The following is a 144179-nucleotide window of genomic DNA, read 5'->3' on the forward strand; positions in this document are numbered from 1 at the left end:
TCGTTATCAAATGTGCTCTAAACACTCTAATTTTCCTTTTCTTAAAAAAAAAAAGGACTCACGAACCTAAGCTTAGCTTGACTCGGTAATATACCTATCTCCAGCCAAACGATCATGAGTTAGAACCCCCACCCTCACACGTTGTTATATCCAAAAAGAAAAAAAATAGAAATAAATTTGCATATATGTCCTCTATTGATGCATAAATTTGGCCTCCTAGAATCTTGTCAAATTCGCACCAATCTTCCAAGATAAGAGGGATCGATGAAACTTGTAAAACATAATAGCACTAAGACCGGTGTGGCTTTAGCCACACGGGCTCCCATGCTTAAGTTAGAATTGGAGTAGTTAAGTATAAAGAGTAGGGTGTTGTGAGCATACCTCCTCTAGGGTTTGGTTCACCCTCTTATTTATAGAAGTCGAATTCTGATCTCTTTAGGATTTACAGAAGTCGAATCCTCATACATCTAGGAAATCTAAATATCTGGGCCCGTTCGTTTCATTGTGAGCTTAAGGTCGAATCAATAGTTGAGGCGGGATGGTTTGGGATGAACCGTTAGGGTTCTCCGCCGGGAGGCTGAGAATTGCCCGGTGCCGAGGAGGTCGCCTGGTCGGTCGGGGCCAGCTCGGGTCGCCAGGTGCTGCCCCCTTTCTTGGTTAGTGCCCATTTCTTGGCTTTCTTCCAGTCTCCTATCACTTAGGTGGATCTCGCTTATTTCCCTATAACATCCTCTTATTCTTTTCACGAATCCTTTTTAGTTCATTGGTTTTTTAACGACTTAGTCTTTTTTATGTTTTGTTGATAAATTTAAGGTTAAAATATTGTTTTGGTTCATGTATCGATTCATTTTGATTTTTTTTAAATGTTCATTTTCATCAAGTTTCCTTCATTTTAGCTCAATTGAGTAAGAAGAGAGGATTGATCAACTGGTCAGTTCAACCTCCTAATCCCCCTCACGTGTCGTAGGGAAAAGAATAAATCTTCCATGTTTTATTGCTGAATTTATAACTGAGCATTCAAACAAACTTTCAAAACTTGTTCTCAAGGACATATCCACGTAATCGGAGGGAAAATACTTTCTTTTTTATTTGGACATCTTTTGTCATCTAGCATTTAATATTTGATGCGTGGGAGTGAGATACGTTGGATTTAAAGGTGCGAAACAAAGTCAAATTTAAAGAAATTTATTGACATATACATTGTGAATATGTTTATTTCTTTAGTGGTTTTATTTCTTTATTTATTCAACTTGAAGTTATGTATTTAAATGAAAAATTGTTTCTTTATTTTGTTAAAGTTACAAATACATGTGTTAAAGTTACCTATGTAACATATGTAAAAATGTTACATATATGTTTAATTTTGAGTGAGATGTTACTTGTTTGTACAACTATATATAGTTGCGGATTTCTTCATTTTGAGATATCCAAGCATACCACAATTAGGTATTCTCCTCCTCCCACAAGAATTCTCTCTTCTTTTGAGTTGTTTTTCTTGTTTATGTTGAGAGCAAGTATTTAAGAGTTTTGCTAGATCCGAGTAGTTCGAGGTTGCAATTATACCGGAGTTAGTCGTTGTATCCTGCTGAGACGATTGCTGTAGTTTGCTAGCAACTTGTGCAGAGCGAATAATTGTCTTCCGGTCAGTGCTATTCAAGCGTACCTTGACTATTTTTATCAAATTTTGGTGTTCATCAAGTTGTTCAAATTTATATCGTTTGTAGCCAGTTACGTTGTAATCTGTTTGTCAGTACTACACAGTTCATATTTACAGCGTGTATTTACCCAACAAGATATATGGAGGGAGGGAGCGACAGAGAAGAGATTCTTTCTTTTCTTTGAAAAAATAAATTGTTTCAAAAATTTAGTCACGATAATAGAAACAATTATTGAATGAGACTATTACAATGTATATATTCTTAATAATCATCGAATAAAGATTCATGATTATGTATGTCTCCTAATAATTATCGGGTATATATTACTAACATGAAATTAGTTCAACGATAATTTATACTTATCAAAATCTCCCCAAATCTTTTTGAATTCTTATTTTAGATTGGTTGGACGACTATTCTCCCTTTTTTTCTCTCTCCGTACAACTTCTCACTCCCTTCTTTTTCTCTGATCTTCTTCATTTTCTTCTCAACTTTCGGTAACCTCATTTTCTATTTTCTATTTTCTTCATCTCCATTTTGTTTTTAAACTTGATGCAACTCAAGTTTATCGAATGAAAAATGAATCTCCACAAATATTTATCCACAATTTAAAGGTATACACACACACATATATATAATCTAATTTTTATTTTTCATAGTTTTAAATGATCATCGAGAAGTTGCGTAAATTGCATAACATTTTTCTTCTATTGTTTCGTCTGTGTCTTACTATCTTCTAATTTTTATTTTTCATAGTTTTAAATGATCTTCTATTGTTTCTTCCAACCAATCTAAAAAAAGAATTAAAAGAGATTTGGGGGATTTTGATGAGATCATGAGTTTTAATAAAATAATTAAAAAAAAACTACAACCAAAACCTGTCTTCTTTTTATAGGACAACATGAAGTTAAGGAGCAAAACATTCAAAATATTTCCATTCCCTACCTTACCCTGCTTGTTGTAATAAAAAACCTATTAGGTACATATTCAAAATATTTGTGTGATTTCTTTGTCATACATCCAACAATGTAAAAACTAGTCACATTATGATGATTTCCTCCCATTATTTGAATTGTAAGAAATTTTCTGCACAGGATATGAAAAATCGCTCCTATCAGGACCGTCACAAATTGATCAATTAGTTTTCTTTGACAATTTTTGGAGCCTCCTCATTCCGAAAAAATGCAAATTCTTTCTTTGGTGCCTTCTCCACAGAGGTCTCAATACAGCAAATAAGATACAAGTACGATTTCCATCAATGGTAAGCTTTCCAAATCGGTGTGTTTTATGTTATCAAAATGGCGAAACCTTAGATCACTTATTTCTTCATTGTCCATTCACAACTGCTCTTTGGCTGCACATCCTAAATATTTTCCGAAAATTTTCGGTACTATTTTCTAGAAAAAAAGTTGGTAGTTGGGAAAGTATTATTCCGAAAATTTCACCAAACTTTGACCAAAATTAGTTAAGGAGCCGCTAAAGCTTGTTTCCATACACCAACCTCTCTTATATAGTTTGCACTCGGCTTTATTTGCTTTGCATGCGAAAACTCACCTTTCTTTTAACTCCCAAAGAAACTGGTTACTCAAAGCAAAGATCACCAGCTACGTCCCTCATTCTTCTTTCTCTCACTCCTCGTTTTCCCTCTCTTCCAAAGTGAGAGAGGATAAAGAAATTAGTAAAAAACAGAGTAAGAAAAATGTCAGACGACATCGAGGCTCACACGAAGAACAAGACTGATCCTTCAGAAGCCGCCGCCTTCTTCACAAAGCCAAATCCCCCGTCACGTTGATGGTAATCCAAATCTATCTTTTTCAATATCAGGTTTCGTCTCAAACCCAATTGACAGAAGGAATAGTTGACTTATTTATATTATAAACTTTTGTGAGATGATTTATCTTTTTAATATAGTCGATATAAAAATGATGACAACAATTTTGAGGGACATGTTAAGTATCCACCTTTGACATAAAGCTTGATCAATATCTGTATCAATATATACAATTTCTTTCCATTTTTAGCGGGTATTTGAAGTTTTTCTTTAATCGGATGCAGTTTCATGACGTAGACTACAAGATCAAATCGAAAAAAACAGGGTTTTTCATTCCAAAGAAGCCCAATTCAGAAGAGAAAGCGATACTGAAAGGAATAAGCGGCGTGGTCCATCCAGGGGAGATGCTGGCCATGTTGGGTCCATCAGGGTCCGGCAAAACCACACTCCTCACAGCGTTGGGCTGCCGACTCGGCGGACAACTCAACGGAACCATAGCCTACAATGGGAAGCCCTTCTCCAATAAGATGAAGCGCAACATCGGTTTCGTTACTCAAGACGAAATTCTCCTCCCCCACCTGACTGTAACCGAAACCCTAGTCTTCACTGCGCTTCTAAGGCTGCCCAATACTCTAACCAAACAACAGAAAGTGGCTCAGGCGGAGGCAGTGATCTCCCAGCTGGGGCTGAGTAAGTGTAAAAACGGCGTCGTGGGAGGCCAAACCTTGAGAGGGGTTTCTGGAGGGGAGAGGAAAAGAGTGAGCATTGGGCAAGAGATGCTTATAAACCCTAGTTTGCTGTTCTTGGACGAGCCCACGTCGGGCCTTGACTCGACCACGGCACAGAGGATTGTCTCGACGCTGTGGGAGGTGGCGAACGGCGGGAGGACGGTGGTGATGACGATCCATCAGCCGTCGAGCCGGCTGTTCTATATGTTACATAAGATCTTGCTGCTATCGGAAGGAAGCAGCATTTACTTTGGAGAGGGATCGAAAGCTATGGATTATTTCTCGAGTATTGGATATTCTTCATCTGTGCCTATGAACCCTTCAGATTTTCTGCTGGATCTCGCCAATGGTATGTCATTTCTCATGTCTTTTGTATCATTTCCTTGCCCCTTTTTTCTTGATATATATGGTATTATTAGAATAACAACTTCCATTCTATTCAGAAAAAGATTAAGATTAAATTACAAATTTAGACCAATTTTGACAATTATATTTATTTAGTACTTGTATCTATTTGCTATTGAGTCTCTCTATTTTAAGAAGATTCCAAAGAACCACTATGTTTTCAATTTTTTTTTATTAGGTTCCTACCAACTTGACTATTTAAAGTTTACACCACTTAATCTAGCGGTGTTTAGCAGTCGATCGACATGGATTCGGTGTCGAAACTGACCTGATCGGTTTCTATTTTTTAAAATTGGCGTTTTTTCAAAACATATAAATATTTATCCAATGAATTTTAAGGAATCAAGTTTTTTGTTTCATGCTAATAACAATTTAGACCGGAATCTCTTATGATAAATTATGCAATTAATGACAGTTTAAAACAAGAACCTAGAAATTACTAGACCCTACACGAATACTCACCCGCGACTTTGATGGTTTCAATTATTGTTTCCTTTTAAGAATTACATTTCTTACCAGCAATAATCTAACTTGATTTTAACTTTCATTAAATCTTGTTTAAGAGAGTTGACTAGCTAAGAAAATATTTTTTTACCAAAAGGCTATATTTTACAGTCATTTTAACCCAAGAGAATTTAACTTCAGCTCATTTAAAATATTTCTTAAAGGTGACATAAGTTAAAAAGTAATAAAGAAAAAGGTGTCAATCTTTTACTTTTTCAAAGATTTATTAAAGCAAAGAGGATCATTTTAACCCCAAGCAGAAAAAAAGAATAAATAAATAAAGAGGAGGTAATTAAACTCACATTAAAACAGACTACAAAAATGAACACAAGAAACCACACATCAAAGTTGATTCTAGCTAGTATCAAAATAGGGAGGGGGAGGTGATTCATATTATTGAGTCTTTTGTTCTCCACCCTAAAAAACACACAAAAAAAAGGTATTTGTAATGGGTACCAAGAAAATTTGCGATATTTACAAATACAGAAACAATTTTTAGGTTTTGTAGATATGACAAAATTTTTAAAATCCGAATTTTGTTTTATGTTTACTCTCATTTTGCTTTCGTTACTTACTTCATTTGAGTATATCACTAATATAACTAATATATTTAATTTTAAGTATATCACTAATATACATGATAGTAGCTATATATATCATTGATATACCAAATATAAAATATCTTACCAATATAATTGATATACATAATTATATGAAATATATCAATCGCACTAAATAATATATGAATGATATATATACTTCATAGTAGGTATATTATCATCGATAAATTTTTTTTGAGTTAATATTTTAGTTTAAGTAATTGCACATTTCTTATTGATATATCAAGTATATATTAGTGAATATACTTCATTTAGGCCAATGCCATCATCATGATCAATCCCAACAAGCCATGAACATTACTATTAATTATATATTCATGGAATGACTAATTGACAATGAGATAAGTAGTTTATGTCTATTACAAATCTTTGTTAAGTAGTTTATCCATACATGTCAGATGACCTATCTTAAAAAATTTCAATAAAATAAACTAGTCTTTTAATATTCATAGGTTCCATCTCAAAATCAATTGGCAATGAGAGGAGTAACTCATGTTTATTATAAACCATTGTAAAGTCCCTTTTCTTTTTAATGTGAGATCCTTAACATGCTCCCTTAAGATCGTGGTTCTTTTGGCTCATCAATCTTGATCGAATCTCATTTTTGGACTGGATGCTCGTTTGAGCTTCCTTAACACAGTCAAACAACAAAGTTCCCTAACTCTTTGAGGGGCTAGGAACTCTCCCAACTTGGAATAATTCCTAAGTTCCACAATAACCAATTAACCAAACGCCAGTACAAAGGCTAATAGCATATTCTAATAGTATGCCATTATAAAACGGATAAAACTTGACTCCTCACTTGTAAGGAGCAACATTTTCCTTACCACCATTGAATATTTGGCAACTCCTTATAAAACGCATTACCACTACTTCACCCTCACATTCTTTGTCCCTCCTTTGCCTTTGTCCTTTGTGTATACATAAATTGGACCGCGGTTTGTGGCTCTCAACACGTAACTGATATATCGAATATATATCACTATTAGTACAACTGATATCAATCACACTAAATATATTGGGAGCAAAAATGTGACCTACCACGTGGCGAGATATGGCCGAGCTACTTAGCTAACCTACCACCAATCTATTAAGGTCGTCTACCGCCGAGCTCTTAAAGCTCATCCATGGCTGAGCTACTAAAGCTCATCTATCGCCGAGTTTCTAACCTCATCCATGGTCAAGCTACTAAGTTCATCTACCGTCGAGCTCCTAAGCTCATCCATGACCTAGCTACTAAACTCATCCATATGAAAGGATAAATAACCAACCTCAGTATGCTCGACCTATGGCACGACAGCTCATAATCATCCAACTGTCTTGTCATAATAGTCATAAAGGAGCTTCATTCCTCTTACTCAAGTAAGCAATTATACTCTGAGAACGAGTTATCGTAGCTCGTGCTTCTTCTAACTTGAGTGTCAAAGTGTTTGTTTCTTTTGCAGGTCCCTCTTACTTAAATTCATGCCTCACCACTTCATCCTCATTGCCACGTGGTCAACCTTTGATAGTTCGGGAGAATCCTACGTACATCAAAAAATATATGAGTGATATACTCCCTTTTAAGTATATTACATAAGTTATATGCTTAAAAGGAAGTATATCACTTATATTAAAAGGAAGTTATATCACTCATATCATGATATACTTAATATTAGATATATTAACATGAACTGATTTTTGCATTTTTTTGTTTGAACTGAGCTTTTTGTTTTTACCATATTTGGAAATCAGAAAAGTAGTTGTTACATTTGCATTAACCATTATCTTCAAGCAGCCTTCATTTTTTTTCTTCTATATATTTGCAGGTTTGTCAATGAATAATGATCCATATGAGGAACCAGCCATGATTAAGCAGAAACTTGTCTCATCCTATAAGACCAATATCGCTGTCAAGTTGGAGTCAGAGCAACAAGAATTAACCGATGAGCATTGGTTCGGAGTTGAATCAGATAAAGACAAAAACTTTGAGCGTTGGTCCACAACTTGGTGGCAAGAATTCTGTGTGCTGTTGAGGAGAGGAATTAAGGAAAGGAAGTACGAATCCTTCTCCGGACTCGAGGTTGGGCAGGTTCTAGTGATTGCATTCTTCTGTGGAATTTTATGGTGGCAATGTGATGATTTACAAGATCAGGTTATTCATCTTCTCCCTTAATTTTTCTCAGTTTTGCACGCCAATTTATAATACATCAGAGATCAGTCCTTCAAGATATCAAGATCCTTCAATTTTTTGAGTGATGCTACTCAACATATATTTATCATCACATAGTATAATGAGTTTTAAAATATAGAATTTTGCCATAAGTAGGAAATTTAATTACTTACTTTATAGTCTAGTTATACTTTATTTAATGAATTTAGTTGATAGAAAGAGATACTTGAAAGTTAATTTTTAAAAAGTGACTTTAAAATGACACCACCGATCATAATCAGTTTATGATAGTTTCACTTTTGATGGAGTGCAACCAAATAAAGTACTGATTCAAATCACTTTTAAAAGAAAATGTAACCAAACATATTTTAATTAACTAAATCAAAATAACTTTTTATTTTGTTAAATCCCTCGACCCAAAAACTTAAGTTGATGGGTTATCTGAATACTTCTTTTCGAGTAGATGACCTCTGACTCTGATAGCATGTTAAGTATGAATAAACTACTACTAAACCCAAAAATTTGAATTGGCTAAATTTAATTCATATATTGGATATCTAACACATTTACAAATATGCAGACGGGACTTCTCTACTTTTTAACAAGCTTTTGGGGTTTCGAACCTCTAGTGAAAGCTATCAGCACCTTCCCAAAAGAACGAAAGATACTTGAAAAGGAAAGATCCTCAGGAATGTACAGGCTCTCATCCTACTTCATGTCAAGAACAACCAACGACCTCCCAATGGAGCTCTTCCTTCCCACCATTTTCACCCTCATAGTCTACTGGATGGCAGGCCTCAAACCCTCTGTTGCAAACTTCTTCGCCGCTATTTTTTCTCTCTTCCTCAACGTTTTGGTGACACAAGGCCTCGGCCTCGCCATCGGCGCCGTCGTTTTGGACCAAACCTCAGCCATAACACTTGGCACAGTCCTGATGCTCTCTTTCCTTCTAGCATCTGGCTATTTTGTGCAGCATGTGCCTCGCTTTATTGCTTGGATTAAGTATCTCTCCATCGGCCAATTTACGTACAAGCTGCTGCTGATGTCTCAGTTCGAAGCTGATGATACTTATCCATGTCCGAGACTTGGAGGGGTTTGTAAAGTTGGAGACTTTCCTGCAATTAAGCAAATGGGTCTCCGTGGGAAAGCCACTACTGTTTTGGGTTTGGTGGTGATGCTTGTTGGATATCGCCTTGTTGCTTATATTGCTTTGATGAGGATTGGCGTCACCAAGAGACACTAGATTAGATCATCATATATGTTTCAATCAAAATCAAAATCATGCTATGGTAATACTTACAGTAAGGAATTGAAAGGTAGAAAAAGGGAAATGAGAAAGCTTGCCCGTTTGATTCTAACACCAAATTGACATATGTATGTATGTATCTATATATATATGTAAATTGAAGTATGTCATACATCACACCCATGGTGATATCAATTTTAAAGTGGACCACATCCTATATGTTTTTACCGAAAATGTTCGATAAAAAACAATAAGATCCCCAAGAACATTCGAAAAGAAAATCTTGCAAAAAAAATCAGTTAGCACTCCAAATGTTTTGTCAGTACAGGACGTGAGATAAGTTCAAGTATGATTTCAATCTCAAATATTGTGTACCTTTCTCTTTCAATTTAAGAGTATTTATAGAGTAAGTAGATAACCGTTGCTGTAAAAATTGAAAATCTCGGTTACTTTCAAGATTTCACGCATGAAGTATGTGTTAATGGAAAACTACAGTTGTGCGGTTATCCATTCGAACATTGGAGTTGAGTTCGGATGTAAACAACCGCGATTTTGGCAACTTCATCGCATGAGTCTTCCGAACTGGTTGAACAGTTGATGACGTGTTCTTTAGGCGAATTTTCGCCGTTATCATGCAAGAAAATTCACGCAACCCAAGCATGGAGGTAAGCATTCTCCTTATTGAAACCAAGAGCAAAATGACAAAATTTCCAAGATTAATATATTAAGTGGCTAGTATGAACGTAACTCAACAGATTAAAGTACCTACGTCCAATTAGAAGGTCATTAGTTCAAATTCTTACACCACATGATGTACTTAAAAAAATGAGTGTAATTACTTCGGTTGCTTTGTTTTGTAGTTCTATTGCTCTTTTAAACACAAAAAAATACGCGACAAAAGAATCCTTATAAGTTGTAATGTAATTTCTCCTAAAGCGACAACTATATATATTAATGGTTCTAATGACTTATAAAAATTCCAGTTATGAAGAATACGCTCTAGATAGTAAGGAATTTGCGATCTCTATGATATGGATCCATATCATATTGTCAGTGACAATAGCTTTATATCCACATCTCCATAACAGGTACTGTCCATCTTACATGTATATCTATCATTAGTAAGCTGATACCGGTGTTACTGTCAATGATTTTATGAGCTTATTACTAAACTATTGATTTGTATAATATCCTTAATATCATTCCTTAAGTTGAAGGAAGTGAGCAAGCGTATGCAAAGCTCATTTTTAAGATCTTTGAAAGATGATTTGGCTAGAGAGGTTGATTAGAATATCAATGGAACTTATTTGATTATGAGGTATCCAAGAGCTACTTTTTCTCAAACAAACAAAGTGGTTGTTAATTTCAATGTATTTGGTTAGCAAAATGGAATACTAGATTTATTAACGTCTGACTTTCTCGTAGGAAAAGTGTGCCAAGTAGTTTTACGGTTGTTGATGCCAATATCTCTCTATGGTTTTTTTTTTCAATTTTCTACTAATCAATGGAATTATAACAATAAAGTTTAAATAAAAACTTATAGAGAGTAATTACTCCAATTGAAAGTTCGAGGGTGTGATTCTAACAATTCTTATCATTATAATGATATATTGGTTAAGACATCATAACCGATTGCTTATACTTTGAACCCCTTGTTCCACTATGACCTGATCAAAGCTAGGGACTCGCCATCTACCTTCATGTTCAGCTTTTTGACAAAAAAAATCATTATTTAACTCTTTGACTACATAAAAGGAAAACTATTTTTATCCGAATTTCCATGATTTATCTTAGAAATGGAAAGGCGAAAACCTTTTATGTTGTTCTGTCAAGATATTGAGGCATCTCACAATCTTTCACTCTGTGACACTATTACTTAACCGATCAATATATACTTAAGTCGGCCAAATAATTAAGTTAAATCTCAAAAATCTCTTGACTCAGACCGAACCAAATTCTTTATTATTTTTTATAACTTATATTGATAATTAACTTGCTACTCCTATAATTAAGAGTACCTCCACAAAGATCTTTGTAATACAACGAGTGGCGAGCCATTGCTGTTCCCACCATCTACCCAAATTCAACTCTCCTACTCGGAACTAAGATTTGACAGGACATAAAATTGTGGGCCCATTTAGGTCAAAAGCCAGTGAGGTTGGGTTGGAAGGAAAAGGCCAAATGGCAAAGGGAGCCTGAAACAATTCAGCAACCAATGAACTGAACTGATTTAGACATTTTGTTTGTTTGATTTTTTCTGCGCTCATGGTTTCGTCTTCCTCTATCAAGGTGTGCCTGGAGACTTGGATAAGATCAAGTTCTCGTTTCTGGTCTTCGAGAGTAGACGTATGTCACTACTTGATGGGAGGTTCGGTGGTACTTTGTTCGAGTGAGTCTCGAAAGGTGTGGTCATGGTGTAATCCGTGGGTGTGCTCTATCAAGGTGTGCCTGGAGCCTTGAATAAGATCAAGCTCTCGTTTCTGGTCTCCGAGAGTAGGCGTATGTCACTACTTGAGAGGAGGCTCGGTGGTACTTTGTTCGAGAGGAAGATTGTTGGGTTTGTAAAGTGATTGTAAACAAAGTCCCACATTGGCTAGGGAAGGGAATGTTCATGGATATATAAGATAGAACAAATTATCTCCATTGATATGAGACCTTTTGGGTGGAATCAAAAGCAAAGCCTTGAGGGCCGAGCCCAAAGCGGATAATATCATATCATTGTGGAGATAGGTGGGATACTTGAGGTACCGTTGTCCTTCGATTTAGTTTTATAATTTTTTGAAAATGCAGTTCGGTTTTTTTTTCTCACAAAAATCGAGCTGAATCGAACCATGACCACCCATGTTGCTTGATCCGCAACTCCTCAGGCAATATCATAGCGATTAAGCCCTCAGAGCTTCCTACTGTGTTCCGTCTGGGTGCCTTGACATTGCGAAGGTACATACGTCTTCTTGCACCAACCTCCCTCTCCTACCCGATTATTGGGGGTCGTCACTTTGCTTTTTGAGGACTTGTCAAGTATATAATATGATCGCCATCCTTTATTCGTAAGGAACTAGCCATCTTTGATCGTTGTTGTTCGCCTCTATTAAGTACATAAGTGGTCCTAGTGCAAATGCACAAAGTAATACACGAAAGGATTCTAAGTTCATCCATATTGGGACTAGTTTACTTAAATTTATTTGCGAATCATTTGAGTGAAGCAATCGGTTTGATGTGACAAAAATATTGTTGGTGGCTTTTGTAATATAAGAGAAACTCTCATTTGTAAAAGATCAACCATTTTGCTTTTGCTAAGCTAGCCTTTAAAAATTCAAACTCGACCAGAACTAGTGCTCAACATTCTTATCAACTCGTCCTCCAAACTACTTTTAGTTGTTTAGAATATTAACCTAACCCATGCATACGAACAATTTGGAATCCTAAGTAAAATAATCAACCAACCTTTATTTAATGGGTGAAAGGTCCTATGTCTAGGGTCTTGTTTTAGTACTTTATTTCTAATGCTACTTCTCATTTTAACTAAATAAAATTCGTTTTATCCTAACCTTTTTGAGTATCAGACTAAAACTAGTTTTATTATCTAAGTGGTCGTATCCAAGAATCAATTTAAGAAAGTTAAGCAATGGAACGCTCGAGGCTCTACTTCCTCAATAGTTATGTAATGTTTTTCCAAATTGGTTAAGACATTCGCAGAAAGGCTAATAATGGTAATTCAACTCCTATTTAAAAGAAATAAACCAATAAAAGATGAAGAAGAAACAAAATTCTAAAAGCAGGAAAAAAGTTTCACAAGACGTAAGTACTCAAATAACAAGTTTGAATTATAGATCTCAAGGGAGAAATATAAGAATTCGGCAAAATCTAGCTTAACCATTTCTTTTTCGAGTTGAGAGGAGCAAGAACTCGCTATGGTTCAAAGTTCACACAAATCTCAATCTCTCAAAGAAGTTCACAACAACCACTCTCACATTCTCTCGATGGACTATAAAAGTTAAAGTAAAAGCAAATAATGGAAGCTTCCAAACCATGCTTATTTATAGGACTTCCATGAATGCATGGTTAAATAATTGGGATTTTTTAGGGATTTGACAACTAGACTTCACGGGTTTCACTTGACTCAACAACTGATCGCTCAAATGAATTGAATGGCTTGGTCAAGAGGATCTAGCTTGATCATCAAAACAATCAAAACAATCTCGTAGTTTGCATTTTATGATTTTCTTGCAATTGGTTTCACCCAAAAGACCTCATATCTCATATCAGTCGAGATAATTGTCATTTCATATACCATGGATTACCCATTTCCCTAACCAATGTGAGACTTTATTTGCACTCTTTACAAACCCAACACTGTTAACGTAACTTCAGCAAGGAAGTTGAAGCCACACACCACGTCATAGTCAAAACAAGAATATCTATTATTGTGCATTTTTGTTACAATATTTTTGTTAAAGTTTAGATTCTTTTTCTTCTAAACTTAGGATATACTTTTGTATAAATAGAGCCTTTGAGTGCCATCATAATACAGTGAAATACAAACATCATACCTTCTGTGTGAAACTTCCTCTTGTGAAATTCTAACTTGGTATCAGAGCTGTAATGGCCAACGCCTCCTCCAACACCTCTACCCACCCCACCTTTAGCAGCCCACCACTCAATCAATTACTTAACCAAATCACCACAATAAAGCTAGATAGAACCAATTACTTGTTGTGGAAAAACCTAGCCTTACCCATATTACGAAGTTACAAACTAGAGAGACACCTCTCCGGCGAGCACCCATGCCCGCCCATGTTTGTGCAACAGTCGATTGGTAATATGGAAACAAGCCAAACGAACATACCTACACCATCGAGTCCCTCTATAGCAACAGAAGCAGCCGTCAATCCACTATATGAGTCATGGGTAACTACCGACCAGCTACTTCTTGGTTAGTTGTACAACTCTATGACTCCAGAAGTTACAACACAGGTGATGGGGTACGAAAATGCTTGTGATTTATGGGCTGCCATACAAGAACTCTTTGGAGTACAGTCTCAGGCGGAAGAAGATTATCTCCGTCAGGTATTTCAACAAACTCGAAAAGGTTCTCTTAAAATGACTGATTTTTTGCGTGTTATGAAGTCTCATGCAGACAATTTGGGTCAAGCTGAAAGCCCCGTATCCACTCGATCTTTGATTTCTCAAGTTCTGCTGGGATTAGATGAAGAGTATAATCCTGTGGTAGCAACGATCCAAGGAAAACGAGGCATTTCGTGGCCTGAAATGCAAGCCGAATTGTTGGTATTTGAGAAGAGGTTAGAACTTCAGAATTCTCATAAAAATACAGTATCTTTTAACAACTCTGTTTCTGTGAATATGGCTAATAGTAGCAGAAATGTAAGTGGTGGAAACCAACGTCAAAATCAAAACTCTCGGCCACCATTCAACAACAATCAGGGGGGTGGTTGAAATCGAGGTAGAGGACGGTGGAACAGCAACAATAGTCGGCAAATTTGTTAGGTGTGTGGTAAACCTGGACATTCAGCACTAACGTGCTACCATCGATTTGATAAGGAGTACAGGAACAATACACAAAGTCAGGGTAAAAACTTCAATGGCGACTCTAACCTGGGGGTTAACAACAACTCTGGACAAGGTACATCTTATGCCTTCACAGCAACCCAAAATAACAATCCTTTTTTGGCCAATCTAGAAACAGTGATAGACTCGAATTGGTATGTGGATAGTGGTGCTTCAAATCATGTCACCGCAGACTACAATAGTATGGTTCAATCTACTGAATATGGAGGTATGGAAAGAGTTACAGTAGGTAATGGCGATAAATTAAAAATATCTCATGTTGGCAAATCTTGTTTAGTTTCTGACGGTGGGTTGATCATGCTTGAAAATGTGTTGTGTGTACCTAACATAGCTAAAAATCTAGTTAGCGTGTCTAAACTCGCTAAAGACAATAACGTATACCTTGAATTTCATGTTGATTCTTGTCTTGTAAAGGATATACGTTCGGGCAAGGTGGTGCTAAAAGGGGCTCTTAAGAATGGACTTTACCACCTCAATACTGTTGGAGTAATCACTGGGAGTACTTCGACTCCAGTTGACTGTGGCTTGGAGTTGGCTGCTAATAAAACTATTTGTTCTGTGTCTTTTCCCAAATCATCTAGTAGTATAAATGTTGTGGTATCCAAGGACGTTTGGCATCGTCGACTTGGACATCCGTCTTCTCAAGTTTTTAGAAGTTTAATTAAACGTTGTAATCTGCCCTTGAAAGTTCATGATAATGTCAACTTTTGTGAAGCATGCAAATATGGTAAATCTCATGGTCTGCCTTTCCCTCTATCTAGTTCACAAGCTACTGCTCCATTCATGTTAGTGCATACTGATCTATGGGGACCTGCACCTGTTATGTCATCTGATGGGTATAGATACTATGTTCATTTTCTTGATGACTATAACCGATTTGTATGGATTTATCCTTTGAAGTTAAAGAGTGACACACTTTCAGCATTTAATCATTTTACTACTATGATCAAGACTCAATTTGGCAGCCATATTAAAATGTTACAGTCTGACAATGGAGGAGAATATAAACGAGTCCATCAGTTATGCCATCAGTTGGGGATACAATCCAGATTTTCGTACCCGTACACTTATACGCAAAATGGTCGAGCTGAGCGTAAACATCGCCATATTGTTGAGATCGGTCTCACTTTGCTCGCTCAAGCTTCCATGCCTCTAAGTTTTTGGTGGGAGACCTTCCTGACATCAACCTTATTAATCAATGGTCTTTCTTCCCCTCTGCTTAATGGTAAGTCTCCAATGGAGTTATTGATACAACGAGGTCTTAACGTCTCCGAGTTGAGAATATTTGGGTATGCATGCTATCCCTTTTTACGCCCTTACCATACTCATAAGTTTCAATTTCGAACTAACAAGTGTGTTTATCTTGGTCCAAGTTCAGCTCATAAGGGTCATAAATGTCTCAGCTCATCAGGAAGAGTCTTCATCTCACGACATGTTCAATTCAATGAAGGTGATTATCCATTTGCTTCTGGATTTGGCCTTCAACAATCCACTGTGTCTGACAATTCTTTATCTCATTCCACCGCTGCTCCAAACCTACACACGTGGTTCGATAGCCTGCCTACTCTTGAACCTGCTACTCACCCACCATCCAACACCCCTCACCCATGCCCACCAAATTTGCCTATCACCCATAACTCACAGCTTCCTAGGTCCCAGGCCTCAACAACCTCTCCAACCTAACCTCCCCAATCACCACTTAATAATCTAGAAGTCCCCATAAACAGTCCCCTAAGCCATGAACCTTTACCAATTGACACATCTCCTATTTCTAGCCCATCCCACCAGCTCCCTAGTACGATTTCAGCTGACCAACATGCGTTCTCCACCCCCTCCAATCCACCATCTTTCCCTCTATCTCCACTACCCACACCTGAAGCATCTGACCTAAATATACCAACCTCGTACCATTTACCTTCTCTCTCTATTCCTGCACCGGAAACTACCTCAGCGGTTGAAAGCTCTATCGCACCTCAGCCTCCCCCACCATTTCAGTCTATCCACCCTATGATTACAAGAGGGAAAGCCGGAATATTCAAGCCCAAGGTGCTCCTATCCTCCACTCCCACTGATTGATCGGTAACAGAACCCACAAATGTTAAGGTTGCTCTTGCTACTCCCATCTGGAAATCAGCGATGGATTTGGAGTATAATGCTCTTATGCAAAATTAGACTTGGACCCCTCGTCCCTCCTACTGGTTCAGTCAATGTAGTTGGGTGTAAATGGGTTTTCCGCATCAAACGCAATTTTGATGGCTCGATTCAATGCCACAAGGCACGATTGGTGGCTAAAGGCTTTCATCAAAGTCCCGGTATTGACTTTTTTGAAACCTTCAGTCCTGTGGTCAAAGCCTCCACTATCCGAGTTGTTCTGTTGTTAGCTGTATCTAGAGGCTGGAAACTACGACAACTTGACTTCAACAATGCCTTCCTCAATGGCAAGTTAGATGAAGATGTCTATATGTCTCAACCTCCAGGATATGTCGATCCCAGATATCCGAATTATATCTGTAAACTACATAAAGCACTTTATGGCCTCAAACAAGCTCCTCGAGCTTGGAATGTCACTCTCAAATCTGCCTTGCTTTCCTGGGGCTTCACCAACAGTAGATCAGACACATCTTTGTTCATATATCACCGCGGTCCATCCATCATCCTCCTTCTGGTCTATGTCGATGATGTCATTGTCACTGGAAATAATGTTGCTCTCATAGACAGTCTTGTTGCCACACTAGATAAAACGTTTGCGTTGAAAGATCTTGGCTTGCTCAGTTATTTTCTTGGCCTCCAGGTCACTCATCTCCCTTCCGGAATTCTTTTAACTCAGGCAAAATACATAGATGACGTGTTGCGTAGCCTGGATATGGAGGGTTTAAAGCCAGCCCCCTCCCCCATTGTATTGGGCAAACACTTGTCAATTTCTGATGGAGAGCCCATGAGTGATCCCTTTCTGTACAAAAGCACTATTGGCACCCTTCAATATCTCACCAACACTCGGCCAGACATCGCGTATATTGTTCATCACATGAGTCAATTTCTCAAACAGCCCACCGACATACATTGGCAAGCTGTGAAGCGGGTGTTACGCTACTTAAGTGGTACAAAACACATGGGCCTCCACATCCAACCAAGTGACACGGTCTCTCTCACAGCTTATTCTGATGCAGACTGGGCATCAAACATTGATGATCGCAAATCAATTGCTGCTTATTGTGTTTTCTTTGAAACACTCTTGTTTCGTGGTCGTCAAAGAAACAAACGGCTGTTGCTCGCTCTAGTCCTGAGTCCGAATATCGTGCTCTTGCTCATGCTTCCGCTGAAATTATTTGGCTGCAACAACTCCTTGGTGAACTTGGTGTCAACGTTAGTTCTCCGCCCATTATTTGGTGTGATAATATCAGTGCTGGTGCTCTAGCAACTAATCTAGTCTTCCACGCCCGGACCAAGCACATTGAAATAGATGTCCACTTTGTTCGGGATCACGTGTTACGCGGTGCTCTTGAAGTTCGTTATGTACCATCTGCTGATCAACTAGCCGATTGCCTAACTAAACCACTCACTCACTCTCAGTTCCACCTACTACGATTCAAACTCGGAGTGCTTGACCTACCCGCTCGTTTGCGGGGGGATGTTAACGTAACTTCAGCAAGGAAGTTGAAGCCACACACCACGTCATAGTCAAAACAAGAATATCTATTATTGGGCATTTTTATTACAATATTTTTGTTAAAGTTTAGATTCTTTTTCTTCTAAACTTAGGATATACTTTTGTATAAATAGAGCCTTTGAGTGCCATCATAATACAGTGAAATACAAACATCATATCTTCTATGTGAAACTTCCTCTTGTGAAATTCTAACTGTAACGTCATGTTTCTGTTGAAAAATAGAGTATTTACTTAGAAAATGCAACAAAAGCTACTATTTTTTTTAATAAAAAAAAAAGTTACGCAGGAATGAAATTTGTGCTAAATTAATATTCATAATTTTAACTAATATAGGCACAATATAGACACTATTGGCATAACTAAGCCTCCAAATCACATAATGAAATCAAGGGTTATCACACCTCAAAGACTTACTTTGGAAATTGAATATCAATTTAGAAAAATGGTTCAATGTGTGTATTTATATGTTTGTAAAGGGGATTACCAACTCAATATTTAATTCAATCTAAAATCATATTAGTTAATTAATAATTAACATTTTTGTTATAAATTTTGTAGATTTATCTTTAACAATATTATATAATTTATATATAATATTATATTTTATGTGTCTTAATTTTAACAAAAATGAAATGAGTTTGTAACCTTAAATAATATATTTATTAAAATTTTTATATTTTTTTTAATGTAGTTCTGCATTTTGAAATTTCAAATTCAAAATCTGAAAATACCAAAAATATAAAATGTTGTTTTCAGAACCACTCTTTGGATTCGGAAACAATTTAAAAAAATAATCAAACAATTTTCAAAAGAAAAATAAAAAAATAAAAAAAATATATATAAAACACATATTTATTCAATGTATTTAGTGAATCTAAAAACAAAAAACAGCATCCAGATATTAGCATAGCATTATCATTTAACAGTCCAACATAACACTATTATGGGCGAAAGTTTTCTTTAGCAACAAGTTATATTTCATTATTGTAAATGCGTTTCTTGTAAGTAAATGGGACCTAAATGCATTTCTAATTAACATTAAAACATAATTTAATGATATTAATTAGGCAAGGGATGTCAAACCTTTATAGAGTCTCCACACTTGCAATATCAAAATTAAGAAAAACATGCAAAAATATGTACCATCTCAAATGTGAATGGTTGGATCTCGCCAACTAATTATAAAGTTAGCTACAACCCTACTCTAAGTTTCTATTTAACCCCCTACTTTCTTAAATTTATGAAATCATTGCAATAAATTTAAACCCCATTACTCAATTATAACTTGAAAAAAATCGTTGAAATATAAGAGGTGTGTCATAATTAAACTCTAAATCGCAACTTCTAAACTAATAATATACTGTTGGTTAATATAAATAGTATGTAAATAAATCATAGCTTGTATTTAAGATAAATTAGATTTCTTTTATCTATTTATTTGATATCATTTAGAAATTTCCATTTGTTATTGTTTACATTATCGTATTCCTCCAATTCTCTATTATATTTTTCTTTGCATTTCAGCCATCGATAAATTTTATAACCTCTTGATTGGAGATATATGCTAATTACCGTTGAGCTATGCACGCTTTGACTTTAAATTTATTGTTCCAACTTTATATTTAGAATGTATAGGCTGGATTTAGAATTTATGACTATAGTTTATGATTTAGGATTTAGATTTGGTTTTAATGCAATACTTTTTATTTATATATTTTGGTTTAGGGTTTAGATTTTGGGAATAAAATATATTTATTTAGAGCTAAGATTTAAGGTTATGTTTTATTTTTTTTAGTGTAATAATTTAGGGATACGGGAGATCAAACTTCCAACCTCGAGAAAATAGTAGTGGTCAATTATCGTTCAGCTATACTCATGTTAACTCTGAGGTTTAGATTTTATCTTAATAAAATAAAATTTGATTTATCCTCTATAATTGAAAAAAATAAATTCGCACCTGTGTTTTTATTTTGACCGTGGGTATCGAGGGCCCTGTGGTTCTTTTCCTCTTATTTCTTTATTTTTCTAACGTAAATCAACAATATTGTAATGATTTTTTTATTTATTACAATATGTGGGAGTGAGGATCGAACTCACAACCTAGGTATATGCGCTAAACTATGCTCGTTTTTTATAATATTGTAATGATTTTGAAAATTGAAAAATGAGATATTTTATGAAATGGTATAGTTAATGTAAATATTATTTTTTTAAATAAATTTTAGGGAGGGGACGTTTCACTCCTTAGTCCGTATCTTTACCTCAACTATGACACCAAATATATCGGGTTTTTGGGCTGGGTGGCCTTTCTCAAAAGGCTATTATGAAATGTGGCTCCTCTTCTCATTTGTATGTTTTGTAAATATTTGCTGACATCATCTAATAAATCAAATGACCATTATGCCCCTTTATTAAATTTTTACTTTTCCTTCCTCTTTTGATTTGAATCTGATTTTCTCTCTCCTTCTCTTTCTTCTTGTTCTTCATCTTCTTCTCTCTCTCATCTCTGTTCGTGTTCCTTCTCTCTCTTCCTTATCCCTCAAACTTTCTCTATCTTCAACGAAGAATTGAAAGAAACTGCCTCACTTTTTCCGCCATTCGAAGAACATCGCAAGCGTAAAGTAGATTTTGTTCACAATCCAGGATCAAAAAAGAGGAGGTGGTTTCCCGATGTAAGGATAGAAAATTATTTATAGCCTAGAATACCTTCGTGGAGAGAACAACAAAACGAGAACAAAAAGAGGGAGAAAAAAAAAAGAAGAGAGAGAAAGCGAGAAAGAGAACGAGAGAGGAGAGAGAAAACGAGAAGGGAGAGGAGAGAGAAAATGAAAACAAGAGAGGAGAGAGAGATCGAGAAAGAGAGAGAAGACAGAGCGAGAAAGAGAGAGAGGAGAGAGAGTGACAAAGTGAATGTGAAAGAGGGAGAAAGAAAATCCAAATTTGGATGCTTAATTTTGGAAAGGTTTGAAATCAGTTTTCAAAAAATCCTCCGCTTAATCATCCAATAACAGAATTCACCCCAATCTTTTTAAAAAAAGGAAAAAAAACTCAGGTAGATCAACTTAAATGCTCCACATATTATAAAAAAGAAAAAAAACTGGGATCCCCTCTGATATTAAAAAAAAAAGAAAACTGAAATTGGGGATTCCCCATTGATATTAAAAAAAAAATTCTGAAACTGCAATCCCGGACCGGGATTGCATAAGCCGAGACAAGAACTGCAATTCCGAACTGGTCCGGGCTTATGTTCTGGTCCGGACTTATGCAATCCTGGTCTGGGATTGCAGTTTCAGTTTTTTTTTTTTTTTTTTTAATATCAGTGGGGAATCCCCAGTTTCAGTTTTCCTTTTTCATTTTTTTTAAATATCAGTGTATTTAGGTGATTTACCTGAATTTTTTTTTCTTTTTTGAAAAGATTTGCATATCAAATTTATAAAGGGAATAGTTTCAAAATTTTTAAATAAAACATCTTTTAATAAAATATAATAAATTTGGTTAATTTAAATGAAATCATAAACGATATTAATTCAATCAAATTGAATTAAATAAATAAATTTTGAAATAGTTTGGTCAAATTTAATTTCAAAATATTAGTAAATAATCAAGATCTGTAGATTAAAGATTTTTCGCTCCTTAAATCTCATTAACTTTAATCATAAATGATATTCAAATTTAAAATTTAATCCAAATGTATTTTTTTAATTGGTTTTCTTATCTCTATTTTATTCTCTCCCGTAATTTTTGTTGTGATTGAGGTTCAAATTTAAAGTTTAATTTCTCATCCAAAACATTTTCTTTTATCTCTCATCTATCCTTTACTCTACAATTAATTTATTCTCTACCTCTCATAGTTTATTTTAATAGTAGATTGCAGGCTCAAATGAAAATTTTTTCCAATTAATGGGATTTTAAAAACTAAATATTAATGAAGTTTCAAATTTATTAAAAATTAAATTAAAAAAATTATACAACGACTAAAAATTGTGTTTATTTTATAATTTTGGAATATGATTCCTTAATCTCCGCTTCAAATTAGTAACAGAATTCAAATAATCCGGATTCTTTCTCTCTCTCTTCTCGCTCTCTTTCTCGTTTGATCTCTCGCTCTCTTTCTTGTTGGCTCTCTCTCTCTTTCTCTCTCTCTTTTCTTTTTTTTTCTCTTCCCTTTCTTTCTCTCTCTATTCTTGTTTTCTTTCCCTCTTTCTCTCCTTCTCTTTCTTCAATCTCGCTTTGATTTTCTCCATAATGGGGATATTTTCCAGTTAGAAAAAAATGAAGTTCTTCTACAGAACCCAAATAGCGTATTTCATTGGTCAAAGAACACTCAAAAGTTTTTCCGAAAAAAATGAAACAGAGGAGAATGATTTTTCATTGATTCACGTGAAACTGAAAAAAAAACGAAATAGATGAGAAAGGTGGAGAAAAATCTAAAAAATCTTTTCATTTTAATTTTGAGAAAATTTAAAGAAAGAGAAAGTTTGAAATTCATAAAATTCTAAAAATTTTGAAGAAAAAAATGAGAATGTTGAAATCCGTAAAAATCTAAAAATAGAGATGAGGGAGAGAGAAGAAGAATGAGAAGATGGAGAAGGGGAGAGAATATGAGATTCAAATGAAAAATGGGGAAAAAGTAAAAATTTCAAGTATGTTAAGTGGAGGTGTAGGATGGTGATGTCAGCAAATATTTAGACAACATAAAAATGAGTTAGAGTGACACATTTCATAATGAGTCTTTGAGAAAGGCTATTCAACCCAAAAACCCAAATATATCCCAAGTTTTTAGAAACAGAGATACGTTCGTGACAACTTTCACTCCAGTTTATTGTCATTCCTTGTCATTCTTGAAAGTTTAAATTAATGGACAAGTTTGATAATCCTTTCGTTTTCTATTATTAATTTTTTGTTTTTGTTTTTTGTTTTTTTAAAACGATATTTGTTTTATATCAAATTTAATTTTATATTTTTTACTTTTTAAAATTCTATCAAACTAAGAAAAGATAAATTTTAAAACATATTTTAATTTTTCAGAATCTCATTTTATTTTCCAATAACCAATCTATCTAAAATTTGTTGTTTTATTCAAACTTCTCTCACTGAAATTTTCTTTTCTTTGGATATTTTTTTAAGCTTTTATTTTTTAGGTCTCTACGTCAGGGATGATAAAAAGCTTTGCATACTCAGGTTACCACCCTAGGGAATGCATTTCCCTCCATATCTCGACCCGGGCCCCAATTCTATTTTTAAATAATTAATATATATTTTTTAAAACTAATTATTTATACTAACAAATAATAAATTTTTTCGTAAAATAGATATAATATATATATAGTTATTACTCTTTTATTTTTAAAATTCTATAATAACTAAGATTAATTACGAAATCGATAATTATCCTCGTTCCTAAACAAAAAATCCTCGGCCCTAATGAGAATTCCTCAATTTAATCTCGATTTCCAAAATCGGAGAATGAGGTGGAGACAAGAACTAAAAAAATTCACGAAGACGAGGATGGGGAGGGAATCTTGATTCTCACCCTACCCTATTGTTATCTTTACTTTATGGTTTTTAATTTATGAAAATCAAAATGATTATGAAACATGTATGGTTTTTTATTTTTTTAAATACAAAATACAAAAGAATAGTTATTAGACATATATAGTTTTTTTGTTTTTTAAAAAGCAAAAATGAAAATCCAAAAACAGAAAACAGAAAAATCGAAAACTAAAAATAGAGATCGTTGTCAAATGGATCCTAAACAGTCTAATTATTTTCCTTTTCTTAAAAAAAAAGGACTGACAAACATAAGCTTAGCTTGACTCGTTAAAACACCCCTTTCTAACCAAAAGATAATGAGTTCAAATCCACGCCATGTTGTTGTATTCAAAAATAAAAATAAAATAAAAATGGATTCCTTTATATGTACTCTTATTTTTTTCCCGAACCCTTTTTAATTCATTGGTTTTTTCAACGGCTTCGTCTTTTTTATGTTTTGTCAATAAATTTAAGGTTAAAATATTATTTTGGTTTCTATATTATTTATTTTGGTTTATTTTGGTATTTATTATTTTGAAATGTTCATTTTGGTCTCTTTATTTTTTTATTTTGTAAATTTTAGCTCAATGAAAGAATATTAGAGATCTCCACCTGACGTGTCCTAGGAAAAAAATAAATCTTCCATGTTTTATTGCTGAATTTATAATTGAGCATTCAAACAAACTTTGAAAAGTTGTTCTGAAGGACAGATCCACGTAATCTGAGGGAAAATACTTTCCTTTTTATTTGGAAGCATTAAATATTTGCCACGTGGGAATGAGATATGGAGGGAGGGAGCGAGAGAGAAGAGATTCTTTCTTTTCTTTGAGAAAGTAAATAGCTTAAAAAAGTTTAGTAATGATAACAGAAAGAATTATTGAACGCTGACTGTTCCAGTGTATCTATTCTTAATAATTATTAAATTAATAAATATTCATAATTATGTAGGTCCCCTAATAATCATTGGATATATATTATTAACGTGAACTTAGTCCAACAGTAATCGATACTCATATCGAATAAAAAAAGTTACGAGTTTGAATCCCTTACTCCAACTTGTTGTAATAAAAAAACTATTAGATACATATTCAAGATATGTGTAATTTCTTTGTAAACTAGTCATATTAGGATGATTTCCTTCCATTATATGAATGGTAAGAAATTTTATGCTCGAGTTAGTAGCCAAGAAAGTATTATTCCAAAAATTTAACCAAACTTTGACCAAAAATAGTTAAGGAGCCGCAAAAGCTTGTTTCCATGCACCAATTCTCTCTTATATAGTTTGCACTCGGCTTTATTTGCTTTGCATGCGAAAACTCACCTTTGTTTTAACTCCCAAAGAAACTGGTTACTCAAAGCAAAAGATCACCAGCTACGTCCCTCATTCTTCTTTCTCTCACTCCTCGTTTTCCCTCTCTTCCAAAGTGAGAGAGGATAAAGAAATTAGTACAAAACAGAGTAAGAAAAATGACAGACGACATCGAGGCTCACACGAAGAAAAAGACTGATCCTTCAGAAGCCGCCGCCTTCTTCACAAAGCCAAATCCCCCTGTCACGTTGATGGTAATCCAAATTCATATTCATATTTTCCAATATCAAGATTCATTTTCATCTCAAAACGAATTGATAACCAGAAAGTAACTTATTTATATTATAAATCTTTGTTAGATCATTTATCTTTTTAATATGGATAAATTAAAAGTCGAACATCCCATCTAAAAATGGAGATACAATTTTGAAGGACATATTAAGTATCCCATATCGAAAGACTAAATAGCTTATAATATAAATATAATGGGCTATTTTTTTTAACTGCCAATTGATTTTGTGAGATAAGTTTGTTATACACAAGTTCTTTCCTTTTTTGACGGGTATTTGAACATTCTTTAATCCGATGCAGTTTCATGACGTAAACTACAAGAAGATCAAATCGAAAAAGACAGGGCTGTTCATTCCAAAGAAGCCCAATTCGGAAGAGAAAACGATTCTGAAAGAAATAAGCGGCGTGGTCCATCCAGGGGAGATGCTGGCCATGTTGGGTCCATCCGGGTCCGGAAAAACCACACTCCTCACAGCGTTGGGCGGCCGACTCGGCGGACGACTCGTCGGAACCATAGCCTACAACGGGAAGCCCTTCTCCAATAAGATGAAGCGCAACATCGGTTTCGTTACTCAAGACGACATTCTCCTCCCCCACCTGACCGTAACCGAAACCCTAGTCTTCACTGCGCTTCTAAGGCTGCCCAATACCTTAACCAAACAACAGAAAGTGGCCCAAGCCGAGGCAGTGATCTCCCAGCTGGGGCTGAGCAAGTGTAAAAACGGCGTCGTGGGAGGCCAAACCTTGAGTGGGGTTTCTGGAGGGGAGAGGAAAAGAGTGAGCATTGGGCAAGAGATGCTTATAAACCCTAGTTTGCTGTTCTTGGACGAGCCCACGTCGGGCCTCGACTCGACCACGGCGCAGAGGATTGTCTCGACGCTGTGGGAGGTGGCGAACGGCGGGAGGACGGTGGTGATGACGATCCATCAGCCGTCGAGCCGGCTGTTCTATATGTTCCATAAGATCTTGTTGCTATCGGAAGGAAGCAGCATTTACTTTGGAGAGGGATCGAAAGCTATGGATTATTTCTCGAGTATTGGATATTCTTCATCTGTGCCTATGAACCCTTCAGATTTTCTGCTGGATCTCGCCAATGGTATGTCATTTCTCATGTTTTTTTTTTTTCATTTCCTTGATATATAATATGGTATTAATAGAATAACAATTTCCATTCGGTTTGAATCCATATAAATGAATTAAATTTATCCGATACATTAACTTAAATTTTTGGGTTGAGTGGTAGTTTATTCATTCTTAACATGGTATCAGAGCGGGGTGTTATATTCTATTTCTATTCAACCTCTCTATTTTAAAAATATTCTATATAATGAATTACTATGTTTTCAACTATTTTTATTTTCTATTATGGCCATATAAGTTATCGACCATTGTTTTAGCCTTAAAACCTACATATGTGCGTTGAGTTCGGCCAGTTTTGATTGATCGACTCGATTTTTTTTAGCCCATTACTTAATCTTGTTTTGTTTGTTCTACAATCAACTATAGAGGGTAGAGGGAGTAAAAGAAAAAGAAGGGATTTTTTTTCTAAGAAAACAAATAGTTGTAATGGTTGGAAAGTATTACTCCTATATATAAATATATATATTTTGAGTACAGTATTACTCCTGTATATTCTCATAAAAAATAATTATTTTGAAAAAGTAGAAAGTTGGTTACCAAAATTCTCTACATAGTTAAAAGGTATTATTTCATAACCATTTTGTTTTAGAAAACTATGTTTTTTTAGCCATATTTGTAAATATATTTGAATTCTGTACCAAATTTATAAAAGAAAAAAAAAGTTTTAAAAACTACCTTTTGGCATAGATTTTGAAAAATGTTTATAAAAATTATATATAAAAACAAAGGAAAATAACAAAAAACGAAATATTTATCAAGTTAAAGGAATCGAACTTTTTGTTCTGTGCTAATAACAATTTAGATCGCAATTTCTTATGATGAGTTATGCAATTAATGATAGTTTAATAAAAGAACCTAGAAATTACTAGACCCTACACCAATACTTACCCGCAACTCTGATGGTTTCAATAATTATTTCCTTTCTAGAATTACATTTCTTACAAGCAATCTAGCTAAGAAAATAAATTTTTGTATCAAAGGGATATATTTGATAGTCATTATAACTTAAAGATAATTTTTTTTCAACAAAAGAAAAATAATAATAATAGCCCAAGAGAATTTAACTTCTAACTCATTAAAAATATTTCTTAAAGGCGACATAAGTTAAAAAGTAATAAAGAAAAACGTGTCAATCTTTTCCTGTTTCTAAGATTTATTAAAAGCAAGAGGATGCTTTTAACGGATTACTTTTTCTAAAACAATGTATTTTTAAAAAACAAGGACATAAATAATATAGTTTCAGAACTATTTAGAAAATTAAGGTGGGGAAATCGTGGTCTTTGACTGGGATTTCAAGTAAAATGCATCTAATGACCGCAATTTAAAGATTATGTCTCTCACATCCTCCGATCAAATCCTACCCTACTTATATTTTACTTGTTAATTTTTTTTAACCAAAATATGTCTAATTTTTTTACAAAAGTTTTTATGGGACAAAATATGTCTAGTTCTTTTAAATAAGTCTTTTTTGACGAAATATGTCTAATTCTTTCCAATTAAAAAATAAATTTTAAATTATTTTTATCAAATAACTTTACCAAAACTTATAAATTTAGAACAGCTCTAATGTCGATTTTGTCTAAATTCTATCGATTATTTTCATACCAAACACATGTGTTTTCTAATTCATTTGACACATGAGATTATTTTTTTCAACAAATTTTCAAATGAAAATCTGTCTAATGGTAAATTGTGTGACACATTTTAAAATTCAAGGTGAAAATTACAACATTGTCCAATTTTAAGGTGCAAATTGATACATATCACCAAATTCTAGTATAAAATTGATATTTTTCCATTATGTTTATTTGCATTTGTGCCTCCTAACATAGAATCCTAGATCCGCCACACATGCAATACATGTGATTTCCCATCCTTTTTCAAATTATTTACTTATTTTTTATTTTTTATTTAATATACTTTTTTAATAGTGTATTATTAAAAAAGTTCATAATAGTGGTAAAATTAATTTGTGTTAGTGTGTAATTCTATTTTTTATGATTATTTTATTTTTACTGTTCTATAAATTTTAAGTATTATTTTTTTCAATGGGCATGTTTCTATTTATATATATTGACATTTTTTTGTTATATAAATTAGACCAATATATTTTTATTTATAATTTTTCTTATTTTTTATAAAATATATATACATTTTTTGTTTCTAGGGTCGTGGATCTATAACTTTAGATATATATTCAAAATAGTCAAAACACTAATAAAATAAATAATATTTCAATTATAAAATAATAAAACACAACATAGATATAAATATATATAAAAAAAATTAAGAAATCGCATACATTATATGTATTACATATATGTGATATTTTTCTATGAATTAGACTGCCTTTTTTATAAAATATATATTTTTTGTTGTTGGTAGATATATATATATATGTATTCATATAAATTTATACTTTAAATTAAAATGGCTAAAATACTAGTAAATAATATTTTATTTGTAAAATATAAATATATCAATATTTTAAAAAAATCGAATACATTGTATGCAATTATGTAATTGCTTCTATAAATAATATATTTCCATAAATGGAAATTAGGTATATTGTATGCGACTTCCATAAATATTTCCCTTGCTGACTCATTTCTCGATATACACCTCATATATGATGTGTTAACACTTAAATTGTATCCATTGTACGCGATTTTTGACTTTAACCAATACATAACCTATTTTTGTCAATAATTTGAATGTCTAACTTAATTTTGTAATTTTTTATTTAACCTACTTATATTTTAAATGTACATTATTTTTGTAACTTGTTTTTAAAATTATATTTTTCTTAAAATTACTCCTTTTAATCCGAATCAGAAAAAGAGAATAAATAAATTAGATGAGGTATATTAATACTAAATCAAAACTACAAAAATGAACCCAACATCAATTTTAGGTTTTGTAAAAATGGCACGATTTTTAAAAATAAAAATTTTGTTTTATTTTGTTATTTTTATTTTGCCCTCGTTACTATATAACTAATATATTTAATTTTAAGAATATCATTAATATACTTGATTTTAGCTATATATTGAAAAGGATGTGAATCTCGAAGTGGGAGTAGTAGAACACGTTCTTGAATTTATTTTAAAATTTAAAACATAGAAAAATATAAAACAAGGAAGAATGTTGGATTTTATCTTTGAATACTCTCCTTCGTGTGATCTCAATGAGACAACACCATTTAATATTGTTTGTGATGTCTCTCGATTGTGAAATCCAATTACAAAGGATTGAGAGAGGAAGAGAGTTGAGAGATTTCAAGCATTTTGCTACCCTTCAAGGTTCAGCTTAATGTTATATTTATAGAGATAGAAAATCTAAGACCATTAGAATCCTTTTGTATATATCCTTTTGTATATATGATATATTCCCCTCATTTTAGGGACCATGATATATTTTCTTTTTAATTAATAATAAACATATTAATTAAATCAATTAACAATTAATTAATTTAATTTAATTAATAGTTAATAATTAATTATTAATCTAATTAATAATTAATCAATTTAAATCTAAATATAAATTAAATACATAATTAACAATTAATTATTTAACTTTTAATTAAATATCACATAGTTAATTAAAACTATATATTTGAATCATTCAGATGCATCTCTCTTATATAATCTATAGTTTTAATATGAATACAATTCATATTAATTACTTGAATCCTATTCAAATATTTCTATCATAATATATAGTTTAATTATTGAATCTTTATTAAAAATAAACTATATATATAATGTATCATAATATACATTATATATATTCCCTAATATATAATTTGAACATTTCAAATTCTCTCAAAATCTTGATCATCGTTTTACCCATTGTGAGCTAGCAAAGAGACCTAATGAACATACAGATTAGAAGCTTGAACAATACGAGATTAATCATTCAAACTCATTAATCGAGTTAATCAACATTCGTTAACTGCTGGTCACTCCACTAAAGACCCACATCTGCACTCTTCTCACTGCAGAATATTTTCGTGTGCACGAATGTACGACCATTAATGACAAGTCAATCCTTCACGAGTGCTCGTAACTTTAGCTTGGTCAAATTACCGTTTTACCCCTGAGTTACATCTTGCTCCTTAAATACCACTGCTCCTCCAATGAATAACCTGGTTATGGTCCGACAAATAATCGGAAGTCCCTTTCGGATCAGTGAGAAGGTAGGGCTCCTTGTTCAAGTCCCGGAGTTAGCACTAAAGGGAAGACTCATCTACTCCCCTAAAGTCGGGGAGGAGTGAATTCTATATTGTAAAGTTATGTTCCCAGCTCCCTACTCAATCTCGTCCCAAAAATGGTAGGAATATTGAGTCGGCGACTTAGGCTACTTTCACCCATACAAATCAAAGGACGACCCTTAACAGACAGGAGTCCGTAACTCATTTAGGATTGAGATCAAGTTACCTGGTCATCCTATTGAAATATTAATCTATTAGCTAACAATGTTACAGCTAAAGATTAATTATTTCACGGTCCGGTCTTATACAAACTCATAGTATAGGATACCCCCACTTACATGTCTCCACACGAATGACATAGATCAAGTCATTTGTATCTATTACAAATGGATCGTATCCATAGTGTTACCAGGATAAGGTACCCAACCTTATCCTGGTAATATAGACCTTTTAGGTTAATACTGGAACATTATCAACCTGTATATCGAGTATATACTGTATATCAAATATATATGTTGTATATTAAATATATATTGTATATCTGTTATATACTGTTTCAGTTACATTACATAACCTCGGATGTTAGTTTATTGGATTTGGGTTAATGCAATTCTAAGAGAAACATTAATAACAACTTTATTGAATAAATATTTGTTTTATGTCTACAAACCACGAGTTTAGGGCATAAAACCCAACATATATATCATTGATATACCAAATATAAAGTTTATTACCAATATAATTTATATACCAAATATGCAATATTAGTCACATCAAATATGTGAATGATATACTTCATATTAGGTATATTATTGATAAATCTTTTTTTAGTTGAAGAATGCTAGTTTAAGTAATTGCAGACATCTTATTAATATATCAAGTATATTAATGACTATACTTCATTTTATGCCAATGCCATCATCTCTTCAAGCCCAACGGGCCATTGAAGTCTCAGGTTAGCTCTCACGTCCCTTCAAAATTCTAGTTACTGTAGGCCCATTTGGTAACGTTCTTATTTCTTATTCTCGTTTCCAAATTTTATTAAGAAACTTAAAGCATTTTGCAACTAAATATGTTTCTTGTTTCTCATTGTTTGGAAACATTCTCAAAATTGTATAGAAATTTTGGAAACAATCAAAACAAGTTTCTTGTTTCTTGTTTTTGTTTCCAATTTGTTACGATACATAAATATAAATATTATTTGATCATCATTGAATTCATGGGTGTTGGACTATACAATTCTATTTATGTTTATTAAAAATGAAGAAAGAGAAAAAAGAAACGAAAACGTTACCAAACGAGCCAGCCTGTGCTATCTATTTCTTCCTATCTCTTCATTAGTGCTCAAAAACCCTTAATGACTACAACCGTTGTTTTTTTGATTTTTTGTAGCCTTTCCAAGCTTCCTCTGATTGATAATCCTAGTTGATTCTCTAGGGCTTCCACACGATTATTGTTGTACGGTTTAAAACCATTTGTGCAAGTGTACACAACCATTGTAGAAAGTGATAAAAAGATCGTATCCATAGGGATATTGATAACTAAACACTTCAACACTTACTTAAGAAAACAAACAAATTAACGAAAATATTTTGAACATGAAAAACTAAATGACATCAAACAAAATAGTGCACCACTAATTTGCTGCGTAAAAAAAAAACAAAACCAAACAAAACTAAATCGATTATCGGAGAATGCGCAAATAAGATATTGACTATTGGTTTTTATAAAGGGTAAGGGGAAGAGTTTATCACACTCTAAACTCAAGTAGATCTAGCACGAGTTGAAGCCAAACACTCCTTATTCCAATTTTCCAAAAGCTAATAAAGAGGTATTCCAATATGTTGGCCAAGCACATTGAAAATCAAACTTTAAAAACAACTTCAACTCAGTATATATATCATCATTAAAGCCAAAGTAAGGTTTACAGCTCAAAATTAGTTCACAACATCCTTCCCCTTACAATAACAACTTAGTTATGCAATGTCATATAAGAAAAGAGAATGAGAAAATACAAAACCCGTGCACTAAAGAGTACAAAAGAAGAGGAAAAGGAAGAAACACAGCAGCCCTTCACTGTATTAGCTCCCTTTGTTGTCTTCTTCGGGTTTCTCTCCAAGTATCCTCCCTCTTCTCTTGTCTTGTTCTCTTTAGGGATTCATGAAGAATTAATGGAAACACCCTTGAATGCAAGCTTTTATACCCGTACTCAATTTTAGGGCAACCAAAATGGATAAAATGAGGTCCAGCTCAATTTAAGGTGAGTCTGCGTTTTACTATAGTAAATTCTCGGGTTAAAGCTGTCACTGTTAGCTCTGACTTTGTTTGCTTTTGAATTCGATGTTGTAGCATCAATAATGCTGCATTAAAACATTCAAAATTAGATCATTTTTCATAACTCTCAGTATTATCATAAAAAATAAGGGGGATAGATTGGGTGTTAGTGAGACTATCATTAGCTATTTTATATGAAATTTACACACAACTAACTCTCTTTTGAAGAGTTATCAATTATCCATTCTCTAGTTCTACTTTTGAGCATACTCAAAAGGAACGTTACTCTGATACCATTGATACATCCCAGATGGCCTATCTTAAAAAATTTCAATAAAATAAACCAGTCAAACAACAAAGTTCCTTGCCTCTTTGAGAGGCTAGAAACTCTCCAATTCCCCCTTAGCCTCCTTTGCCTCTGTCATTTGTGTATATATACACTAAAATATCTCACCCCGATATTCACCCTTTAGATGTTCCAACAAAAGCTCTATAGCTTTCTAAGTATTATAACACACTATACTTAGGTATAGGACTGAAAAAACTCATAAGAATTAAGATCTAATCACCCTGAATATGTCGACCTCGATCAGCCCCAACGCCTCTGCCAATACCTCGAGCCTCTGCCTCGAAACTGCCACAAAACTACTTTGAAATCGGCTACAAATGGCTCTAATTACTGCTGGTTAACCCTAAAACAGGAAACTGCAGTATTTATAAAGTTGATACAGCGTCATGGCGCTACGAACGTAATAAAACGCCCGCACGCACCATCAGGACAATGTCGCGGCGCCATCCCTAGTGCTACTGCCTCCTCGGCCTCCCTGGCTTGCAGCGCTCTGCTTCACCTATTTTCATCCTTGCTTCGACTCGACTCATCCCTAGCCCGTTCCGACGTTGATTTGGCTCCACCAATCCCAACACCGTAGTTTGTGGGTCTCAACACGTAACTGATATATCGAACATACATAGAATATATATATTACTGCTATAACTGATATACTTGAGAAAAAGTTTTCTGATAAGACTAAATATATTAGTGATATACTTCATTTCAGGTATATTACTCATATATAGAATACCGATATACTTGATATTAGATATGTTTACGTGAGGGGTACAACCAGATTTTGCACTTTTCTTCGTTTGGACTGATTTTTTGTTTCCACAATATTTGCGAATCAGAAAATTAGTTGTTAAATATTTGCAATTAACTATTTAGCTTATATCTTTAAGCAGCTTACATTTTTTCTCTATATTTTTGCAGGTTTGTCAATGAATAATGATCCACATAATCAGGAACCAGCCATGATTAAGCAGAAACTTGTCTCATGCTATAAGAGCAATATCGCTGTCAAGTTGGAGTCAGAGCTACAAGAATTAACTGATCATGAGCATTGGTTTGGAGATGAATCAGATCAAGACAAAAACTTCGAGCGTTGGTCCACAACTTGGTGGCAAGAATTCTGCGTGCTGTTGAGGAGAGGAATTAAGGAAAGGAGGTACGAATCCTTCTCCGGACTCAAGGTTGGGCAGGTTCTAGTGATTGCATTCTTCTGTGGAATTTTATGGTGGCAATGTGATGATTTACAAGATCAGGTTCTTCCATTCATCTTATCCTTTAATTTTTCTCAGTTTTGCACCAATTTATAATCCGAGATCAGTCATTCAAGATTTCAAGATCCTTTAATTTTTCTCTCAAAAAGAGAGAAACTACAAGTGATGCTACTCAGCATATTTATCATCACATAGCATAATGAGTTTTAAAATATAGAATTTTGCCATAAGTAGGAAATTTAATTACTTACTTTATAGTCTAGTTATACTTTATTTAATGAATTTAGTTGATAGAAAGAGATACTTGAAAGTTTATTTTTTAAAAAGTGACATGGACTACGGATAATCACATTAGGATAATTTCACCTTTGGACGGAAGTGCAAGCAAACACAGTAATGATTCAAATCATTTTTTCAAAAAATGTAACCAAATATATTTTAAGTAACTAAATCAAAATAGCATTAGCTTAAGCTGATGGCTCTGATACTATATTAAGGATGAATAAATCATAACCGAACCCAAAAGATGGATTGAATTAATTTAATTCATATATCGGATATCTAATATATTTACAAACATGCAGACGGGACTTCTCTACTTTTTAACAAGCTTTTGGGGTTTCAACCCTCTATTGACAGCTATCAGCATATTCCCAAAAGAACGAAAGATACTTGAAAAGGAAAGATCCTCAGGAATGTACAGGCTCTCATCCTACTTCATCTCAAGAACAACCAACGACCTCCCAATGGAGCTCTTCCTTCCCACTATCTTCATCCTCATAGTCTACTGGATGGCAGGCCTCAAACCCTCTGCTGCAAACTTCTTCGCCACTCTTTTTACTCTCCTCCTTAGCGTTTTTGTGACGCAAGGCCTCGGCTTCGCCATCGGCGCCGTTGTTTTGGACCAAACTTCAGCCACCACACTTGGCTCAGTCCTGATGCTCTCTTTTCTTCTAGCATCTGGCTATTTTGTGCAGCATGTACCTCACTTCATTGCTTGGATTAAGTATCTCTCCATTGGCCAATTTACGTACAAGCTGCTGCTGCTGTCTCAGTTCGAAGCTGATGATACTTATCCATGTTCGAGGCTTGGAGGGGTTTGTAAAGTTGGAGACTTTCCTGCAATTAAGCAAATGGGTCTTCGTGGGAAAGCCACTACTGTTTTGGGTTTGGTGGTGATGCTTGTTGGATATCGCCTTGTTGCTTATATTGCTTTGATGAGGATTGGGGTCACCAAGAGATACTAGATTAGATCATCATATATGTTTCAATAAAAATCAAAATCATGCTATAGTAATACTCACAATAAGGAATTGAAAGGTAGAAAAAGGGAAATGATAAAGCTTGCCCGTTTGATTCTAACACCAAATTGACATATGTATGTGTGTATCTATATATATATATGTAAATTGAAGTATAAAAATAATACATCTCGCCCATGGTGATATCGATCAATGTTCAAGTGGACCACGTCGTGCAATGTTTTTACAGAAAATGTTGGATAAAAAACAATAAGATCTCTAAGAACATTGGAAGATAAAACCTTGCAAAAGCATTCCGAATGTTTTGTCAGGATGTAAGATAATTTCAATCTCAAATTTTGCGTACATTTCCCTTTCAATTTAAGAGTATTTATAGAGTAAGTAGATAACCGTTGGTGTAAAAATTCAAAATCTCGGTTCCCTCCGATATTTCAGGCATGGAGTATGTGTTAATGGGAAAATACAGTTGTGCGGTTATCCATTCAAACGTTGGAGTTGAGTTCGGATGTAAACAATCATGAGTTCGGCAACTTCATCGCATGAGTCTTCTGAACTGGGTTACTGCCGTACACATAGCTTTCAGTCAAACTATTGATGACGTGTTCTTTAGGTGAATTTTCGCCTTTTATCATGGAAGAAAATTCATGCAACCCAAGCATGGAGGTAAGCATTCTCCTTATTGAAACCAAGAGAAAAATGACAAAATTTTCGAGATTAATATATTAAGTGGCCAATATGAACGTAACTCAACGAATTAAGGTACCTACGTCCAATCAGAAGGTCATTAGTTGAAATTCTTACCCCACGTGATGTACTTAAAAAAAATTGAGTGTAATTACTTTGGTTGCTTTGTTTTGTAGCTCTATTGCTCTTTTAAACACAAAAAAATACGCGACAAAAAGAACCATTACAAGTTGTAATGTAATTACGCTCCTAAAATTAAGCAACAACTATATATATTAATGGTTCTAATGACTTATAAAAATTTCCTCTAATATGGATCCGTATCATATTGTCAGAGACAATAGACTTTCACCACATTTCTATAGTATGATATTGTCCATCTTACACATATATCTTTCATTGGTAAGCTGATACCAGTATTGTTGTCAATGATTTATGAGCTTATTACTAAACTATTGATTTGTATAATATCGTTAATATCATTCCTTATGTTGATGGAAGTGAGCAACGTATGCTAAGCTCATTTTTAAGATCTTTGAAAAATAATTTGGGTAGAGAGGTTGATTAGAATATCAATGGAACTTATTTGATTATGAGGTATCCAAGAGCTACTTTTTCTCTAACAAAGTGGTAGTCCATTTCTATATATTTGATTAGCAAAATTGAATACCAGATTCATTAACATGTGACTTTCTCGTATGAAAAGTGCGCCAAGTAAGTTTTACGGTTGTTGATGCCAATATCTCTCTACGCTTTTTTTTCTTTTAATTTTCTACTAATAAATGGAATTATAACAATAAAGTTTAAACAAAAACTTATAGAGGATAATTACTCCAACTGAAAATTTCGAGGGTGTGATTGTAACAATTCTTATCATTATAATATTGTATGGGCTAAGGCATCATAACCGATTGCTTATACTTTGAACCCCTTGTTCCAATATGACCTGATCAAAGTTAGAACTCGCCATCTACCTTCATGGTTCATCTTTTTGACAATAAAAAATTCATTATTTAACTCTTTGACTGCATAAAAGAAAAACTATTTTTATCCGAATTTCCATGACTTATCTTAGAAATGGAAAGGTCAAAACCTTTTATGTTGTTCTGTCAAGATATTGGGGCATCACACTAAATAAACTTTCTATCATGTCCTTTTTGATTCATGGTTCAAAATTATAGTGTCTTAGGCATAGATTAGGCATGACTACACAATTATTATTCGGAAGTCAATCTTAGTCCTTGTACTTTTAAAAGTGACTATTTTGGTCCGTTCATTTTCATTTTCATCTCATTTCTTTTTATCACAATTTTAGTATGAAACTTCATTTAATAAATTTATTGAAATATACCCATAAATGTGTGTTAAACTTTTACACATAGGGACCAAAATTGTAACCTTTTAATAGTATAGGTACCAAAATGGACGTTTTTAAAATATAGAGATTAAAATTAAAAAATTTGGAAGTACAGGAACCAAAATGAATATTTTGGAGGTACAGAGTCAAAAATGAACCAATGCCAAAAATATATAGATCTGTTATGGAGAACAAAAACGACCCGAAACGGGAATCGATAGTCGAGCTATAGGTTACGACTGGAGGGAAGCCCACTGGGCCACGAGGGGCTCGGTCCCGACCCGGGGCTCGGTCCCGAGCCGTACTCGGCCCACGGCCCAGCCAGCGATCCCCCTTCTTCGATCTACGATTTCGCCTAGGCCCTGCAACGGTGAATTAGGATTAGCTACGGAAAGTTCTGGAACAACTTCACGCTATAAGTAGCGATCCAGCCTTAGAAGTAAAGGGGCAGTTGACTACATTTACGTTATTCACTTGCTAACTTTAGCATCGAAGCACGTGTGACTAGAGTCACACCGGTTTAGCTCGGTTTGGTTTTGCAGGTACTAGTCCCGAATCAACAAGTTTAGTGGGTGCGAGGAGGAGAACCGGAGGATCAAAATCCATGCATCAACAATTGGCGCCGTCTGTGGGGAACGATATAGCAAAGCGAGCTTCGTCGAAGCGAAATCCTGATCTGAGGTGAAATTTCGATCCAAGGCGTGTAGAGTGCAGCGGCCGACCATTCAGGCGAGGTAGGACGGAGCTCTGATCATCGACTTGGTCCGAAAGCGACATGAATCCTGATGAGAGCCATCAGTGCTTCGAAAAGAAGAGCCTGAGAGAAGCGGCCAATCACTTAGATGAGGCAAGACCGAGCCTTGATCGTCAACTTAATCCGATCACCCTTGACGGGGGAGAACCAGTGCCGGGCCTGAATAAAGCGACAGACCTCTCGGGAAAGGCAAGGCCGAGCCCTGGTTATCGACTTAATCCGACCACCCTTGATAGGGGAGAACCAGTGGCGGGCCTGAATAAAGCGACAAACCTCTCGGGAGAGGCAAGGCCGATCCCTGGTCATCGACTTAATTCGACCACCCTCGACAGGGGAGAACCGGCTGAGGAGGTAGAGTCTGTCCCTCTAACAGTCGAAGATCGACGGGTCAACATCGGAACCAAGTTGGGGAATGAGGAAAGAGAAAACCTTATAAACTTCCTCAGAAGCAACGCCGATGTGTTCGCATGGTCATCGGAGGACTTGCTGGGAATCGACCGAGGAGTTATGGTACATCGACTCAACGTCGACGAGAGCTGTAAGCCAGTGAAACAGAAGCGGCGCGCGTTCAACCAAGAAAGGAACGAGATTGTAGCTGAACAGGTGGATGAGCTACTAAAAACAGGCTTCATTCAGGAAGTACATTATCCCCAGTGGATATCCAACGTGGTGCTGGTAAAGAAGCCAAACGGCAAATGGAGAATGTGCATCAACTTCACGGACCTAAATAAGGCTTGTCCAAAGGATTCTTTTCCTTTGCCTCGAATAGATCAACTGGTTGATGCCACTGCAGGACATGAAAGATTGAGTTTCATGGATGCTTACTCTGGATATAATCAAATCAAGATGCATGTACCAGATCAGGAGAAAACCTCTTTTGTCACGAGTCGAGGCTTATATTGCTACACCGTGATGCCGTTCGGATTGAAGAATGCAGGTGCAACCTACCAACGAATGGTGAATCGGATGTTTGCAGCCTTAATCGGCAAAAATATGGAAGTCTACGTAGACGACATGCTGGTAAAGAGTTGAAAGAAGGAGCGGCACGAGAGGATTTGGCAGAAGCATTCGACATTTAGCAAAAGTACAAGATGAAGTTGAATCCCACCAAATGCACGTTTGGAGTGACCTCAGGCAAGTTCCTGGGATTTTTAGTGCACCAAAGGGGAATCGAAGCCAATCCAGATAAGATCAAAGCTGTTCTGGAGATGGATCCACCCAAGACTCTAAAGCAGCTTCAGAGACTCAATGGAAGGATAGCAGCACTCAACAGATTCGTTAGCCGTTCAACTGACAAGTGCCTACCATCCTTCAAAATCTTATGGAAGAAAGGAGAATTTGAATGGACGGAAGAGTGTGAGGCTGCCTTTAAGGAGCTGAAACAGTACCTGGGGGCAACTCCACTCCTCGCAAAGCCGATCGTGGGTGATGAACTCTACTTATACTTAGTTGTATCCAACACTGCAGTGAGTTCCGCGTTAATAAAGGAAGAAGATGGACGACAGTCTCCAATCTACTACACAAGCAAAGCAATGGTAGATGCAGAACTTAGATACCCACAAATGGAAAAGCTGGCATTGGCGCTGGTCACTTCAGCTCGGAGACTACGCTTGTATTTCCAAGCTCACAAAATAATTGTCCTCACCAACTTTCCTTTACGACAGATCTTGCAAAAGCCAGACACTTCTGGACGATCGGTAAAATGGGCTGTAGAGCTCAGCGAATAAGACATTCACTATAAGCCAAGAACTGCCATGAAAGGGCAGGCTGTGGCAGACTTCATAGTGGAATTAACACCAACAAAACCTCAAGTATATAGTATCGACCCACAAGTGGTTGATGAAGAGCAACTCTAGACATTCTACGTAGATGGGTCCTCAAATTTTGGAAGATGCGGGACAGGACTCCTACTAATCTCTCTAGATAAAGAAAGATTCGAATATGCGCTGCGATTCAACTTTCATGCATCCAACAACGAAACCGAGTATGAAGCTCTACTAGCAGGACTAAAAGTGGCCAGGTACGTAGGTAGGAACATACTGATACTTAGTAATTCACAGTTGATTATAGGTCAGGTGAAAGAGGAGTTCCAGGCTAGAGAACCGAGAATGGCGAAATACCTTTCACAGGTGAGAAACCAGCTCGACCAGTTCTCAAAATATGAGATTCGACAAATTCCACGTGCTCAAAACGTCAACGTCGATGCGTTAGCTTGACCAGCTGCGACTTATGAAACCGACTTAGGCAGAACTGTACCGGTCGAGATTCTACCTGGGCCAAGCATACAAGCTCAGGAAGCCATGGATATCGACGATCAAGGGCAACCAGAAGAAAACTGGAAGAGCCCTTTGATCAAATATCTGAAAGACGGGATCCTGCCTACAGAAAAGATAGAGGCCCAGCAGCTACAACGACGAGCGGCCAGATATGTGCTTAAAGATGACAATCTGTACAAAAGAGGCTATTCATTGCCGCTTTTCAAATGTCTAACGCTCGATGAAGCCGACTACGTCATGGGAGAGATACATGAGGGTGTTTGTGGGAGCCATTCTGGAGCACGATCCCTATGTCACAAAATAGTTCGACAAGGGTACTACTGGTCGACCATGCTGAATGACACGAAGCAATTCAGCAAAAACTGTGACAAATGCCAACGGTTTGCAACCGTACCTAGACAACCGCCAGAGCCTCTAACAAGCATAATGAGTCATTGGTCCTTTGCTAAGTGGGGAATAGACCTTATAGGGCCTCTCCCACTAGGAAAGGGCCAGACCAAATTTGCAGTAGTGGCAGTCGACTATTTTACTAAATGGGCCGAAGCCAAAGCCCTAGCGACAATCACTGAGAGAAAGGTCACCGACTTCATCTGGAAGAACATAATTTGCCGCTTCGGAATACCCTATGCCATTATCAGTGATAATGGGAAGCAGTTCGACAATGCTGCCTTTCGAGAATTCTGCAGGGAGTTGGGCATTAAGCACATATGTTCCTCGCCAGCACATCCGCAGGCTAATGGGCAGGTTGAAGCAGTCAACAAAATCATCAAAAGAACTCTGAAGACCAGATTAGAAAAGCTCAAAGGGTTGTGGGCAGAGGAACTTCCCAACGCATTACGGGCATACAGAATGACACCTTGTACTTCGACAGGAGAAACGCCATTCTCATTATCATTTGGCTCTGAAGCGGTAGTGCCAGTCCAAGTTGGACTCCCCTCCCCAACGGTAGAGCAATTCACTCTACTTGACAACGACGAATCCGTAAAGCTCAACCTCGACCTATTAGAAGAACATCGAGAAATAGCACGGCTACAAATGGCTGAATACAAAAATCGAATAGCTCGATACTACAACTCGAAGGTCAAGCAACGTGACTTTAAAGAAGGTGATCTGGTGTTAAGAAAGATTATGCCCAATACAAAAGATTCAACTAGCGGTGTGCTCGGGCCAACATGGGAGGGCCCATACAAAGTCACTAAAGTGGTGCGAATAGGCACTTATGCTTTAGACCAACGGGGGAAGGCCTTACTACACCCGTGGCACGCCCAACACCTCAAAAGATACTCCCCCTAGTTCGACATATTTCTAGACATTTTTATTTTTCTCCATTATTTGGACCAACTAAGCTTATTGTAACCAAATCTTCGACAGGACGATTTTTCTACTAATAAAGTATTCGACATTCGACATAATACTTGAGTTCTTATGTTCATTCTGAAATAAATTTCTCAAGCAGGGGGCATCATATGAATATCTACATATCTACGACCTGAATATCTACATATCTACGACCAATCAAGAAACTCAAAATTGGGACGGACCTAGAAGCAAGCTGATAAGCTAAAAGCCAATCAGTGAAACCAGGGAAAAGAATCCCGAGGTGCTGAGAAAGACATGCGTATAGGCCCAGCAAGGTTAAAACAGAAAACAGGCAAGCCTAACCGATCAACGAAACCCACGGGTAGAAAATCATATGGCAAAAGCCAAAATAGGTTAAAAATCCGAGGGTGTTGATTTAAATTGGGGTAAGAAACCGACAGAAGCCAAATATGTTAGAAACCTAAGGGTACCGACTAAACTCAGGGCATAAAGGACATTGGCAAAAGCCAAGTGGGTTAGAAACCCCAGAGTAAACCCTGAGGTATAAAACATGGGCAAAAGCTTAATAGGCTAGAAACCCAAAGGTATCGACATTAGTTCTGTAAAAGTTAGATCCCAAGGCCAAAAGTAAATGGTTTAGACTCAGATGAGAATAAAACCAGGCTCAAGAGACTTGATTATGGTCAACGAAAATTGGAAAAAACTTCCAATTCATGAATAGTATCGACAAGTTCGAGGCACAAAACCAGTGGTAGGAACCAAGCAACTAAAATCCAAAATTGGATCAAAAGCTTTTGGTAGAAGCCCTGTGCGTTAGCAACCTTCTCATTTTTAGCCACTGATATACAATGATCTCATGGTAACGACAAACGACAAATACTCTCAAAACAAAGATCTTTACGCAATTATTCGTCTTCTGTTTTGAGAGTGGGGGCCATTGTTATGGAGAACAAAAACGACCCGAAACGGGAATCGATAGTCGAGCTACAGGTTACGACTGGAGGGAAGCCCACTGGGCCACGAAAGGCTCGGTCCCGACCCAGGGCTCGGTCCCAAGCCGTACTCGACCTACGGCCCAGCTAGCGATCCCCCATCTTAGATCTACGATTTCACCCAGGCCCTGCAACGGTGAATTAGGGTTAGCTACGGAAAGTTCTGGAACAACTTCACGCTATAAGTAGCGATCCAGCCTTAGAGGTAAATGGAAAGTTGACTACATTTACGTTATTCACTTGCTAACTTAAGCATCGGAGCCCGTATGACTAGAGTCACACCGGTTTAGCTCGGTTTGGTTTTGCAGGTACTAGTCCCGAATCAACAAGTTTAATGGGTGCGAGGAGAAGAACCAGAAGATCAAAATCCACGCATCAACAAGATCAAAATAGTATTTGAATCTAATCTTATTATTTACTTTAAAATTATTATTAGTATTTATATCTATGTTGTCATCTTTTTGTCATTGATATTTTGAACAAGACCAACTTCAATTGAATTACACAAAAATTATCACTTTTTAAAACAAAACCAACTTCAATTGAATTACACAAAAATGGTCCCTTTTTAAATCCGGTAACTTTCTGTAATAAGGAGTATATGAAGCTTTAAGTGAAAATATAAGAGAGAAGTAAATGCTATCCAAAAGATCGGTTAAGGACAACCTTCCCAATGACGTGATTTAGGGAGCATATAACTTAATCTATATTGGGTGTGTATCAAGAAGGTGGTACTATGTTACGCAAGTTCTGAACTAGTACTTTAAGGGAATCACTTATATACACCTTAATGAGGAGAAGTGGACGCTTTGTACTTTCCACTATGGAAAGACTGTGAATAGGGATATTTGGTTTGGAATGGGTTCGTTTTTTTAAAAGCAAAATTTTGGTTCTATTCTAGATTTGGAATATTTTGTGGTCAGTTCGGGTTGAATCGAACCTAACTTTATATTAAATAATAATTAGATATATATATATATATATATGCACACATCTTAGGGTTTGCCGCCTCCCTCATCTTGTATCCCCCTCCCTCTGTGAGTTTCTCCCTTCCCCTTCCATTTGTCTTCCTCCCCCCTCCCCTCACTCTCTCTAGTTCTTCTCCCTCCCCTCTCCATTTTCTGATGGAAAAAAATATATATATAGATCAATTATCCTCTTGTACGTTGTTAAAACATGAACTATTTTATTTTCTCCTTCTACAAATTAAAAGAAGATAATCAAGTAACAATAACAAATTAATAAGAGAAAATGATAGAAAAGCTTAAGACTGTAGAGATTATACTGGTTCGTCCCAATCTTGAGACTACGTTTAGTCTTTTGTGAAAAAGTAGGTTCTACTATAGTTGGGAATTTTACAATAAAGATCTCACTCAAGATATCATATACAAATGACTATTTTGCTTCTAAGTACCCTAACAATAGCTACTAAGGATTACACAATTAAAAACACCCTCGCTAAACACACAGGATACAGACTCCTTTTCACACACTGCCCATAACCACCCAAGTCACTTTTAATTATTTGGATTATGTACAAATAAAACCTTAACAAGGGACTCTACTTGTAGGAAGCCAAATATCGTAATCCTTATAGGAAGCCAGATATCGTAATCCTTATAGGAAGCCAAATATCCTAATCCTTATAGGATAACAATATTCTAATCCTTATAAAAAAACGATATCCTACTCCTTGTAGGAATTCGTAGTAGTGCTGAAAATCTTTTTCCTCGTAGGACATGTATCACCTGTTTAGGCTCCTTTAACCGAACATTTAACTCTCTACTCCCTCGTCCATCTCTCTTATCTTTCTCATTTTTTAAATCTCTTTGTTTTTGCTAGATGAGAGAGGGAACCACAAAATAATTGTATAGAATACCCCCACTGGCATGTCTCCACATGAACGACTTGGATGGAGTCGTTTGTAACTATTACAAAGCAAGTCGTATCCATAGTGTTACCAGGATAAGGTACCTAACCTTATCCATGTACTATAGACCATTTAGGTTATTGCTGGAACAGTATCCACTTTTATATCGAATATATACTGTACATCAAATATATATACTATATATTAAATATATACTGTATATCAGTTATATATTGTTCCAGTTACATTAAAGAATCTTAGATATTAGTTTATTGGAATACGAGTAATGCAAAGAAATTATAAAATAAATCTTTATTGAATAAATAATTTGTTCATTAATTATAAATACACGAGCTAATGGCATAAAACCCAACAGGGTGAGCTTCCACTGGTTTCCACCAAATTCACTCCGATAACCATCATCGTCCAACTTACCTGTATAGACAAGGTTCATTCTGACACTGGTACATACCTGACATCTTACGAAAGTAACTCAGTCCCACAGTTAGTCTTCAATCGTATATTTCCAATTCCTTTAGACTTGGAAAATTTTCCATTCTCCATCCTCACGTGGCCATGATTGCTTCTTTTGAAATATGTGAATAATCTCGTTGAAAATATTTGTATTGAAGCCGCGCTATCTATTATCCACTCAGATGATTAGTTTCCTGTTTTTGTGCTGCACTCAACATAGACCAGGGCATCATCCACAACTGCATTTGTGTCCGCCATATACCTTTTAAGATCCTCCTATAATATTCTACAGTTTTTCTTGATGTGACCACTTTTTGTGGTAGTGAAAACATTCTGACCTCTCTTTCTTTCGATTCTACCTGTTATGCTTTTGTTGCCGGTCTTCAGTCACAACCTTCTCTTTACCTTCTTGAATAGTCAATGCTGAGTCTTGTTTGGAAGTAGACTCTTTCCCGATCTCCTTCCTACGAATTTCTTCAGCAATTGACGTATCACAAGTTTTTGAAAATTTCAAAGATTTGCCCCTTAACGAATTGGAATCGTTTCCCAACTTTCAGGTAAAGGATGTTAGCAATAAAATAGCATTCACTTCATCACTAAAAGTAATCTTAACTGATATCAATTGATTGACTGAATTTGTGACCTCATTTATTTGAAAATTGACAGAATTACTTTCTTCCATGTGAATGTTAAAAAATCTCCTTAGGAGATATACCTTATTATTAGTTGATGGTTTTTTCCATACATGTTCTCTAGTGCATTCATTAGATCTATTGTCGTCATTTTATTTGCCATGAGACTTGCCACATTCATCGACAAACACAATCTGATGATGGCAACTGTCTATTCGTTCGCCTCACGCAATCTTCATCTTTGATCGCTACTGGTTGCTTCTTTAAAGGTTTTTAGAACTTCTTGCATGTAAGGAAATGCTTAATATGAATATTCCAATATCCGAAATTGGCTCCATCAAACTTCATGATTCATTTAAAACCTGACTTCCCTTGATCCTTTGACCCTCTGAACTAAACGCTCGTTTACCAATTGATTGGAAAAAAATATAGATAAATCGGTCCTCCTATAAGTTCTTCAAACAAGAACTATTTGATTTTCCTCTTTCACAAGTTAAAAGCAGATAAGTAAACTGTAACAATAACAAATGAATAAGAGATAGAGATATAAAAGCTTAACACTACAGGGATTATATTAGTTCTACTATAGTTGAGAATATTACAAGGGGGATCTCACTCAATAAATCACTATACAATAACTATCTTGCTTCTAAGTACCCTAACAATGGCTACTTAGGATTACACAATTGAGAACACTCCCACTAAACCCACACGATGTAGACACCTTTTCACACCCTGCCCACAACTAGTCAAGTCACTTTTATTTGGATTATGTACAAATAAAATCTTAATAAAATGAGTCTATTTATAAGAAGTCAAATATCATAATCCTTATAAGATAACAATATTGTAATTATTATAAAATAAATAATATCCTACTCCTTGTAGGATTCGTAGTAGTGTTGAAAATCATTTTTCTCGTAGGACACGTATCATCTGTTTTGGCTCTATTAACCCAACATTTTCCTCTCTACTCCCTCGTCCATATCCCTTATCTTTCTCATCTTTAAAATCTCTTTGTTTTTGTTAGATGAGAGAGGGAACCACAACATTTTCTGGATATTTTTTCTAGGTATTTTGATCGTGTCTCTTCCTTTTCAATTTTTCTAGGTATTTTGATTGGAGCTACCTCTCTTTCTCTTTCTCGCACGTTCCTCCTTTGCCTAGTCTCCCTTCTTCTCAATATCTCATCTAAACCCGATGACCCAACCCAACCCAACTCGAAAATATAAGGGTTGGGTTGGATTGGGTTGCAAAACCACTTTGATTCCATTGTGTACAAAACTGACCCGATCGAATTTTTCGGGTTATTGGTAAAAAAAAAAAGCCCTAACCATGCCCAATCCAACCCTTGAACACTCCTAACTGTGAATTCCATCTTATGTAAAAATGTTCCAATTTCTCTACTTGAATGTTCTCCTAAAGTAGATGACTTATTAGGTGAATGTTGATGTCACGCCCCCCACCCCTGTGAATTAAAGAACACACGCCACATAGACAAAATTTTATAACACACTCAACATTAAAATCAAAAAAGGGGATATGATGATCATAGTGATGTGTCCATATTTTCTTTAATGGTCTTACAAGAAATTGCAGGATAAATCGCGGTCTAGTCTTATGCAATCCCATTGCATACTACTCTACTCACATTTCACCACATGAACGATCTAGATAAGACAATTGGTAAAGGTTACAAAGTGAATCCTATGAAAAATGTCACTAGCTAGGATTAGGTTCCCAACCCTATCCATATATTATAGACTATTAAACCACTACTCTTAAACTAAATCCTCACGTTTGTCAATTACATATACCTCGTTTAAGAATACATCTGGTGGCTTAAGAGCGATTAAGCATTGAAGAATTTCAATTCCCCAACAAGATGTATATCTAATTTTTAAGTTTATTTTATATGTATCTAATTAGTTTACCTCATGTCACGAGCTTAGGATATATATCCAAAAAAATGTTGGTTTTTTTTTCAATTTAGTTCTTAATTGTTTAAAAAGTTCAATTTAGTTCCCATTGTAACCTTTTTCAATCTAGTGAATGTTAGAATTGCCTAAAAATGATAAACTTACCTGATATAATATTTAGTGAATTAGTGGAAATCTAGAGGGAGAAAAAAGACATTAAGATAGGAAATTTTAAACTTCTACAAATTTATTTTGAAATTTGGAGGAGGAATTAAAAACTTTCTTTTCTTCCTATGACTTTTTCCTATAAGATTATGCAAATTCACCAAGTATTATACTATATTTACAAATAATGAGAGATAAAATTAAAAAATGTTAAATTAATATTATTTAAATAATAGGAACTAAACTAAAAAAAATACCTAAACATTACGACTAGATTGAAAAGAATAAAAAAAACATTAAGACTAAACCATATATAAGTATTTTAAAAATAAAAGATTACTTCTTTTTTTGTTTTAGCATTTGTAATTTCTAAAAAGAAAAAAAAAGGACATAACTGAAAATGGTATATTTTCAATTTTTTATGAAATATTAAAATTAATTAATACTAAATACGTTTCTTACCATTAAAACATAATTTAATGATATTAGGCAACTGATGACAACCCATGTAGAGCTTCCCCACTTACAATATCAAAATTAAAGGAAAAATGCAAAAACTATGTTTCCAAGGTCTCAATTGGTTAAGACCACCTATTTTCGATCACAAAATTGTGAATACGAATTCTTATCCCACGTACTGTACTAAAAAGAACTACATTTTAAAAAGGGTTAAAATTTTACCATTCTTAAAAGTCAACGTTGGACTACCCATTATTAAACTTGAAAGAAAAGAAAAAGTGGTTACAATGCCCTACTCTCAACCATCTATTTAAGTCACTACTTTCCTAAATTTAGGGAATTATTGCAATTAAATTAAGCCTTGAACACACTCAATCTTAACTTGAAAAAACAGATGCAAACTAGTTAAGACACATATCTCTAACCAAAAGGTTACGCGTTCCAATCCCACCTCCACATGTTGTAGTAAAAAAAGAAAACTTGAAAAAACAGTATAAAAACCTCCCAAATACACCATAAATGGTGGGGAGAAGCCCTAGAACCTAGACAAATTGTCAACTATTAAAAAAAATCACAACTTGTATTTAAAATAAATTAGATATATTAATATATATTTGATTTAATTTAGAATTTTCCATTTTTCATGCTTACATTATTATGGATTCCAAATCTCTAGTTTTCTTTGCATTTTAGCCATATGGATGCATTTCTTCTCTTTTTTTTTTCCCATTTTTTTTAACCCGGCGTTCAGATATTCATACAACCTCACCTATGTCTTTTTTATGTTTTACTTTTTTTTTCCATTTGAATTTGGGGTGTTTTTCTTTTCGCATTAAATATATTGTTAGGCGGCTTTCAATCTAGAGCTTATAGTCTGAGATTTAGAGATTAGAGGCTTTGGAATTTATGGCTTATAGGTTAGGGTTTAGGTTTTAAATTTTGTTTGAATAATATAATTTTTTATTTATATATTTGTTAGATTTTTCTGTGATAAAATATATTTATGGGACAGTTGCAAATGTGACAAAAATATTTAGTAAAATAAGCAAAATAACAACCACATTTAATTTTGTCAAATATAACATTTTTTGCAATAAAAAACGGATGTCCAATTTTAAAATTACAACTTTACCCTACAATATATCTGATACACACCTGTAATATATCTGCACTGTAACTGACTACTCATATATATGCCTTTGATATACCACTTATATAATAATGATATAAATTGATTTACTTCTGATATAACAATAATATCTACTGAACTTCTAATATGACTTACCACTTATATACGTATGATAACCATTGATTTACCATGCTGATACAACATTTATATATATTTGTAATATATACTCGATATGTCTCTAATTTATCATTGATATACAAAGGATATACCACTTATATAACTTCTTATATATGATTATATGATTTAACACTAATATAACACTGATATATATTTGATATATACTTATATGCTTCTAGTTTACCACTGATATACCTTTGATATAACCATGATATCTACTAATATAATTATGATACATGGGTGTTGATATAATACTATTATATCAAATATTTTTTTTCATATGAAAACAATGGTGCAAAAAAAAAATTAAATATATAAAGTTTTTGTATAAAAGGTCTATGTGGATCACATGCACGTCCAAAAAATAAGTTAGAAATCTGATATACTTCATAAATTTAAACAGTTGATATCCCTTATATTTCGTAATTAATATTAATATAGAATAAATAGTAGTGATATAGTAATCAACACTATTGATAATATTAGTATATCAATCAACAAATTGCAATGATAAACTAAAATTAAAACAGCTGATATACCACTAAAAGTTAAACATTTGATATACCTTATATTTAGCATATCGTAAATTAGATGTACATCAGATATACATATTAGATTTTGAACTCATTCCCTCTAAATATTTTTTATTTACCTTGACTCCTTTGTCCAGGTTGAGTAACAATGTGACCAGCACAAAGCCTGAACCCAAAATCTCATGAATAGGTGATGCCACAGTGGTCAGAACTCTTGTTGCTGTGCCATCTCCCAATGACTCATGATGGTTTTGTTCCATTTGAATCCTACAAATAGCTCTTTTCTCTCATCCAAATTAAAAGGCTCCACTCCACCAAAAAATGTCTTTATTATGCAGTTCCAATTTTGGTAAGGAAATACTCTCAATCTTGAACAAAAACCAAAGCTTTGGACATACAACAAATACAAATAGCAGAAGATTATTGAATAATATCAATATAGTTTAGCTACATCAAGAGAACATTTACAGCTCAAAAATAATGTTGCTAATACGATCACCACAGGTAAAGATTTGAGATTGAAAATCTTTTTTGTTTTTTTTAAATTTTTCAATACTTCTTGTTAATTTCGTAGGTGAGTTTGGAAATATTGATGATCATAAGCTGATCAGAAAACTCGACATAAGGCATGAGCACTTGATTAGGGGACAACTAAGGAAGGGTGACCTTGTTTACGAGCACAATTTCTTGATCAAATCATATGAGTTGGACCTGGATAATAAACCAACCATGGTTTCTATTATCAACCAGTTACAGGTTCGAGTCGTCTTTGTTTGTCGATCTAACGTTCTTGTTTCTTATTTTCTATTTTCTATTTTTATTTTCTATTTCTTGTTTAGTTTATTTTTCTCTCTTTCTAAGAAACAATTTAGAATGGCATTTAGTAATTATATGTTGTTTTATTTATTATTATCATTGAAAAGAAAAATCTGTAAACGGGAACACAGATTTTTTTTTTTTTTTGAAAGGGAAAGAGAGTTAATCATTAAATATAAGTGGCCACGTGGGCAATTTGTCATTGCATTTCATAAGTAAAAAAATTATGGAACTAGGAATAAAAAAAACAAGAAACTAGTTTGGAAAAATTATAAAAATGGCGTAGAATTTTGAAAATTTGAACTTTTTTTCTGAAGAGATGAGAAGGATAAATTATTAAGACCGAGTTTGATACCATTTTGTGTTTAAAAGTTAAGCTTAAAAATATAATTTTACCCTTGTGCCTCTTTGTTTATAATCTACTTTTTGAAAACATGGTCAAAATCTAAGTTAAGTTTTGAAAATTAAAAAAAAAAAAAAGTGGTTTTTTAAAATTTATTTTTGTTTTTTAAATTTAAATAAGGATTCAAATTTGTTTTTTTAAGGTTAAAAATGTATCAAAGTAATTGTGAGGAAACAAGGTATAATTTTTAGGTATCCTTTGATGACCATTTCATTTGTAGTTTCATGTTTCTAAATTATACCTATTATTCTACAATTTCATTACTAAGTTTTTCGCATCTCTTCAAATCATATTTGAATTTTTTGCCAAATTTTAAATAAAAAAATTTTAAAAAATTACTTTTTGCTGTTAATTTTTTTTTTCCTTCATTAGGAGTCAGCAATAAACCATTTCAAAAGTTGTGGGTTGGTGGAGACAGGATATGCCTCAACTAGAGAGATGGATAAAAGGGGCCTCATATGGGTGGTTCATAAATTGCAGGTCGTGGTGGATCTCTATCCTTCTTGGTAATAAATTATATATTTCTTTATTTCATTATCGTTATGTAATTCTCAATTTTATTCTTTGGGTATAATTTCTTTTAATTAAATTCTTCGGCTAGAAAATCTGAACAGAGAGCAAACATTTCATTAACATATTTATTAACATATTTGAACATGTAGACATGCCACTTGAATTTTAATAATAGGTAGATTAGATATTTCAGGTGACAAATTACATTTGAGTGGTGACAAATTATATTTGAGTGGTATGTTTGCGTGTTCAAAAATGTTAATAGATGAATAATTTAACGATACATAACATTTTTATCCAGAGAGTTTGACAGTATTTTTTATGGGAGGAGGACTTGAATGGAAATTTTAATACTGAATTGAGAATTTTAAAATATTAAAGCCTTAATTTGAGAATTTCATATGATATACTAGTGGGCAAAATGTTCATTATTTATCATTTTATTATTTTTATCTTAAGAGCAATTTTATCATTCAAATACAAATATCTCTCTCAATTCTTCTAATTTTATCTCGGTTTCTAAACACTATCTCTTATTCTTTACAAATTTCTACCTCTATATCAGTTACTCACTCCTCAAATTTTCTCTGCCTCTTTCTAAATACTATCTCTCTACTTCTACAAATTCCAGATAATGTTAAATAAATGATATTTTGAATAAGAAATTTGGACGATGGGTGGAGAAAAAAAGTCCTAGAGTGAATGAGAAATAAAAATACTTAAATGATTAAGGAGTCATTTGTTTTTTAGGAGGTAGATGTCTAACATCTTCAGATATTTAGAATTTCGGATGTCGAGAATATTAAATATTTGGCATATTTAGATAGCTATATTTGTTTTCTAGAAAAATTTATAAGGATTTTCGAGAATATTTAGATAGTTACGTTGATTCTGCATGATTTATTTTTGGAAATGTTCTAAATGTTTCAAAATGTCCTTACGAATTTTGATGTACATTAATATTAATATAATTTATATTTATATAATAGATTTGTTTTTATTAATTTAATCTTTTGTTTTTTATATATTAATTTCGTATATTGTTTTTTTTATATTAATTTCGTCTACAATTTTTGTATGTTATTTTGTACCATTCATACTGATAATAAGTTTTTTTTTTTAAATAACTAGTATTAAATATACCTTTCATTTTCAATTTTTATATGAAAAAATAATTAAGGACAAAAATGTAAAGAAACGATGCCCTCAACATAAAAATGTAGAATACTCAAGCATCCAAAACAACTTAAATGAGAAATGGTGGAATTTGAGTGAATTTGGAGAGAGAGAAAGAGTGGCATGGGGAGAGAGTGGGAGAGAGAATTGGTAGAATTTGAGGAGATGGGAAAAGAAAGAGGTAGAGAGAGATGAATGACAAAATTACCCTCAAAGTAACACAGAAAATTATTAAAATTAAAGGGGAAAACAAGGAGATAAAGTTTTTTCTTAACGTGCCTTATATAGAGTATATATTTAGCATTCAATAATCATTTCTTTGAAATTCATGTTTTGAATTTGTTTTGGAAGGAATGATATTGTTCAACTAAGCACTTGGGTTTGTGTATGTGGGAAGAACAATTTTCGTCGGGATTGGATCATTCACGACAGTAAAACCGGTGAAGTTTTGATTCGTGCCATATGGTTAGCTCTCTTCTCCTTCTTCTTTTTCGTTTGTTAGAGTACAACAAGTGGAGTAGGGAATTCCAACTCATAACTTTTTAGTTAGAGAATTACCATAAATTAAGCTCATGTTGGTGGCTCTTTTTCTTCTCCTCTTAATTTTCTTTTTTGTTGATTTGTATGCTACAAAATATAACAACTTTAATTTGGCCATTAATATATAAGTTTACATTTTGCAGTTTTTATGCTCTGATGAACAAAGATACAAGAAAATTATCAAATGTTGATGATGAAATCATGGCAGACATAACTCCCTTTCTTTCTAATTGTGATCCCATCGTCAAAGAGGACAACAGCATCCTAAGGAAACTAGACGTTAATTCAAAAGATTGTATTGGCAGTCATTTAGTTGTAAGTTTTTTTAATAATGTTTTTATATTTTAAAAATTATGCTTATTTACTGACGTTTTCTTGGTTTTTAAAATCTTACTTTCATAAATGCATGCTTTTTTTTTCATTATTAAATTCAAGTTAAGTTTCAAAAAATTAAACAATACTGGTTTTAAAGTTGTTATCAAACGTGCACCCTGGCTAAGACTATTTTTTGGAACCTAAAATTACCTAATCGGAAGTTTATTAATAAAAGAAAACTTATCATGAAGAACAGAGAAATCAAATACGAATTTGTGATTTTAGAAAATGGCCTAATCAATCAATTCTTTTCAATCTTTTGTAATCTTTTAACTTATCATAAATAACACAATTTTCTTGAATTTTTTTTTTTATTTTTGTGTGAAATTGTAGACTAAATCATGTGATTTGGATCTCAACCAACATGTTAGTCACATCATTAGCTATATCAATTGGATCCTCGAGGTATGTTTTCTCTTCATTTTTAATGATATTTCTTTTTTATACTACATCGTGAATAAAAAGGTGGTCCTTCGAATATGCTGAAAATTTGATTCCTGATTTTTAATGATAAATCAAGACAGTTCAATTAAGAAAAAATGATAATACGGCTGAATATAATATCAATATCTCATTACGCAATCAAGTTTTATGGATAATTCAGAAATATGAATAAGATCCATATTTTATCATATTTTAGAAACAAGAACTAAATAAGAAAGTAGGATTTTTCTTTCTTTTATTTATTTATTATTTTTTTTTTGGTAAAGTAAGAATGAAAAATGAAATATATGTTGTTTCAGAGTGCTCCTCCAATGGTAGTTAAGAATCATTGGCTCTCAGCCATAACCATCAAGTATCGAAAAGAATGTGGAATAGACAGAAAGCTGAAATCTTTATATGTTCCCATTAGAGACGACAACAATGGCGATGAGAGCGAAGAAGGTATCAAGTTCCAACACGCATTTTTCACCGACGAATGTGAACTCGTTCGTGCAAGAACCGTTTGGAAACCTAAACCTACATAGAAACGTTTTCTTTTTGGGCGAAGTGTGTGGTTGTTTCGTGATATTAATCGAAGTTTACATAAGTTGGCCCGAACACTCATGATTAAAAGAAAAATCATTTTGAAGCCGTACGTATAGTCATTTCAACCTAACCCCCTATTCTCTTGAATAAAGTTTTGAAAAAACAGGTGTAATGTGGAATAACGGCTCCATTCCCATGAGCTGTAGAGAGTTAGCTATCCCTCATCATTATTCTTAGTATGCCTCCTCATCTTTTGTGACCATATAATTTTATGAAGCAATATTATTTATAACGATATGAATATATATTTTTATTATACTTAAAATTACAATTTCTCCTTCTTGTTTTTCCACAAATGAGCTCGAGGCTGTGATATTTTATTTTAATGATTGTAGAAGGTGTTGGTTGAAAAGAATATGAATATTTGCTCGTATTTTAAAGCATTATTTTGCTTAGAAGTACAAGGAGGATTAGAGTTTAGTCCTAATTTAGAGTGGTTATTGATTTTTATTTTTTGGACTTACATTCAGCCATTTGTACGAGGAACATAGTGCTTGCCTATCTTCTTTGCTGACCACCAATTAAAATTTAACAACTCTTTAATTTTTTAAAAATAGGAAAAAAAAAACATTCTTTGTATTTCTTTCTCTTACTGTTGTTAAAAACTTTAATTGTGGTCAACAAAAGATGGATATCGACCCATGAACAAGTGTTTTAATTATCAATTCTCACCCAACTTGTTTATCTAGCTAATGTTGTAATGTTACTTATCTAATGAATATCAACTGTAAAAATTTAATTGTCATCTTAACAATTTCTAGACTTTGATTATAACGTTGTGCTTAAAAAGTAAGAGAAAATGTCAAAAAAGTTATTGAGAGGGCGAAGTAGATTTAAAATCTTAATAATAGTGTAAGAAGAGGTGGTTTTTCTTTAAGACAATAGATTCTCTAGTCCATAATTTCAAAAGGATGAATGACATTGTCTATGTTGAAATTTGTATAATTTTAATTTACTTTTGAAATCCATACAAATTTTCAAACTGATAAAAAATATTATTATTTATATAGTTCAAAATTATGTCATACTTTTAATCGATATTAGACTATGTTGGTTAAGAACTACAATCATTTTTTTTAATACATGTTGCCTGATTAATGAGCTGCATGGATCTATTAGGCTAGGATTATATATTTAGGATCAAATATTTAAAACAAAAGAAAAACTAAACTAAAGCCTTGACCTCCGTTGGGGCCTTATAGACCTCTGTATCTTGTTTATTGTGCTATTCGGATTGATGTCTATTTTCGATGTACTATTTGACCTAGAAATTGTTGCTCGTCTGCCCAACCGATAGTTATTTCGCCTTGACCCTTATTTTGTTGATTGCCTTTCTTTGTTTTGTTGCTTTGCTATGGCTGTAAGTTTGTTTTCTCGCTGTTTTCCCCTGTTTTTTTTTTTTTGCTTTGACCTCGGGATGTGAGGTCCTCTTTCTTGTCTTTTAATATATTTACCTTTCGAAAAAAAAAAACTAAACTAAAGCACTATGGGAAAATTGGTTTAAATTGTAGGGTGGCAAATTGCTTTGATTACTAAAGTTTTATATAAATATTTTGATATAATTAATATTTATGGAGTTTCATCTCACAATCAATTGGCAATAGGATGAGTAGTCCATGTCTATTATAAATCCTTGTTAGGTCCCTTATATTTTCAATGTGGGGTCCTTGACATGCTTCCTCAAGATCGAGGTTCTTTAAGCTCACTGATCTTGGTCGGATCCCATATTTTGAACCCGATGCTCATTTGAGTTTTTGGGCTCTGATACCATATCAATATTCATGGGTTCCATCTCAAAACCAATTTACTTAATAGGTCCCTTATCTTTTCAATATGGGATCCTAAACATACCCCCTTAAGATGGTGCCTCTTTTGGGTTCACCAATCTTTGGATCGGATCCCATTAGACCGGATGCTCATTTGAGCTTTTTGGGCTCTGATACCATATTAATATTAATGGGATTCCATCTCACAATGAGGATGATGAATGTCTTAGCCAACATGTATGAAAAATCCTCGATAAATAATAAGGTTTATCTCACAACTAAATTTTTTAATTTGAAAATGACTGAAGGTACATCTATTACTACCCATTTAAATGAGTTTGAAGCGTTGATTAACAAATTGGTAGATGTTGATTTTGAATTCAGTGATGAAGTTTATGTTATTTTGTTGTTAAGATCTTTGCCTGATAGTTGAGAACTCATGTGAGCTACTACATCAAATTCTTGCGAGAAAGAGAATTGAAAATTGTAGATGTTAGAGATGCAGCTCTTGTAGAAGAAATTCGTATAGGAAAGACTATGGTATTGCTTCTACTTCTGGTTCAGCATTTAATGTGGACAGAGGAATAAATAATAACAGAGGTTATGAGAATCAAAGCAAGTCGATAAACAACAAAAGCAGGTCCAAGAAACAGCAGGTTTGAGTGCTGAAATTGTAGTAAAACTGGGCACTTGAAGAGGAATTGCAAGGGCCTGAAGAGAACTGAAGGGAATGAAGTCGGTGCAAATGTTGTTGAACAGATACATATGCTCTTGTTCTTGCAGTTAAGAGCACTCACGACACATGGGTCATGGATTCAAGAGCGTCTGATATAGAAATGAGTATCACGGAGTGCACGGGGAAAGCCTACAAGAGGAGGAAGCTCAAATAAGCTCAAATGAAGCTTATGCTCAAAGTCAACCCAATCATGAGCCAATCATTATGCCACAAGGTCTAATCACAAGAGCTAGAGCTAAAAGACTACAAGAAAGGTTGAATGGTCACTTCCAAGTTAAGGTGTTCACACTTGGTGAAGAGTTGCATCCTTTCAAGCTTAAAAAGACATCTTGTCATCCAAGAAACTTCATGAATCTAAAAATCCAAATTCATCCACATATTTAATTTATTATGTATTTTTCAAGGGTTGTGTCTTTTCAATTACTATAAATAGAGATGTACATTTGCTTTTGAAACACAACATTTGATGAATTAAAATTTTAGATTGAGTTTAATCTCTCTCAAGCTCTAAACTTTCTTTGTATTCTTGTGTTTAGAATGCATGTTTTAGAACTTTCAATCTAGTTTGATCAATTAGATTGTGGAGAGTTCGAAATCTTGAAGATAGGAACAAGTTATCTTTTCTTCTTGATCTTTGACATGTTACCAAGCATAAATCTGTTTAGCTTTCTTGGGGTTGGTTCATCATCTTGTTATTGGGGTTATTCTTGTTATTGTTGTGGGGGTTCACCTTGAATAGGGGAGTTCTCATGCATAATTAAGATAGTTCCTTTATCATTGATGTGCAGGGCATTCTAAAGTTTCTTCTTTTGGAGGTTACAGATACTATGTGACTTTAATAGATGACTCAAGTAGGAAGGTATGGATTTATTAATTTCTTGAACATAAGTCTGATATATTTTTTGTTGTCAAAACTTCAAAGTGTTGGGAAGATTTACTTACCGATAATATTTTCCCCTTCCACAGTTCTTCAGTGAAAACAAAATCAACTACAAATAATATGAGAAAATAGGGAAAGCACAGAAACAACACTAAATAAATTTATACTGGTTCACCCAACTATGGGCTACGTCCAGTCTTACACGATAATGAGTTCTACTATGATATTTGGGATAAATACAATGAGTCTCACAAACGCTCTACAAAGCTCTCTCTAGATGCTACAACAATAGTCACATAGCTTCTAAGCACTACGACAATAGCTACCTAGGAATACAGAATGAAAAACCTCACTCACCTCAAGAGAACGGGCTGCCAACAAAGCTCTACAAGCTAACGTTCTTCCTTTTCTTCCCTGCCAAAGAACACCACCACCGCCATTTTGTGCACCAACACCACCACAAGAAACACATGACCACTATTTTTATTTGGGTAAATGGCTAGCCACAAATTTTGGCTTATAAAACAAAACCAAAAGACAGATAAGATAATTGGGCTTTAATGTTATTTATGCCCAATTAACACTTTTATTTTATTTTGGAGTTTTTTACTCCACAATTTTATCTCAACAATCTCCCACTTGGAGACAAAACGACAATTTCGCCTCCCACTGTAACAACAGTGTCCCCCGTGACTTAGTTCTGACTGCACCAACAGCTTCTAACTGATCAACACCCTCTTGGCACCAACCAAGGCTCAACTCCCATTGCACCAACAACTTCTAACATCTTCTTGGCACCAACCAAGGCTCCATCTATGATTGCTCTGAGACTGAGCAATCCTACATGGTCAAGTCTCCTAGACGTAAGAGACACAGTCACGTACTCCCACTCGAACTAAGTGGTCCTCAACGCTTCTTTCTTCACTCGCACCCAACGATTCTTAAAGAAAGATTTTCCCTCTGATGACTTGGCACTCCCACACAAGTTCGTTGCACTCTCGAGACCTCACCCTCGACCTCAGCACCAACTGTAGTCTTTTTCCTTGATGCACTCTTTCGCCTTCGCGACTTCATCAACTCCCTAATCCGTATGACAATTGGGGCTTTATCCTGATAGTCTGCTGAACACCTCACTGAGATGTTCCCCTTTCCCTTTCCTCTACTTCCCAACTGTTATACTTGAACTGATGACAGATTCTCTTGATCTGTATTGACTATCAATGATGCTAGTTCTTTCAAGTCTCCCCTTGAACTATCTGCAGCCCTATGCATAACTTGTCTCTCTGATCTTTTGGCAACGCTGAACGTCAATACGTACACTGAAGCTTCTCTGTGGCCAACAACCACTACCTTGGATCCTTTTATAAGTTTCACCTATTTTCTGCAAACTCACTTTTGTAGCCCTCATCATCCAGTTTCCCCGCTGATATCAAATTCATTTTAAAATTGGGTACATATCTGAGACCATGCAAAACTAACTCGATCCCACTGTCAGTCTTCAGGCGCACCTCCCAAATTCCTCTGACCTTGGAGAGTCTCTTGTTCCCTGTCCTCACCGTGCCATAACTACCTATAGTGAGGGACGTGAACCAACTCCTATATGAAGATACATGCACCGAAGTTGCACTATCCACTACCCACTCTGATGATTGGTCTACATGTGTTGTGTTTCCCTCAATACACGCTAACACATCCGCTGACATGCAATTTAGAGTGTCCTCATTTTCCCGATCCTCCTTAAACTTCCTGTAGTATTTCTTGAAGTGACCTTTCTTATGGCAGTAAAAACATTGAACTTCTCCACTGGAACTCCACTACTCCTGTTATTCCTATGCTGCTGCTTCATCTTGTAATTCATCTTACCCTTCCCCTTTTCTGAGCTACCAAAGCTGATTGAACCATGTTTTCTGCTCCTGAAGTAGATGCAGATATTTTCCCTAATTTTCTCTAGGCTTCCTCAGATAAGGCGGCATCACAAATATCTGAAAATTTCAAGCTATTGTCCCCTAACGAATTCGACATCGCAATCTTTATCGTCTCCCAACTGTCAGGCAAAGATGTCAGCAACCTCATAACCTTTACCTCCTCATCGATCTTGATACTCATCCATTCTAATTTGTTCAAGATGTTGGCGAGCTCATTAATGTGGGAATTCACTGAGGTTCCCTCCTCCATGTGGATATTAAAATACTTCGTCCATATAAGTATTTTTGTATTGGTAGAAGGTTTCTCATACCTGTCTTGCAAGGCCTGCAACAATTCTTTCGCAGTCGTCTCTTTCACCACGAGACTGCATACCCCCATTGATAAAGACATTCTAATGTTTTCAACGGCCTGCTCATCCATCTCATTTCAATCCTTGTCAGTCATCTCTACTGGTCTCTCCCCAAAAGTCTTGTGTATCTTCTTACACATAAGAAGATCCTTTACTTGCATATTCCAAAAATTGAAATTCTCTCCACTGAACTTCAGGAACCCCCATCATAGTAATGATGTGCTTGATATTTGTCTCCCATGATGCTGCAACTCTACAGCTCTGATACCACTTGTTGGGAAAATTTACTTACCAATAATAATTTTTCCCTTCCACAGTTCTTCAGTGAAAACTAAATCAACTACAATAATACGAGAAAAATAGGGAAAGCACAGACACGACACAAGCAAATTTATACTGGTTCACCCAACTATGAGCTACGTCCAGTCTCCTGCGACATCGGGTTCTACTATGGTATTGGGATAAATATAATGGGTCTCACAAATGCTCTACAAAGCTCTCTCTAGATGCCACAACAATGGTCACCTAACCTCTAAGCACTACGACAATGGGAAATTGGGATTTTTGACCCCTTTCAATAACCACTCTGGATTTTTGACCCCCTTTTAATTTTTACTTATTCATGACCCCTTCACCTCAGATTTCTGACCCCTCCCCTTATTTTATCATGTAAATTGACTAAATTGCCCTCATTTCATAATAAATGCATTTATGATATAATAAATTTCCAACCAACCCACCAACCACCAACTTAACAATTCTCACTTTGTTTTTTCAACTCCAAATCACCACACACACGCAAGTCACGTTTTTTTTTTCCAATACTCAATATTTTCTCCACGTGATTGTTGGCTCACATTATCCAATCGATCGGTCCCCACATAATCCGTTATCTCGAATCCATTGTTTTCACAATATAGGTATGTCCATTTCATCATTTTAGAATATTGTACTTCTTCAAACTTGTAATGATACGAAATTTTATCATTTTTGTAGAAAAAAACGTTATTTTACGGAAAACAAAAATGAAGTCTAGAATTTATCTTGGACCGGGATTGGTATCGGGATGAAATTTAGAACCGGATTTGAGACCGAGATAGAAGGTAAACTCAAGCCTGGTCCTTCATGTCCAGACCGGGACCGGGACCGAGATGGGGATAAACTGGGGTAGACCGGGATAGGGATTGGGACCGGGATAGGGATTGAGACCGGGATAGGGACTGGGACCGGGACCGGGATAGGGACCGAGACCATGCAATATAAATCTTGAATTTTTCTTGTTTGTTTGTAAATTCATTGATTTGTATTTAATTATAGTGTTTTGGTCTATTTGCAGGATGCCTCGTGTTTTTATATCATTCGGTGGAGAATGGAAAGATATTGAAAAGGATTACGTGGGTGGTCGTACAAGAGGATTGACTGTGGATAGTAAAATCACCTATGCTGAATTTCTAGGACATGTATGTAGGCTAAGTAGTATAAATCCATTACAGGAAGATATCATAATTAGACGTGTATATAATTTTAAGGCGAAGGTTTGTGTAATGGAAATAACTGACGACGATGACCTGACTTTCTTCTTGACTGGTGAAGATGTCTCTGAATTGCCGCTATACATATCTACCGTGCCAAAGAAGGTACATCAGAATGAACCGTACATGCCTTCTTTCCCATATTATTTAGGCCAACATGTGTCCAATGTTCCTATTCCCTCAGCTTGTGCCCCCCCATTTGCAAAACCCTTATTTCCGATACCCTCATTTTCAAGTCCGTCAGTTCCGTCCTCGTCGTCGAACCTCTCTTCTTCCCGCCCACCACCCCCCTACTTTGGTCATATTGGTCATGATATAGCATCTCTCACACCGTTAGGGTCAAATGTTGTTCCTTGTAATTTGGGAGATGATAGGGCATATGATTGGGATATGTCTGGCTTGTGGAATGGAAGTGAAAATGAAGATGAAGATAGTGATGAATCATATCGTCTAATGACCGACACAGAAGAAGGAGACGATGAAAGGGAATATGGAAATGAGCACGCTAGTGATCGACTTGATGTGCAACATGAGCATGAAGAGGTAACAATTCATAATACAATGGCTGAATATCCTGTAGATTCCGTCCATGAAACGGCAAGCAATAGACTCACCGGTCAGTCAGAAGCTGATAGATTGCAAGCCATGGTCCAATCGGCTGGGACCAATGATGTTAAGGAGGGTGATGTATTCGACTCGAAGAAGGAACTAGTTATGAAAATGCATTTACTTGCATTGCGGAAGAACTTTCAGTTTCGAGTGAAGAAGTCTACGCCGGAACTATACTTGCTGCGATGCATCGATCCTACTTGCACGTGGCGACTTAGAGCCACTAAGATTAGAGATTGCAACCTGTTTAAGATAAAGAAATATATCGCAGTCCACTATAAGTGCAATGGTGCCATTATGAAACAGGATCATCGTCAGGCGAAAAGTTGGGTGGTCGGTCATCTAGTACGATCAAAGTTTACTGATGTTTCTCGCACGTACAGGTCGAAGGACATCATGCAAGATATTCGTGAGGAGTACGGTGTAAATATGAGTTACGACAAAGCCTGGCGTTCGAGCGAAGCAGCACTCCGACTTATCAGAGGGGATCCAGCTTCATCGTACGGGCTACTACCCGCTTATGGGGAAGCCGTGAAAATCATGAATCCAGGTACTATATTTGAATTGGAGTTGGATGATAGCAAGTACTTCAAATATGTCTTCATGGCCATGGGTCAATCAATTAGAGGTTTTATGTGTTGCATTCGACCAGTTTTGGTTATTGACGGGGCACACCTTAAAGGGAAGTACGGAGGTGTATTACTAACTGTTTCTGCTGTTGATGCGAATAACGAAATATACCCAGTTGCTTTTGCAATAGTCGGGAGTGAGAGCGTCGCATCATGGATATGGTTTATGACTCAATTGAAGAGTGTTGTCGACACCGTTCAGAATTTGGTCTTCATTTCTGATCGACATGCCGCCATTTGAAAGCGATTGATGAGGTATTTCCTACTGCATTTCATTGCTTTTGTATACATCATCTAAAGATGAACTTGCTGGCCAAATTTAAAACGCCCGCGTTGGAGGAATTATTTTTTAAGGCTACTAAGGCATTTCGCGAGTCATATTTCAATGAGAACTGGGTCCAACTGTGCGCACACCCAGGAGTGAGGGAATATCTGGAAGCTATAGGAAAGGAACGATGGGCTCGCTGCTTTCAGACGAAACTAAGATACTCACAAATGACCACCAATATTGCAGAGTCCGTTAATGCCCTTTTCAGGCATGCACGTAAGTTGCCAGTCACCGCATTACTTGATCATATCAGAGGTGTGTTGCAGAGGTGGTTCTACGAACGTCGGACGCTTGCTTCTTCACGTCAGAGTACGTTGTCTGACTACGCAAAGGAAATGATTGCCAAAGCTTCGGATAATGCACGGAGACACATTGTTATGAACATCGACCAGTTTAATTTTGAGGTACGCGACGGGAACCTCAATGGGGACGTTGACTTGCAATCGCAGACGTGTACTTGTCGGGAGTTCGATTATTTTAAAGTCCCGTGCTCCCATGCTATTGCTGCAGCCAGTTCTCGTAGCATAAATCCGTACACACTATGCGATGAGGCGTACACGGTCAACAGCTGGATGTTGGCATATGCAGAACCAATATTTCCAGTGGGTTCGTCCTCAACATGGAAGAGTTCTCCGGGGTTTGTGAATATCGATGTTCAACCACTGAAGAAGGTCGTTAGGGTTGGACGGCGACAGACGGTGAGGATTCCTTCCACAGGCGAGGTCTGTCCACCGCGCAAGTGCAGTCGATGTGGTACGTCGGGGCACAATCGTAAAACTTGTCGCGGACCACTAAATACTGTGTAGCAATATTATGGCTATTTACGTTGTAATATGTAGACATTTATGTACCTCAAACAAAAATTTATTAGAATGACTAATACATTATATTTTGGTAGATATGAATAGGTTGCTTGTACCGGAAGTAAGAATCCATGCACATGCATGAACAATAGGTGGCTATTCTTTCATATATGATTACAAACGTGTTTTATGTTATGTTACTGTTCATTAGTGACTACAGCTAAAAATAAGTGTGCTATAACAAATTATGATAGGTCATATTTAGGTCGGTGGAAAAAAAATCGATACAAAGAATAATTAGAACTAAAAAAAGGGTCTGCGAGCCCACATTTGTACAGCATATTGACGACGAAATAAAGAAATGTTACTTTGAGTCAAAGTGTCCATCTTTGACCCAGTTACATCGTACTCGAAAAATCTAACATAAAATATGCCGCAATCTGTGAACCCGGCTTGCTGAGGTAAGGTACGTCTTCGGACCCTCCACGACACCGTGGGTAGGTTAGGCCGAACTGCGAGCATCCCGCTCCAATGAAGAATCGCCGGGATTATCGTGCACATTGGCTTGAGCGCCTTCTCGAGATCATCCAACGGGGTGATCGACTGCAGTGAGTCCCATACGGTTAAATCACCCTCCACAAGATCAATCCCGATCATGACCCAGTGGTTGCCGCCAATATTCATCGGCGTGTACACGATATCGGCCTCACTCCATGGGGTGTCGTAGTCCGATTGTCGACCAAGCACGTACCGAAAGATGGTACGCTCTTGCCTCCAATCATACGTACATTTCGACGGTAGGACACCCGGCTTCATAGCTGCATATGGCCCGTCTGTTCGTCGTAGCAAGTTCTGCAAAAAAAAAAACCCCACAAACGTCATTCACGTATCGAAGTAATATCGTTCGTTACATGGGTGAAAGGTAAGCCGAACTTACAGATAGAAGTACGTCGCCTATTGCGAATCGCACGCGCAATAGATGTTTACACTTCTCAACCTCCTCGCCGTTAACATCATGAGCGAGTCGATATACTGCATGTGACATTATATAAAGTATAAGTCTGTAATTAAAAACAACTTTGCTGCTTCTAAACTTCACTAACCTCGTCGTTGAGTTGAAACTCAGGATCCAGGAGCAGGCCAAACCAACTCTTGTATTTGATCCCGACGGACGTTGAACGGGAATTGCCGTCGGTTGATGGGTCGTCCATCCATTTCTGGAACCCCTCGTCCAGGAGCGGTGGGATGGGGCATGTAGGGTCGTACGCTTGAACTTTGATACCACGTTAGCCGGTGGGCGTGTATATGGCCCGCAACTTCCACAGATATTTCCTCTTCCGAAGACCCTGGCCAAGTGGGCCTTCAATAAACTCAGGTTCAACCTGTGACAAGTATAAAAGAAGTTCAATACAAGACTTAATGACGTTGGAGTTGGAGTTGGACATTGGAGTTACCTTAACAACGGTCAGGTTTGGAGTTCCTTCATGTGATAAGGGTAGGGGTCGACTTTCTGTCCTATCAGTTTGCTTTCTCGGTGGCCCTGCGGGTTGCGGTGTCGGTACATTAACCAGCTGCCCCTTACTTGCCTCCCCGTCACTGGCGCACTTACCTAGAGTAAGATCCTAAAAATGGACGAACATTTGCTTTAAGTAAATAAAGTTAGGTTAACGTAAAAAAGTTAGTATCGTTACAGAAATACCTCAATTACGTCGACCGAACTAGGGTGGCCACTTGGGACCTCCTGGGTAGCTCCAACAATGGTAGGAGCGTGATCCATCTCCACGTCACTCTCGGTGACGTCGGCGGGTTCTTCACAATTCTTCGGATCCTCGTCCATCCTCGACTCGTCCCCTGTCTTCGGCTCTTCCCCTGTCTTCGGATCCTCATCCATGTCCATATCCTCCTTGTTACGCCCACTCGGATCACGTCCGCCCGAAGAACCATCCTGATCCGGCCCATCGCCCCTTCTATCATATTTATTCTAGCCCTTCGACATAACCTACGTAATATAAATTATAAATATATGGACGTGAACAAAAAATTCAGATAATACAATAACCCTTACCTTTGTTAGCCTCTTCATAAACTTCTTTATGTCCTTTATGTCAGTCGTCATGCCCGTCAGAGTTGTCTCAATGGCCGTCACTCTGTCGCCGAGCCTCCGCAGCTCCCGACTCCACTTATGCTTCGACCTCTTCTTCTTCTTCTCCGTCCCTTTCTGTGGCAACAATTGATCTTGTCCTCCATCGGTCCCAATAATATCTTCTGTTACATGATCAACCACTGGGGAAGTATCCTTTGCTACATCATCGAGCTCAATTGGATCCCCAACCTCACCAATAACGGGAGACTTCTGAGCGGTGGAAGTAGTAGCCAGTGGTTCTGTAGCAAGTTCTGTGGGTGCAGGAGGTCCGACAGGGGCCACTGGTGGATGCATAACGCGAGCCATGTGCTGTCGTTCGACATCAGTCGCCTCCAAACGAACTACAACCTTCGACTGTATAACACAAATAGTTAGGTCAATTTTAATATTAAATACTAAAAACAATAAGAACATGTTGTACTCACCTTGACGTTCTCGAAGACCTCTCGCTCCAAAACATTAAAAGCACGCGAATAGGTGCAAGACCATCTAAGTAGACGAGGAATAGCATCGTCATTCAGCCTCAATGCTACTCGAGTTGACAAGGTTGATATTGTCTCGTATGCCCAAACCTGCAGTCACGTCAAGTTAGACTCTACGGTATTTCACAGGTACATAAATATATAATAAATTACATTTAAATTTCACTAACCTGAAAAGCGTATGGAAACCCATACAAGCTATACGTCTCAACATGGCTCGAGTCCATAGCGACCTTCTGTTTGTACGCCTCGAACTTGTCCTTCAGAGCGTTCTTCAAGCTCCAGAGAGTCCTTTCAAAAATCATTGAACTCCAGTCATAATTACAGAAAACTTCCCACCGATCCACAATCCCAAGGAGGCTCGTGTCCATTTTCTGCTTCCTTTCCTTGCCCATCATGGCAAGCTCTATGAAGTACACTATAGCAATCTTCACAGCGTCCTCGTCATTTTCGAATGTGTGTTCTAAAAAAATTTTCTCCAACTCCGAACACTTCACACTCGCCTTGTCTTGAAAATACAGAATTCTAAGTCTCCAGTTACGAACATCATCATCTACCCTATTCATGGTGTGTCTAAGACCGGTTATTAGGTCGAACTCCCGCTTCCCAAAAGAGACCCTATTCCCGAATAGGTTAAAGCTATTGAGGTCGTCTCTAGGTTCCTCCACCTCTCTAAGCAACAGGTGATGGAGCAACGGACCGTTAAATACAACGTTCATCCCTAAAATCGGACCGAAACATGTTTGACTGAACATGTCTAACTGAGAGGGAGTTAACCTAGCCTTAAGACGAGAAGAGGTTTTCCCTACGTGAGTGAGATTTGACAGCGCGGCCGGGAACCAGTCGTCTTGGTTGATCTTAAGTGTCATATCCATGTCTCCTGTAACAAAACAAAACAATATTGCTTAAAAACGGACCGAGTTGAAGCCTGGGATGGAATCCAGAAAGTCTAAGTACAAGATATAGTCTTTCTGGATTCCATCTCGGGCCTCGTCATGGTCCATTTCGAACCGGGATGAGTCCCAAGATGGATTCCAGAAGGATGGTCTTTCTGGATACCATCTCGGTCTTCATCCCGGTCCATTTGGAACCGGGATGAGGCCCGAGATGGAATCCAGAAAGTCCATCCTTCTAGAATGGACTTTTAGGGTTTCATCCCGGTCCTAAATCCACCGGGCTTAAAGCCGAGATGGAACCCTGAAAGTCAAAAATTAAAACAAAACAATGGAAGCAACAATAAATCAAACTTCATAATAACCTTGGCTACTTCAGATAGAGCCGAAGGTTGAAATCATTCACACCCACGCAAAGAACGAAGAAAAAAAAGGAAGAAAATCATTCACAATAAGATCGCGAGTTCGAAAGAAAAATTACCTCAATTAGGGAAGGGGGAAAGCTCTGATAGAGACGAAGTGAGGGAGACGAAGAAGAAACGACGAAGATGAACTTTCTGGTTGTGAGGGAGAGACCGGGATGAAGAGTGGGTTGGACAACGAGATAGTGAATGAGGGAGGGGAAGGACCGAGACAGGGAGGGAAAGGAGGGGAGGGCTGGGTTTGATTTCTTTTTTTAAATTGAGGGTAACTTGGTAATTTTACCAAGCAAAATAAGGGGAGGGATCAGAAATCTGAGGTGGAAGGGTCATAAATAGGTAAAAATCAAAAGGGGGTCAAAAGTCCAAAGTAGTTATTGAAAGGGGTCAAAAATCCCAATTTCCCTACGACAATAGCTACTTAGGAATACATAATGAAAAACCTCACTCACCTCAAGAGAATAGGATGCCGACAATGCTCTACAAGCTAACGTTCTTTTTCTTCTCTGCTAAAGAACACCATTGTCGCCACACCCATTTTTGTGCGCCAACACCACCACAAGAAACACACGGCCACTGTTTTTTTTTTCTGGAGTAGACGGCTGGCCACAAATTTTGGTTTATAAAACAAAACCAAAAGATAAATAAGATAATTGGGCTTTAATGTTATTTAGACGATTCCTCGTAGGCAGGAGTTCATAACTCGCTCAGGATTAAGATCGAGTTACATATGGTCACCCTACAAAATATTAATCTATTCGATCAACAGTGTTATAATGTGATATTAATTATTTTGCAGTCCAGTCTCATACAAACTCATTGTATAGAGGACACCCCCACTCGCATATCTCCACATGAAGTGGGTCATATCCATTGTTTCACCAGGATAAGGTACTCAACCTTATCCATATACTATAGACTCTTTAGTTTATTATTGGAACATCATCCACCCGTATGTCGACCACATACTGTTTAAGCTACATCAAATAACCTTGGATGCTTGTTTATTGGATTTTGAGTTATGCAAATAAAATAACCATTATTTTATTGAATAAATAAATAATTTGTTCACAATACAAGTCACGAGTTTAGGGTACAAAACCCAACAGTTTGAGTGCTAATGAGGTAAACTCACCTCCTCTGTCACTTTGAAAAATTTTTATTTTTCTATCAAACAAGTGTTCTACTAGTTTTTTATATTTAATAAAACATTGAAATCATATTTTTTATTTTTCTATCAAACAAGTGTTCTACTAGTTTTTTATATTTAATAAAACATTGAAAAATTTATGGTTTCTTCATTAAAGGGTAGAAGGGTAGAGCCAAGTAATCATCTGTGAAACATGCATAATATCTAAAGTTTTGACACGAAGGTAAAGGAGCAGGCCCCCAAAAGTCACAATGTATCTTATGCAAGGGAACAACACTCATAGTATTATTTGATGGAAGGGGAGCCTACAACTTTTGCTCATTTTGACTCACTACATAAAGACTCTTCTCTTGTCCAACTACACACATCTACTAAGTAAGAATCACAAAGATATTTAGGGATTTATCATTCATGTGTTCCATTCGTTTGTGCCAAATTGTGTATGCAGCTTTATTTGAAGTAGAAAATGTTGTGTAAGCTTGCAAAAGTTCTTGTTTCTGCTCTACTAAAGCGTATAGGCCTGCTTTATGTCCTCGACCCAAGATCTTGCCATGGTTATCCTTAATAATAAAGCCATTGGTATTAAAGGTTAATGGTATAATCATTGTCTTGAGTTATTTTGCTACTAGATATTAAATTCTTTTCAGATCTGATACTACCAAGACATTTGTAAGAGCCAAAGTGTTGACATCTGTGGATATGTGATGTGTGCTAGTGTGAGTGATGTTTAAGGCTTCTCCATTCCCTACATACAATCTTTTAGCTTACCTGGATCGTTGATTTCATGGGTAGTAGCACTTGAATCCGTATAGATGTTGGGATCAAACGATTCGTTCACCGATGTTTGATAGGTGTGATCAATTCTTTTCCAGCATTCCAAGGCCGAGTGGTTCATTTTTCCACAAATTTGATCGACCACCACATTTTTAGTTTTGCTATGAGGTGCTAGTCTGCTTTGAGTTCCCCTTTTTTCATAATTATTGTGGCTGTTTTGTTGGAAAGAAGAAGCGTAGTTTGTTCTCCTTCGTTATAGATCTCTTCCTTTGGATGTAAATCTTCTGCCACCTCCGTTTGCTTTCCCTCTTTCACTAAAGTAAGCCTGAATTGTGGTCTGCTAGTGTTAATTTTTTTCCTCAATTACAAGGCTAAGCTGCTGCTCATGGTTCTTAAGGTTAAAACAAATTGATGGTAAGTTGGATAAGGAGGTTTGGATAACATGGCTATCCTAAAATCCTTGTATTTTGTACCTAAGGCTGTTGCTAGATGAAAGACTTTTGTAATATCATCAAGAGGCTTTTTCATTGCAACTAATATATGGATTTAAATTTCTTATATGTTCTTCTAGAGTTTGAGTACCTTTCTTTTTACTTACTAGCATCTCATTACGATGCATTTCATTTTCCTTGGTGAGTTTCAGGAGTTGCTCTTCAAGATAGCTCCATACCTGTTGAGTAAATTCAGTTCCTTCATTGATGGTTCCCAAGAACTAGGAGGTTAGTAGACCCTCTTCCATAATAGATAGTTTGAGTGGTTTAGTTTGATTGAAACCAAACTAGAGCAGTGATGGAAGGTCTATAGAGTGAGTGATGACTCTGATTTCAGCCATGAGGTTTGTAAAGGAAAAGACAGTGGCAGAAAAACAACTCTTTCACGTACAAAGCTCTGATACCATAAAGAAAAAAAAATATTTAAACATGAGGATTAAAGCCAACTGAATTTTGTGAATTACAAATCTCATTTTCTTGAATTATAGAATGGCCAACGGCTAACTCTATAAACGATGTAACATCTTTCCTTTTAGGTTGCTTACAAATATGAGAAAAATAATACAGGTGTGGCCCACTTTTTAACAGCCCAAGAGAGAGATTGTGATTTTAGTTGGGTCGATTTCTCTTCCGGCCACTTGACGTGGGATTAATTAGCATAAATTACCTGAAGTTGTGATTGACATAATATTTGTTAGCTTACTTTTATCCTTACCATCCAAATAGGGAATAGCAACAATAATAACACCGTAAAAGACGGACAATATAAAAGTTTTGATGGTAAAGACTAATTTATTCCAAATTTAAAATTTTGACAATCCATTTCAACCAAACTAAAACTAGAGAGAAAATTCTTCTCCAAAATAAAAAAGACAATAAATAAACAGAAGATAGAAAATTTGAAACAATCAGTTTCATTTTGAGCTCATAAAATCTATCTTATCAAAGTAGAAATTAAGTATCTAAACTCTATTCTTCTTTCTCTTAAGAAAAGTTTTGAACCAATAAGCCGACTTCTTTGGATATCTCTTGAGGGTGTTGTAATCCACATACACAATTCCATATCTTGAAGTGTAACCCATTGTCCATTCAAAATTGTCCAGCAACGACCAAGCAAAATAGCCTTTCACATTAGCTCCTTCATCAATTGCCTTCTTCACTTGCGCCAAATAACTCTTGTAGAACCGAACTCTAGTAGAATCATAAACTCCTTCACGCAATGTTTCACTTCCTGGGTCGTCCATGCCTGAAACCATCCACTTTCGATCACTCAAATCCATTCATAATAACAAAATTTTGACAAGCTCATGAGACTATATAAAGCCCCACTCGGAACCAGTCCCGCAACGTTGGTTACAGTAATAGGTGGGTCGGTTAGTTGGTTACAGTAGTAGGTGGCAGTTCGGCAGTCAGAACGAGATAAAGAGAAGATTTACCATTTTCTGTCACAATGATGGTAGGATTTCCATAGGTTTCCTTCATATACATCAAAGCTTTACGCATTCCCCAAGGGACAATAGGATGTCGTTTGGTAAAAGGCTGAAAAAAAACACATTAAAAAACAAGATGGCATGTTACAATTTAAAGTTGACAAAGTTGAGGATTTTAAGGATGGAATTGAGAGTTACATTTGCACCGATAGGAACTCCATTCTTCACGGCTGCAGAAGTTGTAAGAAAGTAACAAAAAGAAAGTATTTTAGACTCTACTATTTTAATGGTTCAACTTGAATGAAAATAATTTGAGAAGAAACATGATCTTACTACTAGTTCCCACGTTCCAATCATCTCTATAGCTCAAATTTGTTTTGGGTTTTGAAGGATGAATGTCATAAGCATAGTTAGTAGTGTAGTGGTTCATTCCCAAGAAATCTATTGAGCCTTTAACTATTTTGACATCCTCTTGAGTGAACTTTGGTAACCTTTCACCTACGAGCTCTTGGATCGATCTCGGATACTCGCCATACACGAGAGGATGCATATACCTGTGGAATCCGTTTGTAATCATTTTATTCTTTATTTTTGGAATTTTAGCTTATAAACACTATTGTTTTTTGAAATGAAATCATTATCAAACTGCTGTGTTTAACCATTTACCATCCAACATGAAAATCTCTGGCTCTTTGAGCTGCATGGTTATCAGCCTTAGAATGTGTAAGTGGTTCGTACCACATGAACTCGAGAACAATTCCAATCCTTCCTCCTTGTTTTTTCTGTGTAAAGGAAATAAATTTAGTTGTTTAAGACAATTGTACCACTTTCTATTGCTCTTATTTTGTGAACAAATATTATTCAATTCATGATAAAAGAAAACTTATATAATTATTACCTGATATTTCTCTCTATATCTTTGAACTGCAGCAGCATGAGATAGAATTATATTATGGGTAACAATGTAAGGCTCGGTTCCCGAATTTCCAACCGTGCAATTGGAACATCTTGCAGGAGGAAAATCTCCAGAATCGTATCCATGAGATGCTACAACTCTCGGTTCATTAAATGTCATCCAATTCTTAACTCTATCACCGAACGTCTTGAAACAAAACTCAGCATAATTTGCAAAATCCTCACTGTACATTTTGAAACAGAGATAAAACATTTAATAAATACTGTGGGGATTTGAAAAATCAAATATTACTCAAGTAATTAATTTAGGACTCACACTACTTTGCTACTCAAAAAGCTATCATAGTCCTTCTCTAGTGCTAGAGGAAGATCCCAATGATACAAAGTGGCATATGGAGTAATGCCTAAATATATCAATAGAGCATAATTGAAAGATAGACAATTAAAACCAGGTTAAAATTCTGAACAAAAAAAGAGAAAAATTCAACATGATTTGTTAACTTCAATTTATTTTGAAATCACCTTTTTTGATTAAGTAATTGATCAATCTATTGTAGTATGCAACTCCCTTCCAGTTTACTTTCCCCTTCCCATCTGCATAACATAGAATTGAAACAAAGTTTTGATATGTATATTGTGAAAAAATGGACTATGAATAAAATGAAAGAGATTTTAAGAATTTACTTGGAAAAATTCTGGACCAAGAAATTGAGAAGCGATAGGCATCAAAGTTTAGCTTGGTCAAAATATTGACATCAATCTGTAAAAAGAAAATAAATAATATTATTTGAGAACATATAAACATTTTTCTGAAAAGGAAACTATGAATTTACCTTATACTTATGATACTGGTCTGTTGAAACATCTGCAGTAGCATTATTTGCTACATTTCCTATATCCCAAAAAAAAAAATCAAAAATCAAAATTTTTAGCAAGTACTAAACTTTAGATATCATTGTAATGACATAAACAGCAAATTTTAATTTTGAATGAAAATTAAATAACCATTTTGGTTTAAAAGTTATAAAAATTATAATGGTTGTCACAAACCAGGGATTTGAACAAAGGCATCCCAGATGCTAGGGCCACGGCCGTCGCCATGAGCCATCCCTTCGACCTGGTACGCGGCGGTGGCCGTTCCGAACACGAAGCCTTTCGGAAAGCGGTGTCGGCTCAGCTTTCCGGCTGTACTGGCACGATCAATTTCAAATGGTGTTGCATAGTTGACGGCAACCTGCAGAAAGAAGAAGAGCAAAAACAGCAGTGGAGCTTTCATTTTCTCTCTATGGAAACAGAAGGAAATCGGAAAAAGAGAGACTGTTGATGATTCTGAGGGGTGTAGGTCAGTTTATATAGGAACTATGAAGATTTTTCGGAAGACTTTGAGAAGATTTGAAATTATCTGTTCAAGTTTATGAATAATATGAGGATTATGAAGATCTCAAATTCTTGCTTTTTAGATTTTGTAATTTAATTAATTGTCTAAGATAAATAATTTCATAATTTCTTTCACTCTCTCTTTTTCGGTTCTCTCTTTGGAATCGGTTAGGATTTTTCATTTTGACTTTCTACGTGCTCTTGGGTAGTAACATCCATTTGTCTTTTAGCACTTGGAAAAAAAGATAGAGTAAATTTCATAAATCAACTATAATAGTGGTTGCAATTATATCCACAAACTTTTAATTCTAAAAATTAAATTGTGAGGGTTCAAATTAAACATTCTTATTAGTAGATTAAAATTGCTGTTAAGTTCTGCTTCCAAAATCAAAAGAAAAAATAAAATTCTCCAAACTCAAATTTGAAGCGTGTAGGAGAAAGTGAGGAACGAAGAGTCTTGAAAATTTGCAGAAGTAGAACGTGGAAGAGTCTTAGAATGTGTAACACCAATAACTTTGGCCTTTATTATCTTTGGAAACAAATAAACAGGCAAAAAGAGAAAAGGAAAAAGACCCAAGAGAGAGAAAAAAAAAGAAAGAGAGAGAAAATGACTGGAGTTGTAAAATTGAAGAACAAAACGAGGCACACGAGAATAAGAACAACGGAAAAATAAAATTGGATAATAGGTAAAATTACAAAATTATAAAATAAAATACATAAGAATTTCAAAATGGAATTTTCCACCAAATTTTCCCTCCAATTTTCATGTATTTTATAACTCACAAACATGCCCTATTTATAGGTGATTATGGGGAACATGACGTGTTACAAAATTGCACTAATCATGAGCAGAATGAAGACACATGGAACATTAGGATTTAAACATTTGGGCCACTTTAAGGCATTAAAATCTTACTAAGAAAAACCTAAGGAAAAAAAATCTCGAAAAAGAGTACATAATTCATATAATCTAATACTCAAATAATAATACAATATATTTTGCTCCTCACACTACAACAAATCTGCTATTTTATGACGGGCATTGTCCGACATTAAACATTAACCATGTCGGTCACTGACCGACATCTATACGAGTGTCCTTGTTTCCCTTTCATGTCGGACAGTTTTAAGGTCGGGCATTGCCCGTCATGTATATTCTCTTTCCATCCGGACATGACCGTCATGAAACGACCCTTTTAAGGTCGGACAGTGCCCGTCATGTATAGCGTTTTCCATGACGGACGTGCCCGTCATGAAAGGATAACCATGACGGGTGACAACCGACATCTTTATGACTGTCCTTGTTTTGTGACCGTCATTGTATGTGCGACATTGTTTGTACGACATCTTTTGTGTGACATTGTTTGTACGTCATTGTATCTACATCGATATGTGCGTCATGGAATGACTATATTTCGTGACAAATATTGACCGTCATTATTTTGTGAATAAATAAATTAAAAAAATAGTTGGTTGCCCAGACGTGGCTAACCAACTATATATGTTTCCTTCACACCTATGATAATTTCTCAATATGCAACTAAAACTTTTAACACATTCATCCATTATAAAACAATATCAATTCTAAAACTTAACTAAAAAACTAACCTTAGACTCAAAACACAAATAATCAAAAGTACAAATTTCTACATAACCTCTCTACTTTTAGAATAACTCAAAACTAGCCAACAATATATCTCTCAATTCCAACCTATTCTATAAAAGCTTAACAAAAACACAAACAATCAAGAGTAAGTACAAATTTCATCATGACCTCTCCACTTTAGAATATAACTCAAAACTAACCCACCAATATATCTCCTTCCAACTTATTCTCACAAAATAATTCTCAATATTATTGAAACTCAAAAACTAATATGCAAGTAAAACTAATTTCAACATCATGATCTTCTAAAACTTAACTCAAGAACTAACCTTAGACTCAAAACACAAATAATCAAAAAGTACAAATTTCAACATAACCTCTCCACTTTTAGAATAACTCAAAACTAGCATGGTTATAAACAAAACAAACACTTCTATATTAACACCCTTCCACACAAGAGCAAATGGGACCGCCCGTCCCTCCAACAAAACTAAATTCATAATAAGAATACGGACTTCTATATAGTATAAACAAAACAATCCAACACATTTAGCATCAGTCAAATACTTCTATAATAATCCAAAACTAATCTGTTATGCAATACCATATATACACCATTCAAACTTCTACATATTATAAACAAGACAAAGCATTTCTAATCTACCAAGTACTCGACAGAAAGTAGTCTGAACCAAATACTTACATCAAATAAACAAAACTAATGAATCCATAGGTACTACACAAATCGCCCAACAAAAGATGCCCATTCTATTCGAACTTCGTCGATTTCTTCTTGTTGATAGACACTTTTTGTATTAAACTACAAAAAAAAAAGATAATACTAATATAAGGACAAATCATATATAAACACATAAAGGTATATGATAATACGTACAAGTTCAGTTATAGGAGTACCAGGGTTCCGCACTATTTCTAGTATATACTTTTGCAAATAGTACCCACACTCGATAGAACCTGATTGTTGAGGACACTACATATAGAAAATTTGAAAAATAACATAATTATGAGTTATACAAAGGATTTACTGCGACATTGATATGAGTTATGCAAATTTACCTTTACAGGTTTCCAAATTGTAGTACTGCGAGATTGTTGAGTAGAATGTTTGGCTTGCCACATTTTCAATTGTAAGCTACACTAATTTGTTCAAAAAAGAAGAAAACAAACTGAAGTTCATAAGTTCATTTTTCATAAAGCAAAACATAAACATAACATAAGAAATCCAAGAAAGAATGTATTACCACTAGTAAAATTGAAAATGGTGTAATCTCAAAAAAATTGTTCAACAGAACAAGAAGATTAAAAGAACAAATTCAACTACATAATACAGAATAGCATAAAAGAAATGTCGAGCAGAAACTCCATGAAGCGAACTTGAAAACATGACCCAAATTGCTACAGAAACCACATGTTCGTCATTGAGTTAAAAAGAATGTCAATTATAATTAACATAAGAAAAAAAGACTATCATATCCGATAAGTCAAAGGAAGAAACCACAAAATTGTTATGATAAGAATCAAAATAAACATTATGTTACTGTGATACCTATCAACAAATAAATGTCTAATCTAGAACAACCACAATATAGAAATACCTTACGTTGAATGTTGTAAATGAAAATATCTTAATTGCGTGAACATCTAGTAGTGGAAATGAGGAAAAAAACCAATCAATCAAATCATCAGGGAATAACAGATGCAAGGAAATGAATTTCAAATAACAGTGCATTAGAGATGATGATCAGATTGAAGAGATTATTTGAGATGCGCGCAAAATTTTCACGGAGACATGAATTATTCAATAAAACAAAATATATAAGCTCAAGTATAAAAATGAAAGAATTGATGACAGAGATAAAAGCCAACAACTGCTACAAATGATAGTTGATCAATGCATACTTACTGAGGAAAAATCTGCATCACACAATTAGCTGCGTATTTAACATCAAATAGAATGTTTAATGTACAGCTTGGAATGTCAAAACCTCCCTCAATATTACCTCCAAAGCAGCTGGAAAATCATCCTTCCATAGCAGCCAAATCGATCCATATATGGGGTTACAACCTTATTAAGAACGTTAATGAGACAAACAAATACATTTTATATAGCCAAATCATTAAAAACAAGATTTAGAGTTACGACCTTATTGAATAGAATACTAATGTATCCTTGAGTTCTAATAAAAACAAGATTTAGAGTTCCTATCACCAAATTACCCATCTTTAATAGCTTAAAGTAGAAAAACCATTAACTACACATACCAATAACTGCAAAACTCCCAAGGAACTATTTAACTACAAAATTTGTATGTTAAAGATAAGTAAGCACAAATAGTATACCAATGACAACAATTTGGATGGTCCCAAAAGTTATGTTCATGTCAATGAAAGCCCTTTAGCAGGCACAAAAGAAACTTAAAAATTAGAATGCAAACAACTCAGGACTCGTGAGCTTTGCAAATAATAGAAAGAACCCATGAAATTTGAAATCTTACATGTTGCTATGCATAGATGAAAAGGGCAGCAAGAGGAGAACTAGTATATACTTGTTTTACATTCAATCCATGTAATAATGATAGAAACTACCATTGAAGAGCAAGATACGAAACTAAAGGAAATTTCTACAGAACTTCGGTTCATGAATTACTCACAGCTGATTGAAGGCATGCAGGAATAAACTTGACACCTTCCATAAAGATAGCCATAAGAGCCAATAAGAAAAAGTACATGACTATTATAATTGAAAAGAGCGAAATATTGTCAATTGAACCCTGTTTCAAGACCAAAAACTTGTTACTTTACCACTCCAATGAGCAAAGATATAAATAGATCGATAAGATGTCTTGGGTAAGCCAATGAGGACAACCAAACTTCACATTTCATATATTTACATAATTCTAGACATGGAAGTTGCTATCTATTTCAATATAATGCTTCGAAACTCAGGCATCAAATACAAACATTACATTCCAAAAGGATATCAATTCCAAAAAGTTTAAGAGCCCGAAACGTACCTCGTAGATGCAATTACCAATATATGCTAATGATGCTGCATTGAACATGGATCGAGGTTTCTGCACCTTAAGTAGATTTGACAACCACTGCTCATGTCCCAAATAAAGACTCTCCGACTCCACTAGTTTGCTTGTAAGTAAATACAATAGAAAAGGATTAACACATCTCAAATTCAAAGAAAAAAATCTGAAAGTTGAAACAAGTTAGGAAAGTGAAAAAATCAAGCTAAGCGGTAGCAATTAAACTTTTCTAAGCCAACCAACGGGCCTTTTCAGCTTACAGGTTCGCGATTGAATTGCATCCATTTTTCAATAGCACGAACCAATTATGGAGTTCAATTATGATTTCCAAACACCAAAGAACACATTGCATAAACTACAACGAAAACATTAATTCTCCAACACCCCCAACTCTTTAGAATTATGTAAACACTACTACCATAGATGTTTTCAGATCCTTCACAACAAGATTTCAGAACACATCACCATCACAGAGAATAATACAATTCTAATTTAAATTCAAAGTACTAGAGACGATTAAGAGGACCATAATTCACTTCATAATACTCTAATCAAACTAAAAAAGAGATTTAAGATGGTTGTTACCTACTGACCCTTAACGAAAAGCTTGAGTTATCACTGGATGAGTGCCAAAAGAAGTCGATGAGTACAAATCTGAGGTCTTAGGAGCTCCAGCTCGCAAATCTGGTTGGTTGGTGTATGATCATCGGAGTTTGAACTACAACGTTCAGAATCATCGGAGGTTGCCTCTCACCTTGAAGAATCGCCAGATTGCTCGTGGGTTCGCCGTCGCTTGAGCCGCTCCGAACAATGGAGGTCACCGCCGGTCGAATGGATGAACGTCGTCGTCGTTCGAAGAGATGGAAGTTGTCGCCGTCGAATCGTCGCCGTTCGCACATAGTGAAGTTTGATTCGCACGACAATAGAGCTGGTTTATTTGCGTAGGGAGGGAGGCAAAAATTTTTTAGATCGACACATTTTCATGGTGAAAATAAAAGTTAGGTTAAAAAAGTAAAGTGAATTTTAATGGTGGGTTGGGCCTAACATTAAAGGTAGATTTACAATGTCTGGCCTCGCCCGACATTGAAATATAAATTTTAATTTTTTTTTCGATTTAGCGCATTTTTTAACTTGACCGACATTGTTTCCTCCGATTTTTTTTGTCCGACATTAATTCCTCCGTGTTTTTTTTTGTCCGACATTAAAACCCATATTTCTAGTAGTGTCATTATGGAAACATCATTTAAGATCTTTGAGTCGTCGTATTTCAATGTCTCGCACTAATTTTTCAAAAGTTGTTGTAGGTAATGCCTTTGTGAATAAATCTGCGAGGTTATCCTTCGACTCAATTCGTTGTACAATGATGTTGTCATTTTCTTCAAGATCATGAGTATAGAAAAGTTTTGGTGAAATATGCTTTGTTCTATCTCCTTTGATATATCCGCCTTTGATTTGGGCTATACATACTGTGTTATCTTTGTATAATATTGCTGGAAGATTTTTAGAAGATAAGCCACATGTTTTACGAATGTGTTGAGTCATTGATCTTAGTCATACACATTCTCGACTAGCCTCATGAATTGCAAGAATTCCAGCATGATTTGAAAAGGTGGCTATTATGATCTGTTTCACTGATCGCCATGATATAGCAGTTCCTCCACATGTGAATAAATAACCTGTTTGAGATCTAGCTTTTTGTGGATCAGATAAATATTCAGCATCTGCATAACCAACTTGAACAATAGTTGATTTGTTTGAATAAAACAAGCTCATATCAGTCGTTCCTCCAAGATAACAAAGTAGACGCTTAACTTCATTCCAATGTCTTTTTCTAGGAGAAGCACTGACAAATAAATTAACTGAAAATGCTATATCTGGTCTTGTACTATTAGCAAGGTACATAAGTGCACCAATAACACTAAAATATGGTATTTCAGGACCAAGAATTTATTCATTATCTTCTTGAGGTCGAAATATGTTTTTCTTCACAATAAATGAACAAACTTCCATTTGAATGTTCAATGGATGTGTTTTGTCCATGTAGAACCTTATTAAAACTTTTTCTGTATAAGTTGATTGATGAACAAATATCTCATCTGCTAAATGCTCAATTAGCAAGTCAAGACAAGATTTTGTTTTTTTTTTTGAGATATTTCATCTCGAATTCTTTCTTAAGATATTCTATAGCCTTTGAAAGCTCTAGGGAAATTGGGATTTATGACCCCTTTAATAATTCATTTCGGATTTACGACCCCTTTCTGGAAAAAAAAAAAAAAAAAAAAAACTAGTTTGTGACCCACTCCCGTTACTTTTTGACCCCTTTCATAATTTTTAAATGTGAAATTACTATGGTACCCCAATATTTCAAAATCAACAATCTCTTCCTCATCATTATAAGAAGAAACAAATTTCTTTTCAATATTTATTCCCTCTACAAATCTCTCACAATAATCCATTACAAACTTAAAAATCTAACTTAAAAATCCATTAAACTTGAAAAATCAATTATGAATAGGAAAAAAAAATCTAATTCAAAAAGTTAATTAAAACCTTAATATGGAAAAAATCGATAAAAAAAAAGTTGAAATTGCAAAATGGAATATTAGATATTTAATTGTTTAATATAGAAAATTGAAGGTACATAATTACATAAGATTTGTCCGGATTTAATTACAAAAAAAAAAATCAAGATTTCATAAAATTTGGGTCAATATTGCATTAAATGCCCACAACAAATAGGGCCAAGAGGGGAAGGAAGACAAAAAAAAAAAGATTGGATTGGTTCGGATGCCGGACCGGGATTGCACAAACCCCGACCAGGATTGAACAAACCCGAAACGAGATTGCATAATCCCAAATCGGGCTAGTATCAATACCAGACCGGTCCGGGATTATGCAATCCTGGTCCGGGTTTGTTTAATCCCGATTCGGGAACCGGGATCCGGACCAATCCAGTACAGGCTTTTTCTTCTTTTCTCCCCTCTTGGCCCCATTTGTTGCCAATTAAATCTCGGGCATTTAATGCAATATTGGCCCCAAATTTATGAAATCTTGACTTTTTTTAGTAATTAAATCTGGCAAAATCTTACGCATTTATTATTGGATCATGCAAATATTCTTTTCACCCTAATTTAGTTATTGGAGGATTTAATTTACTTATTGGAAGATTTTTTGTGTGGATTCGATTGTTAAGTAATTGATTCCTAAATTAAAATGTTGATTTTTTTCCATATTAGATTCGAATTAAAAAGAAATAGTTAGAGTTAAAGGGGAGAGATTGGTGAATAATTTTACTTAAAAGAAAACAGAGATATTTTGGTAATTTTAAAAAGACAAAAAGTGGAAAAATGTCACAAATTAGAATGGTAGGGGTCACAAATGAGGTTTTTTTACAAAGTGGTCAAAAATCCAAATGGGTTATATAATGGAGTTAGAAACCCTAATTTCTCAAAGCTCTTCAGAAGTAAATCTCAACCGTGATTTATTTATAAAAACACAAGGACAAATCGGATTATTTTGATATCCTTCTTTCAATAAATATCCACTCAAACGATTGTACCACATTCGTCCAAATTGTTTTAATCCATATAATGATATCTGTAATTTTATTGAATATAGTTATCGAGAACTTTGATTATATGTTTCAGGTACCTTAAATCCTTCCAGGATTTTCATATAAATATCATTTTCAAGAGATCCATATAAATATGTTGTGATTACATCCATAAGATGCATGCCCAAACTTTCATACACAGTTAAGCCAATTAAATATTCGCATCCACTACCGGAGAATATGTCTCCTTGTAATCAATACCAGGTCTTTGTGAAAAAACCTTGTGCAACCAGTCTTGCTTTATATCTTGTGACCTCATTATTTTCATTTCTTTTTCTTACAAATACCCATTTGTATCCCACAGACTTAACATCTTCTGGTATCCGAACTACAAGTCCAAAAACTTGACATTTTGAAAGTGAGTTTAATTCAGCCTAGATTGCTTCTTTCCACATACGCCAATCCTTTCTCTGTCCACATTGTTCAACAGATTTTGGTTCAGTATTCTCACTTTCAGCTAAGATGTCAATAACAATTACATTATAAGCAAAAATATTGTCAACAACTACATTAGTTTGATTCCATCTTTTTCCCGTCATGACATAGTTTATTGAGATCTCATTATTATCCTTAGCTGCTTGAACTTTCTCAGTATCTTTATTAGGATTTCTTCTGAAATATCCACATTCTCAATTGAATCATTGTGATTATTGACTACTTTTCTTTTCCAATGATTTTTATCTTTGGAACCCATTGGTCTACCACGTTTCTGGCATGTCACAGACTCATTAATGACAACTTGCTTTGTTGGGATATCAATTTTCGATGGAGCATTTGCAGCTGCTATATATGACTTGTCACTTTCTTGGCATCTATAAATGCATATGGTAACTGATTTGCTATATTTTGCAAATGAATTATTTTCTAAACTTCAAGTTCACGTTGATCTGTACGGGGATCAAAATGAGACAATAAAGACCATGTAATTTCTTTTTCCAACTTCTTAATTCCTCCCCCTAACGTTGGAAAATTTGTCTCATTAAAATGACAATCAGTCAATCATGAAATAAATATGTCACCTGTCATTGGTTCAAGATATTTAATAATTGATTGGGAATGAAATCCAACATATATTCCTAACCTCTAGGACCCATCTTAGTATGTCGTGGTGGAGCAATAGGAACATATACTGCATATCCAAAAATTCGCAAATGGGAAATATTTGGCTCTTGACCATAAGCTAATTGTAACGTAGAATACTTATGATTTGATGTTGGCCTAATGCATGCAAGTGATGCCGCATGCAAAATAGCATATCCCCCATACAGATGTATGAAACTCAGCTCTTATAAGTAATGATCCAGCAATTAATTGCAAACGTTTTATAAATGATTCTGCTAAACCATTTTGTGTATGAACATGAGCTACATGATGTTCAACACTTATCCCAATGGCCATACAATAATTAAATGATTGGGATGTAAATTTACCAGCATTATCAAGACGAATGCTCTTTATTGTATAATCAGGAAATTATGCTCTTCACTTAATTATCTGAGCAAGTAATCTTGCAAATTCAAGGTTTCGACTTGATAATAAACACACATGTGACCATCTACTGGATGCGTAAATTAACACCATAAAATATCTAAAGGGTCCACTTGGTGGATTTATGGGTCCACATACGTCACCATGAATTCGTTCTAAAAATGCAGGTGATTTTGTTCCCACTTTAGTTGGTGATGATCTATAATCAATTTTCCTTAAGAGCAAGCATCACATGACAAATCATTAGATTGAAGAATATTTTGGCTTTTCAATGGGTGTCCATGTGAACTCTCAATAATTCTTCCCATCATTATGGATCCAAGATGACCCAACCGGTCATGCCAAATGGTAAATATATCTAGATTCATGAACTTCATGTTCATTGTTGCATATGTTTCAATTACTTGTATATGAGTATAATATAATCTAGAAGATAAAGCATGCAGTTTTTCCGGTATACGTTTGCTATGTGAGACAATAGATATAATATAGAGATATTATATATTATTCTTGTTATCAGTCTCAATATGATAACCATTGCAACATATATCTTTAAAACTCAGGAGATTTATCTTTGATTGACTAGAGAACAATGCATTGTCAATTGTAAATTTTGTTCCTATAGGCAAAATAATATTTGTTTTTCCAAAACCTTCAATCAAGTTTGCAAAACATGATATTATATTGACTTTTGCTTCTAGCATTGTCAATTTGGAAAAATATTTTCTACTTTTCAGTATTGTCTACGTAGTTGCATATTCTGCCAGACATAGATCTTTGTTGCTCACTTTTGAGTCACCCAATATATAAAAATTGTCCATGCTTCTTCATTAAACAAAAAAATAATTACAATAAGAAGAAGAGAAGAAAAAAAAACTTGAAATATAAAACGCTGACATTAGCTAAAGAAAAACATGTGAAAGATAGAAAAAACATTAATTCTGGATATTTTCAAAATCAAAAGAAGCATTGGCTATTCCATCCATGCCAATTTGTTCGCCATGAGAGATTCAAGAAAATCTGCCACATCCAAATTTGTTATGTTAGCAGGATGAAATATATCACCATCCTGATATGCAAGATTTGCCTCCACATTCTTTTCCTTTTCTTTTAGGGAAGTTGATAGAGATCCACTAAGTGTTTTGATGTACGACAGATATGTGCCCAATGTCCCATCATACCTCATGAGAAGCATTTATTTTCAACACTTCTGAAACTTTGATCTTTTGGAGTTTTTCCTTTATGATCATCATTTCGTGTGGTTCTCTTGAAATGTGAATGATTAAAACGATCACCAGGAAAATAATAATTATTTCTTCCTCTACCACAGTCACATCCTCGACCACGACCTCGACCTCGACCACGATTATTAAAATTTGCAACATTTGTTTCAGGGAATGGTGTTGCCCCCATCGGTCGAGATTCATGGTTTTTCATCAATAGCTCATTATTTTGCTCAGCAACGAGAAGACATGATATGAGCTCAGAATATTTCTTAAAACATTTCTCTCGATGTTGTTGTTGCAAGAGCATATTCGAGACATGAAAGGTAGAAAATATCTTCTCTAGCATATCTCCATCAGTAATTTTTTCTCCGCATAACTTCAATTTAGAACTCATTTTAAACAATGCGAAATTATAGTCACTCACCAATTTGAAATCTTGGAGCCTCAAATGCATCCATTCGTATTGAGCTTGAAGAAGGATAAATGTTTTATAATGATCATATCTCTCTTTCAAATTTTGCCATAAAACACGATGATCTTTTATTGTTAGATATTCCATCTTTAATCCCTCGTGGAGATGGTGACGAAGGAAAATCATGGCTTTTACCTTACCTTGACTTGTAGTCATATTTCCTTCTTTGATGGTCTCTCCTAAGTTCATAACATCGAGATTAATCTCAGCATCAAGTACCCATGACAAATAATTATTGTCATTGATGTCAAGGACAGCAAACTCTAATTTGGTGAGATTTGTCATGATAACACTATCACAAAGAAACATATGTATATTAGGAATTCAATATATACTAAACATGAAAAATAAAATATAACTTACTTGGAAAAAACCAATAACCTACCTGTAGGACCTATCTTTGGTAGTGAAAATGGTAGAGGCTCGTGCTGATAACTGTTGCGCCTCTGCTTAATAGCAAGAGGGACGAGTGCAAGTGCACACTGTCACAAGTAATAATCTGGAAATATTCCAAGTTCGTCTCCTCAGGGACTAGTTTTCTTTTAAAATTGATTTTGCAAATTGTTGGAATGAGCAATCGAGTTTGTGATAAAAATTGGTGAGATTGGTTGATTTCACGAAAAACACACGAAAATAATAGAATTTTGAAACCAACCCTCATACTACTGACTAGTTCGAAGAGAATTGAATTACACCTATCAGAATCTCACACTAAATTTACTCTCTAATTGCAAACTAGTTCAACTCCTATTCCATACCGCTTTTGGTTTGTTTAGAAGATTAGGCCAGTATTTAAAACATGTCTGTAAAATATTAGAAGAATCCTAAGTAATTAAAACTCCAACTTACGTTTAATGGGTAAGAGAGCCTATGTCTAGGATCTTGTTTGAGTTCTTATGTCTAAGTAACTTCCCATTTTATCTTGATGAACTCCGTTGACTCTAACCTTTTCAGAATTAAACTCAACTGTTGTAATTTAAACAAGTGGCCAGCAAGTAAAATCAACTAGATTAATTAACTCAATCAAGATAAGCAATTTGAGCGTAAACGTCGTGCTATCTGATAGATGTAATTAAAATGATGGGAACTAAGTCATTCGTAAGAGGGTTGGAAAAACAAATTAGCTAGTCATAAAAACATGAAAAATAGAAATAATAAGAAGTGGATTGAAATAAAATATCATATTAAATTTAAGAAGTAATTACAATAGCTAAATTAAAATCGAGAACCAAAATCTAAAGAAAATGATAACAACAAAAGGAATTGCAATAAAAATAATTCAAGGAATGTTGAGCAAAATTAAAGACGAAACAAATTCTAGAGAGGAAACAAGCTGGAATTTTAAATGTCAAGTGAGATGCCTTTGAAGCTTGATGGAACTTGGTATTTATAAGCTAAACCTTGCAAGTTGGTGGAGAAAATCTTGGGTATTTGAGTGGAGGAGCTATAATGGGGCTTAACAGCATTTGGTTGCACGGATCAAGGGATGGGTTGAGATTTCTTCCAACTGCCCGGTCAACAAACGTCCTTATTTGTAGGTGGAGAATGTGCCAGGTGCATTGCTGAAGTTTCTGGAGTGTTGGCGATGCGCCAGACGCATCGCTGCTAGCTTTAAGATAGCCTCTGTGTCATCTGCAGTAGGTGCATTGCTGCTTTTTCCTTCCTTTTTCTCTATAAAACATATATATTTCCTCATAATTCCATCTATTTATCCAAAACCAAGTGTACAAGTCTTTCCTAAGAAATAGTCCCATTTATACCGGATTCAATGCATGAAACATACGTTTTTAATTTCAGAAGACACTAAACATGCACAATTTGTAAACACTTTTTCCTAAAATTCAAGACTTATCAATAACGTATTGTAAAATTGAAAAACAAAACGAGGAACCACGAGAATAAAAACAATGGAAAAATAAAACTAGATAATAGGTAAAATTACAAAATTAATAAAATAAAATACATAAAGACTTTCAAAATGGAATTTCCCACCAAAATTTCCCTCAAATTTTCATCTATTTTATAACCCACAAACATGCCCTATTTATAGGTGATTATGGGAACCATGAGGTGTTACAAAGTTACACTAATCATGAATAGAATGAAGACGTACACACACGGAACATTAGGATTTAAACATTTGGGGCATTTGGGTGTTTAGACACATGGCTTAGACACTAAGTCTAAATGGACATCTATATGTTTATAATAGTTGGAAATTAATAACTAGCAAGTATTTAAAAAAAAAAAGCAATAATATATATAAAAAAAAGCCTTCCATTAGAAGTTATTTGGAAACAGAAGGAATGTGTGACAAGTGGTGGTCTAGAAAAAGAAAACAAAATGAAAAGTAAGTGGAAATTTTTTTAATATTCGTTAAGTTTAATTTAAAGTTTGTCTTTTTAATCGATTGTTGGATTCTTTAAGATTTCGTTGGATTTTTAATAGTTAAATTTAATTTAAAGTTTGTTTTTTTTTAATTAAAAATAGATTTCTTGTTTTCTTATTGTTTTTCTTCTCCAAATACTCGCCCTGTACCATTTGGCAACCAAAAGAAGAGAAAAGTAGGTAAAAAAATGGTAAAAAAAGTATAGAAAGTAAGAAATTGAAAAAACAAATATATAAATAAATAAATGATATTCCTCATAAATTAAAGACTAAATACTGACACAGATATTGTTTTTCTTAATTCAATTATAAATTTTAGACTAATTTATGGATTAATTTAAAAAAGAAAAACACGTCTCTAACCAATTTCCTATTCCTAATAGAATACGGTGGATCTTTATCCAAATTCTATCAGATCTTATCTCGATAAATAGTGGAGAATTGAGATTCAATTCACATAACTGTTAGAGAGATTTAGAGTGTTATCCTTGTTGAAGAAGGCCTATAACGTGATGGAGGAGCCTATTTTCTTGTTCTCCAGTCAAGGAGTCTATTTTTACTCTGATTTCAGGAAGGTCGTTTAGTTCTTCAAGGTAAATTATTTTTGGGATTGCAGCTAAGTTATGAAATTTTCTAATCGTTCAAGTTCCCTATGTAGCAACTTCATCTCCTTTCTAGTTTATTTCAAATTGCAAGCTTGTTTTACTCGTTTTTCTGCAACATTTTTCATCTCCCACAATTCCTTCGAAATTGCTTCACTCGTGGAAGAAAGAAAAAGAAAAGGACAATAATATCAATATGTTGTAGGAAGAAGATAAAATAATCAAACCAGATTGCAAGAATTTTTTTTTTTAAATCTCGAGTGACATTTTCGTCGACACATCCTCGACACGTCAACGACGTAGGAGAAAAACGACTTTCTTCCCCCATGTCGATGTCGAAACCATCAACACGTTGACATGTCGACGTGTTGATGTGTCGAGTGAAATTTAGAATAATGTTAATAGTAGGGGACTTGGGTACAATAGTCATTACATTTATCTTGAACAGACCATCACTTAAGTACCCCTTCAACACATGAACATCATGCTTACTAAGTACAAACTTATCAGAAACAAAGACCAATTTGAACCCATTTTTGCTAAGCAGAGAATCGACACTAAGTTCTTGCGAATATCTAGAACATGAAGACCTTAATTAAGAATCATTTTTTTGCCAAAAGTCATTTTCAGCACCATTTTTCCTTGTCCCTCAAGTTTGGAACTTGAAGAATTACCCATGTAAAGTTGTTCTTCATTTCTTGTTGGTGTATAAGTAGGGAACATCCACTTATTTGCACATATATGACGAGTGGCTCTAGTCTCTACCCACCATTCCTTGGTATTGCCTACCAAATTACATTCGACACTATAACAGATAAATCAACGTTAGCAACTCCATCAGAAAGATTATTCATTTCTATTACATGTGCTTGAGCATTTGATTTCTTCTTTTGAAAATACTTTGGCTTTCGGTAGTCCTTGGACCGATGTCCAGGTTTTTCACGATTGTATCAATTGTCATTAAACTTCATGCCATTTCTTGTGTGGCTAAATTGTCATTGAACTTCATGCCTTTTGTTATGTGGCTGACTTGGACTAGCCCTAGAAAACTTCATTTTCTTATTATTGGCCTTGGAAGATCCTTCTACAAAATTGGCATAGGATCATTGCCTCCATTTTCCATCTCAGGTTTCGGTTATCTTTCTCGATTCTTAACCGAACAACTAGTTCTTCTAGTTTAATCTCTTTGCGCTTATGTTTGAGATAATTTTTGAAGTCTCTCCATGATGGCGATAACTTCTCAATTATTGAAGCAACCTTGGAAAGATTCATTAACAAACATTTTTTCAGCATGCATCTCATGTAGAATAACTTGAAGTTCTTGAATCTGGCTTGTCACGGTTCTGGAATCAACCATTTTATAGTCCAAAAATTTTCCGACTATAAATTTCTTTGATCCAGCATCTTCCGTTTTGTATTTCTTCTCTAACAATTCCCAAAGACTTTTGGCCGAATCAACCCCACTATAAACATTGTAGAGTGTATTGTCCAGCCCGTTCAAAATATAGTTCCTGCATAAATATTTTGCATCTTTCCATGCATCAAGTGCAAGCAACTTTCTTTGTTGGTCTCTCCTTCATCTAGAACATGAGCATCTTCTTTGAGAAATCTCGCCAGACTCAACGTTGTAAGATAGAACAACATTTTTTGTTGCCAAAGTTTGAAGTCATTGCCATTAAACTTCTCAGGTTTTTCCCCATGATTTCCACTACATGTGGTATGGGTCTTGGTATTTTCAGAATCAACCCACCATAAACGTTGTAGAGTGTATTGTCCAGCCCATTCAAAATATAGTTCCTGCATAAATATTCTGTATGTTTCCATGCGTCGAGTGCAAGCAACTTTCTTTGTTGGTCTCTTCTTCATCTAGAATATGAGCATCTTCTTTGAAAAATCATGCCAGACTCAACGTTGTAAGATAGAACAACATCTTTTGTTGCCAACGTTTGAAGTTATTGTCATTAAACTTTTCTGGTTTTTCCCCATGATTTCCACCACCATGTGGCATGGGACTTGATATCTTCGGTATCATCAAAGAAATTTATGTTAATTTGATTACAAAAATGTTTTTCCTAAAATTTTATTAGTCCCCAAGCAGTTTATCACAAAATGAAAAAAAAAATACAACAATAACCGAATTTTCAAAATAAAAGAATAAGTAGAAAACAGAGGGACACGAAACTTGAAATGATGAAAAAGAAAGAAATATATTTATATTAACAAATTTAAACAGAAGTCAGAAAAGGGAAACAGATGAAAAACAGAGATGGAAAATTGAATAAAATGTAGATGGAAAAGTCAAGAAGTACAATGTTATAGAGAACAAAAACGACCCGAAACGACACAAGAAATTAAAGCTCGAGATCATCGATTGAGGAAGACCAGCCCGCGACGTAACGGGCTGGCCCAAAGGACGACCTAGCGCCGAGGCCATCATGGCGCCGACCCTAACTCAGCGCCGAGGCGCCTACTTCGCCCTTACGGCGCCTTGGCGCCGACTCGGCACCGAGACCTCCTCGGTGCCGAGGTGCCTACTTCTTAACAATCGCCTTCGGACCAATTACCATGTGGGCCTCCTTCGCTTGAATCTACATCAGGAGGTTAAACACACCGATTCGGGGCCGAGGCCGATCATTGGGCCTCGCAAATACAAATTAGGGCTCAACTACAAGAAGGTTTTGGAACCACCCTCACAGCTATAAATAGTAGTGCCGCCTAACCCCGAAGAGGCAAGTGACATATTCCTAGCTCACTATTTTCTGAACTCTCCCTCGTTAACTTAGACATTGGACCCCCTGTGACTAAGGTCACACCGGTTTAGATCGGTTTGGTTTTACAGGTATTGGTTCTCTTATCATCAAGTTAGGTGTGTGCAAGAAGAAGAACCAGAGGGTCAAAATCCACGCATCAACAATTGGCGCCGTCTATGGGGAATGATACATCAAAGCAAGCTTTGTCGATCCGAGGCGAAATCTCGATCCAAGGTGAAATCCCGATCCAAAAGGCGACATGGATCCTGGTGAGAGCCATCAATGTTTCGAAAAGAAGAGCCTGAATTAAGCGGCCGATCACTCGGGTGAGGCAAAACCGATCCCCAACCATCGACTTAATCCGACCACCCTCGACAGGGGAGAACCAACTTCGATCCTGAATAAAGCGACCGACCCCACGGGTGAGGCAAAACCGAGCCCTGGTCATCAACTTAATTCGACCACCCATGACAAGACAGAACCGGCTGAGGAGGTAGAAACTGTCCCTCTGACAGATGAAGATCGACGAGTCAACATTGGAACCAGGTTGGGGAATGAGGAAAGAGAAAGCCTTATAAACTTCCTCAGAAGCAATGCAGACGTGTTCGCGTGGTCACATGAGGATGTGCTAGGAATCGATCGAAGAGTCATGATACATTGACTCAAGGTCGATGAGAGCTGTAAGCCAGTGAAACAAAAGCATCGCGCGTTCAACCAAGAAAGGAACAAGATTGTAGCTGAACAGGTGGAAGAGCTACTGAAAGCAGGCTTCATTCGGGAAGTACATTATCCCCTGTGAATATCCAACGTATTGCTGATAAAGAAGCCGAACAGCAAATGGAAAATGTGCATTGACTTCACAAACCTAAATAAGGCCTGTCCAAAGGATTTTTTTTTCTTTGCCTTGAATAGATCAACTGGTTGATGCTACTGTAGGGCATGAAAGATTGAGTTTCATGGATGCCTACTCCGGATATAATGAAATCAAGATGCATATACCGGATCAAGAGAAAACCTCTTTTGTCACGAGTTAAGGTTTATACTGCTACACGGTAATGTCGTTCGGATTGAAGAATGCAGGTGCGACCTACCAATGAATGGTGAATCAGATGTTTGTAGCCTTGATCGGCAAAAATATGGAAGTCTATGTGGACGACATGCTGGTAAAGAGTCGAAAGAACAAGTGACACAAGGAAGATTTGGCAGAATTATTCGACGTTTTGTGAAAATAAAAGATGAAGTTGAATCCTACCAAGTGCAAGTTTGGAGTGACTTCGGGCAAGTTCCTGAGAGTTTTAGTACACCAAAGGGGAATTGAAGTCAATCCAGATAAGATCAAAGTTGTCCTAGAGATGGATCCGTTCAGAAATCTGAAGCAACTACAGGGACTCAACGGAAAGATAGCAGCACTCAACAGATTCTTTAGTCGTTCAACTGACAAGTGTCTGTTGTTCTTCAAAATCCTGAGGAAGAAAGGACAATTTGAATGGACAAAACATTGTGAAGCTGCCTTTAACGATCTTAAGCAGTACCTGGGGGCAGCCCCACTCCTCTCAAAACCAATCAGGGGTGATGAACTCTACTTATACTTAGTTGTGTCCGACACTGCAGTAAGTTCAGCGTTGATAAAGGAAGAAGATGGGCGACAGTCTCCAATCTACTATATAAGCAAAGCGATGGAAGATGCAGAGTTTAGATACCTGCAAATGGAGAAATTGGCGTTAGCACTGGTCACTTCTGCTCGGAGACTACGTCCGTATTTCCAAGTTCACAAAATAACCATCCTCACCAACTTTCCCTTGTGATAGATTATGCAAAGGCCAGACACTTCTGGGCTACTAGTGAAGTGGGCTGTGGAGCTCAACGAGTACGACATGCACTATGATTCGAGAACTGCCATGAAAGGGCAAGCTGTGGCAGACTTCATAACAGAATTGACCCCAACAGAACCTCAAGTATATAGTATCGACCCACAATTGGTTGAGGAAGAGCAACCCTGGACACTCTACGTAGATGGGTCCTTCGGGGCAGGATTTCTACTGGTCTCTCCACATAGAGAGAAATTCGAATATGCACTGCGGTTCAGTTTTCATGCATCCAACAACGAAGCCGAGTATGAAGCTCTGCTAGCAGGACTAAAGGTGGCTAGATACGTTGGAGTCAGGAACATACTGATACTCAGCGATTCACAACTGATTGTAAGTCAGGTGAAAGAGGAGTTCCAGGCTAGAGAACCGCGAATGGCGAAATACCTTTCTCAGGTAAAAAACCAGCTCAACCAATTCTCAAAATATGGGATTCGACAAATTCCACGTGCTCAAAACGTCAATGCCGATGCGTTAGCTCGACTGTCTGCTGCTTATAAAACCAACTTAGGAAGAATTGTACCAATCGAGATTCTACCCGAGCCAAGCATAAAAGCTTAGGAATCAATGGATATCGACGAACAAGGGCAACCAGGAGAAAACTAGATGAACCATTTGATTAAATATTTGAGAGACGGAATTCTGCCTACTGAAAAGATAGTGGCCCAACAGCTACAACGAAGAGCAGCCAGATACGTACTTAAAGAAGACAATCTGTACAAAAAAGGCTACTCATTGCCACGTTTAAAATGCCTAACGCCCGACGAAACTGACTACGTCATGAGAGAGATACATGAGGGCGTTTGCAGCACGATCCCTAAGTCACAAAATAGTTCGACAAGGGCACTACTGGCCGACTGTGCTGAATGACACGAAGCAATTCACCAAAAAATGCGACAAATGCCAACGGTTTGCAACAGTACCTAGGCAACCGCCAGAGCCTCTAACGAGCATAATAAGTCCTTGCCCTTTGCTCAGTGGGGAATAGACCTTATAGGTCCTCTCCCACTAGGAAAGGGTCAGACCAAATTTGTAGTGGTGGCACCCGACTATTTTGCTAAATGGGAAGCCAAAGCTCTAACTACAATTACTGAGAAAAAGGTCACCGACTTTATCTGGAAGAATATAATTTGCCGCTTTGGAATACCCTACACCATTATCAGTGATAATGGGAAGCAGATCGACAATGCTGCCTTTCGAGAATTTTGCAAAGAGTTGGGCATTAAGCACATCTGTTTCTCGCCAGCACATCTGCAAGATAATTGGCAAGTCGAGGCAATCAACAAAATCATCAAGAGAACTCTGAAAACCAGATTATACAAGCTCAAAGGGTTGTGGACAGAGGAACTTCCCAATGCATTATGGGCCTACAGAACAAGACCTTGTACTTCGATGGGAGAAACGTCGTTTTCACTGTCATTTGGCTCTGAAGTAGTGGTGCCAGTGGAAGTTGGTCTCCCTTTCCCAAGGGTAGAGCAGTTCAGTCTATCCGACAACAATGAGTCCGTGCAGCTCAGCCTCGACCTATTAGAAGAATATCGATAAACAGCACGACTACAAACGGCTGAGTACAAAAATCGTATAGCTCGATACTACAACTCGAAGGTTAAGAAGCGTGACTTTAAGGAGGGTGATTTAGTGCTAAGAAAGATTATGCATAATACGAAAGATTCAACTAGCGGGGCATTCGGGCCACCATGGAAGGGCCCATACAAAGTCACTAAAATGGTTCGAACAGGCACTTATGCTCTAGAAGACCAACGGGGGAAGTCTTACTACACCCATGGCATGCTCAGCACCTCAAAAGATACTACCATTAGTTCGACATATTTCTAGACATTTTTATGTTTTTCCATTACTTTGACCAACTAAGGTTATTGTAACCAAATCTTCGACAGGACGATCTTTCTACTAATAAAGTTTTCGACATTCGACGTGATACTTGAGTTTTTATAATGTTCATGTTGAAATAAATTTCTTAAGCAGGGGGCATCGTAGATCTACATATCTACGACCAATCAAGAAACTCGAAATTGGGACAGACCTAGAAGTAAGCCAAACAGGCAAAAAACCAGTAACGGCTCAGCATGGTCAAAACTAAAAGCAAAAAAATACAGGATATAAAACTGTTTAGCATAAAAAGCCAGGCAAGTTAGAAATCCAAAGGTATCGACATTAGTTTTGTTAAAGTTAGATCCTAATGCCAAAAATAAATGGTTTAAACCAAGATGAGAATAAAACCAGGCTCAGGAGACTTGATTATGACCAACGAAAAATTGGAAAAAACTTCCAAATCATGAATAGTATCGACAAGTTCAAGGCACAAAACCAATGACAGAAACCAAGCAGCTAAAATCCAAAATTGGGTCAAAAGCTTTTGGTAGAAGCTCTGTGTGTTAGAAACCTTGACATTATTAGCCACTAATATATATATATATATATATAAATGAGACTATAGAATGATCTCGCGGTAACGACAAGCGACAGGTACTCTCAAAACAAAGATCTTGACGCAATTATTCGTCTTCTATTTTGAGAGTGGGGGTCATTGTTATAGAGAACGAAAACGACCCAAAACGAGACAAGAAATTGAAGCCCGAGATCATCGACTGGGGAAGACCAGCCTGCGACGTAATGGGCTGGCCCAAAGGACGACCTAGCGTCGAGGCCGTCATGGCATCGAGGCCGTCATGGCGCCTACTTCGTTCTCACGGCACCTTGGCGCCGACTCGACGCCGAGACCTCCTCGATGTCGAGGCGCCTACTTTTAAACAATCGCCTTCGAGCCAAATACCATGTGGGCCTCCTTCGCTCGGATCTACATCAGGAGGTTAAACACACCTATTCGGGGTTGAGGCCGATCATTGGGCCTTGCAAATTCGGATTAGGGATCAACTACAAGAAGGTTCTAGAACCACCCTCACAGCTATAAATAGTAGTGCAGCCTAACCCTAGAGAGGCAAGTGACATATCCCTAGCTCACTATTTTCTCAACTCTCCCTCGCTAACTTAGGCATCGGAACCCGTGTGACTAAGATCACACCGGTTTAGATCGGTTTGGTTTTGCAGGTATTGGTTCCCTTATCATCAAGTTAGGTGTGTGCGAGAAGAAGAACCAGAGGGTCAAAATCCACGCATCAACGTACAATAACAATTTTTTTTCTTGATTGTACAAGTACAGTAACAATATGAAATATGAACTGAGTAAAAATATTTCATACTAAATCTTAGTCCTTCAAAAAACAAAAATAATAAATACAGTTTTCCATGGACAAGGGTTTTCTTTTCTTTCCCAGTTTCATGGATTTGTCCATGGGTTTTGTAACAGACTCTTTTGGTTGAAGGTTAAGATGCAGATTAAGATGTCTGTGATTAAGTTGTATGGGAATTAAAGATAATTGTGTTTGGTTGTGTAGGGAAATGTTAATAGAATTTTATAGGAATAAATTATTAATATACTTATTGTTGAAGGGAATGATATCAGACTTATTTGAAAATTAATCAAAATCAACTCTCAACCATTAATTTATCTAAGATAATTTTAAATAAATAATTGGTAGTTAATTTATTTTTATTAAGTTAAGTTATTAAAAAAAATAACTCTAAACAAATTTTTTTTGTATAAAGAAAACAGACTTCAACTCTTCAACTTTCTAGTTCTAAAATTTTATTTTAACTTTTTTAAGGGATAGAGTTAATTTGCAACCTTGATTTAAGGGTAGAAAAGAAATTTAAGTTTTTATCGAAATTAAAAGAATAAATAACTAATTGAGAAAAAAAAACGAAAATAAAATATGATAACAAAGCAGAAGGAAAAAAATAAATAGTATAAAAAAATGAAAAAAAAAAAGAAGGCACAACCAAAAATACAAATAGCAAAAACGAAAACGAAAAAAGAAGGCAGATGAAGAGGGAGAGGAGAGGGAGGATTTTTTTGGAGAGAGAATGGTTAAAGAGAAAACCCACACTTTTGCAGGATAACTATGCCTCTTGTTTAGAGTTTTTTCAAATGTATCATTTCAAATCTCCAATCAAACATAGGGTTTATATGCCCAAACTCGTTCCCCCTCTTAAACCCTTCAACCAAACCACCCTTTATCCCTCTTCTTCTAAATAAATTATTTTTAAATGTAATTATTTACTTTATTTTATTCCAATCAATTAATTAACATGAGTTAAAATATTTAAATTAAATTTATAATTAATAAAATAACATTAAAATGTTATCAATAATATACTAAATTACTTATTTTATTGTAATAAATTGATTTATTAAAGTCTATACTTATTTTTTTCTAAAAAAAATGTAATTAACTGATGTAATTAATAAGATGAAAATGATTAATTTTTTTAAACACATGAAATGATAATTATTAAGATTGATTGTTAAATAAAATCAACGCTACATCAACTTAGATATATATTATTAATAGTATATTTATTAAAGCGTGAAACTTAAATTAAAACACAATCTCTTAAAATAATAATTCTTTTAAATTAATAAAGATAAATTAATTATTGGGAGTTAATTTTGATTGATTTTAAACTTTTATACAAATATATCATTTTACTAAATATGTATATATTGAATTTTAGTTAAATAACATTTAATATTAATTATATCAATTCATTATTGTGCTAAAATTTCAATAGCTAAATTATTTAATTTAAAATTTAGAATGCTAATATAAAATAATTTAATTTATATTATTAATTTCTAGATTTGATTTGTTTTAATCAACATAAAATGCATATTTCTAGAGTAATCACACAAAATAAACATATATATAATTTATTTTCAAACATCTTAATGTCAGATATCTTAATCCCAAACATATATACCACCAAATACAGTTATCTTTGTTTTCCAGATATCTCATTCCCCGATATCTTAATCCCATGTATCTTAATCACAGACATCCTTTTTGAAACCTTGAACCAAACAAACCATAAAGGTGTATTGTGTGGATAAGGGTGCTAAAAAATCTCGATGAACCAACAAACCTCGATCAACGCAACTAAATTCATACGATTTGGGTTGGGTTGGATTCAAATAAATGAAAACTTTATAGGTAGGTTTGGTTTCAAACAGTTATCTAAGAAAAAAAAACAACTCTGACGACCCAACCCGACGGGTTGAAAAATGCTCGCCAACCCAACCCAAAAATTTCGGGTTGGGTCGTCGGGTTGTTTTTTCTTTTTTTTTTTTTTGCTATTTATTCAGAAATATAATGAAATATAAAGCAAAAGAGAAAACAAAAAAAAACAGAAAACTAAAGATGCAAATTTACCTACTTCGAAATTAAGGAGAGGCGGCGGCGGCAGAAAGAGGTGGAGCGGCAACAGCGGCGGGTGGAGATGAGGCGGCGGCGGGGAGGAGAGATTAGAGAGAAAATGAGAAATATGAGAAACAGATGAAGAGATTAGAGAGAGAAGGATAAGGATGGAAATGATGAAACCCTGGAATCTAAATGGAAAGGGAGATTACCACGGAAAGTAAGATTTTAATTAATAATTATTATATATATATATGTAATATTACTAATATATATATATTAAAAAAATACAAGATATCGGGTTGGGTCGGGTCAACCCGAGATTTTGAATGGTCAACCCGAGACCCAACCCATCCCTGTCGGGTTCGGAGATTTATCCAACTCAACCCAACCCAATATTAGATTCAACCCAACCCAACCTGTCGGGTTCCTTGAACATCCCTATAAATTGCATCGTTTTTAAACCATTGACAAATTTCAAGTTACTTCATATCATTTGCAAGCACTTGTCAACTTGAAAATGTTTTTTGATTATTGAATTATGATCTAATTGTTAAAAGATTGTGAGACGCAAATTTAGAATGATTGTGATTTAATCGCTATTCTATAAATCGTTTTCAAACCAATAGATGCCGTATACCAGGTTGATTTTCCAATGCACCATGTAAATGTGGTTTTGTATATGTATGACTACATTTTTGCTCAGCCATGCATGCTTACTCGTTTGACTACACTTACTCTGCTATATGTATCTTAAAGATTACAAAATGTATAACAGGACCAAAAGTGTCTGATGTCATTCCAAAATTTTCTACTACATGAATTTGGCTCCATAAACTTAGAGCAACTTTCTCCTTTTGACAAATAAGAGAGAAATGCAAAAATTAAAAAAAATATAAAAATATAATGAGTTGTAAAATATTTAATGATATTAAAGAGAAAGTTTCTCACTTTAAAGAGGCAAGTTTTTTCTTTTATCGCCTGCCACGTGCCATCATCGTAAGAACAATAAGAAGACTCAACCACATCTTTCGACTTGATACAACTCTCAACACGACAAGTCGGGTTGAGCTATACGAATTACCTTCGGCCAACTTTCAATAGGTACAAGTCAACCTTGAAGAGCACTTTCAGAGACAAAGACAAGAGGATACAACAGGCCGCATTTCCCGGGCGGTCGGAGAGCCGTTGAAGTGCGGTAAGTCTGAGCTTATCTCTATAAATAGAGATTCTCACCTCCTATGTAACGTACGTGAAACTATTTTTCTCTATAGAATTAGATCGGAGTACAGGATTGTGTACTGACTAGAGAGTCAGAGTGCCAACCTTGTTTTGCAACTACTTTGGACTTCAATACCCTGCATCCGAGCCACGCACCATCAAATTCACCCGCTAAGATTAAGATGAACAACATCACATGGAGAAAAAAAAAACAAAAAAAAAATCTAAAGAGGAAGGGTAGACGTCTCACCTTTGTACCCAATCTGTAGAAAGAAAGTTGAATCAGTTGACCAATGCGTTATTTGGATTTCAAAGAGTCTCCAAGTGTTGTTCGTCACAAGGAGGCCTTTCTTCAACCACTGCTTTTTGATGTTCATCTACGTCTTGCATATGCAGCGCCCTCAAATTGTGTGGGTGTCCTTATTTTCAGGATCATTCTCTTTTTCATATGTGGCATAATAAATTCTCCTTCCATCAAATTTTATTTAAAAAAAAAAAAGTAACAACAACAAAACGAAACCTAGCTACGAAAAACAAAATGGAAAATCAGAGATCAAAACAAAAACGGAAGCAAAAAACTGGTGACCATAATCTCAGGAAAGAAAAACTGCAGAGTTTGTTGAGAAAGATCCACAGAGATCTTCAATTCAAAATCCTGAAAAAAAAAACAAACACTCTCTCTTCTAGTTTTCTTCGTCGAAATCCTCTCTTTGTGTTACTTACTCACACTTTTTTTCCACTTCCCAACGAAGTTGTTGAAACAAGACAAAATAACCAGCTCCTCCCTGTTATTCCTCCCATCGATTTCTTTTTATCACTGCGTGAGAGAGAAAAAAAGAAAAAAGAGCACAAAAATGGCAGACATTGAGGCAGCTCAGACCAACAACACGACGGATCCATCCGAAGCCGCTGCCTTTTTCACCAAGGCAAATCGCCCTCTCACGTTGATGGTAATTATCAAATGGATCATTTTCAATACATAACTCAATTCTTTTTTCAATTTTGTTTTGTGGGTCTTTGATTACTCTTTAATCTGATGCAGTTTCACAACGTAAATTACAAGATCAAACCCAAAAAAGCAGGGTTCTTGATTCCAAAGAAGGCCAACAATTCGGAAGAGAGAACGATATTGAAAGGAATAACCGGCGTGGTCCGTCCTGGGGAGATGCTGGCCATGTTGGGTCCGTCAGGGTCCGGCAAAACCACACTCCTCACGGCGTTGGGCGGTCGACTCGGCGGACGGCTGGTCGGGACCATAGCCTACAACGGGAAGCCTTTCTCCAATAAGATGAAGCGCAACATCGGTTTCGTTACTCAAGATGACATTCTCCTCCCCCACCTGACCGTCACCGAAACCCTAGTCTTCACTGCGCTTCTAAGGCTGCCCAATACTCTAACCAAACAACAGAAAGTGGCTCAGGCGGAGGCAGTGATCTCCCAGCTGGGGCTGAGCAAGTGCAAAAACGGCGTCGTGGGAGGCCAAACATTGAGAGGGGTTTCTGGAGGGGAGAGAAAAAGAGTGAGCATTGGGCAAGAGATGCTTATAAACCCTAGTTTGCTGTTCTTGGACGAGCCCACTTCCGGGCTCGACTCGACCACGGCGCAGAGGATTGTTTCGACGCTGTGGGAGGTGGCGAACAGCGGGAGGACGGTGGTGATGACGATCCATCAGCCGTCGAGTCGGCTGTTCTATATGTTTCATAAGATCTTGTTGCTTTCAGAAGGGAACACTATATACTTTGGGAAGGGATCGGAGGCTATGGATTATTTCTCGAGTATTGGGTATTCTCCATCTGTGCCTATGAACCCTTCGGATTTTCTGCTGGATCTTGCCAATGGTATGTTACTGATTTGTCTATTTTCTTTTTTTGTATCAAATTCTTTCAAGATGAAATCTTGCATATTAAGGAAACAATCAGTTTTGTGTTTTGTTAATGGGAGTTTACTTAACCAGTCTCTTGGGTTCAATCATGCAAATTAATGATTATTGAATTGAAAAAAAAAAAAAGAAAACCTAAAAGTTATATTATTGGACTATACACTAATAATATTATGCATGAGACTTATTTGGGAGTGTTTTTGTATGGGTAAAATTAAACGATTATCCAGTCTTCTCTTATGATTTAGTTTCACTCATAAAAACCCCTTGAGTACATTACCAACGGGGAGCGGAGAGTTTGTAATCAGTAAACATTCTGATTTGTCTCACTTTTTTAGTTTGTATTTGATTGCATCTTAAAATTGATTTTAGTTTTAGAGTGAGTTTGTAATTTGATTGCATCTTAAAACTGATTTTAGTTTTGGTTACACTACATCCCTAATTCGACAAATGCCAAATTTCTACAAAGTAATTTGAGAGAGATTCTTCATCAATCAATTTTTGGAGATTGATACAACCTTTCAAGTGTTTCTTAGAAAAATATTTTTAAATTCCAAAAGCATTTTTTTATTTATTACCAAACATGAAAGAAAAATTTACTTCTAACCATGTAAAATAATCACTTTAAAGCTATTCCAAACACTAAAGTAGTTATTAATTTTGGTGAGCTATTGTAGGTTTGTCAATGAATGATCCAGAGGAGGAAGCAGCCATGGTTAAGCAGAAACTTATAGCATCTTACAAGAGCCACATTGCGGAGAAGTTGGAGTTGGATGTACAACAAAGTGATGAGCATTTGTTGGAAGATCATGGGGCAGAAGACAAGGGGTTGGGGCGTTGGTCCACAACTTGGTGGCAACAGTTCTGTGTGCTGCTGAGGAGAGGAATTAAGGAAAGAAAGCACGAATCCTTCTCTCGGCTTAAGGTTGGGCAGGTTTTAGCAGTTGCACTCATCTGTGGACTCTTGTGGTGGCAGTCTGATGATTCCCATTTACAAGATAAGGTCTCATATTCTCTCCTTTCTCTTTAAACCCGTTTTTTTTTCTTTCCAAGTTTTGCTTTCATATATCAGCTTTACAAATGTATGGCTATGGTGTTAATGGTGTCTCAGCTAAAGTTTCATAAAGGAAGAAGACCAAGATTTCAATTCTCATTAATTAGTGTGGAAATTTTGGGTAGAGTCCTCTAAAAGAAGTACTCCTCTAGTGTCCAACAACTAGGTATTGGTGAAGAAGGAAACAGGAGCAATAACCCCTCAGTTCATCTTAGATTACAAAATGTATTCAAAAGATATGGAGGTCCTGAGTTCAAGTCACATGGAACGCAACTTCACCAAACAATAACCCTTTACGTATATAATGGGTATGGGGATAGTGTGCATACCCACCAGATATAGGGGTATAAAAGCCAAAGAATCGCCGACTCCTGGATTATCAAAAAAAAAAAAATATATATATATATATATATATATATATATTCAAAAGAATTAGGATTTTAAAACCTTTTTCCTCTAGTGTCCATCATAACTTTTCAGAATCAAAACATTTGGAGGCTTTTTTTCTAAATAAATACCCACCATCTCACTAAAGGTGGGGTGAGAAACGTAAAAAAAAAATACAAAATGGAGGCCGTAGGAAAGCACCCCAGTTAAGGGAAAGAGTAGAGATATCAGAATCAAGACATTAAGTAAAATTATTACTCAAGTTCTAAAGTTGTGTATAAGTCCATTCATGAATTTGTGGAATTATGTCTAATAGATCTTTAAAATTTATAAAGTATCGTAATAAATCTTTAAACTTTCAAATTTCGACCTCTTAAGATACAAAATTGAAAGTTCGGGAATGCATTAAAAGTCACCATACTTGAAATTAAATGACTACACTTGGAATTTAAAAAATATTCTATATACTAAAAAGTTATAATGTAAAATTTATATACTAAAAAGTTATAATGTAAAATTTTGCTCCTTGGTATACAAATTTTTCAATGATCGTGTTAATTAACCAGCTGACATATTTTCAAATACCTTTGCAGATTGGGCTGTTTTACTTCTCATCAAGCTTCTGGGGTTTCTTCCCTCTGTTACAAGCCATCAGCATGTTCCCAAAAGAACGCATGATCCTGGCAAAGGAACGATCCTCCGGAATGTACAGGCTCTCCTCCTACTTCCTCTCAAGGACCACCGGCGACCTCCCGATGGAGCTCATCCTCCCCACCGTCTTCGTCCTCATAATCTACTGGATGGCGGCCCTCAAACGCTCCGCCGCGGCCTTCTTCGCAACTCTATTTTCTCTACTTCTCAGCGTATTGGTGTCTCAAGGGTTCGGGCTGGCCATCGGCGCCCTTGTCATGGACCAAACTTCAGCCACCACACTGGGATCAGTCCTCATGCTATGTTTCCTTCTAACATCGGGGTACTTTGTGCAGCACGTGCCTCGGTTTGTTGCTTGGACCAAGTACCTTTCCATTGGTACATATTCCTACAGGCTTCTGTTGATGTCTCAATTTGAAGCTACTGAAACTTATCCATGTTCCAGCAATGGAGGCCACTGTGAAATTGGGGAATTTCCAGCCATAAAACAAGTGGGTCTTGATAGGAAACTCACAACCGTTGTTGCCTTGGTTGTAATGCTTGTTGGGTATCGTCTTGTTGCTTATATTGCGTTGATGAGGATTGGAGTTACCAAGAAGAAGCATTAGAATTGGTAGGTTAGAAAAGAGATTTTCTTAAAGTTTTTTAGCTGTAACATTCTCAATGAAGGATTTGGTAGGTTAAAAAAGGAAAATAAGTTGAGAAATAATGTTTCAACCAGCTCATTTATTTGGTAGTAGTGAAGTAGTAGTGTATATCAGAGACTTGGGTTTGATCCTATCCGTAATCTATTATTTTTGTTAGTGGTAGAAGATTTAATAATGGTGGTTGAATTTGGCTCATGGGTGTTTCTTCCACTTGTTTCATTTCGGTACTAATTTAAACTTTCATAGAAATTTGTTTTCTTTTTCTTTTTTTTTTTAAAGAAAAAGTACCATTTCATAAAGAGGTAGGTGAGAAATAACATACATACAAAAAAAAATAAAACCTAGGGAAATGGTAGCTATAGAGTAATTATAAAAGAGATTGAACTTGGATGCCTCTGAAAAGAGATTTCATAGAAGTTTTCCAGTTGAGAGTTTTTTCACGTTAATTCTTGTATTTCTTAGTTATTTTCTGCTTATTGGTGGTATCAAAGCTAATTTTTTAGTATGCTCTGTGGTTGCAGCATTATCTGAACTTCCACATCATAAAAAATTAGGAGTGTCAAGTAGATATGTCATTCTTTATGAGTTTAGTGAAGATTGGCGTGGAGAAATTTGATGGAATGATCAACTTTGGCAACTACGGTGATAGCGGTCTAGTAAAGTCTGAAATTGATTTGATGGCTGCAAGCGCGATACAAACAGGTTTGGCTAAGAACATTCTTGCGAATGAGCGTTGTATCAGGCAAAGGGCATCTCAAATCGACTGTAACTGAAGGAGCAATTTCACACACTGTGAATTGAGGAAAGTACGAAAATGTCAAAATGTCAGATCATCATCATTTTTGAGCTGGAGGCGATCGAAGTGAAAATAGATGACGAAGATAAAACACTCAGGCTTATCTTGTTGTTGGCTGTGTTTCCCTAAACTCGTAGTTTGTATTTTGTGTAAAAACAAATGTATATTCAATAAATTTTTATTCAATAAATTTGTTGTTGAATTCATAACATTGCATTGTCCAAAATCCAATAAACTAAACATCGAAGGTTATTTTAATGTAATCGAGACAGTATATATACTGGGCATATATTTGATATATTGGATATACTATTGATATACGAGGTATATATTTGATATACCCTGATATACAAGTGGATAATGTCACGTGAATAACCTAAAGGGTCTATAGTATATGGATAAGGCTGGGTACCTTATCCTGGCAACACTATGGATACGGCCCATTTTGTAAATGTTACAAACGACTCGATATCCAGGTCGTTCGTGTGGAGACATGCGAGTGGGGGTATCCTGTACAATGAGTTTGTATAAGACCGGATTGCGAAATAGACAATCTTTAGATGTAACGCTGTTGACTAACAGATTGTTATTTCATAGGATGACCAAACAACTCAATCTCAATCTTGAGTGAGTTATGGACTCATGCCCGTAAGGGCTCGTCCTTTGATCTGTATGAGTGAGAGTGGCCCAAGTTGCCGACTCAATATTCCTACCATTTTGGGGACTAGACCGAGTGTGGAGCTGGTAACATAACTTCACAAGATGGAATTCAGTCCTCCCCGACTTTAGGGGAGTAGATGAGTGTTCTCTTAAATGCTGACTCCAGGACTTGAACAAGGGGCTCCATCCTCTCATTGGCCCGAGAGGGGACTTCCGGTTATTGGTCAGACCATAACCGGGTTGTTCATTAGAGGAGCAGTTGTATTTAAGGAGTAAGATGTAACTCAAGGGTAAAACGGTAATTTGATCCAAGTTCAGTTACGAGCACTCGTGAATGATTGACTTGTCATTAATGGTCGTATATCCGTGGACACGAAAACATTCTGCAATGAGAAGAGTGCAACTGCGGGTCTTTAGTGGAGTGACCCATAATTAACGAATGTTGATTAACTCAGTCAATGAGTTTGACCGATTAATCTTGTATCGTTGGAGTTTCTGATCTGTAGGTCCATTAGGTTCCCTTGCTAGCTCATAACGGGTAAAACGAGGATCAAGTTTATGGAAGAATTTGACCTGTTCAAATTACTTAAGGGATTATATGTATATTGATACATTATAATATATAGTTAATTCTAAATTAAAACTATATATTATGAGAGAAATTATTTGAATGAGATTCAAATAAAATTAATATGAATAAGATTCATATTAAAACTATACGTTAAAAATAATGTGCATAAGATGTACATTAGAACTATAGGTTATACGAGAGAAATGCTGTAGAATATGATTCTATTTATGTGATAAATAATTAAGTGTTAATTATTTGATATAATTAATTATTAATATTAATATTAAACTCCCCTGCAAAATTGCAGGGGAGTGGTCAGTTAAGTGACGTGGGGTAACTCCCCACGTCACTGTCTTTGTTATCCCTTCCCTTTGCAGTTCAAAAAAACACAAAACAGGGATAACAAAGTGGTAGAACTCCCAATCTCTCTCAAGCTCTCTCTCTCAATACTCCCTTTCGTTCCAAAGAAACGCTCCCACAAGCGTGTTCTCGAGACCCAAGAGGATAGCACGGAAGATCATTTGGTTGTGTTCGGGTGGAATTCGTTAAGAAAAGTTCTTCAAAGGTAAAGACTTTCCCCTATATTTACTTCTTCACACCTTTGATTTTGTTTCTCAAAAATCATGAACGAAGGTCCGCTTCCGCTCCGGGATTCACATCCCTTCACTTGTCACTTCCACCTTCTTATGAACACATGAAGCCGATCTTGATGTACGGGAAGGATATTTTGAACTTTGACGAGGCTACTAATAAACTGTTGTCAGAAGAAAAAAGGCTGAAGAGTGAAAGGGCGTACTTCACATGAAGATTCAGAACTGGTAACTAGCAATTGGAAGAAGAAGAAAGACTCTGTGCAAAAGAAAGCTTGTTGTTGGAGATGCGAACAGTTTGGGCACGTGAAGAAAGATTGTCCTAACAGTGTCGGTTCGTCAAAGGGCTCTGAGCCGGATGCTGACAGTGTTTCTCTCATTAGGAGAGAAGATGATCAGTTCCTTTGAAGAGAGATAGAAATCATCCTCATGTTATGTCCGCTTTACCATGATAGAGGATGTGATGTTAGCGGTTCCACAAGTTTACACATGGACATTGGTTTGACAGTTATGCAAGGTGTGTGGTGGAAGTTATATCAATGGCTGAAGAACTTCCAAGTGAGCCAAATAGATAGAAGTTGTACCATAAATTTCAGCAGGATTTATCGACATGCGACGAAGAAGAAAAATTTTGAAAGACGACATTCCAAGTGATCTACTTTTATGGTGGAGTAGGCTATAGTTCTCTGAATTGAGAATTATGATTGTCGGTGAAGACAATGAGTGCAGTAGAAGCTGTGAATTTTTCAATATCTTGTCAATGTAGAATTTGTTGGGATTTGACAAAATATTGGAATGGAAGTTGTCCCATACAAGGATGGTCTCCAAGTGCTAGAAGTTGTCCCACGTCGGAAAAGTACAACGAGGAGGTGTGTTCCAACTACTATAAAAGGAGTTCATGGACTTGAGTTTTAATCATCCCAATTGAATTATTTAAGCCTGATATACCAGCTCTAGTTAACTGAGCAGTATTTACTTTGAAGGAGTATTTTGTCTAATTGGGGTTGGGGAGAGAAATCTGTGTGATTGTAATAATTTTTCACATAGTAGATTTTTTCTTATGTACCGTGGTTTTTACTTTGATTTAGAGTTTTTCCACATTAATTCTTGTATTTCTTTATTTTATTGCTTTCTTTAAATTTCTCAGTTATTTTCTACTTATTCCTATGGTAGAAGTATGAGATTTTTTCCTATCAAATAAATGGATCTATCAATCTGGGAAAGGAGGTTTGTATTTGGAAGGTATGGAAAAGATGGTACCAGAGAGAAGATGTAAATGGGCGATGAAGAAAAAGATGGTCAACAGATTCTCCACTTTGATAGCAAAGGACACATTAGTGTCGACAGAGAGCCATCGGAGGGAAGGCGGACCTGAAGCTTTTATGCTATGTTAAGGCCACGGTGAAGGAGACACCAGATAAAAAATTTACATTTCTTCGTGTTGGGATTGGTGGAGCCAAAACAACGTCGAAACGAGCTAAGGAAGAGTCAGGATCAAGACGGGACACGTCGGGACAAAGCAAGGATGAAAATAGGTGAAGTAGGGCGTTGCAGGCCAGGAGGGCCGAGGAAGCAGCCCCGCGGCGCTAAGGGCACTGTCCTGATGGGCGTGGGCGGAGTTCGTTTCCGTCCGTAGCGCCATGCGCTGTAACGACGATTATAAATACGCAGCAGTTCCGTTTTAGGCTTTTTTGGGCCGTCACAATATAGCAGCGTAGGGTTTTTTGCATCAGCCGACTTTGGGGTGTTTGGCAGCTAGCTTCTAGTGGCAGGCTCGAGTATTGGCAGCACAGATTAGGAAGATCAAGATCATCATGTTATGGGTATTGTATCTTGATTATTCTGTGAGTGTTTTCATTCATGTACCTAAGTATAGTGTTTATAATACTTAGAAACTAGGAGGCTTTTGTTAGGACCTCTAGAGGGGACAAATATTGGGGTGAGATATTTTGAGTACTTTGTATCCAATCTCAATTATAGTGGAACCCGCATCTGAGGGGAAGACTGGACGCAGCCCATAAACTGTTAGGGTGAACCAATATAAATCTTGTGTCGTTTATTGCTTTTCCTATTTTTCTCTTGCGGTGTGTGATTTGCTTAGGTAGATGGATATAACTATGGAATGAGAAATTATTTAGAGTCATCAATTTCCCAACACTTCGGAAAAATGAGGTGCCAAAAATTCTAAAAAGAAACGAACACGTCGCGTTTTACTGGGAAGGATCGATTGGAGGAAGCAACACGATACTGCTAAAGAAGAAAATTTTTCATTTCCTGTACAGATAAAACTTGGTGATTTTGCCCAAATTATTCTATCTGGAACTCTGGCTTCGGATGACTGTGAAAAAGAACCCTACATGAAGACCAGGTGCACTGCTCTCTATCGAACAAAGACCATGTGATGCCAAGCTTCAAAGACCGTTATGGTTTTATTTTCCGCCCGAGCAAAAAATATGGGTTGAGCTATGTATAGAGGCTCTGTTGCAATCCAATTATGATACCAAAAATAAAGATTCTTCCCATTTCCTTTCTTCCAAATTGTATGCCGAAAATTTAATTATATGAAACCAGGGCCTCGGAACTTCCATATTTGCAGCTGAAGGGGAGAGTCTCTGGCAATCGATAATTATATTTAGCCGTTATCAAAGCTACCCATAAGCTTTTTTGTTATGTGTTATAACTATGGTTCTAAATATCTGTCGACACGTCAACACGTCAACATTTCCATCGACATATCCATGTTTTGAGGGGTTCGACATCGACATGACGGATAAATCGACATTTCTAGTACAAGAAAATCGATAAAATATGAAAATTATCAACAAAATGTCACTAATATATACATAATATTAATATTAATTATTTTTAACTAATTTAGAAATAGGAATTTTATTTTATTAATTTAAATATTTTTACGATTTTTTTAATTTTTCTAACTTTTACAGAAATATCCATCGACATCAACATTTTATCGATATTTCCATCAATATCGACATTTAAAACCTTGATTATAACACCACAACTATTTAATAACTAAAGTAGAATGTGGACGTGGTAGAAATAAAAAATACTAAATAGGAAAACATCACAATAATCAGTATTATTCAACGTCGGAATCAAATGAAGGTCGTACCAGAGCTACGAGGCTAAGTATTGCATGACCGAAAAATTCAAGGAGGGGCATTTAAGTGTGAGTAGTGGCAGCCACCAGCAAGGTCACGAGTACCATGCCGCAAAGCTCCGAGTGAACCTGAAATAGGCCATGTACCCTTTGATGAAAGCCCTAGTTGCTCCGACCCTACAGACCAAACTCCAATTTCTAAGAAAAAATGTTAAAGCCAAAAAAAAAAAAATGTTAAATGAGTTACTTGTAAATAACTTTATAAGTTCTAAAAAAAATTGTCATTCACAAGTCTTAAAAAACTCATCTGTATTACGCGTGGAAGAGAGAGAGATAAAACTTTTTATTAATCAAAAATCTCTCTTACACCTGTGATATTAAAATCATCACAATTAAATACATTAGTTTGTGTAACCGACTAACTAACTAACACGAGTTAATAACAAACTAGGGTAAAATAACTCTAATACTCCCCTTCAAGATGGAGTGTAAAGATCAAAGACACCCATCTTAGACATAAGAAACCGCAAGGTAGATGAGGGAAGAGCCTTAGTAAACATGTCAGCTAGCTGGGAACTTGAACGAATAAGTAGAAGCTTGAGAAACCCATCAGCAACTTTGTCACGAACGAAATGGCAATCAATCTCAATATGTTTAGTCCGCTCATGAAACATGGGGTTTGAAGCAATAGAGACAGCAGCTTGATTGTCATAGTAAACAACAGCAGGAGGAGAAAAGGATATACGTAAGTCAGTGAGTAACTGCCATATCCAAAGAAGTTCACTCGTGACAGCTGCCAAAGCTCGATATCTGCTTCAGCAGATGAGCGAGAAACAGTGGCCTGTTTCTTAGATTTCCAAGAAACCAAGGAATCACCAAGGAAAACACAAAAACCAGTCACAGAACGACGTGTGTCAACACAGGAGCCCCAATCAGCATCAACAAAAGCACGAAGGCCAAATGAAGAGGATTTGTGTAATAAAACACCTTGACCAGGAGAGCCTTTTAAGTACCTCAATAAATGATGTACAGCATTTAGATGACCCGAGCAAGGCTGTTGAAGAAACTGGCTCAATTTATGAACCGTAAAAGAAATGTCTGGCCGAGAGATCTGTAAGTATAATAGGCCCCGAGTAAACGACGATAAGCAGTGGCATCTTTAGTAGAAAGTGGATCACCATCAGTTTTAGAAAGCCGAAGGTGTGGATCCATAGGAAAAGCAGCAGAACGAGCACCAAGAAAACCAGTGTCTTCAAGAATTTGAAGGCAATACTTTCGTTGAGACAAAGATATACCACGAGATGAATGAGAAATCTCCAATCCTAAAAAATATCTTACTGAGCCCAAGTCTTTAAGCTGGAAATGAGACTTCAATACTTCTTTAACCAAATTAAGAACATTAGGTGAAGGCCCAGTCAAGATAATATCATCAACATAGACTAGTAATGCAACAAAGGTATCACCATGCCCTCTAGTAAATAGGGAATAATCTGCTTTAGACTGAACAAATCCATGAGAAAGTAAAGCACACGAAAATTTAGTGAACCACTGCCGAGAGGCCTGCCTTAACCCATAGATGGATGTATTAAGCTTACAAACAAGAGAAGTGTTGGAAGGGATCTCCCCCTGTCGAGGAGTATATCCAAGGGGTAAAGACATATACACTTTTTCAAATAAATCTCCGTTAAAGAAGGCATTATTTACATCCATTTGGGCAAGGGGCCAACCATAAGAAGCAGACAAGGTTAACAAAACCTTCACAGTCACAATCTTAGCTACAGGAGAAAAAGTATCAATGAAATCGATACCTTCTTGTTGGTTGTACCCTTTGGCAACAAGGCGGGCTTTGTAACGATCGACTGTGCCATCTGCTTTATATTTAACACGATACACCCATTTCGAGCCAATAGCATGATGATGAGGTGAAAGAGTAACAACCGACCATGTATTAGTCCTCTCCATAGCAGCCAACTCATCATCCATGGCCTTCCTCCAATGTGGAAATTGAACAGCTTGATGAAAATAAACAGGCTCAAACTTTGTAGACACATTAAGAATAAAGTGTCGATAGTCAGGAGACAAGTTTTCATAAGACAAGAAATTCTATAAAGAATAAGGCATGGTGGCTTTAGGAAAAAACCCTTGTAGCATATTGCAATGAAAGTCCTTCAAATAAGAAGGAGGGTGTCTCGAGCGTCGAGGTCGACCGATCAAAGTAGGAAGAGGCTCATTATGTTGAGGAGCAACAACACCATTATGCTGATAAGTGGTAATATCAGCTGGCGAAATATCTCGAGAAGGAGAAACCTCATCAAAAACAACTATTACATCATGGGGCTGCTGTACAACTGATGCATTTGGACATATAGGCTCAACAATAGGTTGTTGTACACCAATGGACTGTGGTACAACTGATACATCATTGGGCAGTGGTACAGACGGTGTGGCTGTTAAGTCAAAAGCTAAAAGGCTGTCAGCATGAGCAGTAGAGGTAAAAGGTGAAACATCACCATAAAAAACAGTGGGCATAACAGTTGACGAAGAAACTGAAGAACCCAATGGACATGGACCAACAGACTCATCAAAAACTGCAGTAGGTAGAACAAAACTGTCCAAAAATTCAGATATAAGAGAGTCCTGTGTAGAGGTTAATGAATGAAACGGAAAGATATCCTCAAAAAACACAACATCACGAGATATGAACAAATGCTTCTTAGTAACGTCATATAACTGATAACCTTTAACACCAGCTGGATACCCCATAAAAATACAAGGTCGAGCACGCGGATCAAACTTAGAACGGTGTAAAGGCATGGTAGATGCATAAGCAAGACAGCCAAAAACTCTGAGAGAAGAGTAATCAAAACTATGCCCAAATAAAACTTCATAAGGCGATAAATCAGAAAGCAACAACATAGGCGTGCGGTTGATCAGATAAGCAGCAGTCAGTACACAATGGCCCCAAAAATGCAACGAAACTCAAGATTGAAAAAATAAAGCCCGTGCTACATTCAAAAGATGTTGATGCTTTCTCTCAACAACAGAATTTTGTTGAGGTCTGTTAACACAAGAGAATTGATGCAAAGTACCAGTTGAAGCAAAAAATTCAGCGAAACGGAGTTCAGGGGCATTATCTGATCTGAATACCTTGATACCCTTTGAAAATTGAGTGTCAATCATCTTGAAAAAACTTGGTATTATGAACAAAGCATCAAATTTACGTCTCATAAGATAAACCCACGTGAAACGGGAACAATCATCAACTAATGTCAAAAAATATGTATAACCAGCAGAAGTAGGGGTGCGAAAAGGTCCCCATACATTACAATGAATCAAATCAAACGTGGAATGAGAGACATGATTATTAGCAGAAAATGAAAGATGCTTTTGTTTAGCTAAGGGACATATATGACAAACACTAGATGAACAACCATCAGGAAGGCACAAAGGTTGTTTTAAAATTTTCAATCTAGCGTGAGAAGAATGTCTCAGGCGCTTGTGCCAAATATCACTGGAAAGGCGATAAGCAAGAGCATGAACAACAGTTGGTAAAGGTAGAATGAGGGAATAAAGTCCATTAGCACAATCAGCCCTGCCAATCGTCTTCAATCGCAATCTGTCCTGAATGAAGCAAGAATCCCCATGAAATTCAAGCGAAAAGGAACCATGTTTGAGTAAAGAACTCACATATAGCAAATTATATGTAAATTGGAGCACATAGAGCACATCATGGAGAGTAAGTTCGGTTGATAAAGATACCGAGCCAATAAACTCAACTGAAATCCGTGAATGTGTTGGCAAAACAACATTAACATGAGAAACAGGACGAATATCCAAGAACAGAGACCTCTGATGGCAAATATGACTAGCAGCGCCAGAATCGATAATCCAAGTATTTGTATAAGCATCATCATGTGAAGTTAAAGCTGGAATAGAAGTACCTGTCAGATGAGACACCACAGAAGAATTTGTGTCTGGTTTTACTCCTTGAAGATGTGACTGCAACATCTCAATTAGCTGAGTGTATTGAGTAGAACTCAGGCTATTGAAGAATGAAGGAGAAGATTGCAATGCTGCGTGACCGATTGGTGCAAGAGAAGGCTCAACAGGTTTGTCAGATACTTGATTAACAGCAGTATGAACGCCAGAAGCAGAGCTATTTTGGCCAGATCGAGGATTGTTCGAGTTGTTCGGATTGTGAGTACGATATCCAGGTGGATATCCATAAAGTTTGTAGCACTTATCAATAACATGTCATCGAAGTCCGCAATGAGTGCAAAAGGAACGATTATCTTTTCGGCGGTATTGATTTTGTTTCTTCGAGTTCTCTGTAGCGGCTGCCATGGCCATAGGCTCGAAGGAAGGAGACATAGTGCCGATTGCTCTTTGATGTTCTTCTTGAATCAGTAAGGAAAACACCTTATTAATGGGAGGAATCGGATCCATAAGAAGAATCTGAGCCCTAACATTAGCATAAGACTCATGAAGCCCCATGAGAAAGATCATTACATATTCAGATTGGAGGTATTCAAGAAGAGACTTCAATCCATCACAAGAACAAGTTACCATGGGTCGATATTCAATTAGTTCTTGCCAAATTGTCTACAATTTTGTGTAATAAGCTTCAATCGACATTGATCCATGCACTGTGGTAACGAGTTCCTTTCGGAGTTGAAATATGCGTGGACCGTTGCTTTACTGAAAGCGTTCCTTGAGCTCATCCCAAATTTCCTTCGCAGATCCAGTGTAGACAAAACTTGCAGCAATTTCCTTGGATACAGAATTAAGAATCCAAGAAGTAATGATATCGTTAATACATTTCCACGCCGCGAGAAGATTTCCTTTTGGCTTTTGAATAGTTCCGTCAACGAATCCGACCTTATTCTTACCAGATAACGCAATAATCATGGATCTTGACCATGAATTGTAATTGCTTGCTCCCAGTAACTGTTGAGTGACCAATATAGTAGTTGGAGCAGTCGAATGGTGAATCAGATAAGGATTGAGTTGAGACTCAATTGCTGTGGTGTTTTCCACGGCTGAATTTTGAGCAACAGAAGTCTGCTGTGTAATTGGATCAGGAATAACACTCTGATCAACAAGATCTACCATGTGAGGAGAAGAAGAAAAGAGAAAAAATTTTGTGAAACTTTTCTTCGTAAGGCAAAAATGGCAAGTTTACGCGAGAACTCTGTATTTCGCTCTGATACCATATTACACGTGGAAGAGAGAGATAAAACTTTTTATTAATCAAAAATCTCTCTTACACCTGTGATATTAAAATCATCACAATTAAATACATTAGTTTGTGTAACCGACTAACTAAATAACACGAGTTAATAACAAACTAGGGTAAAATAACTCTAATAATCTGGCTGCTCCTAGCGTTTCACAACCATTGAATAATTATCACTTTTATGTTTCTCTCGATAGTTGATCTAATAAAAGCCTCCACATTTAAGAATATGCCGACAGTGAAAAAGAAAAAAGCATTAGTCAAGCAAAGCCCATAAAACAGAGTGTGAAAAGTTGAAATTTCGTGTGCAGTAATTGTTGTTTATTGCAACCTTTTTAATATCGACCAATTGTTTGTCAAAATTACGACATAATAAATACAGCTATGGTTGGCCAATGATGTTGAGAAAATTAATATATTGGTCCAAATTCAACCTTTTTTAATGGTCTAGAGTTTGAAGAGGAAAAAAATAAATATTTCAAGTAGACTTTTTTAATTTCATTTCCAAGGAAATTTAAAGAAGTTTCAAGTTTCACGTGGGATTTCTGTAAGTTTGTACTTTGTAGGCTTTTGGTGGGTGGACACAATTATATTAATTAACTTTTGGTTATTATTTGATTTTGATTGTTTGATTTTCATACTTATTTTTATTTTGGTTTCTTTAAGATTTAAATATTATTTTTAGTCTCTAGCTAAATTGTTAAATATTCTTATTTTAATCTCTAAAACATATGCCTAAAATGTGTTTTAATTCTCTTTCATTTTGAAGCTCAACATTTGACCTAGTCCACGTACTTACTCAAATAAATGATTAAAAAAACGGCTTATATTAAATTTCTATTATGTAATCTACAAAATTAAATAAATAAAGGTAATGAGTAACATATATCTTTATGCAAATTTAGATATGAAAACAAAAGGTTTGATAGCTAGTTAGAGGATCAGAATAGAATTTGAAACTAGTTTTCAATTTATATTCTATTTTAATCTTTAAGACTTTTCAAAATTAACACAAATCCTTATTACTATAATTTTTTTATTATATGTAAATAAAATTTTATATCGCATAATTTTAATTTGTGTTCTAAACGCCAATAAAAAAAAAAGTTTGTGTTCTAGAATGTCACATGTATATTAAGTTTGTTTTTAAAAATTAATCAGGCTACTTTCATCTATATATTTTTTGTTTTGTTATCTCCCTTTTAAAAATGCTTTTAAAATCTAAGTTAAATTTTTTTAACTAAAAATGTAGCTTTTAAAATTTTATTTTCACTTTGAAAGAAATATCAAAATAAATTAAAATAATGGTAGAAATCAAGCATAATTCTTAATAAGAAAAACAAAAAATAAGAAATAATGTTTAGGAGTATAAGGACTCTACAAAAGAAAAAATCAAAATAAATGTTACAAGTCCAAATAGTCCTTAATTTTTCCTTCTAAAAAAAATGGATTGGTAGATTGAAGGAAATGACAAGGGATCGGATCCACGTGGGGACTGGGACACGTGCTCCTGGATTTTAAATATATTTGTTACAGGTTATTTCAATATAAAAATATATATATATATATATAGTGTTCCTGGGTAGTTCACTAACCCCAAGCTAAATGCCCCTTCCTCTGCGTTCACATCCTTTTTTTTCTTTTTTGCTTTTCATTTTTTTTTTCAAATATATTAGTCGCATCCTGAATTCGAATCATGAGTATGTTTTTTATTTTTATTTTTATTTTGTTTCTTCTTTTTAGCGTATATTTTAATTTTAATTTTTTGTTTTTGTTTTTTAGATTTTTTATTTTCTTTTAATTTTTCTTCTTTTAATATATTAGCATTGTGCTAGCATCTTTTTTTATTTTCTTTCAATTTTTCTTTTTAAATATATTAGTCTCGACGTCCTGAGTTCGAATCAAAGATAGAGCATGTTTTTAATTTTTATTTTGTTTCCTTTTTCAGCGTATTTTTTTATTTTATTTTGATTTTGCTTTTTTAAATACATTTTGATTGGGGTGTAATTGAATCTCAAAACTATTTTGATTTTTAAACATTGTTTTTTTAGAAAGATGTATTTTTTATTTAAAATAAATAATTCGAAAAGTTATTTTTTATTAATTTTTTTAATAAATTTAAATTGATTATCCTAACCTTATATAAATGTCATAATTTTTAGTCCTCTATTTAATAAAAAAAACCTTACTAATTTAATAAAAGATCAAGTTTGCAAATTAAGTTTGATTGATAAAAAAAAATTTAATATTAAACCAACTCTAATCTCGTTTTTTTTTTTTTCTAAATCCTGTCAATTATTTCATACCAATTTTCTTTTTTACATTTGACACATGAAAATATTTTTTCCAACAAATTTTCAAATGAAAATCTATCGAATGATAAAATTTGCGACATATATGAAAATTACAACACTTTCTTAGGTGCAAATTGATATATATACATTGTCAAGTTAAAATTTAAAATTAATATTTTTCTATTATGTTTATATGCATTTGTGCTCCTAACATAAAATCTTCGATCTCAATCTGCCACCGATGATAAGTTTGGATTTATTTTTCCCCTCACTGTTTTGGTACGAGGGAAAGTTCAGTCCAAATTTATTAAATAATGTGCAAATTCTTGTCTGTGAGAAAATGTAATATAATTTGAGAGGAAGCTATATTTTTTTTTTGCAAAGGAAGTTATATGTTTATTTGAATTTAGGAAGTTGAAATTTTAATATAGAAAGAAAGAAATAAAATCAATGAAAATGAAGTTGCTTTTTAAAAAAACAATTAAGGAAAGAGGATAAATAATTCACACGTGGAGGTGTGAATATATACCATATAACAGTCAACATTTTCCAAATCTTTTTTAAGTCATGTGATATATTTTTTGTAATTTTTAAATAAAAAGAAACATATAAATTATTCTTCATATTATCCACATTATTGTAAAGAAAATAATTAAATTTGGATCTAGAAAATGTGTAGAAAACAGTGTATTGAGAGAGAGGTTTAAACATTCAAAGGAAACCTCAAAAAATAAAAATAAAATCGACATCATAGAGCTTGTTAATTATAATAATTTTTTTTTTCTAAAAGAAAATATAGAAAACTATTTGTGAAGCACCAAACTTGCGGCTGGCTATGCTAGAAGAAACTTAAAGCAAAATCATATATAAAAACAGTATTGTTTTTTTCTTTTTAAAAATAAGAAATAATTTTTTGACAGCTGGAATGAAATTTAATGCGTGGGAAATATTATTTGGGGAAGAGATCTTCTTGTGAAAAGCTTGAGATAGAGTGTGGGCAACAAAGATTAATTATCATATACAGTAATAAATGATCCAAAGTCAATCATTTTTCATTTGTCAACCCATTCAAACCACATCGTGGGAATTTGGTGGAGAAATCGTGGATGCGCGATTATGGTCACACATCAGCTAGCGATCTTCTACATATTTTAACGATGTCTTAGTTGTTAACTTGCAATCAAAACTTTACACCGATATGGTGTATCAGTACGACTGCTTACACTTCGAAACTTAAAGTTAGAACTTAGTCCAAACTAATTAATGTTTAGTTGAATTTATATAGAATAATACAAAGAGATGGCATACTTTTAAAAGATGATGTTCCATCTTTTATAAGAGGAGCATAGAGAGGTGTTGCGTTATTGTGACGCTTTCGTACTGTCATTCAATGAATGTTGGGCTCTTCCCCTGTGTTCTCGACGTGCCAAGCGGAGGTCCAGAAACATCCCGATGAGAGAGCCACATATTTTGCATTTGATTTTACACCTAACAAATAGTATTTTAAAAATGTTACGACGTATTATCTTTTTCAATTATAGAATAAATTCAACTTTTCTTGTGTTTTACATTATATTTGGGCATTTTACTTTGATTTTGATTTGTATTATATTCTCTTTGTAAAATTTTAAACTTTCTACTTTATTTGACAATACAGATATTTGATGTTATTTATATAATTGTCTAAAATTTTGGCCTTAAAACAAGGATGATGTAGGTAAAATCTTAGGTTATCTCTCCTAACACTTCGGAAGAGGATGTTCAAAATTTGACACTACGGTGTAGAGCATAGAATTGCTTTATTTATGCTTGAATCAAAATTATATGCTTCTTCATCCACTCAAACAAGTTATATGATTGGTGGAAAATCCAACAAAACTTAAAAAAGGTTCCAACATAAAAGGAGTGGATAATTGTGCAACTCTTTATTTTTCTTTTCCTTTTTTAAAGGTGGATTGATTAGTTCCAATACGAACGATTTTTCAATTATTACCAAAGTTCTTCAAATTCTAATCAAATATCTATCTCTTCTTTAACAACTAAACATATTAGGATTCCATCTTAAAATTATTGATGATGAGAAAGAATAATCCATATCTATAATAAACTTTTGTTATGTTATTATCTTTTCCGTACGAGATGCTTAAATAGAACAGTTATATATCAGTGATATTTAAAAATTTTCAATTTTAATATATATTAATTTTTTGTCATCATTATATGATGAATTGAAACTATAATAATTTTTTAAGAAATGAATACCCCTCCCATATAATTTATCCAACTTAAAAGAGCAAAAAACAATCCATTGGAAATGCTACTATGCTAACATGAAGACCACGTCAGCAAATTTAATTTAATTTCTTGTTTCTGTTAACGTAATAAAAATTGAGAAGATAATTAACAAAATTTGAAAATGGGAAATAATAAAATAATTAGGATGGAAGCTTACAACTGTCCGAAGCACAGTGAGGTGGAACAGACAAGAAAGCTTCGCTCTGACGACAATACGACAAGTCGTAATGTCCCCACCATCGTCGATTTCTCACTGCCCCATCCACGTGCCACTTTGACTCACCAAACTTTTTCAAATTCCCATCACGTCCCTCCCTTCCCTTCAACTCATACGCAAACGCAATCCCTCAATTCCTCAGTCTGTAACAAAACAACAAATTAAATCGTTAACTTTTAATTAATTAAGCTCTCTTTTTTCCCTCTCTCTGTACGCTAAAATCCACCACGTTCACCTAACTCCCATAACCCCGCCAATCGCAGCATCCTCTGCTCCTTTAGACACACTTCAAATTCCTTTGACATTTTAAACCCTCGTTCCAAATCTTCTGTCAACTCCTCCATTCATATACTGCCACGTAGTGCACCTACTCACATCTTCATCCCAATCGTATTTATCCACTTAAAACTCTAAAAAGTTTTTCATAAATTCTAAACTAAACCTTTAATTTTGTATTTAACAAATCCATATGGTTCATACAATCAAATTTTATATCTAATAAATCTGTGAATCTTTTAAAAATATCAAATTTTATATTAAAGGTGAAATTAAACTTTGAGAACCTGATAAATACATAATGAGATTACTGTTACCTATTAGATATACTTTTTAAAATTCAGAAATTTAATAGACACAATTTTTAAAAAAAATTATGTTTATTAGCCTATTTTACATCTAAATCTAAAATCAGGAGTTTAATCAAATTCGACTGCAAAATATTAACTCGTTGACTTAGTTATATTGTCCAAATTGAAAATTTTGAAAATGGATAGGGACTAAATTGAAATAATGAAAAACTGATATGAATTTATGTTGGAAAAAATGTGTGGAAATGAATTTTACGCAATGCAAATAGTGCAAAAATTGAGGAACTTTTTTGATGTTGCTTTCAGTTTCACACTTTTGTTCTGGCTTTTGTATAAATTCCAAGCCTAACTTCAATACACTCTGTGCCTCTCTCGACCACCCCACGTGTCCCACTTGTCGCGACTCGACTGTCGACGTGGCTCTCATGACGCGTAGACCCCAAAAATATTATAGCTAAGAAAGAAAAAAAAAAGAGCTCTCCAGCGAAGTGAAATTCATTTTAGAAAAATTCCCCCAGCACTCTTTCAGAAAAATAGAATCTTTATTTTTGTCATTTAAAAAAAAAGGAAAGTTAAAAGAGAAAAGAGTTCTAGAACGTGGGGTGAGATCTCGACACGTGTCCCCCAATCTCGATGACTCACTTGTGTTTCTTTCGTGACGGTTCAACGTTCATGCACCGGGAGCTTGGACCGTATTGTTAACAGATAAAATTCGGAGGCCCACGTGGCCAGTTCTCAACGGTGATCATCCCGTGTGGGCCCGCCGATCCAACAGTCCGACAAGGACGACCGTACTTATCCTCGGCCGCGCCTCACTGTATAAATACCCCCTCCTTTCTCCATTTCGAAAAAAAAAAAAAAGAAAAGAAAAAGAAAAGAAAGCTTCAATTTTCGAAAAGAAAAATATTCAATTTTCTTCTCCCTAGAAAAAGCAAATGGACCCACTGACGCAGCTGAGCCTTCCGCCGGGGTTCCGATTTTTTCCGACCGACGAGGAGCTTTTGGTTCATTATCTCTGCCGGAAGGTCGCCGGCCACCATTTCAGCTTGAAGCTTATTGCTGAGATAGACCTGTACAAATTCGACCCGTGGGTTTTACCAGGTAAGATTAAGAATCCAAATTCCAAAACCAAAACCAGAACAATCTTTTTGTCTTTTTGTTTTGAATTTTTAATTTAATGTATTATTGTGATTTGATTGGCAGGCAAGGCTTTATTCGGGGAAAAAGAATGGTATTTCTTCAGCCCGAGAGACCGGAAGTACCCAAACGGGTCTCGGCCGAACCGGGTTGCCGGGTCGGGCTACTGGAAGGCGACGGGTACCGACAAGATAATCTCGTCGGAAGGGAGGAGCGTCGGAATAAAGAAGGCGCTGGTTTTCTACGTTGGAAAAGCTCCGAAAGGGACCAAAACGAATTGGATTATGCACGAGTATCGCCTCATAGCCTCCTCCCGGAAGAGCGGAAGTTCCAAGGTATTGGAATTTGAACAAGAATCAACAAATTTTCTGCCACTCCCAACATTTTGATTTCGATTTCGATTTCAATTTTGGTTTTGATTTTTTCGAATTGCTCTGTTTTTCAGCTGGATGAATGGGTTCTATGCCGGATTTACAAGAAGAATTCGAGTTGTCAGAAGCCGGCGGCGATTATTTCGAGCAGAGAGTACAGCCACGGCTCGCCGCCGTCGTCGTCGTCGTCCCACATCGACGACGTAATGGAATCCCTCCCGGAAATCAGCGACGACTTCTTCGCTTATCCGAAATCATTGCAACAAAACGACATTAAATTCAACTTTCAAATTCCGGCCGACTCCATCAATTCCGATTGGGCAAGTCTCGCCGGGCTTTACTCGGTGCCGGAACTCGCTCCGCTCAACCAGCCGCCGCCGCCGTCGGGAACTAATTTCAATTACAACAACAACAACGCCGATCTATACGTCCCTTCCATCTCGCCGCCGTTTTTCCAAGTGGACTTGCCGCCGGCGAAGAAGGTTCAGAGCGACGATCCGTACGGGTTCCGGTACTCGGCGCAGCACCGCGACGGCGGCGTGTACGGATTCAGCCAATGAGATGGGGAAGAATCGCATTGGATTTTGCGAAGAGGGTGTAAATATTTTTGGGATTCCTTGGGCATGACTGCGGAGAATTAGATTCCAAAAATGGAAGCAAAAGAAAAAAAAAAGTTTGCTTTCTTCAGCGGCAGAGAAGAAGAGAGGGAAAAAACAGAGCATGCTCTGCCAATAGGATTTTGTCTCTAACCAAGTTGGATGTCCCATCCCATTAATTAGGAAGTAGAGAGATGAAATGAAATCACACACAATATCTTTGTACAAATTATTACTTAGGAAGTGGAATTTCATTTATTTGTGTGTTAGTTATTTGGAAATTAATTTTGTGGTATTGATGTTTCTAATTGAATAATTAAGATCCATGAATTTTGAGAGAGAATTCATTGTTCTTATTTTGTATTTAATTTCACAAATAAAAGGGAAAATTTTCATGTTGAATTGGAAGTTTTCTTTTTTTTTGTTTTATCTCAATTGGATTATTAAGTATTTAAAACTTCTTAATTATCGTGTCAATGCCGCTAGGGTGGTGATGGATTTCGGCTTAGATGATATGTTAGAGAGTTATAAAATATCTTCCGCAAGTGTTATTTTCAATTAGGTCTTAAAAAAGAATCTGGTTTCTCTCTTTTCTTTTCAAATATGTTTTGATGTTGATTTTTGGGACCTGCAAAATGCACTATCAAATATATATATTTTCATGTTTAAGTTATAATTCAAGTTGAGAAGTAGACGAGTACAGAGTATAGGCTATAGATTTTGTTGTTGATTTTTGGGACTATAGATTTTGATGTTTGATTTTTGGGACCTGCAAAATGCACTACCAAATATATTTTCATGTTTAAGTTAAAATTCAAGTTTGGAAGTAGACGAGTATGGACTATAGTGTAAGTAAAATAGAATAAGAGTAAGAGTGTCTGTCAAATTTTAGAAAAGAGTAAAAATTCAAGTTGGGAGTAGACGAGTATAGACTATAGAGTAAGTAAAGTAGAATGAAAGTTGGGAGTAGACGAGTATAGACTATAGAGTAACTAAAGTAGAAGGAGAGTTAAGAGTGTGTGTCAAATTTTCAAGAAGAGTCGTGTAAGAAAAGTCGACTTACCTCAATTGGCATTACTCTTTTCCTTATACATGGAGAGAGGTGGGGTGGGATAGGCGACCTATTGGGGTGTGGGGATCCCTCCCAACATTCAGTGTCCTTTTCTCGCAGAGGTGGGGTGGGATAGGCGACCTATTGGGGTGTGGGGATCCCTCCCAACATTCAGTGTCCTTTTCTCGCAGAGGTGGGGTGGGATAGGCGACCTATTGGGGTGTGGGGATCCCTCCCAACATTCAGTGTCCTTTTCTCGCCATCGCAAAGTTGCTGCAACGTCTGTGGTACGCCTCCTGGCAGAATGCCAAATGCTCTAGGCAAGTTTGGAGTACCTCTAATTGCTTGAGGGCGTTCGTACGGTGCACTCGATCATCTCATTTTGATGTGCTTGACGTTTCTCTTTCATTGTGCTTGACACTTGTCTGGTGCGCTCCGCTCACTTGTTTTATAGGTTGTGGAGGTCTAACATGTCTTTACAAAGTAGTGTCACGTGGCGCGTATTTAACTAATACAAATATTTTGGCTCTAAAATTTGAATGGTATTAAATTGTAACTATATTCGTATATTTTTCCAATGTGAGTGTAACATAGGGGAGAAGTGACCATGAAGCGTAGTAGTTTAATTGTAGTAGTTTAATTGTTTTGAAAAGTAAATTAGGAAATCACCAAACAATATTACGGGGATTTTGAAAACAAAATGATGGCTGTTTGAAAATGGTAAGATATCTTGACTTCTTTCAGTTTTTTGTTTCAAGATTAACTATGAATATTTGTCTGGAGTTGTTGATCCAAAATTTTACGCAGACAGAAATAGAATATAAATATAATGGGAAAATATTAATTTTAATCTTAAACCTTTCCATGTATATCAGTATGCACCTTACAAAGAGGATAAAAATTATGATATTTATATTTAAAAATTGTTGAAAAAATTATTCTCGAGTGTCAAAAATTGGGTATGAAATAATTGATAGGATTAAAAAAAATGACATTAGAGTTTGCTTTTCCAGCTTAAATTTGTAAATTTTGGAATGGTTATTTAATAGAGATTTTATATATTAATCAAACTTAATTTAATAAACTTGATTTTTGATAAAATAAAAAAAAGACGCGCTAAAATAGAAAAACAAAAAATAAAAATAAAAAATATGCATGGTCAAAAAGGAAAAATAAAGGTTAAAATCTTTTTGTGGTCCATGTACTTTCACTGAATAACAATTTAGTTCTGTTTGAGCCCGAAATAGCTGAGCTCAGATGTGACGTAGATCGGAGGTGACGTAGATCAGAGGTTCAGGATGAACTATGGCCAACTACCCAACACCTCCTCAGGACCCTCTTGAGACCTGCAAAGCAAAGTTAGCACTCCGACGAGCAAGTCAGTTCTAGTCCGAGCTAACTTGCCGAGTCTACTTAGGATCACATACCTTGCATTTAAGGCAAGGGTTTCTATGTATAGAAACTGGGCCCGACAGGAATTATGACACTCTCTAAAATCGCGGCGTGTTTTCGGGTGCGGAAGAGACATTCTCACGGACTTTGTTTCGGGTCGGCTCGGCACTTTAGGTCCTACCCTATCTGCCGACCTGAGTACTTTGGAGTCAATTTCTATGTTTCGTCTGCGTGTTCATCGAACTCACCTTTTCGATCACGACACGTGGCAGGCCAGGATTCGCATCCAACAAGTTCATAGTCTCTGTACTTTTAAATTGGTAACAATTTAGTTCTAGAATTTTAATATGTAACAATTTATTCAAAGTAATTTTAAGTTGGTAACTGTTTAGTCTTTATCGTGATTTTTTTTTAGTTTCTTATATATATAGATTGATAAACTAAGGAGGGACCAAATATGTTTATAAATTAGAAATATTAAATTGTTAATATGATAAAATTTGACAATTAATTTCAATAAAAAATTTTACGATAGAAACTGAATTGTTACAAATTTTAAACTACAGGAATTTAATTGTTACAAAATAAAATTCATACACTAAATTTTACTAACTTTAGTAAAAGCACAAAAACTAAATGTATTTTTTAACCAAAACTAAAAAAGAAACACACTACTTATGATTAACCCAGCGTATGGAATAGAAATCCACTCAACCAAACAACATTTTTTTTGGCTATTATGTAATATACTATATTAAATTTAAGTAAAATCTAGGGCAAGTGTTTTTTATCCCTGTGGATCCGCTCTTGTTATTGTGATTGGATAGGACTTTGATGTGTTGAGATTATAATTATAATATTTTTAGATTTTTTTTCCTTGGGTTTAGAATATTTTGGTACCTCGATTTGTTGCTGGATTCAAATATTTCATGGATGGTTTCGAAAGATCTAATAATTTGTTTACAAATTCTGTTGGTCAAAATTTATATGATTTATTTATTAGTAACTTCCATGACATTAATTTTACCTGAAGTTAATAATAAAATTAACTCACTTTCTTTAATAAAAAATAAAATTAAAATTAACTCTTTTATTATTTTGCAATTGGGCCATACCCAATAAAAATTCAAGCATCTAACTTTTATGTATTTAATATCTTAAACTCGCTTTAAAATAAATAAATCAATAACACAAAGTAGTAATTTAAAGAATTCCCTAAAAACAGCCAAACTTTGATAATCATCCAAATATTATTTTTATAGATGCATTCAAACAATCTTATAATTTGTTTACAAATTTTGTTGGTTAAGTTTTATATGATTTATCGATTAGTAACTTCAATTTGATTGATTAGAAGAGACATTAATTTTACCATATAATAATAAAATTAACTCTTTTATTTTTTTCCAATTCAACAATATCCAATAAAAATTCAAACATCTCTAACTTTTAAAATAGGCAGGGGATATCTTAAACTCGCTTTAAAATAAATACATCAATAATACAAAATAAATAATTAAAAGAATTCCATAAAAAGCAGCCAAACTTTGATAATCATCCATAACCATGGAGAAGAATCAACGGCCAAAGTATGTGCCACGTGGCAAAACGTGACAGTCGTTAACGAAAAGATAAGAACTAGAACAGTAGTACTAGATTATCAATTGCAGAGATTATTTTCCCAGTGAAATTTTCTCGGGAACCAAACAGCAATTTCCACGTGTCCCAAAAGTCCCACGTGCGAAATTTTAATTCTTAGGGGGGAAAAGTGGAGAAAAGTAAAAATGGAAAGCACCGGTCACTGGGACCGTTAAAAGCTTCCACGTGTGGTCAAACTTGACTTTTTTATTAGCTTTTCATTGGTCCACGTGTTGAGGGACAGCCACTCTTGTTTTAACCGTGCAAGTTATTGCTTCGGGTTTTTCTCCATTACTTGGATTAGTGGGTTTTCGTTCTTTCTCTCTTGAATTATTGGTGCTTTTTTTTTCCATTTAATTTAGGCCAATTTACTTTTATTTAAATTTACAAACTTTATGATAAAAATAATCCAAAATGTTGTATTACTTAATTATCTAAAAATTTATATAAATATCAAAGTAAAATTTTTATTGTAATTGACATAAATGTCAGGATATTTATTATAAAAATCATTGATGTATCTATCTCAAAAATATATATTAACGTGTCATCGCATAAAATTGTGATAACACTACTATTATAGTTTATTGTAAAAGTTTAAGGATATAAACCAAAATAGACTTTTTATGCCAACTTTATAAATTATGGGTAGGTATTTAAAAATATAATAATGACAAAAATAAAATATGTACAAAATGGATTCACGTGGGGTGGGGGAAATTTTTCCCGTGACCTAAATAGGGACGGGGGCAGAGAATATGTTCCTATCTCCATCCATGTCCTCGTCCTGTTTATGTACATATAACTTAAATATCTTACTATGTTTTTACATGTTGGGATTTATTATATTAATAATACGAATTGTGAGATTTAAATTTTAGGATTTGTTTTTTATTTTTAAATAAATTATGAGTCATTTTTTTGGAAATTTAAGAGAGTTCTTTTTTAAATTGGAAATTTGCACGAGATTTAATCATTTAAATGGGGATATCATGGAGAATTAATATTTAATCGAGAATTTCTTTTAAAATAAGATAAACAATTGAATTCAGTATAACAAGAATAATTATCCATGGAAAACTTAATTTTTCTTGGAAATTTTACTCTATATAAATATTCAACTTTACAACCATTTAAATTAGATACTATTCATGTGATTTTTAGGAGCTCTTCCCTTTTACCATCTCAATTAAAGTTACTTCAACAAAGCACCACATTCATCTAATCAAATTTCCTTATTAAAGTAATTTATTTCTTCCTTTAGATCGGAAATTCTACAAATCTCCACCTCTTTATTTGTTTAACTAAAAAAATATTTTCAACATTGATTAAAAAAAAATATTTTGGAAGGAAAAATGTTTTTCTTTTGACGTGCATCCTTTCTTCTATAGAAATGTCCATTATCTAAATAATTTAATAAGATAAACATATTTTTAAAAATTAATTTTTTAATTTATAAAATTTGGCTAAAATCTCGAAAATATCTCTAAAATAACATATTATAATTCAAATAAATCAAGAACGTAACAATCTTATCTTCAAAACACTAAAAATAAAATAGCCATCACACTGTTAGTGTATCGCTATTAGTTGTTTTTAAAAAGAAAGCATATTATATTCTTTTTCTTTTTCTTTATTTCTTTTTCCTTTTTTAGTTTAATAGTTCATGGTGAGATTGATGAGCACAAGAGATAAACATGCTCGCTCTCTCTCACCTTTTTTCTGATAATTGCTTTGGTCTTAACAGGAGACTCAAACAAAAGTTGATGCATTGATTCAAAAATTTGGTCTATTTTTTTTCTAATTTCTTTTTTCCTTTATTAATTATTGTTTACCTTTTTCAAGACAGAGACTTCTTGCATTGAAATTTTATTCTTTTAGTTATTAAAAAAGCTTCTTCTAATATAAACACATTTAAATCAAGCCATAAAGAAAAATATGCTAAATGCTCAGCGGTAATTGACATGTACTTATTCCCTTGAGGTCGGAGGTTCGATCCCCCATATCCTATTATACTAAAAAAAGTAATCGAGCGGGAATCAATCAAATATATTTATTTTCTACTTTTTGCTGTTTTTTAAAATTATTTTGCACGACGAGCTTTCTACTATTTTAAAGGTAGAAATATGTTCTAAAACTTGATTTCCAACCCTGCCCTAAATAGTTTTTGAGATGCAAATTTTATTTTGACATGATAATACATTGTTATTATCTTTTAATTCGATTAAGTTTATCTTGTAATAACATTAACTTTGAAGAGGGTATTGGTAAATGAGTAGTATATCTGTATCTAACTTAGATTTTAAATTACTTATATTATGATAATAAGAAATAAAAAGGAAAAGAATTTGAAGGGTAAGATAAAATGAACAATGTTTGGCAGTGAGAATTGGATTCTTTTCCATCTTCACAAATAGAGTTGAAATGTTTGAATAACTTTTCAAAAAGCAAACCTCAATCACACAAGTTTTCTATTGATTGAGGTTTTAAAGGCTGCAAGATATTTGTTAAAATGGAAAATTATTATTGAAAAAGTAGACTTATTCTTTTTTGCTTTCTTTTGCATCAACTGTTATTTTCCATTCTTTTTTAAATGCCATTGTCACTATCTTCACATATAATGCTTACTAAAAATTAAAAAAAAAAAAAAATTAAAATTACAATTATAAAATTATAAATATGATCGTGAAGTATATTGCTCGTCTATCTTTAAAAATACATTTGAGTTCTTCCTGAAATTTTAAAACGAAACATGTTTTTCAAAAAATTGTTTTTTTTTTTTATTTTAAAAAATTAGTTTAGATTTGTAAACGTTTTTAAAAGAAGATAATAAGAAAAAAAAAACAAAATAGTTATCAATGAGAAAAAGAAAAAAATTACAAATAAACCAAAAAACTTAAGTTTGATGAGTTGAGCCAAACATCTTAAATTGTGTTGTGCATTTTAATTTTATTTAAAAATTAAAGTACGAAGGTCACCTACTTTTTTTGGCCAAACTCTTTTTTTAGTTTGTTTGTGAAATTTCCTTTCCAAATTGAATCTTATTTATTTTTTTTCTATCTTTAAGTTTATCTTTTATGGATTAAAATTTTCAAGTAAGTATTTAGTAGTATAAATGTGAATGTTAATGTGGAAATTTTGAGATAATTTATTTTTTTTAATACAACATATGAAGGTGGGGGATTGAACTCACAATATTTTAATTGGAAATATACGTCAATAATTGCTGAGCCATACTCGTTTTGGCGAGATAATTTCTTTGATGAAGGGTCTACTAGAACAAAATATTTGAAACTCCCTTAATAAGGTACATTTTAATCCTCATCAATTTCTTAATAAAGTGAAGAAAATTAACACAAAAAAGATATAATTGAAACCTTGAAAAAAAAAAGAAGATAAAATTGAAAAGGCATAAAAGTTCAGCTCGAAATATTATTTAGCTTTAAGAAATGAGACATTTGAATGGATAGCTTGATTTTCTAATTTTTAAAATATGTATTATTATAAAAAAAAAATATATAGTTATGAGTATTACATTTTTAAAAAGGTAAATACAAATACAATATTTTAAATACTTTATTAATTACTAATGAACCAGGATAATGGTAAATTTGGTAATTAATACATTTTTATTTAATGTGTAATCTTATTGACGATGGACCTATATATTGATAAACTATAATCTATAGATTGAATATAATTTTAGGAACACTAATTTTGGTGTATTCTATTTTTTTATTTACCATTATCTTTTTAATGACTATTTTTATAATATTTTTTTTATGAAATATTTCCCTCATCTCAACCGATTGGTCCATCTTCAAGTGTCTGGTCCAAGCTTTCTACGTGTTGGGCCTAGATCCAAGTTGGGCCATTATACAAGTCCAACTTCAAGATTTGGGCTGCCCAGTTGGGCCGTTATTCAAACCCAACTTCAAGATTTGGGCTATCCATGTTGGGCCATTATACAAACCCATTTTGCTCTCCATTTTCATTTTGAAATTAGCAAACTAGAGCATTATTTGTGGTTAAAATATTATATATCTGTACTATAAAATATATATATATATATATTGTTCTAAAATATATATATATATATATATATATATTATATCTAATCTTTAAGATTAGACATTTGTATTCCCACCCCAAATCGTTTAATTAAAAAAAGAACATTTCCAAAGACTAATATTGTTCTTCTTGGGAAAAATAAAAACACTTTCAATTCAGAAATTGGAAAAAGAAAAGTTTCGCTTACTATTAATTTTTAAATAGTGAGGACGTTTCAATTCTAAAAAGTTGAGATTCATTTTAGTTCAACAATTATTAAGATAGATTATATAACTTCCTATTTAAAGGAAGAAGATCCATATTTTATCAAGTAAGTTAGGCTCCAATTCACATAGCAGAAGTTTATCAATATTCTCTTTTTGAAAATGTTAAAAAAACAAAAAGGTAATGAGTTTAGATGATTTATAAAAGAGGTCTTAATATACATTACCTCAAAATGAAAATAGGTTGAACATACTCCTTTATCCATAAAAGAGGTTTTTAATTGTTCACTTTCTTCTATCGTATCTCTCAAATGTCCTACAAAATAAACTAACATTCATTCAATAAACGACACATCATAATTTAGTTCTTAGATGGTAAGGACTAAAATCAATGGTATGATATTATCCGCTTTGAGCATAGCCCGCACGACTTTGCTTTTGGTTTCACCCAAAAGACCTTATATCAATGGAGATAATTGTCCCCTCTTATATACCCATGATCATTCCCTTCCCTAACCAATATGGAACTTTGTTTGCATTTATTTTACAAACCCTGTTGGTGAGTAATTTTGTTATTTAGTTGTAGAGCCATTCATTTCTTCATTTTGTTAAAGTTTAACTAAAATTGGAAGTTTAAGATTAAAAACTCAAAGTTGTTAAAAAATGAATTTCTCCTCACTTAATTTTTTTTCTGATTTCATATTTTCTATCTGTTTTTTTTTTTAATTTTTATTCCTTCCATTTATTTAAAAAAGAAAAAATGCATTCCTTCCATTTCCATTATTAAAACAAAAAACTTGGTCACCCTCCCAAATAAGATTGCACAAAGAAGGAAGGCCTCTTAAAAAGAAGGAGCCCTTCTCTTGTGGAGTGGATTCTAATTTCCCCTTTTTCTTTTTTAAATTTTGGGAGGGGTGTTGATAAAAAGAAAGCTATTTTGAGTTAATTTAATATTGAACCAATGTAAGTTCAAAATATTTAACCAAGTATCTAATTATGGATAACAATTTTATTTTTCGTTTATTTTAAGGATAAGGTTATTTATATTTTTACTTTTGTCCTTAGATTTTAAAAGATGTGTACAAAATATAGGTTAGAGAATAAAGAAATGGTTAGTAAACAAGTTTGTTACTAAAAATAGAAAGTTAAAAACAAATTAGTTTTTTTTATTACAAAGAAAATTAGTTTTTTTTTTATTACAAATCAAATTAGTTACTAAACAAGAACTTTTGTTACTAGTTGATTGGTGATAAATCAACGAACTATTTTTTTTTAAATAATCACATAAAGGGAACAATATTTTTTTTAAGTACAACACATGATGATAATGAATATTCAAACTCACGACGTTTGGACCAAAGATACTCTCAAAAGTTACTAAGAAAAAACCGGTGGTTTTCCAAAAGAACGTATAAACGACAATTTTTTTTTCTCAAAAGAAAATAAGCAGCTGGAAATTTACAGTAATTGGTCAAACATTGATTTTTAATTAAAAATTTAATTGAAAAATAAAAACAACCTAGATATGAAGTGAGCTATGGATGAATTTATCCTATCCGGTTCGATCGAAAGAAGACTTGTAGTGAACCACGCTAACCAAAGTGAGGCGAAGGCAGGGATCTAATCAGTTTGTTGGGTTGATCCAACCACCACCAAGCCAACCACCAAGGTTAGAGGCTAATGTGGTGTTGGGAAATAATGATCCTGAATAATTTCTTATTCCACAGAATATCAAACACACATCACAATATGCAAATAAAGAAGAAAAAATGTAAACACAAAAATAAATGACATAGCAAATTATACTGATTCACCACTAAGGGCTACGTTCAGTCTTCCACTAGTAATTCATCACTAATATTGTTAAGGATTTGTTACAACAACTTTCTCAAAAAATATCTCCTAGAGTTCCAACAATTACTTAGATACAGGAATGAAAAACAGTCATTAAACCCACGGGATACAGACTCTTTTCAACATTGCCCACAACCACTCAAGTTTCTTTTATTTGGATTCTGTACAAATGAAATCTTAACATAAGAGCTCTATTTGTAAGAGACCAAATATCTTAATTATTATTAGAAAACAATATTGTAATCATTATAAGACAATAATATCCTACTCTTTTTAGGAATTGGTAATAGTGTTGAAAATCATTTTCTTCCTAGAATATGATTTTTTTTTTCTTTTTTTTTGCTTCATTATCCCAACATGTGGCTGAGTCTAGTCAACCACCAAGACCATGACGTCGAGGTGGCCGAGTAGAACACCAAGACCCTAGGGCTGAGGTGGCCAAGTTGACCCTATGGCTAAAACGCCTTGATGTTCTGGTACTGTTATAAATCACGAATGTGTTGTCGGGGATCTCACACGTCATCAGTCCTCCATGAACCTTAGAATAATCAGTGATATTATCGTCGGAAATCAAAGATAGACAATTCAAATGGCTTAAGACCTACAAAAATTCTCCTATAAGTAAAAGGAGAGACCTCATGCGCATGAGGTACGTCACACAACCCTATTTCATGCTACGCTCAATTTAACTCATTGTCTAACGTAGTCGTTAGAGTGTGTTGGACTTAGCACCACACCAATGTGTAGGGTTTATTGTGTGTGCAATTGTTTGTATTTGGAACTTCTCTTGGTGTAGGAAAGACTTGCTCCCAGCTCCTTTGTAAGATTTGAACTCTACAAGATCATGAGCTCAACGAGAGCCAACCTGCCATCTTGTCGTTAATTCTTGAGCTTCGTAACTTAATAGCAAAAAGGTCGTCGAGTGCAAGCACATACTATCGCAAGTAATAATTAGAAAGAATTCCAAAATAGTCTCTACTGGGATTTAGTTTCTTTAAAAATTAATCGTGAAGTATTTGAATGAGCAATCGGTTGAGGTGCGTCTGGCACACCCCTATTGCACTATGCAACAGGTTCTACTCCTACGTGTTGAGGAGATTATGCTAGCTATTAAATATTTCTATGAATAACTAGAAATCTAAGTCAATTTACTGAATCAACCTTAAATTAATGGGTAAAAATCCTATGTCTTAAGTTCTTTGTTTTATGTTCTTTATGTGTAAAGTAACTCTTCCATTTTAACTTGATTCCAACTTAAGAATTAATTTAAAAAGCATGAATCAAGTTAAACAACCGAATGCTTCGCGCTCCGCTTCATCGATAATTGTTTTTCGTTTGAAAGAGAAGAAAATAAATAAATTAAGGACAAAACAGAATTCATTTTAATTAAATGTAAAGAAATTGGACAAAATGAAACTGAATGAAAAGTGGTAGATAATCGAGGGAAAAAGATTAAAAGATGTTGATCCGAACAAAATCCTTTATCCTTTCTCTTTCGAGCTTAGGAGAGTGGTTCACTCGTTTTAATTCAATAACTACAATCTGTTCTTGCGAACGATCTTGTGCACAAATTTAATTCTAAATATCCATTCTATGATAATTTTAGATGTGTGGTAGTACAACTGCTTTTTTAGAAGTTAATTTTCCTAATGTGAATTATTTTTCATATGCAGAGCTGACATATATGCTGATGGAATCATATCATTGGTATTAAGAATAATCTATTGATGAATGACAAACTGTTAGCATAGCATATTATGCTAATAAAATTTTTTATTAGTTAGCAATGGTGTCTCTCCATGGTTCTATCGATCATGACAAAATTGCCTACTAATTTCTTTCATTGGGAGGATTTACCAATGATTTCTCTTTTTGTTTAATGGAGATGAAAGCAGCAAAATTCAAATTTTTCGTACTAGTGGTGAGCACTTGGTTGGTTGGAGGTAAAGGAATAATCAGAGCCTCTAAGTTAAGTCGCAGGAACACCTCATTTAAAGCCACTAAGTTGCACTAATTGAGAAAACCTAATTGAAAATTTGGATCGAAGGTTAAGAAGAAATGAAGTCTCATGCCAAGCCCGACTAGAATGACCTTAACAAGAGGTTTGGTAGTCACGACAGAGGTAAGCTTCTAGGCCAAACAAACTAGGAAGACTTTATTAAAGATTTGGTTGTGTGGGCTAGCTAGGTTGAAGAATAAGTGAATAACCTATTCAACTCTCCCTAAGCCTCTGAAACCAACCTAGCTAATTAAAGAGACTTTTGTGTGAACTTTATCATGGTGCTGAGCGGGCGATCCCTATCTTATTTATCCAGCTAGCTTTTTTTCCTATGGTACCTCAAATTCGATTAGTGAGAACTCGGTAATTTAAAAAAAAAAGGATGACATTGCCAATGCTTTTTTAAAACAATAGAAAATTATAACACTCCGGTTAAAGTAACCGGAAGAGGATTAGAAATGACTCGCCAATGACCAAATGAAAGATTGACAGATTTCCTGGCCTGTTGGCAGGCTAGTATTTGGTACTCTCTCGATAGCTTCTCTAGTTCACTTCAAGCCTTTGGTGTAATGACCCGCAAGTCTCTAAAACCAACCTAGCTAATTAAAGAGACCTTTGTGAGGACCTTATCACGAGAAAAGTAAACCTCAATAGGTCAATTTGAAACAACTAATTCTTGAAGTTAGACACATTCATTCGACTCAAAGGTGGTAACCCAATATCAAATGGAAGACCTCGCTAGTCCGGAACTAGGGAGTAAGGGCCATTGTTAACATCCATATGGAATAAAGTTGCTACTTATGTTAAAACGAAGCCAATATTGAATTTATATTAAAATAAGTTGGTTTATATTTAGAAAATCAGAAAATCCATCTTCCCATCTAAATAGAGTTGCTATTTAAATTAAAATGAAGCCAACATTGAATTTATATCTAAAATTTCAGCCAACCATCCAATCTTTCTAGAATAAAATGGGAATGAATATATTAAAAAGTAGGTGAACTAATTAATATTCAAGGGTTGGACTCACTTTGAAATACCCAAATTAATTGGATTTACTACTTTTAAAGTGCAACACTTTTTTCCCGCCTCAGATGTTAAAATAAAAACTTGCCTGGTAATATAATTTTAAAAATAGCCAACGACAATAGAAAATATTAAACAATATTTGATTCATTTTCATGGGTTTTATTTTCTATTTTGTTAAATTTACTGTTTATATATAATTATCATTTATCTTTTAAGTATATTTAATTTATGTTTGAATTAATAGGAAGAATAAAAGATACAAATATAACAATAAAAGTCTCCACCGTTGGTTCAAATTTTCACCTTCCCAATGTAACGCTAAAAAATATAATAACAAAAGATGTTTTTGAGAATTGTTTTTCAATTAAAAAAACCAATAGAAAACATTTTAAAAACAATTTTTAAGAATACACCCAAACATCCCTATTTATTATTTTGATGTAATTTTACAAGTAAAATTTGAAGGTTAATGTATTCAAAGTTCTCAATCAAAAGGAAAGTTGTCTCAACTGTTGATGAACATGACTCATAAATTCATATATAATTTAATCTATTAAGAGGAAACGATTTTCTAAAATGTCTAAATAGTCGAATAAATTCCTACTTCCAAGAAGAAAATTAAAAGATCGAATAAATCTATTATAAATCGTACAAATATCTATGATTCCAAAAATAGAAAAAACATATAGATCATATCTCAATTTTTTTTTGTATATATCAAGTACATGGTAAAATTGACATTATTCGATACTTTGAACACGTAAATTCATTTTTTCAAATGCAACATGAACATAGTTCAGAAAATAAAATATTTGTTCAAAATAATCAAGTATAGTTTTTTTTCTTTTGGAAAGGAAGTGCATATATAACACATAGGGAATAATTATTGATGAACTTTAATAATGGTAATCTAAAGATTTTTATCCGATGTGATAGATATTTATTTATATAATCGATGATACTACTGATGATGGACTGTAATCATAATAAATAAGGTACACCATTTTGATATGTTATAATCATAATAATCACGATTTACAGATTTTTGTTTTTGGGGGGCTATATTATATATACGCAATTCGTTTTATTTTATCACAATTAAATTAGATTAGTTGATACCTTGCTATCGAGAGCATCTAAACTCCGTTTGATAACGTTCTTATTTTTTTTTCTCATTTTCAATTTTTGAGAAATATAAACGTTTGGGAACTATTTCCATTTCTCATTTTGGCATTTTTAAGAAACGTTTTCCATAAAGTTTGGAAATAACAAAATCAAATTTCTTGTTTGTTTGTTATAATTCCATTTTTTTCCGTTTTATTATTTATGTTTTTAAAATGCATAATAAATATTAAAAAATAAATTATAATAAAAAAGTTTTGGATATTTAATTTGAAAATTTCAATTTCAGGTAAAACTTGTACACTTTTTTTAAAACCAAAAATAAAAAATAGTTATGGAACATGTTTCCATATTTTTCCAATAAAAAAGAAAGGACAAGAAACCATAAAACCAAATGTAAGATCTATTTTTCTTAATTGAAAAGAAGAAAACGAGAAACAATAAACGTTACCAAACGAGTCCTAAAAGGATCCTCCTACAAAACGACCCATTGAATGGATGAAAAGATGAGGTAGCCATATTTAATCAAACAAGGACATGTAAAATTACAAGATAAATGTATGAAAACAAAATTTGATGAAGTGTCACATTCAATATATTTGTGAGAGGGAAAGGAGAGACATAAGAAGTGAGGTAAATTCAAATGCTCTAGCTGGCCATATCAAATATTATAATGGTGCTGCCCTTTTCATTTTTCTATTTGGTCCCAAAGAACCCCCACTTGGCTTCACTATTCTTTTCACAATAATAGTAAAATGATTTGTGATATATCAAAATTAGGGTTTCTAAATTTGGCTTAAAGACAATGCTTTAGTGAAAGCAACCTTTAACTCTCAAATTTACCTCTCAAATCTCTCTCTCTCTGTATTGGCTGAGCACAATCTGGCCACTAGAATCAGCTTTGATTGGCTTTGATTCATTGGGTTAATTAATTAAACCATTCTCCTTTTGTCTCATTTTCTTTGTACCTTTCACATATAGGAAAACAAATACTTGTATACACACAAATACATTGCATAAGCATTCAATTATGTGATTTAGATATATTTGTACTTATAATAGAGTAGTTGATATCGATCCCGATGTGAGTTTGATTCGATGTAAATTCACAACCGGTTACTTTGCTTACGTGCACGGATGGTATTGTGATAAATATGCGATTACAAACAATACTTTATACCTGTATATTTGACTAAGGACAAAATTAATTACGACGATAACGATTTCAAAAGAAACACGTAAACGAATAGATTGATCTTCGTAGGTTTGATAATCCATTCTAATCTATTAATTGGTGCTGTAGAATTAAAAATTTTTGACTTGTTTAATTGATTTGGTCAGTATCAATCATATAAAATTATGATCACGGGTTACTTTCGCATAATGACTATGGATAGAACACGTAACTTTGATGAGTGTTACAACTAATCGTCCTAGATGCTTCTAAAGATGTAATTTCATATAGACTTTACAAATCTAATCTCTATACTTGGATAAAAGCTTCAAGAATATGAATATTAGAGTGGTTTGAAATATACTATTTTTCAAGCTCAATTCATATCTTGAAAGGAAAGTGGTAGTCTCAGAAATTGTTTTTGAAAAACCAATTTCCAAAGTTAAATATCAAAACTAATCATACCATCAACAGTTTAATGATTATTTTCAAAGAAAAAACAGCTTGAACACTATTGTTCAAGAAAAAAGGGATTTTGTCCGGGTCTCAATTTTACGTAAATGTTGATGAAATTGATAAAACGTCGACATGGAAGAATATTCCTAAAAATATTATAAAAATAGAAAAATTATAATAAATATTTAAATGAACAAATAAGCATTTTACTCTTTTTGAACAAGTTAAAAATGATTAATATCAATACTATGTTGATATTTTTTATACTTTGCTTTTTCTTTTGGGATACTATGAAAATGTGTTAAATGTCAGTTTATCTCTTATGTCAATATCGAACCCATAAATATATTTTGAAATGTCGATGTCAACGAAAATTTAATAATCTAGTTTTAACTCGAGTCATGGAGGGCAAAAGTCATGATTTCAGGATAACCTTTGCTTTCAACCCAAACAGAAAAAGGGAAAAAGAAAGAATTATTTGTATCAATTGATTATCATCAGCAAAACGCATTAATCCCTTTTTGGCCCTCTTTTTTTTCACACCATCAATCTGTACTCATGATGTGGAGGGTTTGAAAAATCAAAATAATGACCATTGAGAGAGCCTCTGATGCATGAAAACACTTAACAACAAATCAAAAATCATCACACAAAATTACCAAACTCCAAAATCAGATTACGTGTGAGAAAAATCACAAACCCAATGCCCCTTCTTATAAAAGCAAAAACCAATTAATAACCATAATAATTACAATATATGTCAAAAGATCATAGAGAGGAGGAGTTTGAGCTGTGTCACATGTGAAAGGGCTTTTGAGAAGTCATGCATTTCTGGCTTTTGCCAGAATTTGGTTTTAATTTTGAGGAGAGGAAGCCCACCCTTTTTTCTTTCCCGCGCCGAAATGTGTGCGGTTTTCGTGTCGTGAACTCATTCGTCGACGCCCCATTCATATGGAAAGCAAGCAAGGAGGAAGAAGGAGAGAGGCAGAAAGTTGTCAAGGCAGCAAGTTTTGAATGGAAACTCTACATGTTTTATCTGAGTTGGGAAAAGAGAAATGTGTGTGAGAAAATACCTAACTATTGATAATAACAAAAGAGGGCTTCAAAAGTTTCATAAGGCTTCCTTTTTGAAAGGGACATTTCACAGAAAACCCTAATAGAAATAGAATTCTGTTATATCCCATATCCACTTTTCCTTTGACCCTCCAAGATTTGCATCATCATATGTTAGATATTGTTATCCCAAAATTATTGTTTCTATGTTTGTTTCAAAATTTATAGCTGATGATCATGTGTAGAGCTTTATTTATTTGTTGTTTTTTTTGGAAAGATAATATTTTGTGGATAGTAAGAGATTTAGAATGTATCTTGTGACTCAAGATTATCAGGGTTATAAAGAATCGTGGACAAGGAGAGTGTAACGGTAAAATTTTATACACGAGAGTGTAATTTGTAATAATTAAACTTTATTTTCTTGTTGGAGTTGCAAGAAGTGCAAACAAAGTCTCACGTTGGATCGATCTATGGTATATAAATGAGAATAATTATCTCTGTTGATATGAAGTCTTTTTGGTGAAACCAAAATTAAAGTTGTGAAAGGTGTTATGCCCATAACAGACAACAGTGAAGATACTCGGGTTACCGTTATCAGATAACATTCATGAACCTTCTAAGTTATATTCAAATATATGATTTGCACCACTATCGTGTCTATTCAACTCTGAAAATCAACTCAAATTAAAAGATTTAGCATCAAACCCTAAGAAATTTTTTCTAAAAGGGGTTTCCAAAAGATGGAAAATTTTGGTTAGCTTGAGAATTGAAGTTTGACTGATACCAAAACTTGGAAACTATATGTGGTTATCTCTATCACTTAATTAAGGCCTTATGCACATCCTCCATTGTATTCCAGCCAAAAATAATCATCACTCCCATTTATTTTATTACAATGTTCTAAAATTGATATTTTTTAGTCGAAAATAGAAAGATGAGAAAGTGAGTTTGAAATGGATATGAAAAATTAAGAAGTGTTTTTAACCAATTTATTAAATAAGTTTTTTTATTTTTATTTTACGTATTTTCATGGTATTTTGTTTCTAGTCAAAAGTGATAAAAAGCAATTTACTTTGATGAGAAACACTTAGTCCCATATCATAATGATTTTTGTTTTTTGTTTTTGTTTTTTATATTTTCTGTTTTTTTTGGTTTTTATTGGTTTTTCTATTTTCTGTTTTTTGTTTTTTAAAAATAAAAACCATATATATTTGATAATTATTTTTTAAAAATTAGAAAATTGAAAAGATAATGGTGGAGAGAGAAAAATATATGTAAAGTAGAGATCATATGACAATGATGTGGTCTGGAATGCCCTCTCCCATCTTTGCTCGCAAAAATTTTTAATTTCCGTCTCCACCCTATTCTCGATTCTAGGAACTGCGGTCCAGGTTGAGAAATCTTCATTTGAGGACAAGGATCTTCGCATGAAATTATTGGTTTAGTAAGTAATTTTAATTATTTTTAGAATTTAAAAAATAAAAAAGAGTAATAAATATATAGTTTGTATTTATTTTACTCAAAAAATATTATTTACTAGTATAAATAATTAGTTTTAAAAAATATTTAATATTTTATTCATAATTTAGTAAAACGACTAATAAAATGTATTAATTATTTAAATAATGGTATTCAGGATGAGGCTGAGACAGGGTGGAAAATGCATTCCTTATTCTTATTCTTAGAGTGGGGAACCCAACCCTATAGAAATTTTTGTCATTATAGAGATATGAATTTAAAAGTAGAGAGATAAAAAGAAACTTTTTGGATGAGAAATTTTAGATATATTAAATTTCAGAGAGGAAAAAAAAATAAGAGAAAGAAAAGCTCGAAAAAAATTAGTTGAGAGAAGTTAAAGAAAAAAAAGAAAATTTTCGAGATAGTAAAGTTGAGAGCAAAACGAGAAATAAAGAAAAATTATAATAACAAAATTTCGGAAAAAAAAAGTTCAAATATATTTTTGTTAGAAAATAAATAAATAAAAGAGAAAAAGTTATAGTATAAGAAAATTAAATGAGAAAAAATTTAGAGACAGAAAAGTTGGAGATATATTTCTTAAGGAAAAAATAGATTAGAAACAGAAGAAAAACTAAAAAAACAAAATTTGAGATAGAAACATTGGGAAAAATATTAATTTTTTAGAGGAAAAAAATGAGAATTATATGTTAGGAAAAAAAAAGAAAGAAATGAAGATTTATGAGAGAGATAAATAATAGTAAATATTTCATAGATGAACCTTTGAGGAAGAGATAAATTTTGTAGAGAGCGAAATTAGGTAAAAAAGATTTTAGAATGGAAATAAATTTATTAGAGAGAAATATGTAAAAAAAAAAAAGAGAGTCGAGGGTTAAAAGAAAAAAAAAAGAGATTTTGCAAAAATACAAATCTGTTTTTAAAAATTACTTTATTTTTAAAAAATATTTTTATAAAAAGAAAATAGAAAATTGAATTAGAGCCTGTTTTTCAAAAACTAAAAAAGAAAAAGAAAATTATTAAACCAACCCCAATTAATTTTCTCTTTTAAGGTGCCGTTTGTTTTTCGAAAATGTAGATGACCTGTATTTAGAGATGTCTGAAATTTCAGATGTCCGGAATGTTAAATGTGCGGCATCTTCATATAACCACATTTGTTTCGTAGGAATATTTTTAAAAATATCGGGAAATATTTGGATAATCACGTTGCTTTTGCAGGAATTATTTTTATGTGTTAAATTTATAGAATGTTCCAAAAATGCCCTCACAAATATTTATATAATTTATAAATTCATCTAATATAATGGATTTATTTGAATTAATTTAATATTTTTATTTTTTATATGTTATTTTATAGAACAAATTAAAGTTTCATTTTCAACTTTAATAGTTTTCCAAAAAGACAATTATATAATCTATGTTATATTTGGTAAAATTTATTTATCCTATCATCACATTATATTTTTTAAGAGGAAAAATATCACGGGTATGTTGGCCGTAAAAAAAATGTTGCTTTACAATTATATATCTATGATAATAAATATTATTAATAATGTAATTCTTTCGCAATATTAAAAATAAATGGATTTATTATATAATTTAACTGCAGTTTATTTTACATATAAATCTAAGGTACAAATATACTTAATAGCATAAAGTTATTTATTAAACGATGAGTATATTAATTTATTTTAATTATAAATTTAAAAATAAAAATAAACAAATTTTATAGGAAAATTTTAAAAAATTGATGAAAAAAATATATATGGAGAAAAAAATCGAGGGCAAAAATGTAAAAAGTTGATGCCGTCAACCCGGAAATCTTGCAAACCCGTGTTTCAAAAAGTGCATCTAAAACTCATAAGATGCCTC

At 34.7% G+C, this 144179-nt stretch overlaps 10 protein-coding genes and 1 long non-coding RNA gene across 13 annotated transcripts; 7 read left to right on the top strand and 4 right to left on the bottom strand.

The window, feature by feature from the left end:
- Positions 1–3213: 3213 nt before the first annotated feature.
- On the top strand, positions 3214–9397 carry LOC111012812 (ABC transporter G family member 9-like). Its single transcript, XM_022287082.2, has 4 exons — positions 3214–3452; positions 3714–4506; positions 7495–7820; positions 8419–9397. Exons 1-4 carry the CDS (start codon positions 3450–3452, stop codon positions 9079–9081), a joined length of 1785 nt encoding a protein of 594 aa, XP_022142774.2. The 5' UTR covers positions 3214–3449; the 3' UTR covers positions 9082–9397.
- A 15741-nt stretch (positions 9398–25138) lies between these two features.
- On the top strand, positions 25139–36113 carry LOC111012811 (ABC transporter G family member 9-like). The gene is made up of 4 exons (XM_022287081.2): positions 25139–25432; positions 25770–26565; positions 34364–34695; positions 35238–36113. The coding sequence occupies exons 1-4, from the start codon at positions 25337–25339 to the stop codon at positions 35898–35900; spliced, it is 1887 nt and encodes a 628-aa protein (XP_022142773.2). The 5' UTR covers positions 25139–25336; the 3' UTR covers positions 35901–36113.
- Positions 36114–50930: 14817 nt separating this feature from the next.
- Positions 50931–55743, top strand: LOC111012889 (palmitoyl-acyl carrier protein thioesterase, chloroplastic). 2 transcript variants are annotated; one of them, XM_022287192.2, is made up of 7 exons: positions 50931–51160; positions 51231–51412; positions 52248–52381; positions 53916–54029; positions 54248–54419; positions 54813–54884; positions 55223–55743. In XM_022287192.2, exons 2-7 carry the CDS (start codon positions 51386–51388, stop codon positions 55445–55447), a joined length of 744 nt encoding a protein of 247 aa, XP_022142884.1. In that variant the 5' UTR covers positions 50931–51160; positions 51231–51385; the 3' UTR covers positions 55448–55743. The 2 variants fall into 2 exon arrangements, with proteins under 2 accessions (XP_022142884.1, XP_087974401.1); XM_088118275.1 differs by having other exon boundaries at positions 51260–51412.
- Positions 55744–64235: 8492 nt separating this feature from the next.
- On the top strand, positions 64236–65069 carry LOC111014656 (uncharacterized). Its single transcript, XM_022289449.2, has one exon. The coding sequence runs from the start codon at positions 64236–64238 to the stop codon at positions 65067–65069; it is 834 nt and encodes a 277-aa protein (XP_022145141.2).
- Positions 65070–65876: 807 nt separating this feature from the next.
- On the bottom strand, positions 65877–66410 carry LOC148208482 (uncharacterized). The gene is made up of 3 exons (XR_015788564.1): positions 66170–66410; positions 66004–66098; positions 65877–65918 (listed from the first exon to the last, which is right to left on the bottom strand). It is a non-coding gene; the product is annotated as an uncharacterized LOC148208482 (long non-coding RNA).
- Positions 66411–66926: 516 nt separating this feature from the next.
- LOC111023847 (uncharacterized) lies at positions 66927–68566 on the bottom strand. Its single transcript, XM_022301328.2, has 4 exons — positions 67862–68566; positions 67635–67781; positions 67132–67563; positions 66927–67065 (listed from the first exon to the last, which is right to left on the bottom strand). Exons 1-4 carry the CDS (start codon positions 68564–68566, stop codon positions 67048–67050), a joined length of 1302 nt encoding a protein of 433 aa, XP_022157020.2. The 3' UTR covers positions 66927–67047.
- A 3620-nt stretch (positions 68567–72186) lies between these two features.
- On the bottom strand, positions 72187–75326 carry LOC111012798 (beta-glucosidase 44). Its single transcript, XM_022287064.2, has 11 exons — positions 74814–75326; positions 74597–74655; positions 74448–74523; positions 74286–74357; positions 74080–74167; positions 73747–73987; positions 73515–73630; positions 73182–73402; positions 73047–73078; positions 72855–72957; positions 72187–72664 (listed from the first exon to the last, which is right to left on the bottom strand). The coding sequence occupies exons 1-11, from the start codon at positions 75037–75039 to the stop codon at positions 72381–72383; spliced, it is 1518 nt and encodes a 505-aa protein (XP_022142756.1). The 5' UTR covers positions 75040–75326; the 3' UTR covers positions 72187–72380.
- Positions 75327–89456: 14130 nt separating this feature from the next.
- On the top strand, positions 89457–105454 carry LOC111012802 (ABC transporter G family member 9). 2 transcript variants are annotated; one of them, XM_088119273.1, is made up of 5 exons: positions 89457–89582; positions 101456–101653; positions 101746–102541; positions 103260–103585; positions 104617–105454. In XM_088119273.1, the coding sequence occupies exons 2-5, from the start codon at positions 101558–101560 to the stop codon at positions 105280–105282; spliced, it is 1884 nt and encodes a 627-aa protein (XP_087975399.1). In that variant the 5' UTR covers positions 89457–89582; positions 101456–101557; the 3' UTR covers positions 105283–105454. The 2 variants fall into 2 exon arrangements, with proteins under 2 accessions (XP_087975399.1, XP_022142763.1); XM_022287071.2 differs by lacking the exon at positions 89457–89582 and having other exon boundaries at positions 98868–101653.
- Positions 93577–95751, top strand: LOC148208483 (uncharacterized). The gene is made up of 3 exons (XM_088118768.1): positions 93577–94071; positions 94150–94602; positions 95185–95751. The coding sequence occupies exons 1-3, from the start codon at positions 93577–93579 to the stop codon at positions 95749–95751; spliced, it is 1515 nt and encodes a 504-aa protein (XP_087974894.1).
- Positions 105455–115308: 9854 nt separating the features above from the next.
- On the bottom strand, positions 115309–116329 carry LOC111012810 (uncharacterized). Its single transcript, XM_022287079.2, has 3 exons — positions 115759–116329; positions 115693–115705; positions 115309–115661 (listed from the first exon to the last, which is right to left on the bottom strand). The coding sequence occupies exons 1-3, from the start codon at positions 116169–116171 to the stop codon at positions 115314–115316; spliced, it is 774 nt and encodes a 257-aa protein (XP_022142771.2). The 5' UTR covers positions 116172–116329; the 3' UTR covers positions 115309–115313.
- A 6203-nt stretch (positions 116330–122532) lies between these two features.
- Positions 122533–124061, top strand: LOC148208484 (NAC domain-containing protein JA2-like). The gene is made up of 3 exons (XM_088119275.1): positions 122533–122789; positions 122892–123160; positions 123271–124061. Exons 1-3 carry the CDS (start codon positions 122624–122626, stop codon positions 123754–123756), a joined length of 921 nt encoding a protein of 306 aa, XP_087975401.1. The 5' UTR covers positions 122533–122623; the 3' UTR covers positions 123757–124061.
- The last annotated feature ends 20118 nt before the right edge of the window (positions 124062–144179 follow it).

The sequence above is a fragment of the Momordica charantia genome, assembly GCF_013281855.1.
Source record: "Momordica charantia cultivar OHB3-1 chromosome 10 unlocalized genomic scaffold, Mcharantia_2.0 BLBB01000010.1, whole genome shotgun sequence".
NCBI lineage: Eukaryota > Viridiplantae > Streptophyta > Magnoliopsida > Cucurbitales > Cucurbitaceae > Momordica > Momordica charantia.

Excerpts from the sequence above, each read along its gene's own strand:
- LOC111012812 (XM_022287082.2), top strand. Across the intron at positions 4,507-7,494 it reads TCTGCTGGATCTCGCCAATG|GTTTGTCAATGAATAATGAT; the intron begins GTATGTCATTTC and ends ATATATTTGCAG. Across the intron at positions 7,821-8,418 it reads GTGATGATTTACAAGATCAG|ACGGGACTTCTCTACTTTTT; the intron begins GTTATTCATCTT and ends ACAAATATGCAG.
- LOC111012811 (XM_022287081.2), top strand. The coding sequence starts at position 25,337 with ATGACAGACGACATCGAGGCTCACACGAAGAAAAAGACTGATCCTTCA. Across the intron at positions 25,433-25,769 it reads ATCCCCCTGTCACGTTGATG|TTTCATGACGTAAACTACAA; the intron begins GTAATCCAAATT and ends AATCCGATGCAG. Across the intron at positions 34,696-35,237 it reads GTGATGATTTACAAGATCAG|ACGGGACTTCTCTACTTTTT; the intron begins GTTCTTCCATTC and ends ACAAACATGCAG.
- LOC111012889 (XM_088118275.1), top strand. The coding sequence starts at position 51,137 with ATGTTGCTAATACGATCACCACAG. Across the intron at positions 54,030-54,247 it reads GTTTTGATTCGTGCCATATG|TTTTTATGCTCTGATGAACA; the intron begins GTTAGCTCTCTT and ends TACATTTTGCAG. Across the intron at positions 54,885-55,222 it reads ATATCAATTGGATCCTCGAG|AGTGCTCCTCCAATGGTAGT; the intron begins GTATGTTTTCTC and ends ATGTTGTTTCAG.
- LOC111014656 (XM_022289449.2), top strand. The coding sequence starts at position 64,236 with ATGAACTTGCTGGCCAAATTTAAAACGCCCGCGTTGGAGGAATTATTT.
- LOC111023847 (XM_022301328.2), bottom strand. The coding sequence starts at position 68,566 with ATGGATATGACACTTAAGATCAACCAAGACGACTGGTTCCCGGCCGCG. Across the intron at positions 67,782-67,861 it reads GGTTTCCATACGCTTTTCAG|GTTTGGGCATACGAGACAAT; the intron begins GTTAGTGAAATT and ends ACGTGACTGCAG. Across the intron at positions 67,564-67,634 it reads AGGTCTTCGAGAACGTCAAG|TCGAAGGTTGTAGTTCGTTT; the intron begins GTGAGTACAACA and ends TGTGTTATACAG.
- LOC111012798 (XM_022287064.2), bottom strand. The coding sequence starts at position 75,039 with ATGAAAGCTCCACTGCTGTTTTTGCTCTTCTTCTTTCTGCAGGTTGCC. Across the intron at positions 73,403-73,514 it reads AGAGATTTTCATGTTGGATG|GTATATGCATCCTCTCGTGT; the intron begins GTAAATGGTTAA and ends CGGATTCCACAG. Across the intron at positions 72,665-72,854 it reads CATCATTGTGACAGAAAATG|GCATGGACGACCCAGGAAGT; the intron begins GTAAATCTTCTC and ends GGATGGTTTCAG.
- LOC148208483 (XM_088118768.1), top strand. The coding sequence starts at position 93,577 with ATGAAGTTGAATCCTACCAAGTGCAAGTTTGGAGTGACTTCGGGCAAG. Across the intron at positions 94,072-94,149 it reads AGAAATTGGCGTTAGCACTG|ATTATGCAAAGGCCAGACAC; the intron begins GTCACTTCTGCT and ends CCCTTGTGATAG. Across the intron at positions 94,603-95,184 it reads TGGCGAAATACCTTTCTCAG|TGGGGAATAGACCTTATAGG; the intron begins GTAAAAAACCAG and ends CCCTTTGCTCAG.
- LOC111012802 (XM_088119273.1), top strand. The coding sequence starts at position 101,558 with ATGGCAGACATTGAGGCAGCTCAGACCAACAACACGACGGATCCATCC. Across the intron at positions 101,654-101,745 it reads ATCGCCCTCTCACGTTGATG|TTTCACAACGTAAATTACAA; the intron begins GTAATTATCAAA and ends AATCTGATGCAG. Across the intron at positions 103,586-104,616 it reads ATTCCCATTTACAAGATAAG|ATTGGGCTGTTTTACTTCTC; the intron begins GTCTCATATTCT and ends ATACCTTTGCAG.
- LOC111012810 (XM_022287079.2), bottom strand. The coding sequence starts at position 116,171 with ATGGTAGATCTTGTTGATCAGAGTGTTATTCCTGATCCAATTACACAG.
- LOC148208484 (XM_088119275.1), top strand. The coding sequence starts at position 122,624 with ATGGACCCACTGACGCAGCTGAGCCTTCCGCCGGGGTTCCGATTTTTT. Across the intron at positions 122,790-122,891 it reads CGACCCGTGGGTTTTACCAG|GCAAGGCTTTATTCGGGGAA; the intron begins GTAAGATTAAGA and ends TTTGATTGGCAG. Across the intron at positions 123,161-123,270 it reads GGAAGAGCGGAAGTTCCAAG|CTGGATGAATGGGTTCTATG; the intron begins GTATTGGAATTT and ends TCTGTTTTTCAG.